This window comes from Girardinichthys multiradiatus, chromosome 17, assembly GCF_021462225.1.
Source record: "Girardinichthys multiradiatus isolate DD_20200921_A chromosome 17, DD_fGirMul_XY1, whole genome shotgun sequence".
Taxonomy (NCBI): domain Eukaryota; kingdom Metazoa; phylum Chordata; class Actinopteri; order Cyprinodontiformes; family Goodeidae; genus Girardinichthys; species Girardinichthys multiradiatus.
Genome location: NC_061809.1, coordinates 26064900 through 26186829, shown reverse-complemented (window position 1 = coordinate 26186829; position 121930 = coordinate 26064900). Strand labels below are relative to the sequence as shown.

The 121930-nt window shown below is 41.2% G+C and overlaps 9 protein-coding genes across 10 annotated transcripts; 5 read left to right on the top strand and 4 right to left on the bottom strand.

The window, feature by feature from the left end:
* Positions 1-10727: 10727 nt before the first annotated feature.
* Positions 10728-39776, bottom strand: LOC124882793 (calcium-activated potassium channel subunit beta-4-like). Its single transcript, XM_047389355.1, has 4 exons — positions 38696-39776; positions 30461-30631; positions 17855-17982; positions 10728-14067 (listed from the first exon to the last, which is right to left on the bottom strand). The coding sequence occupies exons 1-4, from the start codon at positions 38858-38860 to the stop codon at positions 13743-13745; spliced, it is 789 nt and encodes a 262-aa protein (XP_047245311.1). The 5' UTR covers positions 38861-39776; the 3' UTR covers positions 10728-13742.
* A 14106-nt stretch (positions 39777-53882) lies between these two features.
* On the bottom strand, positions 53883-86883 carry LOC124883116 (CCR4-NOT transcription complex subunit 2-like). 2 transcript variants are annotated; one of them, XM_047390026.1, is made up of 17 exons: positions 86779-86883; positions 79074-79420; positions 74939-75015; positions 71886-72020; positions 67039-67105; positions 63972-64119; positions 63110-63325; positions 61658-61713; positions 61423-61548; positions 60288-60415; positions 60017-60137; positions 59610-59766; positions 58608-58669; positions 58327-58376; positions 58081-58181; positions 57827-58003; positions 53883-54513 (listed from the first exon to the last, which is right to left on the bottom strand). In XM_047390026.1, the coding sequence occupies exons 2-17, from the start codon at positions 79300-79302 to the stop codon at positions 54486-54488; spliced, it is 1878 nt and encodes a 625-aa protein (XP_047245982.1). In that variant the 5' UTR covers positions 79303-79420; positions 86779-86883; the 3' UTR covers positions 53883-54485. The 2 variants fall into 2 exon arrangements, with proteins under 2 accessions (XP_047245982.1, XP_047245981.1); XM_047390025.1 differs by having other exon boundaries at positions 57859-58003; positions 86779-86880.
* LOC124883117 (histone H1-like) lies at positions 83814-84760 on the top strand. Its single transcript, XM_047390028.1, has one exon. It carries the CDS (start codon positions 84089-84091, stop codon positions 84743-84745), a length of 657 nt encoding a protein of 218 aa, XP_047245984.1. The 5' UTR covers positions 83814-84088; the 3' UTR covers positions 84746-84760.
* Positions 85767-89907, top strand: LOC124883119 (histone H3-like). The gene is made up of 2 exons (XM_047390030.1): positions 85767-86130; positions 89589-89907. The coding sequence occupies exons 1-2, from the start codon at positions 85789-85791 to the stop codon at positions 89904-89906; spliced, it is 660 nt and encodes a 219-aa protein (XP_047245986.1). The 5' UTR covers positions 85767-85788; the 3' UTR covers position 89907.
* On the top strand, positions 88145-88590 carry LOC124883118 (histone H2A-like). The gene has a single exon (XM_047390029.1). The coding sequence runs from the start codon at positions 88158-88160 to the stop codon at positions 88542-88544; it is 387 nt and encodes a 128-aa protein (XP_047245985.1). The 5' UTR covers positions 88145-88157; the 3' UTR covers positions 88545-88590.
* A 1731-nt stretch (positions 89908-91638) lies between the features above and the next one.
* On the top strand, positions 91639-92405 carry LOC124883178 (histone H2B 1/2). The gene has a single exon (XM_047390163.1). It carries the CDS (start codon positions 91752-91754, stop codon positions 92124-92126), a length of 375 nt encoding a protein of 124 aa, XP_047246119.1. The 5' UTR covers positions 91639-91751; the 3' UTR covers positions 92127-92405.
* Positions 92406-95916: 3511 nt separating this feature from the next.
* Positions 95917-97551, top strand: LOC124883205 (histone H1-like). The gene has a single exon (XM_047390198.1). The coding sequence runs from the start codon at positions 96157-96159 to the stop codon at positions 96811-96813; it is 657 nt and encodes a 218-aa protein (XP_047246154.1). The 5' UTR covers positions 95917-96156; the 3' UTR covers positions 96814-97551.
* A 4296-nt stretch (positions 97552-101847) lies between these two features.
* Positions 101848-103473, bottom strand: LOC124882643 (histone H2B 1/2). The gene has a single exon (XM_047389082.1). The coding sequence runs from the start codon at positions 103451-103453 to the stop codon at positions 103079-103081; it is 375 nt and encodes a 124-aa protein (XP_047245038.1). The 5' UTR covers positions 103454-103473; the 3' UTR covers positions 101848-103078.
* Positions 103474-106652: 3179 nt separating this feature from the next.
* On the bottom strand, positions 106653-107630 carry LOC124882639 (histone H2A-like). The gene has a single exon (XM_047389079.1). The coding sequence runs from the start codon at positions 107591-107593 to the stop codon at positions 107207-107209; it is 387 nt and encodes a 128-aa protein (XP_047245035.1). The 5' UTR covers positions 107594-107630; the 3' UTR covers positions 106653-107206.
* Between the last annotated feature and the right edge of the window lie 14300 nt (positions 107631-121930).

Below are 121930 nucleotides of genomic sequence, written 5' to 3'. Positions count from 1 at the left end.
TTTCTCGTTAGGAATTACAGCCATAGAAATGCAAGCAGATCTCATTAAGATGAAGAGAAAATCCTGTAAAAATGTTCCTGATCAGTTTGTTCTTCACATCTGGATTCTGCTGATGGGGGGATTTGTACTCATGAGACAGATGTGAGGCGGATCAGGAGGTGTCTGTAACTGCAGAGGTGTTTATCGGCCACAGAGGATCAGGAGTCAGCAGTTTTTTAATCAACCTCAACACCACATCAGCTGCACCACAACACTGATGGATCCATCTGTTCAAAGCTGCCACCAGGGGAAGCCAATAAGAGCAAATTATATCCTTGGTGTGAAAATCATGCAACTAACGGGCTGGGAACATTCTGTCTTTGTAATAAAGCTTTTTACTCATACAAGCTGTTGTTCACCATGACATTACTTTCTCCATCACAGTCTAAGATGTTCAGTACGGTTGTGTTTAAAACTGCAGCTGGTGTCCTCCTCACATTACAGCCACACAATTCAGCAAACCTTGAGATTTTATGTAGAGGAAAAAACAATTCATGACATTTTTTAATTAAACCAATGTAAAATGTCGCCACCACTTTGTTTTCAGCCCCATTTACCCCTAATACACCTAAATAAAATCCACAGAAGAAGTCACCTAATTGGTAAAACAGAGTCCACCTGCGTGAAATCTAATCTGAGTATAAATCCAGATCTTCTGTTTCTGGCCTCAGAGGTTTAATAGAAAACAAACAGCATCATAAGGACCAAGGAACACAGCAGAGATGTCAGGCAGGAAGTTCTGGAGAAGTTTAAAGCAGGGTTAGAACAATATCCTAAGATTTGAACATCTTCCAGAGTTCTGTTCAATTAATCATCTGAACATGGAGAGAGGATGGAGCAACTGCAGACCTGCCAAGACATGGAAGTCCACATAAACTGAAAGGCCGAGCAAGGAATCAATCAGAGAAGCAGCCAAGAGGTCCATAGTCACTTCGGAGGAGCTGCAGAGCCCCACAGTTCAGGTCGGAGAATCTCCTGACAGGAGAATTACATGCATAAGACTCCACTAATCTGAGCTTTGTGAAGAAGTGGTGGGAAGAAAGCTATAAACCATCTCCTTTGCAGGGTATCTAGAGCCATGTAGGGGGCAGTAAACAGATGAAAGAATGTACTCTGGCCAACTGAGACTAAATTTAAACTCTGTTTGTCCCTCTGTTAATGGAGAAAAACTAAGACTGAGCTAAATCTCACCATGCGTGCTGGCATTTTGAAAAAGACTAGTTAAATCTTACCGCAGGAAACGGCAGGAGGATTTAGTGGAACACAAAGTCCTGTCAAGTCTTTAAATAATGTGTGAACCTTTAGGCGTGCTCCTGTTGTGTTTGTCTATGCTGGACATCAGTGGGGTGGAATTCACAGTGTTCTGCTGCTTCATGACCGGCTACGTTACTTATCCAAGTCAATTTATTTTTTTTGGCATAATATGCATCAACAAATCATCTGGAAATTAAACTTCAGTGCTGTCTGAGTGCCCCTAAGTGGTTGGATAATCAACTCTCCAATTTAACCAGAGAGTTATTGATCGCCAAAAATTCAGTTTAATTATCTCATGTCAATAAAGTGTCTATATAGCGTAGTGTAAAATGAAGTGATGATGTTACTAGGTCATTGCTGAGACATTTTAAATGCAGTTGCATTAAGTGAACAGGCTGGATAATGTGGCAGCAAATTGGGTTGAATATGAAGGAATTCATTGTGGGCGCATTATTTTCCAATAGCATTAAAATAAAAGGCTGAAATCCACGAATATCTACTGATATCCAGGGGAATTGCACAGGGCCATGCCACCCTAAACACAACAATCCAACGCTGAAACGTGGTGGCAGCATCATGCGGTTGAGCTGCTTTTCAGTGACAGGGAAGCTGGTCAGAGTTGATGGGGAGACGGATGGAGCTAAATCCAGGATAATCTTGGAAGAAAACCTGTCAGAGGCTGCAAAAGACCTGAGACTGCGGTGGAGGTTCACCTTTCAGCAGGACGTCCACCCTAAACATCCAACTAGACCTACAATGGGATGGTTTAGATCAAAGCATATTCATGTGTTAAAATGACCGAGTCAAAGCTCAGTCCAGAATCCAAGTCAGAATCTGTAGCAACACATGGAAATTGATGTTCCCAGACACTCAGTCCAATCTGGCAGAAGAATCAATGAACAATTTAAGTCTGTAGATGTGCAAAGCTCCTCAAGACATTTCCTGAAAGACTCAAAGTAGTAACTGCAATACATTTTAAATTTATTTTTGCACAACAAAAGCTTCTTGTTTTGCCTCCACTCCATAGTTATACTCTACCTTCTGTTGCTCTGTCCCTTTAAATCCCAACGAAACACATTGAAGTTTGATGCGGTAAAGTGACAAAATGTGAAAACGTTCAAGGGATGTGAAAAATATTTATGAGGCAGCGTAGAGACGGAGGCTCAGGTTTTAGAGGTTAATTAAAACGGAGCCTTTAAATATTTTTTATGACTCGATGATGGCCTACATTACTGAAACTGCTAATTTCATTCTTTTCTCAAGGAAAGAGCAGCTTGAGCTACTTACTGCTGGCTGTTTTGATGAAAACTGTAGCAAATAATGACTCATGAATCCTTAATGCTGACTCAGACAGATTTTAACAAGAAGCAATTTAACTGCTGCAAAGTGAAAGTGTTTAAAGTGTTAAAACATAGACAACCATGAAGGTAATTACTAAGTGCGAACAGTCTGACAAATCATCAAATACTGGGAAGTGCGACTATTTTCCCCTTTATTAAATGCATCCAAACTACAACCTTCCACTTTTTTTTCTCAACAATTTTCCTGATGAACTTCGTTAAGGACGTCTACTTTCAGGTGAAAATGGGGATAATCTTGTTATTTCTCTATTTTCTGCTGGATTTTATACTCCCTCTGTAAAGGAACCTGCAGCAGTTTCTCCCCTCTTGGTCCACATTCATCACCTTTCACTGTGACAATTAAATCACAGTTTGCAGATATGAGTTTGGATGTTTTTAGTCAGATCTAAAAGAAAACCAGGAATCAGAACGGATCAGTAAAAACCTGATCTGTGCATCTGCAATTTAGATACATTTTGAGTAAGCTGGTGGTAGAAATCCTGTGGATGTTACTGGGACTTAGATCACACCCATAAAGAGCCCCTAGCAGCAGATATTAACCCTTCTGGACATTTCTTAATGTTTTTTAATCTTATTTCTGCATAACTTAGGCTCTATTGGTTCCTATGGCACACATTTCCCGTTCACAAAAGAAAAAACATAAAATTAATCTTAATGACTTAACTGTTCCCCAAAAATTAAGATAAATGAGAATCAATACTGCCAGAAAAAAAAAATTCAATGTCTAAAAAAGAAAATAGTGACATAAAAAAGGGAAATAATATATCGATACATATCTGAAGGCAACCTTTTTGAGTCCAACTTCAAACTTTCCATAAGAAATATGGAGGGGAAACAATAAAGAAAGGGAAAAAATGTTGCAAAAATTTAATGTATCAAGATTAATGTTGCTACCAATGTTTAATACTCCAGAAAATTGGGGATGGGGAAAAACGTTTTCGCTGCTTTGATCGCTAAAACTGGCATTTATGAAGTTAATATTTATAAAATTAGTTAATATTTGGGATGTATGGCGAGGCCTGAAGTTAATAACCACAACCAACCCGAGCAGGAGTTATAGACAGAAAACTGAAGTCACTTACCGGGTTTGATGAAGAGGAGGGCGCCGTGTCCTTCAGCCTCTCCGTATAACTTCCATTAACAGATTATTTCAAAACATTTCCCAATGAAAATGAGTGACTACCCCAGTGATTAGTTTTAAACAGCATTAAATTGATTTTTTCCCCCGTCTGTTAGAGATTCAGGTTCGGACAAACAACCAGAGGACTAATCAATGGACGCGTCCAACACCTGCTGCAGGTGACGGAACCTCCCGGGTTGCCAGGTTGGACTGAAAGATGCATTCTGACGAGTGGAAAAAAATCCCACATCATTATTCTGAATGAATCTTTTCCACCTAAATTCTTTGGAGTCCTGCTGCAAAATCTGTTTTAAAACAAGAAACCAACGTTACTCCCAACATTAAAATCACTGAAGGTTTTATTTGGTTTCCAAGGTGAACCTCGTTAGTAAAGTGGTTTAGAGAGGACATTCAATTCAATTCAATTCAATTTTATTTATATAGCGCCAATTCACAACACATGTTGTCTCAAGGTTCTTCACCACAGTCAGGTTCATACATTCTGATTAATCGTAACCATTGAACAGTTCAGTCAGATTCAGTTATTTATTCAAATTGGATAAAATGTTTTTCTATCTAAGGAAACCCAGCAGATTGCATCCAGTCAGTGACTTGCAGCATTCCCTCCTCCCGGATGAGCATGTAGAGACATGATTATTTAGATTCTAAATCCTGGCTCTAAAGAGTTTCTATCAGCCATCTGACTGGCAGTGTGCAGCAGCAGGTGGCTATGTCAACTTATGCTTCATACAGCTAGAGAAATCTCTGGGCCATCCTCTGGCATCTTGTTAAAAGGGTTACTGTGGAACCACCATAACAGGAACATCAGAATGTTCTGGTCTGGTTATGCTGGATCTGACGGCGGGTTTCGACCTTGTTAACCTTCACATGTTACTTGAAAGGCTGGGAGACTGGGTAGGCATGTCAGGATCTGGGCTGGAGCGGTTTTTCTCATATCTGCCTGAGCGTTCGTTTTCTGTGGCTGCTTCTGAGCTCACGTCTCCTTCCACTTCTCTCAGCTATGGTGTGCCACAAGGTTCTGTGTTGGGGCCTCTGCTGTTTATGCTTGTGTGCTCCATCTTCAGCACAATCTGAGCTTTTTAAAAGAAATTTCCTAAAACCTTTATGCAGATGACAGATTCAATGTTATATCTCTTTTAAGCTCGAAAAGATGTTTAAGCTGCAGTTTTTGCAAATGTGTTTAGACTTTATAACAAACTGGATGGCTGGGAACTTTTTTTTAACCCTAGAACCTTTTTTAAACTAAAAGAAAACTGAAATTGTCATCTGTGCTCTGGACAAGTATGTTCTTAAAGTCAGGGAGGATCTTGGACATCTTGCATCGTATACCAAATCTTCTTGTTATCCATGCATTAATTTCTTCACATTTTGACTACTGCAATTCGCTTTTTCAGCTGTCTCATCATAAACTTCTTTGGATCAGTCACAGATGGTTCAAAATGCTTGTGCTTGTCCTCCCACTTCTTTTCCCGGCTGCCCATTCATTCCAGAATTCATATTAAGCACCCAGTTCTGGTTTTCAGGGCTTTAATGGACAGGCACCAGCATACGTCGTTAATGTTTTGAGCCCTTATACCCCCAGCAGGTGCCTGAGGTCCTTGAGACTCCGGATCTTTGTTTTGTCTTGTCTCACTTGTTACATTGTAAAGTACCTTGTGATTTGTATCTTGAACAGTGCCACTTAAATTGATTTCTAAATTGATACGCTGACTAATTATGACTTAATTGCTCAAAAAAATCTCTTAGTAAACGTCTAACTTAGTATTTCTGAGAAGATGATTTAAAATAAAGTGTCTTTCTTGTAACGTTTGGACCGATTAACTTAAAATTGTTTGTATGTAAAAACATTTAACCAGCGTTGCAATATTATTTCAGAACTACATGTATTTGGTTTTTATTTATGTCACTGCAATATAAGAAAATCCAGCCATCACAGCATCAGCCAACAACAAAGTGATTAAAAAAATAGCTGAAAACATGAAACATTGGGCCTGTATGGTAATGTCTCAATTTGATTTTATTGGTTTTCATTCTACATGTAAAATCAGTTTAACAGAGACAGTTGAAAACTACTTCAAATTGAGTCAAAATCCAGGGATACAGAGTCCAAACTAATGATATACCAGTTGGATTTGGAGACTTTAAACTGTGTTTTGAGTCAGATGAGCTGCATTCAGCAGGAGGACTTACTCCGGTGAATAAATGTGCCACGTTTATGACAAACTGTGGCACAAATCAAAGCGAGTGAGTGTGTTTGACCCCAGTGGAACTCTAAGTAAGTGGTTTGGCATTAAGCAGTGCAGTCCAGGGCGAATGAGTGTCAATATGTGTCACTGAATATTCATTGAGAGTGAATGCAGTGACTCAGGCATCATGAGCAGCTGCTTCTGGGCCGTCCTCCTGTGCTGCTGAAGGCCATTCATCTCCTCCCATCTGATTTGCAAATGAAAGGATGGAGGTGAAGGCGGTGAGATAAAAGTTAGTACGCTGAGTGTCTCCGCGCGGCCCAGTCAACTACTCTCTGCTTCTGTTATCAAACTACAGGCAATTTAAGATCCAGGCAGGCTTTTGTGTGCCTTTTTTAATTTGTCGGGAGTAGTGCCACCTAGTGGTTAACCTGTCACCACTTCCTACAAAAATCCCTGAAAACGGCTTTGAAATGGATACTAAATTAAATTAGATCCTACTCTGTTTTAATCACAGAGTTATGGAACATGAACAACCTGGTTATGATCACACCACAGACTCAACTGGATTTAAGTCTGGACTTTGACAAGGCCACTTCAAAACCTGTGCATAACCCAGGTTCATTAGAGAACAAGGTCACAAATTAATGGACGTCCTCATTTAGGATCTTCCGCTACAGCAAATCATCCAGGTTCTGAAGCTGGAAAGCAGCCCCAGGCCATCATACAACCACCACTATGTTTGACTGTAGGAATGTTTTTCTGGAGTTTTACTCCAGAAGTTCCTAGAGATCCACCTTTGTCTCATCACTCCACAGAATATTTTCCAAAACAAGTCTGGAGGATCACCAGGATGTTTTTTGGTGAGACAGGGAAGGTTCTCCACTGTTCAATTTTTACTCTGTGTGGCGATAATGGGTCTCATTGTGGTTCTCTGGAATCCTAAAGCCTTAGAAATGGCATTTCCAGACTGACAAGATGTCAACTTTGCTTCTTGATTTCTTTAGATCTGGGGATGATGTGTTGCTTTTGAGTTACTTTAGCTTACTTCATGTTGTCAGGTTCTAAGTGTCCTGATTTGGCAGGCCTGGACGTGACTACAGAAAATAAATCCAGCTTTCCAAAAAATGTGTCCAAATAATACAGTTCATTCATGATTTAGCAAGAGAATTGTTACGTTTCCCCATAGAGCCAGCATGGTTTGGATAGTATTTCGTTTTGGAAGCCCAAACAACTAAATAAGACTTTCTTTTTCCTTGATGTCCTTAATTTAAATGACAAAGAAAATACCAGATCTACAGGAGAAAACAACAAATAGGACAATACACAATGATCTATTGGTCTTATTTCCATGCTTTGTTATTGTTAAGTTATCATCAGAAGTTATTTTCTAACAAATCTCTCAATTAATAAATCTAACAATGTAAACTGCAATTAGGTGTAAAAAAAAAAGACTTTGCTCTTTAATTTATTAAGTAAAACTATATTCATATAGCACTTCTCAAGATATACAACCACAAAGCCCTTCATAAGAGCCAACATTGCTTAAAAACAAGAGAAATTAATAAAAGTCAGATTTAAAAAATGTTTTTAGATGGTTTTTAAAAGATTCCAACATTCTCAGGTCCAAAGGAGGAGAGCTCCAGAGTCCAGGGCTGAACAGAAGGTTTTGTTTCCTTTTGTTTTCATTTTAATATGGGGCCCTATAAGCAGGTTCTGATCACAGGGCCCCAGAGTCCTGCCAGGGGTTATATGGCTGCAGGAGACCTCTGAGATAACCTGGTACCTGTCCGTAAAGAGTCATTAAAACAGTAAAAGCAGCATTTTGAACAACTTTGAACAACCGTTCTAGGGAGGTTCTGCTAAGACGTTTATTGTGCATCACTTGGAACAAGCAATTGAGAAGTTCAAAAAGGACAAAAAGAAACATGTAACCCCCTTTAGTTTAGTAAAGATGTTAGACAGTGAGATAGATGTTGTAATTTGTGGCATTAACAGTTTTTAGATTTTGTTCCATTTTTCCACGGTTTGTTTTGATTAATAGACTCATTGAATTTCTGAGATGGTCGGAGATTTTCTGGCAGGAAGCCCAGTCCCTTGGATGAGAAGTAACTCTCAAGGTAGATTGCATCAGGATGCATCTATGTTGGCACCACACAGGACTCACTGGCATCTTCTCTTCTCCAGATGTCCCAAACAATCTTGACTCACATCCACCTGCTGCCAAGCTCTGCACTGGTGGTAGCATGATTCTGTAGTGCCCACCTCAGGAGGACAGGGTCCTGGAGCATGCTGGATTTCAGCCTGTCATCAAGACTTTTCCCAGACAGACGAAGCACTCAGACCGCTATGATGTAATGTCCTGCTGTAATCTTAATAAAAAAGCTTTTTGAACTGAATTAATATGCATCAGATAACTCTGCACATCATTCTGAAAACAACGTAAATTGTCACGAGGAAAAACTGAAGTTGCAAACAAAACAGAACCTTTTACTCACTCCATACATTTTTGGTCATGGAGTAGATTTGGTTGGATGTAATTTGCAGGATATGCCACTAGATGGCCCTCTACCTGTCAATTTTTCAATTAAATTACTGAAGAAAAAGTGCAATAAGATATTCGTAGGCTGTTGGTCCAAAAAAGCAAACGAACCAACATTTTGGGAAAATTATATCAGTAATATATATTTTTTATGAATCTGGGTCCGGTGCACTTTCTCTGCAGCGAAACAAAATGAAACAGACTTGAAGAAGAATCTAGAATGAGACAACTTTTCAGATAAAGTGTGTTTTTATTTAAAGATCTCTTATCAGGCACAGCAGTCATGTTCATCATTGAAACACAAAGCGAAGCGACTACCTGGGTCACATGGTACAGTGCTGAGGTTCAGTAAGGATGACACGACAACGACGACACAGTACGATCCGATCGGAACAAGACGAAGCTGCTCAGTCATCAATAGTAAACACATACTTTATTTCAGTTCAACCATCAGCTACTGACTTTACAGGGAAATTAAAGTCAAATTTCAACAAAGAAACAGTTAAAATCTGAATAAATACAAAGATTTGTTGTTTTTGTTGCTACTGCAGTTTACAGCTCAGCATATGGCTTTAAATAGTAAATGTAACTTTATTAATCCAAGATAGAAACATGACAAAAGCTCGGTACGTTTAATGCTACAGTGAAGCTACATTTTCCTTAGAGAGGACTTATGAAAAAACAGAAACAATATGATGCTCACTGATTATAACTACTAAAAAATAGTGTTAGAAATACATTAGCAGTTTCAGTGTCATTTTTCTATTTTATAATGGTCAATATAATCATTTCTGAACAAATAACTGATTGATATACCATTTAAATGCTCAATTAAAACCACTGAAGTGTATTACTGCTGACATAATGAAGGAGAAAAAAATCCTATAACTGATAATTACAAAGAAACTTTATAAACTAATAAAATCACCGCTCCTAACAACTGTCTTCCAGACTTAAAGGAATGTAAATAATAGAGATGAAGAAAACATCAAACCCAGAATACCTCTCACACATATAGAAATATATCAGAAAACGTGAACTTTGAAAATAAAACTACAATTAGAAGAAAAAGGGAAGTAAAAGAGATAGGAAGACGGCATGGCGCCAGAGTTACTGAGGAAGAGGAGGCACTAACAGTGTTTTAATGAAGCTACATCAGTTCGTCTACATTCAGAAACGGTCCGTTTCCTTCATTCTGTTCAGCAATATTTGGAAACACCTGCAGGACTTCAGGATTTTATTAGAATTTGCTTCGGGACATAATCCTGGTGGGGTCTTAACATTTTAAAGATGTAGTCCCTTCGCTGATGCAGCCTCCTCTGAGTTACAGATTGATGAAATGAACAGGTGCTCATAAAATCTGATGTTAAAGGGATAGTTGGATTATTTGAAGGGGGTCTGTACTGACCAAGAAAAGAACCGGATCAGCTGACAGTTTTCCAGTAAGGAGGTTTCAGTTTTAAACTGCCGATTCTGTTTTCTGTTGGGTTTCCACAGCAAGAGACTAAAACTCTGTTGTCCAGTAAATGTTTGATCCTCCCTCAGTTTTATTATCGGTTTTTGTAGAAGACCACGGTGTACGGAGAGGGTTAATTCATACAGATGACCACATTCATTCAACTATCCCAACTCCAAACAGTACCTATAAAGAGTACTGCAAACTGATGTATGGTTTTAACAAATATTGGTAAATCAAAATCTGAAAAGTGTGGCCAAGATTCAAACTTTGTAGAACAACCATTGGCTGTTAATACAGCGGCAAGTCTTAATGAGTTTGTCCATCCATCCATTCATTTTCTATACCCGCCTCTTCCATACAGGGTGGCGGGGGAGCTGGTGCCTATCTCCAGCAGTCTACGGGCGAGAGGCAGGTACACCCTGGACAGGTCACCAGTCCATCGCAGGGCAACACAGAGACACACAGGACAAACAACCATGCACACACACACACACACACACACACACACACACACACACACACACATCCGTGTTTTACTATCTTTATGAGGACTTTTCGGTTACTTCCATTGACTTCCATTCATTTTCCTTGATTTTTAGTGCCTAACCCTGACACTCACCCTAACCCTAACCAGTTAATACCTAACCCTAACAATAACTCAATTCATACCCTAGTCCTAAACCTAACCCCTGTCCCAAGAACGGAATTTGAAAATGTGAGGACCAGAAAAATGTCGTCACTTTGTCAAAATGTCCTCACTTTGCGATAAAAATACGAAAAATGGTTCTCACTCAGCAACAAGTACAAGAACACACACACACACACACACACATACTCCTAGGGCAATTTAGAGAAACCAGTTAACCTAACAATTATGTGCTTGAGTTCATAAAAGAACAATCAGCTACGTTAAATAAATCAAAACCCCACTAATTACAAATTTAAACTAAACTTCCACTGGTTTGTCAGATCCTAACTTTTACAGTTAGGGCTTCAATTTATACTCGAGACGTTTTCCATCTTTATAAAAAAATCCTTCTGATGGAAGTCTTGGCCGAGCCGCGAGGTCAGTCATAAATTATAACTTTAATACCGACAAATGGACCATGATCATGAATCAAAGTGCTGCATCCAGTAATCCTCACATACACGATTTGTTTGAGAAAGGCCTGGAGGCGATCATGAAGCAGACAGAAGGACTCTGCATGTCGGTTTGGAAACATTTTGGCTGCTGGGGCACAGGGAAAATGCATTTTACAGTAGAGCTACAGTAAAAGGGTCAACACCTGCATGATCGCCCTTCTGTTTAAATTAGACCCCTGCTGATTTCTAATCGGTCACAACAGACACCCTCCGAGTGATGTTTGGTAGTTGCTGAATCTCTTATCAAACCTCATTATTGGTGAACTTGTGTAAATTCATAAGCAGTAGCATGTATTTGCTGTACAACATAAGCACATGAGTTGTGACACTCGTGCTGTTAAATATTCTGACATGTCAAAAACAAACTTCATGGCAGTCTGGCTCAGCTGGTGATTATATCGTGTATGCTACAGTATGAGACACATCAGAAGGTGAAATTGGAGCATCTATTCAAACTGCTATTCCTCCACATCTAAAATGCAAGACAGATATTAGGGTCATAATCTTAATCTAAAAGCTAAGTTCTGCCATTTTAAAAACTGAACAGTAAAAAAAAAAAAACCGCGCTTACGACATACAGGCTCCACCCCCTTTCTTTTCTTCTAAAAACAAAAGAAGAACTAGAACCCATAGAAACTGTAACTGGCACCACTCAGATTGGGTCCAGACTGAAGAGGTTATTAACAAGAAAATTCACACCAGATATTGGCAACAACCAAAAATCCTTCACACATACAAAGATATCCAAACAAATTAATCTATATAATAAGCTAAGTAATAAAATGAGTGAAACAGGGAATAGGTATAGAACACATGAAGAAGAGGAGGAGCAAAGGAACCTTCACTAACAAAGCACAATGATGGCATTGTCAACAGATGTATTTCTAAACTTCTGATTGTTCCGTTAGGCGCTGTTAGGGCGAAAGTCCAGAAGCGGAAATAAACGACTTCACCAACCATGACCAGGTGCCCCTCACGAGATTCCTGACAGTGGAGTTAAATGAACAATAAAAATAGGTTTCCAAGAACCATCGACCCTTAATGAAAAACCTCAGAAAGATCAGGACTAGCAAAAAGGTTAAATAATGCACTCAACCGCAATTGCTTCTATGCACTCTCACTGCACAAGACTCCACTGCTGAAGGAAAACCCCGTTAAAGCCAATTTAAAGTTTGCTGTGAAACATTTGGACAAACTGATGAAATACTAGGAGACTATAGTCTGGTCTTTAGAGACCAAAACTGAACTCCGAACCTCACCGTTGGTATGGTGATTTGGAGGGAATGTGCTGGCGTGTGCAATCACATCAAGGAGCATTATGGTGTGGGTTTTTCAGCATTTGTCACTTTAAGACTTGGATCATATAATTAAAGAAATGATAAATGGATAAATAAACTGGGACATTCTTGCTAAGAATCAGAAGATGAAATCAATGAGACAATCATCCGAATCACACAGACAAGGAAACTCAGTTGGTTTCAGAGAAAAGAAATGGCCCAGTCAATCACCAGACTGTAATCAATGGAAATAACTGAAGATCAGAGCTCACAGAAGAATTTTAAAGATTTAAAGACAGTCTATGTGGAAGAAATGTGCCAAAATCATACCTGAGGAATGCATGAGACTTTGTGGGGGTGGATTACTTGGCATCCGGTGTGAATTTCATATCAGTAGCTCCATTAGAAACCGATTTACTGAGAAAAACATTAACATGTTGAGTAATTTTCTTCCCAGCATTTGAGCTGTAATATCCCCAACTTTTATGACACCTGTGTCAGATGTAATGAAATTCTCCTGCTGAAACAAATCATCTAAGCATCTATTAAAATATGCATTACATATGAGTAGCATCCAGCTTGCACATTGTGTTATCTACAAGTCTTTGCTGACATTTGAGCAGGTACAATGTGTGTCAACTGTAAGAAAAGCCATTTCTCAGGTAAACTATGAAGCAAGACATCAATTTGTGGTTTCCCATGTAAGAACCGATGCTTTGCTGCTTTGGTTGCTTGTGTTTGGTGGTTTTAATATTTTTATTTTGCTTAATCTACTAGATCTACTGTAAGGCTAGAAGAAGCACTTTCTTTTTTATAATAAACTCTCCTGGGGATTGCTAAAAGTGCAAAGTAAATGCTCAGCAAATATGTAAAGGAGGGTTTATTTAAATGATCACAGATGCTTTAATGAACTCCCCCAAAAAAATAGATTTAATATAGAAACTCTTTACCTTTATCAAATAAAAATTAATGCTTTCTTAATAAAGTAAATTTCAGAAGTAAAAGTTTTGATAAGTGATTCTCGAGAGGTATAACTTTATAATTTTAGATGTAATCTGAACTCAAAGTGGATTCATCTACCAGAAAACGCATTAATCAGCCGACAGTTTCTACAAGCTCAGGATCCTGCTGATCAGGCTGAAGGCAAACGAGGAAAAACTGCTGAAGTTTCTCTACAGTGTTTCTGGTGAACTCTACAAGCATCAGAGTGGATTTACTCTCATCTTCATCCTGATGAAGATCAAATCAACCCTTCCTCGCGGTCGTTGCTTATCTGCAGCATCCAGTTGCCCATCAGCTTTTCATAACCTGCAGGTGAGAAACCAAATTTCCTCTCTGTCCTAATGTTCCCGATCCCGTCGCCTCACCGGCACCGCAAACAGAGGTAGGGTCCGCGAGGGCGACGACAGCTCTGGGTCAGAGTTCATTGCTAGGAAGTCCCCGGGCTTGTTGCTGCGGCAGTCTGAAGTTGTGATGGACAAGTCCTGGTACACCTCGTAGGAACATTTTCTCTTCTGGAGCGCCTCGGCTCGGACAGCCAGGGAACGGGCGCACACCGTCAGGAGCACAATGAGCGTGCCCAGAAGGAGAGACACCATTGGCCAGAGGACACAGTGCAGCAGGACGCTGGTGTCATGGGAACGTTGCCACAAGACGTCGTCGGGCCTTGAAAATCAGAAGAAAAACATGAGGACTAAACAATTTATGAAAAAAAATAATGCTAACAATGATTTTTGTTTTATAAAAACTCAATAACAGGTGTGTTTTGGTTTTTCCACCAATACAGTTCCAGTCCTAGAACCAGATCTTAAATCCCGCACAAAACCACCAGTTTAGTTTTTCATAAAAAGACCTCTGATCAGAATGCAGAAACAGGAGATAAACCAACTGTTTTGTCTTGTCCAGGGTACCTTCAGCCATTACCTGGGATTTTTAAAGCCTGCCGAACATTTCAACACAATTTTACCGGAGTCATTTAAATTTCCCGGCTCCACGTTTTCCCGCATAAAAGATCCTGGTCTGGGAGTAGGACTTTCAGATTAACCCGGGATTGTTGAGGGGCGGACTTGTGTGCTGAGCAACGATGATTGGTGGACCCTTTCTTGCAGTGTTCTGACTTCCGCTCACCCGCTATATTTAAGACCTTGTTGTTTTCTACTTAATATGAGATTCAAGCGTACTTTTTGTGATCGAGATTGGACCAAAGGAAGAAGAAATACAACAAGTGGCCGGACGATGAGGCCAGGCTCTTTCCAGGGTAAACAGAAAGCACATCAATTACCCAGGGTTCCTTTTACCCGGGTAAAACAAATCCCAGGTATTTAAGGCCCAGGACTTTTGGTGGAAAATGGCTCATGTTGTATTTTAGAACCAGGTAATTTCTAATATCAACACAGGTTTACTACTTTAACTTAAGTATCTTTCAGGTAATTTTCAGTATTTCGAGTTTCATTAAGCAGAAACAGTCCCTTCATTTCTCAGACATAAAGGGAACAGAGAACCTTTGGTTCTGTATCATTAAGCCCCAGAGGACAACTTTGACATATCTTAGTGAAACAATCTAATGAGCAGAGGTAAAGCTAATTAATATAATGGAAGCATGTAATGCAAGCAGCAGGCATCACCTCAACTGGCTACCAGGGTAATGATTCATGCCTCTTAGGTCAGAAATATTAATAATGTTCTCCTTTCACAGTAACTGCATTTAGCTATTGTTCAGAAATATTTCAGAGATTCTCACCCCTGCAAGAAACATGTTTTAACTCCTTCTTGCACAGAGAAAACTTTCCAGCTGCATGCATTTCTGTAACCAACATAGAAGCAGCTCCTCCAGGTTACTGTGCAGCAGCCGGTAGACACAAATCAGCTACAATAAGGATGGTTTTAGACTGAGATGGAACCTCTCTGTTGAGAGTAAAAACTAAAACAATCAATTCTTGATGCTCGTTTTAAATGTGAATTCAGACCGAAGCTCAGCACAGCTGCTGTGTTGGTACGGGGAAACTTTGTTGGCATTAATTTATACATTTAGCAGTTTAGAAGCAGTCACTAATGAACGACTTAGTTAGTCTAATGCAATCGATTCCTGAGATGTTAACAAGTCATTTTTTCCAAGCCCAAGTCTCAAGTCTCTAATGACTGAAATAAACATTTTCTCATCAAATCCCCAACATTTAGGTCACCTCGTAGATTAGCAATCCAAACCTGGACTGTTTGCCCTCAGGCCTAATATTTGATAATTATTTTAAATCTAATTCTATTTATTAATAGTTATCTTTTAATCTTTTAACATTTAATTTACCATACAAAAATCTGCTAAAGGCTGATTTATGTTATTTTAAAAATGGATCAAATATAATATTTACACCATGAGAAATATAAACAGGCCTTTATGCTGTAAGAAAAATAACAGAAAGAGATTAAAACCTTTATAAATGTCAAATTTCTGCTTTTCTGTCTTTGTAATGACTGAGTTAACAGCTGTTTCTCCCTGTCTTCATATTGTCCTCTCCTTCATTAGAAGTTCATCTAAATCTGGTTTGGATGGGTTTCTTCTCCTTCCTCTGAGCTGCAGAAGTTTTAATAATATTAGGAAATTATTTTCTAAATCTGCATTTAAACCTTTGCTCTCTCTTCTAAATAATAAAGATGTTCAAATTTAAGGTATAAATTACAACATAATGAACGAAACACACTGTCGGAAATAAATAAATGAGTAAAAGGAACAGGAAGTGCTTTCATTTAGTTATTTCCAGCCAGAGGTGTCCTTGTAATGTAGCAGCTAGCTTAGTAGCGAGAGCAGGTCGAAGGTCAGTTACGTTTATTTTGTTCCTAAATGATCTAATGTCATTTAATTCAGCGTTCAGTTGGAGAGACATTCATGTGGTCATTATTATGAAGCTACAGCTAACATGAACAGGTTGTTATGAGCCATTAACATCCCATAATAATCCACCAACATCACTGGATAATAATGAAGCTCATCCTTTCACAGTAAAACATGCAGCAGCTGCAGTCTGGAGCTCACAGACCGGCTTCCTTTCACTCTTCATTGCAGGACATAAAAACTGGTACCAAGACTCAAGACTTTTTTGCGACTTAGGTGTGACTTGAGTTGGACTCCCGAACACGGAGAACTGTCTGGGAACACTTTAAATTAAAACTCTTTAAAACAGCAAAGAAGTGGTTCAGAAAGATCAGCTGTAGTGAAGCTAAAGCTACAGCCTGTGCTATAATGTTATGAAGTCAGACTTTGTTGTCAGCCAAAAACTGTAAAATATTTCTGTCTCCCATCTCAGATTTAGTTGAGTTTCAAATGCAAAAATAGTTGCCTGCTTTTAAATCTTCTAAAAGTCTAAAAGAAGATTTAAAGAAAGTTTTCTTGTCATGTATTTTATGCGTTTCATTACGTTTCAACTCAGAATGAAGCCCACAACCAGTCAAAATGGTCTCTTGCATCTTAAATATTTGGAACATAACACTCACATCCCTTCTAGAAACACACAAACCCAGGTGTGATTTTTTTCAAATCTTTAAATAAAACGCTGTGGAGTGCTCTAGTTTTCCTTCTAAATGACCGAAGAGCTGATGTGCAGCATCAACAAGCTCCCGCTGGGCCCTCATTTACCAAGCAGAGTCCTCACCCTGCTGCAGAGATAAAAATAAAAGCAGCAGAGGTCACAGGTAAGCATTGGCTGAATAATAGCAGGATAAAGCTGACACACCAAAGCAGCTCTTCAGTTTTTCTTTGTCTCATCAGTTTGTGGTTGCAGGCTTAAAAAGGCTTTGTTAGAATAAAGCAGAGAAAACCCAGAAACCTGAGAAAAAATGTGAAACATGACATGTTCATGATCTCACCTATTTTTGTAACTATTTTCTGATATATAGAGAAGGTAAATTTTCAAATACATTTAATAAACGGGAACATGCACCAGCAGCACATTAATAAGCTTAATTTCTTCCAGTTTTTAGGCTCTAAAACAGGTTTACACTCTGGTCTTAAAGCAACACCACCTGACTGGAAACAGTCAGGTTGTTTTGGGTATGTCTATACCAGCTTTGTACATCTATAGAAAGAAGACTCGGGTCTCAGACCACAAGTCCAAGTCAAGTCTCAAGTTTAGGACACAAGTCTAAGTTGAGTCTGAATTCTTTTATTTTTGCGACCTAATTGCCGAGTCTCAAACCAAACTTGTCATCTCTATCTTGAGACAAAAGAAACATGAAATAACGATTAAAGTTTTTTCCGCAGGGTCACAATCCCAGCTAGTCATTTAGGAAGTGGATAAGCTTCAATCAGAAACAGTACCTCCCTTAAAGCCGGGCATCTGTACTCTCCAGTGGTAAGATCAATCTGTCAGTGAGGGACATTTCACACCCTCACACGTCCTCCTGCTTCCAATTTGTCCGTCTCGCACCTGGAAGTAGACACGTGTGTGTGTTTGTGTCTCACCTCCTCTGCTGGTTGAAGAAGCAGGTGAAAGACTGGCTGCTGACCTCTTTGGTGAAGTAATCCTCCCACAACAGAACATTGTCTCTGTTCTTCTGGTTGTCCCTCTCACATGGGGGGACGTAGGAGCACTGAGGGACACAGATTAAACTTTTCAATAATTATTATTTCTAAGCAAATAAACATATATGAATCTGTGATTTACTGTTCATCTGATCCAGACTGACACCTCTTCTAAGAAGTGTCACTGATTACCCAGCAGGAGGCGCAGTAATGAGGTCAAAAACAAGCTGAAAAGTTGAATACTGATTGGCTGAGAGAAATCTGTCGACGTCATCCTTCAACGTTTAACTTTCAGTCGCTGAACACAACTTTACTTTCCGCCCATTTCATAGCAGGAGGCTGATTGGTGCCTGGCTGGAGGAGCAAGACGTTGCTATGGCGATTGTGTGATTGGTGGAGAGAGGAAGAGGAGGGAAGTCAGTTAAGTCATTTAAAGCTCAGGTTTGTAGCTCAGTAAATGGTCTATGTATCTGCAGTTCATTTGGATTCTCTTCATCACAGCTAACAATGCAGCATTTCTGTTAAGTTGAGGTCCGGACTTTGACTAAGCCATTGCAACACTGTAAATCTTTTTCAGCCAATCTGCTGCAGATTTGCTGCTGTGTTTGAGATCATTGTTCTGTTGGTGACCCAGTTTGGGCCAGGCTTCAGCTGCTATCCAGATAGCCTCACATTTGGGTCTAGAATGCATTGGTCTACAGAGATCACCTTCAAGTCAAAGACTGTAAGGTACCCAGGTCCTGTAGCTCCAATCATCTCCCCTCCACCATCATGTTTGACAGTTGGCATGAGGTATTTATGCTGATATGATCTGTTTAGTTGTCTCCAATTGTCCTGTAAAGAACCTTAACATCTTACATGTTAACGGAGACTTTCAGGGTCTGGAATGGAGCTCCAGGGTTTGTTGTAATTTCTCTGAGCATTTGCTGCTCTGACCTTGAGGTGAATGTGCTTGGAGGACCTCTCCTAGGATGCTGATCTGCTGACTGAAATGTTTCTCACTTGTAAATAAGCTTCCTCTCAGTAGAAAGATGGACTTAAAACAGTTTGAAAATGACCCTATTAATCTTCTCAGATTAATGGGTAGTAATAGTTGCTTCTCTTAGGCCAGGGGTGTCCAAACTCGGTCCTTGACGGCTGGTGTTCTGCAAGTTTTAGATGTTTCCCTCCTTCAGCACAGCTGATTTCCATCAATGGCTGATTAACAGGCTTTTAGTTGAACTGCAATCATTTGAATCGGGTCTGTTAAAGCAGGAAAACATCTAAAACATGCAGGAAACCGGCCCTCAAGGACCGACCTTGGACACCCCTGTCTTAGGGGCTAAAATAAAACCAGGACAAAACCAAAAAAAAAAAAAAAAACCCAAAAGAAATAAGACCAAATTGTGAATAACCTTTCTAATCCTCTCAAAATAAAATTGCAGGACTTAACTTCCTTTATTTTACTTTTTCTGTTTTTTTAGACACTATGATTAAAAAAGGGACACTTGTTAATTTTAATAGATAAGGTGCTGCAGAAACTTGCATTTGTCCATAAAATATTGAACTATTCTTGCTAGAGGAGCATTTTAAGTGGAAACACTAATTTAACTTTAGATTTATTAAATCCCACATTGTCTCTAAATGCACGAGTTAGTCCCCACTTTGAATATGAAGATCCTGAAGTGACGGCAGCATGTGAGAGAGGAATTTAGGTGAGCTGCTGTTTTCATGCTGCCGCTACATTCTGATCGGGGTGTGAAGCTGCAGCCGCTCATTTCACAAAGCCCTCCTCGTGACGGCACACACACTCCACATCGATCTAATTTAGGCCGCTTATTACAGACAGGAATGCGCTCGTCTGCCATTGTAACCTCAGCGTGTTGGCATGGCAACCACAATCATATTGTTGTGTAGCCCAGCCGCTGATGTCACTGGGTGAGGTGCTTGTGATTGGCCTGCAGAGTTCGTAAGGCAACAATTACCTGAATCCGAGAGAAGCAGCGAGCAGTGAGACGGAAAAACAGAGCAGATCGGATCATCCAGACGAGCCGAGCGACACTCGGAGGGTCACATTTATAGCTCCGTCTCTCTGAAGTAGCAGCCATGTTCTCACTTTTAAAGATATGGCAGATTTTATTACCATAAATTTATTTGCAGATGTTCCCAGCTGGCAGAGCCTTGTCTTGTTTTAGTCACAGCAACAGGAGAGGCAAAGAAATTCCACCTTAAGAGAACTACTGTGTTCTGCCCCCTTTTAGCAGAGTGGAACAGCAGAACCAGAGAAGAAGAGTTAATACTGCATTTTGCTACTTCACAAAGCATCTGAATTGTGATTGTAAAACATGGAGGAACCTCAGATGCATCATTAAATCAGAGTTTTAATTTGATCATTGAAGTATTAAAACAGGGTTCAGTTTGACTTTGGAGAAAGATTCAACATAACTTTATTTTAGAATGAACAAAAGATCTAAATGGTAACATCCCTTCATCATCTTCTGCTAACAGGTCCAGAGGGAAACCCAGAAACATTGTCCAACTCATCCTGGAGCAATTCCACAACAACAATGGATGTTGAGTCCCTCCAGCATGTTCTGGTTCTGGCCTGGCCAGAGAACCTCTAACCTCAGCTACAACTTCTGATGTGGACATTCTCTTCTCCCCATCTCTCAAGCTCCTTCCACAGCATCCTAATGCCTCCCTAGGACAGAATAAGATAAATATTTTTATAGTTTATTCTGGGTTTGAAGCAGAGTCTCCATCTGGAGGAACAAGTCCAGAAAACCTCCAAGGAACACCTGAACAACATCAAATGATTCCTTTCAATGTGGAGGAGCAGCAGTTTCACACCAAGCTCCTCACAGATGTCCAGTCAGAAGTATGGGTACAGTAGGAGTACATTACAGTCCCTGAAGGTAAATATGTAGATTTGTACCTTCTAATGATGGCTATTTATACTATTTAGGACCAAAAGTTTTACTTTTACAGTATTTTTCAGAGTCCCCCACAAAGGAATCTAATTTGTTATACTGTGTGAAAAAACTCAACCAATCCAGAATAAGTTTGGCTATCCAAAGAAACTAAGAGCGATATTTTGGAACATTTTGGTCCTCTCATCATTTCAGTTCTAGTCCAAACTGTCCTACATTAAAAATGATGAGACATTAATATGACAACAGACACCGAAAACAATTAACTGGGAGCGCGACAGCATCCATCATGTCCCATCAGGCTGACGGCACAAAGTGATCACCCTGATCGGATCAGTCAAGGAGAGAAGCTTCGTGATTTTGCTGAAATTACAGACTTTGAGCAGCAGACATAGAAACCAGATATTAGGCCAAAGCACAAGTAGCTGAGGAGCAGCAGCTCTACTTCAAGCTTTTCACAGATAATGGACCTTCTCACCTTATCTGTAAGAATGAGTGGACGGGCTCTCGAAGTCATAATCCATGACTCATGACAATATAGGGCTGGAATGTGCACTGAATAGTAAATGCAGAAATTCACCCTGAGATGAAATGAAATTACCTGGCTGACTACAAAGAGACCTAAAAAAAACCACGATTTAAGGGAATAAAGCCTAAAAATGATCCTAAAGAGACACAAACCACCAAAGACAAAGAAATCCCAACAAAATGCAGACAAATATAAGTACATCACATAGGTCGTAAAACAGAAAATAACCACAAACATCCTAAAATGATAACAGAACAAAAATAAATGGGTTTAAAAGGTTTATGATTGTAAATGATTGATCAAGTGCCACAAATAATGAGAATTTTCCTATTTTCTGTAAGAGCAGAAAGTCTCCAGCAGGAAAAAGTGCTGACGTTATGGAACCACAGTGTTTGTTTCGTGCAGCTCTAATGATTTTAAACAGACAATCAGGATCTGTGAGAGGCTTTCTGTTGTCACTGAGCTGCTCGCTGCGTTCTGTCTGACTCGACTAAACAGATTAACAAGGAGCCAGTCTACCTGTCTAAATAAATAGGGCAATGATGACTCAGCAGAAAAGCTCTGAGCAGCTTTGCTGCATCATGATAACTTCTGCGTTCATTGTCGAGTGGTAAAATCCTTAATCTGACACAATTACTGGGATGCTTTAATGCTTCATGTTTTAGTTTCTTAGAGACAGCCAAATCAAACCTTTAACCAAGTCCCAATTCAAGGTATACAAGTCCCAAGTTAAGTTCTATGTCAACTCCCAAACTGAATGCAGATTTAAGATATTTCAAATTCTGAGTCAAGTCGAATCTTAAGACATGCAAAGACCAAAAAAAGTCCTAATTCGAGTCACCAAATAAAGATGTGGAAGTCCTGCATAAAGTCCCAAGTCAAGTCCTAAGTCAAGTCCCATGTCAAGACATGCAGGTCTCAACTCAAGTTGACAAATTCCAAGTAATGTCCCAAACAGTCCAATTTCAAGATATTCCAAGTGCCAAGTCAAGTTTAAAGTCAAGAACACGGAGTTCCGAGTCGATTCCAAAGTCAAGACATGCAAAACCCAAGACTAGACCCAAGTCAAGAGTCCCTGGTCAAGCCCTAATCAAGTGTAAAATCAAAATGAGTCCAAAGCAAAGATGTAAAGGTTCTGAGTAAGGTCCAATCCCAAACTTAAACTGACCAAATATGTAGTTTAACACATAACTCCTTAAATGATTAATGTGACTTAACAACAAAGCTGAAGAAACTGAATTTATTAAATGTACCCCCAAAGAACCCCCCCCATCCATCCCCTCTGGATTTAAGTACTTTTATTTTCTTCACTGCAGCTGAACCTCACCTTAAAGTTCTCGATTAACCAGAAAACTGCTTTTCGTGCTGCAGTTTTTTCATTGGATTTTTGCCAGAGCAAAAATAAAATAAAAACAGTTTTAGGTTATAAAATAAATGTTTGACCTTACTTTCTCCGCAACAAATTAATCTATACCTGCAAGATGAAACATTTTTGTGTCACCATCAAACTTCTGTCTATATTTCTTGCAGAAAAACTCTAATATAAAATAATCGAAAAATTTGTAACCAAAAGGGTTAAAAAATGCTGAAATATGAAGCTTTGAAATAAATCATAAAGTATCTTGACCAAAACAGAGCATAATTTTCTCATCTGCTCAATTGCTAGTTTTGTCTTACACTGTTATTATTATATATTTTACACAATGTACAATAGATTTTCTGATATATTGTCATTTTGTGATAGATTTGCAGCTAAATTATAATAATGGTGAAAACCTGAGACTCAGAAGATAAATGAATACAGTCTATGCTTGTGTGTGCGCAGCGTTGCCATCTAGTTACCCACAACTCTCATCATTTACATTTATAACTTAATTAAGTCATAAACAAGGAAATTACCGGACCAGTAATTGGCTGAATGAAGCACCCACCTGCCCCATCTCCTCTCCTGCTTCCTCCGTCTCTTTTCTGTCACATCATGTTCGTGGCGCCGTCTCATTATTGAGATGACACACGAGCGTTTTTAGGCCCAGAGCTGGAGATTTAGTGCTTATTCGCTCTTCAAATGACAGACACCGAAGGAGGCGAGTCTCTAGCCCTGAGATCTTACCCTAACCCTAAGAACTCAGGCTCTTCCCTAAAACCTAAATTCACTGGGTGTTTTAATGCCTACACTTAACAGTTAATCAATCCGATTCACAGGAAGGACAGACGTCTGCAGCTGCTTCAGTGTACAATCTCAATAAATCAACTGATTTGGTCACTGATCAACATCTCCTCATCCTCATTGATTCCTAATTATCACGCAAGGATTTTGGAAGTTAAAGTGTTGTCCTGAACCGGGTCATGAGTGCTACACGTTATAATCAGTTAAACTGAATAAGAGACACTCTGGTTTTTTTCTAAATAAAAAAGTAAAATCCAAATTGATTTAGTTACCGTTAAACAATAAAATCATACGTCATAACTGCCATATTGTTCTCTTTTGGTCCCTGTATACCCATAAAAATTTGACCCTGTCTGTTGGTACCCACTTGGTTTCAAATAAAAATCACATATTCGGTTAATGTTGCGACTTTTTATTGGTTCACCCAATGAAATCGGAACAGAGTCCCGTGACGGGCTCCTGGTAACAAAGAGCCTACATTTCCATCTCAAAGTTCTTCCTAATCACAGTTAGGCTGTTATTTTAACAATTATTTGTATAATTGTTATTTGGCTAACAATTATATGTTTCTAAATTTCACCACCACTTTGCATTGCTTGCGTAGTAACAAATACTCTAACTAGGTAACTCAAAGTTACACAAAAATAGATTCATTAAATATTTTTCTTCAACAAACAAAGTGTAAGATCCACCAAGAGATAAATTTAACACATTGCTTCAAAATTTAGGCAAGATGTCTTCATGTCTGGTATTAAAACCCGAACATTTGGAACAAACCAGTTTAATAAGAGATCACCACTAAGAAACGACAAAAAAATAAAGCCAAACCAATGCAAATAATATGGTTCTACTCACTGGATTATGTCATTTTCAAACAGAAAACCCATCCTTACATCTTCATAGGTTTTTAAATGGTGAATAATTTTTTTTAAACACTTCATGCTAACTGTCTTTTCAAGAAACTTTCTTGCCAGCTTAGACACTCTTCTCCAGTCTTGATTTAGTTTTTGTTTAGTCCAAGGTGGCATTGGTGGCGGGGTCACTCCACCTCTAGCCTCTTGAACAAACTGGTTCTGTCACATAGACACAAAGACGCACCGCCCTTCAAGCTGCTGTTCATAAGACACCAATCAATCCAGTCATGTCTCTGCAGGAATCACTAATCCCAAAGAAACTACCATTGGCTTAAATTCAGTGATCTGTTTTGTCTATGTGACAATCAGTACAATCCATCCAATGTGTTAATAATGAGAAATGATGTTCGCCAAACATGCCCCATGCTCAGGTGATCTCTGCTGTGTTTTCTCCTTAAATGTCATTGCTATATCGCACTTTTGGGCTGCAAAGCTAGCTAACCTATTCAGACGTTGACCATGACTGGCTAAGAAGCCTTTCAGAAGAAGATTGTCTCATACCTGAAGAGCAGCAGGGTAGAGCCTTGTTGTTTTTGCAAGCATATGCATGGTTGAATGTGAACACAGAGGTAATAATCATTGTGAAATGTAACATAGATTTCTACAAATGGCTAAGAAGCTTATAATGTCAAACTGTGTTGTTGTAGTTGTCTTTTAGGAATGCCCTTCCTCTGTAGACTTTGCTTCTTTAAAAATATAAATGCTGTGAATGCCGTATACCTCAACCGAAGTATAAAATTCAAAGGGGCGTTCTTCACATGAGATTTCTCTTGAGAGATAGGGAGCAAGAAGGAATACCTGAGGCTTCAGTCATGTCAGCAAACACTCGGCCAGAGGGCATTTAAGGACCAACTTGAATTGTTTGGAGAAAGAGGCTGTTGTTATCCCTCTGAGCTTTTGATGGTTCTGCAGATAGTTTCTGTCCTTACCTCTAAAACACATCTTGTGCTAGTATTGATCACCCTCATAATAATCAACCTCAGGAAAGAGTGCATGACATACCAGACCTGGATGACACTCCTCCAAGAGAAACTAAGCCTTTCCACTTGTATAAACCAGAAACATGCCCTAAATACAGAGTTGCTCTGAAGTGTAACTTAATGACACAATGTATGGACAAACTGAGTTCTAACAAGCTCCACATACACCTGCGTTGACCAGGTAGAGTCTCATTGAACTTAGTTTACAAAGACAATGATGGTTGAGCTCTGTTATGTACCGTTTCTACACTGAGAATGTTTCCATCAATTTAAAAAAAATGAAAACCCCAGTTATTTGGGTAATCTTAAAGCATGGTCAGTGATACAAAGGTTTTTCTTGGAGTATAAATAACCTTTATAGATACATCTTATAGTGAGTAGGTGTGAACTGGGGCTCCCAGTAACTGTACTGGCATCATATACTGGTTCTACAATGCCAATTTTATTTAGAGAATAGCAAATAGTAGCAGGGTATGACAGGTTAAAGAAGGGTTTCGTCTGATCAGCCATTTGTAACCAACTGAAGCTTGGTCTTCAGGTCTTTTTACAGGATGGTTCTGTAATATGGGTGTAAAACAGGATATCCAGGACAGTCTACATCTTTCAGCAGGGTTTATTTTTAAAAATAATGCTGGCTTCCAGAACCCAGTAAGAGACAACAGCACAGTTTCTTACAACGGAGCACAGCAGGCTCTGACTCCCACTTCACACTTACTCGCCAACTCGGCTCTTAGATGGTCCACTTTGAGTGGCTCAAAGGGGGGTAACAGTTGTGGCTGGTTGAAAGCAAAATCTACAAAAACAAAAAAAAAACTGTTCTTCAATTTATCATCATGACATCAGCTAAAAGCAGCAGGTTTCCAACCGTCGTCACCAAAGGCAACCAGGCTGACTGAAATTCTCCTGATGTCCATTCAGAAGAAAGAATATCAGATTTGAACCAATGCAGAGAGCAGCAGCAGTAGAAGCTATGTGCAACACATACAATCTCTCTGAGAAATGAGCTCTGAAATCATGTGAAGTAATCCTTGTTGCACAGCCAACATCTGCGTGTGTGGAGGTATTACAGATCACTGGTGAAGCCAAAGCAGCTTTAGTTGGATGAAAAGACATCAGGGGACAACAGAGTGGGACCTTTTGGAACATGTGAAGGCAGAAAAACACTCTGGGAAAACAATGCTGTCAGAGCAAACGTGCTGAACATAAACACTGTTAAATCGAGTTCAGGGTTAATGGAGTCTGCAGTGCAAAGCACCAGGATTTAGTGAAAACTGTGAGTTATTATGTTTTATGAGCAGCCAGAGGAACATTATGAACTCCAACCAGGGTTTACAGACTAATCAGTTAATGACTTCCCAACACCTGGAAGGTGATCTTCTTCCTTTATTCATCCGTTGTTGAACATTTTCTAGAAAATGGAAAGGAAACCTGGATTCATCTTGACTACTTTGAGAGCAGTAAATGGTCTGATCACACATACACACACACACACACACACACACACACACACACACACACACACACACACAATTTGAAAAAGTGAGGACCAGGAAAATGTCCTCACTTTGTCAAAATGTCCTCACTTTGCGATAAAAATACGAAAAATGGTTCACTCAGCAACAAGTACAAGAACACACACACACACACACAGAGCCATATTTCTTTTATTGAGGTCAGGAGTTCATTTCATTTTTGTTCCTACAGAAATTAACTGTGGAGAAAAAATCTAGAGGGGAAAGTAAAAATGATCTGAGTTCTTATGTCTGAGTCAGTGGGTTCATCAAGGTTTGGACCTCATGAGGAAATTATTATGGCTCGACTTTGGGACCGAATAGTTTTATTTTTAAGGTTCTGAGTCAGGTTAAAATGGCTGTTTAATGAAGCCTTTCTCAAAAAGGAAAGCACCCTGAGTTAGGCATATATCCAGCCCTTCTTAAATAGAAAATGATGAAGTGCCGTTTCTCATCAGATTACCACGCAGACCTGCAGCTCTAATTAAAATGTGACAAAACCATCAAACCTGAGTGTGTGTTGATGCATGATCATGCAAATTAGAGCACTCTGATCAGTGGATTCATAAAGTGGGAAGTCAGGTTTTACATCCTGAAATCCAAACAAAATGGCGTGATATGGGAATGAAAAAAACTAGCTGCAGGGCATTTAAACTTAAAGATTTATTGTTCTGTCAGACTAGCTATATTTCATTTAAAATCCCTCTAACATTCCAGAAAAGGTCCACTGAGGATACCAATGGGCCTTTCAGGTCTTATTTTATTCTTTTCTACATGCAAATGTGCCAACTCTTCAGAAAAAAAAGGAGCAAATGGCAAAATCCACCCATCAGTTTTCCATATGAGCTTATCCATGCAGGGTCTCCTGGTGCCTATCTCCAATTACCATTGGGTGGGACGGAGGGACACACCCTGGATAGGTCTCCAGTCCATCACAGAGCAAGAAAGAGACACACAGGACAAACAACCATGCACACACATACCCGGGGCAACTTACTAGAGATACTAGTCAACCTAACAGTCTGGAAGCTGGAGAACCCAGAGAGAACTCATGCAGTACATGCACGGAAAGAACAAGCAAACTCCATGTAGGAAACCAGAGCGGGGTTTGATCCCAGAACCTTCTTGCTGCAGGGCAATAGTGCTAAAAACTACACCACTGTGCAGCCCTGATGGCCAAACGATTAGCTAAATAATATCATCAACCATTTTTCTAGAAATACATTTGTGAGGTCAGACACTGATGTTGGACCAGATGGCCTGGCTCACAATCCCTCCTTTAAATGAACAGGTTTTCTATCAGGTTGAGGTCAGGACTGTGTGCATAGACCCATAGATCAAAATTGTCTCAACATGTTGAAATATTAACATATCCTCATGGATGAAATAGGGCCCCACACCATGATCTTCACTCCAACAAACTTCACACTTGTCACAGTCCTCATGGTAACTGCCAAACCCAGCCTTGTCTCTTGGATTATCAGACAGAAAGACATGATTATTCACTTCAGAGAACATTTCTGTACAGCTCTAGATTTCAGTCTCTTCATGCTTTTAGCCGTCATAAATCACCAAGTGCAGCTGATGTAAGGTTTGCTTGCAGCGGCTCAATTATGGAAAACCCATTCCATAAAGCTCTCTATAATTGTTCTAGAGCTCATCTGAAGATCACATCAAGTTTGGGGGTGTCTAGTTGCTGACTCTGCAGAAGGTTTGTGACCTCTTTGCATTCTGAATAATTAGTAGTGTTAAAGGAAATTTAACAACAGGAAATACTAGGCAACGACATAATGCATCTTTTAAAAACTTTAATTCAGACAAAACATGATAAAAGATCGAGAACTAGTTCTAAATATTTAGGTGGTGAACTGTGAACACGAATCAGTTCATCTTAACCTGGCTGAACTGACTGGTTCATTTTATGGATGTTTACTGATCCATCTCTTGGTCTCGTTTCTTCAACCATCTTTGCCTCAAATAAACAAAGACAGCTGATCTGTGAGAGCTCCATGCTGATGTAGATCTTAATGTCATGTCAGTCATCTAGTCTGCGGGTGGCTCCATTAACTAACCGCCCCCTATAGACACAACACCAATTAACTCAGAGAACGCCCCTCTTCATCTGGCTTCTCAGTCAGCTGTTTTACATCCACAAAGTCCACTTTAGACGAGTCTGCAATTAATGCTGCCTGTATGTCTGCTGGTGAAAGGTCACAGAGCTCAGGAGGGGTTAAAGGTACATTAAATGTTCTTTATTACCTGGGGTTCTATGCTGTCAGTCAGTTAGAGCAGCTAGGATTATGGTCCTCATCAGAACCTTTTTATGTAAAAGCAGCTGCTGGTTGTCTGCACAGATGGTCGCTCCAGCTAAAGGAGAACTGTTGGTGATGAACAGTAGTTCACTGAGTTTACAGTTACTTCTGATGTTAAAGGACTGGGAACTTCATGCTTTAATTAGTGGACAATTGTTATTTGAATGTCTAATTAGTGCTCTGCCTAATCACTCATTAGTTGTATTACTGGACTGAACACTGCAACTGGTTTATTGTTTCCAGATGAACACACTGAGTAGCAATCCATTTAAAGCAGATTCAAACATTATTATTAAGATATTATGTAATGTAATTTAATTTCACGGGTTTATTTCTGATGTGGGATCATAAGATATTTTAGAAATTGGGAAAAAATGACAATACATAGTTATGCAGCTTCAGTAGAGCCCTTCTATATGAACTTTATGCTCATTTGAACAGTTTTTCTGCTAATTATTGTTTCATACTGTTTTGTGTTAATGCAGCTGTTTGTGTTTCTGCTTACTATACTGTGTGACTGGTTGAGGATGAATAGAGCTTAGTCGCAGAGGGTAACCCAGTGGTTATGATGATGTTTCCTGTGTGATTCAGGCCTCCAGGTAGGTGGAGCAACGAAGGTTTCCTTTTTTAATGCAGCGTGGCATCCATCTTTTTCAGTTTCAAACCTCTCCCTCTGCGAGACATTAAAGTATTCCTGAATGAAGCGTGACTCCCCTCCCTCTCTCCCCGTCTCCACATTATCGGTCTCCATGGTGACTGAGCGCCACAGATGAAGCGCCATCTCCCCCCTCTATATTTACTCTGTTGCTGTAGTGACAGCCCAGCCGTGCACCGAGGTGGAAGAGGAGTTCTAGAGTTGATGTAGTGCCGTTTTATTGCATCGGCCTAAAACTCACCGATGGGCTGAGATGCTTGAACATCTCAGCTGTTTCTGATTCCTGGAGGTTTTAAAGGACTGGCCACACGGATCAGGGTCTTCCTGCTTCCCAAAGTGAATGCATCAAGTAAAGTAGAAGCCATGATTACCATGGGTTTGTTAAAGGATATGTGAACACCGGAGGCGAGTGGAAAAAACACAAAGGGTCTAAATTATTGGGTGGTCCTTCATTAGGAAAATTTACCTTTAAGAAACCGTCTCCCTGTTGCTGTAGTAACTACTGTCCAAAGGTGTTGGTATCCAACCCCACTCCGCTCACAGAGACACAGTACAATAGTCGTGTTTACCTTTGGATTGAGGACCAGCTGCTGTTCGTCGAAGTGGAGCAGCGCCACAGAGTTGGACTCGGAGTTGTTGACAAAGATCTGCAGGCAAGGATACAGCGACGTTCCCTTACAGTCTGCTCCGCACGTAAAAATGCATTCAAACATCTCCTCGGGACGCAACACAGACACCACCTGAAAAAGAAGATGGACGATCAGCAGAAGCACCCAAAATGTTCCTCCTATCTCCAAAAACAAAGAGTTAAGTATTTGGGTTTTTTTGTGTCTTTTTTTTGCAGCAAATCTCTCAAAAAAATAAAATAATGTAAAATAAAATTTTTAAAGGTTTTTTAATTTTGCTTACATCTAATTTTTCAAGTGGCAAGTCAAAAATGAGTCATAACCTTCTCCCTCATCAGTGGAAATATTTTGGTGTTACAGCACTCCCACCATATTTATAGCTACTGACCAACTTTTTCCTGGTATTTTGACAATTTATCTATTTAAGGAACAAACGTTGAATAATACATGACTCTGATTTAATTAAAGGGAAAAACATTTAGTTTCTGTTAAAGAATTATTATTTATGACCCTAAGATGGTGCCTGGCAATGAAACAATTAAAATAATTTATTGAGATATCAATATAAACACTAAAGATAAGCCATAAGCTCCAATGAGATAATGTTGTAGCCAAATGTACATTTAAACAGTTCTATTTATCACTGCTAGTTGAAAAGGTTGCTAGTTTAATCCATAAAGTCCTGCAATTTGTGAGGGAATTCAGGGTCTGGTTTGTGATAATTACTGAAAATAAATCAAATTAGCCAATATTAATGTTTTATAACTTATCTAAATTTGTTCTTTAAATTTGTACTGAAACAAGCAATTTTAAACTGTATCACGAGAATACTGAAAAAAATACTGTATACTTTCCCCAGAACCTACAAGTCACCTTCAGTCGGTTAGATGTTCCAAGTCACCTAATAATGCCACCCTCAGGCAGAAAGTAGTCTGTAAGTACTGGGAGTGTACCCTGTAACATCCAGAAAGCAACCTGGGTTTGGTAAAGAAACCTACAAATCCAGCTTGGTTGGGTTTGGGCATTTAGGCATTATTCCCATTTCTGCGACACAAACAAGCATCCTTTGTTACTGGTGACATTAACCACTGGACTTTGACGCAGCAATTGACCTTCTATAGTGTTCATCTAGGAATCAATACAGGGCAGACAATAAGTCCAACACCGAACTCAAGGACATCATTTTTCTCTCTAAAAAGAAGAATTACCTTTTGTCATGGTTGCATGAACAGGCAAGAGTGATGATCACTTATTAGCGGTCCACAGAAAAAGTTTGTCCAAATGTGTAAAAAAGTGTGTGGAGGGGACCCTGATCTTGTGGAGATCACTCCTGAATCATCTGCATGTCAGAAAAGGAGTGATAACCTCTCATTACCGGTCTGAAACAACACATGGAGACAGAACCATTAATCGAATCTGATTCAATAAAAGTCTGACATAATCACTCAAGAGGTCAAGGAACTTCAGTAAACCCAAGTATTCTGATTTATGCTTCATTAAGTCACAGATTTGTTAACGACACATTGAACGAGCTGTCTGTCCCACATCACCAGAGACTGCACAATTTAGAGAAAGAAAGTAAACCTCCAAATGACGCATGAACATCACTCTAAGATGATGCAATAAGCTAACAGCATAATAAATCACCTTGGTAGAAATTCATTATCCACACCACACAGCATAAAGTGCAGGCTGTGGAAGCCTGTAATTTATTTCATATATTCCCATAAGTCTTTGAAATGCCACAGTCTAAAGTCGATGTCTGAAGCTGGACAAATCCACTTTTTATCGATAACCAAAAAGATTAAAATAACAAAATCAGGAAAGAAAAATCTGTCTGAGGTCAATTGTTCTACTTTTAAAGGATATATTTATCTCTGTCAAAACTAAAGGTCACGTTAGCCTCCTGATACAGACCTGACCTCTTATAAATACAAGATTTTACATTTATTAACAGCCAGCGACAGAACATGGCTTAACCTGGTGGATTAGATTATTGGGGAGGCAGCAAATCCTTCAGAATTAAACTATCAGTGATATTGTGTTGTGAAGATGAAAAATGTGTTGGACTTTAGTGGTGCAGACAACAGAGTTTTGATTATGACTCAATGATATAAAGACTCAGTCTCTTCCTTACAGTCTCAGTCAAGTCTGGATTCTTTAAAAGCTTAGGTCTACAGACTCTTCAGTCTTTTAACCTTTACTCCAAGTCAGGCCTAGTCTTTAGACCTTTACTTCAAGTCAGGCCTAGTCTTTAGACCTTTATTCCAAGTCAAGCCTAGAGTATTTAGACCTTTATTCCAAGTCAAGCCTAGAATATTTAGGCCTTTATTCCAAGTCAAGCCTAGATTATTTAGATCTTTATTCCAAGTCAAGCATGGAGTCTTTAGACATTTACTTCAAGGCAAGCCTAGATTATTTAGACCTTTACTCCAAGTCAAGCATGGAGTCGTTAGACCTTTACTCCAAGTCAGGCCTAGAGTATTTAGACCTTTATTCCAAGTCAAGCCTAGAGTATTTAGGCCTTTATTCCAAGTCAAGCCTAGATTATTTAGATCTTTATTCCAAGTCAAGCATGGAGTCTTTAGACATTTACTCCAAGTCAAGCATGGAGTCGTTAGATCTTTACTCCAAGTCAAGCATGGAGTCGTTAGACCTTTACTCCAAGTCAGGCCTAGAGTATTTAGACCTTTACTCCAAGTCAAGCCTAGAGTATTTAGACCTTTATTCCAAATCAAGCCTAGAGTATTTAGACCTTTACTCCAAGTCAAGCCTCGATTATTTAGACCTTTACTCCAAGTCAAGCCTAGATTATTTAGACCTTTCCTCCAAGTCAAGCCTGGAGTATTTAGACCTTTATTCCAAGTAAAGTCTGGACTCTTTACAACACAAGTCTAAATCAAGCATTGAGCCTGTGAAGCTCAAGAATGAAAACATAGTTTGAGTAAAGTGCAACTCGAGTCCAAGACTGAAAATCAAGTCACCATCTCTGACCTAAAGTGCTCGTGAGAAAACACAGGTAAGTGTGTTCACAGTCATGTTTCAAAATCTTCCTTACAAGGAAAAAGAAACTGAAATGTTTTCCTCTAAAGAAATACTGATTCTGATGTGCAACATGGTCTGTTGTATTAAGATGTTTGTGCAATATTTCTCTGTCTTCAGTCAGATTTAAAAGCTCCAAAGCAGTTTACCAAAAATAATTAGTCTTACAATTTTCATGTTGACCTCTAAATGCCTCAGTGGCCTTGCACCCTTACATCTCTGATCTACTTCAACCTTACATTCCTTCTTGGGTACTGAGATCGTCTGATCAGCTGCTTTGGTTGTCCTGAAAACTAGGTTAAAGCTTAGTGGAGATTGAGTTTTTTCAGTCATGGCTCTGAAACTCTGGAACAATCTCCCCTCCAACATCAAACAGGCTTCCACAATTTGTTTTGAAATCTCTTTTAAAAACATGTTTTCCATGACCTTTGACCCAGTGTGAGTTCTTTTCAGCATTTTATTGCTTTGTGCTCTGTATTTATTTTTCTTCTGATGCTTTTAAATTAATTTGTTTTATTGTTTATTCTTTTAATCTCTGCTTTAGACTTTTTTTGTTCAATACTTTGGTAAAAACCTGTAGATTTAAATGTGATTTATAAAGAAATTTGACTTGACAGTCTCTGTAAATCCGTTTCCTCAGTTTGTCTGAGTTACTGCTACCAACTGGATGGTTGTGCTCTACCAACACAGCTTAATACAAAGATTAAAAGACCTGTAAACCATTGTATACACATACAGGTACTTCTCAAAATATTAGCATATTGTGATAAAGTTAATTATTTTCCATAATGTCATGATGAAAATTTAACATTCATATATTTTAGATTCATTGCACACTAACTGAAATATTTCAGGTCTTTTATTGTCTTAATACGGATGATTTTGGCATACAGCTCATGAAAACCCAAAATTCATATCTCACAAAATTAGCATATTTCATCCGACCAATAAAAGAAAAGTGTTTTTAATACAAAAAACGTCAACCTTCAAATAATCATGTACAGTTATGCACTCAATACTTGGTCGGGAATCCTTTTGCAGAAATTACTGCTTCAATGCGGCGTGGCATGGAGGCAATCAGCCTGTGGCACTGCTGAGGTCTTATGGAGGCCCAGGATGCTTCGATAGCAGCCTTTAGCTCATCCAGAGTGTTGGGTCTTGAGTCTCTCAACGTTCTCTTCACAATATCCCACAGATTCTCTATGGGGTTCAGGTCAGGAGAGTTGGCAGGCCAATTGAGCACAGTGATACCATGGTCAGTAAACCATTTACCAGTGGTTTTGGCACTGTGAGCAGGTGCCAGGTCGTGCTGAAAAATGAAATCTTCATCTCCATAAAGCTTTTCAGAAGATGGAAGCATGAAGTGCTCCAAAATCTCCTGATAGCTAGCTGCATTGACCCTGCCCTTGATAAAACACAGTGGACCAACACCAGCAGCTGACACGGCACCCCAGACCATCACTGACTGTGGGTACTTGACACTGGACTTCTGGCATTTTGGCATTTCCTTCTCCCCAGTCTTCCTCCAGACTCTGGCACCTTGATTTCCGAATGACATGCAGAATTTGCTTTCATCCGAAAAAAGTACTTTGGACCACTGAGCAACAGTCCAGTGCTGCTTCTCTGTAGCCCAGGTCAGGCGCTTCTGCTGCTGTTTCTGGTTCAAAAGTGGCTTGACCTGGGGAATGAGGCACCTGTAGCCCATTTCCTGCACACGCCTGTGCACGGTGGCTCTGGATGTTTCTACTCCAGACTCAGTCCACTGCTTCCGCAGGTCCCCCAAGGTCTGGAATCGGCCCTTCTCCACAATCTTCCTCAGGGTCCGGTCACCTCTTCTCGTTGTGCAGCGTTTTCTGCCACACTTTTTCCTTCCCACAGACTTCCCACTGAGGTGCCTTGATACAGCACTCTGGGAACAGCCTATTCGTTCTGAAATTTATTTCTGTGTCTTACCCTCTTGCTTGAGGGTGTCAATAGTGGCCTTCTGGACAGCAGTCAGGTCGGCAGTCTTACCCATGATTGGGGTTTTGAGTGATGAACCAGGCTGGGAGTTTTAAAGGCCTCAGGAATCTTTTGCAGGTGTTTAGAGTTAACTCGTTGATTCAGATGATTAGGTTCATAGCTCGTTTAGAGACCCTTTTAATGATATGCTAATTTTGTGAGATAGGAAGTTTGGGTTTTCATGAGCTGTATGCCAAAATCATCCGTATTAAGACAATAAAAGACCTGAAATATTTCAGTTAGTGTGCAATGAATCTAAAATATATGAATGTTAAATTTTCATCATGACATTATGGAAAATAATTAACTTTATCACAATATGCTAATATTTTGAGAAGGACCTGTACAAGTTTTTATGAAAACCAATACAGAAATAAATCAAGGTAAAGACATAGACATGGACCAGTATTAGATTCTGACAATGAAATTTTCATGGATTTAAAGCAAAACTGTAAAAACGTTAGTTTGATTCAATAAGACTGATCAAGGAGTATGACAGTACTATTGTCTAATAAAGCCATTATTATTATTTAAAGTACAAATCACAACAGTACTTAAAACAACACTTACTAAAGTCAGTAATTACAAAATTCATCATCCTGAAGGGTTTCGATATAGAGGAGCCGAAGTCTCTTGTCAAGGCTGACTCGGAGCTAAAGGTCATATTTGCTTAACGTCTCTTCCTTTCTGCCACTCCAAGATCAAGAGCTGTTTTCCTGTTTATAAATCCAACATGTGACACTGAAAACTCAGGAACTCTTGCTGGGCTCTTGACATTTCCAACAGTGTTGTCACTTTCCACTTTTCTGCTCACTTGCGAAACAATCTGAGCGCTCCAGGATTTTCTGGAGTGAGTGATACTTTCAGGAGCTCTAAAAAAAACTTGAGCTTCCAGCAATTCAGATGTAGACGGATAATGGTTTCTACAAAACCTTACACTTAAATAGTCACATTAGTGTGACCCGTGGAACAAAGCATGAAATATCAAATATATTCGATATATTACCCAGTCCTAGGAACTACAGCACTAACGTGTTGGGCATCATCTTTCTAGTGCTGTTGCCACAAAGTCATCACGGAAAGGTTCCTCCATCTTTCTTCTAGTTTGACTTGACTTTATCTACACCTTGAAATAGGAAACTGGTTCACAACTATGACTCAGTTTATTCAAAAAGTTTCCTAAAACAATCTTTAAAAATTAAAGTGTTAACTAGAAATTGCTTAAATCAAAACAGTTTATTTCAAAACAGTCATAATTGCAAGGAAAATTGCAAAAATTTGCAATTTGCAAAATAAATTTGCCAAAAAAAAGAGATATTTATTCCAATATTTTGTTGTTAAGAAACTACCCAGTAGTGTTTTTCTTTTTAAAGTTTCTAAAAAGCAAAATGCCAGGAAATTATAAGAGAGACTCTTTTAAATGGTAAATGGACTCAATTGATATAGCACTTCTCTAGACATGCACTGCCTTGCCCAGGGGCACATAGTCATGTGTCAGTAGACAACTGGAACCAAATCCCTGTTGGATTGCAAGAATTGCACAACAGATAATTAAAGCTTTAAAAGCATCATTTCAGGCTAAGAAGTTGCTGTGGAGCCAATGATTCAGTGCAATCAATCGGAGCTTTTTTTAGATGGATTCCTTTTTACAAATTGCAATTATATGATCAACAGACTTCGGTTGTACTGTAATATGTTTACAATTGAACTGAATCACATATAACTCGGTATGAAACTCTATATGTGATTAAATTAAATCGATTTGAGTTCAGTTTGGACTGAATTTGATACTTTAGTGTGAATCTGCGTAAATAACATTAACAGGAGCGAACCCTATTAATTTATCAGAAATAAATGAGTGGAAATGGTATTAATTAATCTAATTAAAGAACCCTAATCTAAGCAGCCAGCAGGACTTGGTTCCTCCCTGGATGATTTATGACAGCTCAGTGTTTTAGATCCTGTCAGATCAGATCAATCAGGTCACACTCATCATCTTCATTTTCCATCAACTTGATCAACACTCTACATCTGATCACTACAGCCTTCTTCATTGTTATAAACGATTAGTATTAATTTTACGGTAACGTATTGATTGTATGTAATGACTGATGACACTGTGTAGGCAAAATAAACACCCTAGAAAAATGCATCAACCTTTCCCATCTAATAGCAAGTCAGCCAGTCAGATGGCTGCGACTCAATGTAGAAGGGGTGAAGACGACTTCCTGAAGTTCAAAGCGAACATCAGGATGGAGAACAAATGGGATTTAAGTGACTTTAAACATGACATGGTTGTTGGTCCTAGATGGGTTCAGCAACGGTGGACAATATGAGGCTGGCGAAACATTGGCTGATTTGATGAGTCTCAAATTTACCTGGTAGGATCAGAATTTGGCATAAAACGTATGGGTCCACTCTGACTTGTTTGAATGGTTCTGGTGGTGGTGATATAATGGTGTGGGAGATGTTTTTTGGCACACTCTTAATACCACCTGAACATAGTTAGAACACAACAACCTGAGTATTGTTGCTGAGGTTTGGACCAGTGGTGCCCAGATCTAGTCCTGGAGAGCAACTAACCTGCAACTTGCATCTAAAAGCTGCATCTGCCATATCTGGTACATCCCTTTATGTCCACAGTGTACCCTGTGGGAAAATGCACCTTGTCACTAACGTAAAGTAATCTCAAACTGGTTTCTTGAACATGACTTTACTCCACTGAGCTCCAGTCACTGGATCTCCATGCAAATATTTCCCATTTGGGATGCGGTGCAATGAGAGATTCACATCGTGGATGCACAGCTGAGAAATCTGCAGCAACAGTGGGATGCTGTTGGGTCAATATGGACCAATTAGTAATAAGTACTTCTAAAGTGGTGAGTATAAATATAGCAGAAGAAATGGAAATGACTGCAAATGAAGACAACAGATTCCAACAAATCTTCTGATAAAGTTTATTTAAAGCCTAAATATCAGCACTAAAACTGATTAGGTCCACTTGTATTAGTAAAATAAATCAACTGCACCAGGATTATTCGCTTTAAACGGTATAATTTCTGCTACATGTGGCGTTTAGTCCGCAGTTCTGACCCCGCTGGAGCGCAGCGACTCGCAGCCCGCGGCCGGGCTTACCGTACAGTTGGCCGGCTTGCTCTGCAGGTTCTGCAGCGTCGGACTGAGCCAGCAGAAGCCCAGGATGAAGAGACTGAGGATCCCGCAGGCGATCAGGAACAAACCCAGCCGGATACTCTTGTCCTCAGCCTCGGAGTACTCGTACGACACACGGATCTTCGCCATGGCAGCCCAGGGGAGACCTCCGCCGGCATGGAGAGGAGGAAGGCGAGGATGGATGGTTAGAAGAGGAGGGTCGCAGGACGAGGCGGAGAAGCTTCTGCTCCTCAGACTGTTGAGTTTAATCAGCGGCTGCTTCAGACTCTGACTGTGTTTTATTTATCCTCCTTCAGCCCCTCACCATCTCTCCATTTTACTGTGATTTCCATAACTTGCCCTCCTCCCATCCCTGTCCTCTCTCTCCGGCTCAATTTCCCTCTGTTTGCTGTGAATATGATTCACTGAATCTTTCTTTAACGATTCAAAAACATCAAAAATCTCTGAAAACATGGATATTCAATTTATAAGAAAAAATGGATTATCATTCTCACTTAATGCCTCCTTATATCTGAAAGCCTCTTTGTTTGTAATAACTTACAAAGGTCTCTGACATCTGCCTAAAGTGCTACAACTTCGATGTTTTAAGAGGTAGAAAACAACTATGTTTGATGGAAGAGAGTAAAAATTATTTGTATTTAATCTGGATTTCACTCATCATGCATCAATGACAGAAAGAAAAATCAACCAATTGCTTTTAAGTTGAAAGAACTTCGTGGTTTCCTTAACTTCCTGTCGCCACGTTGGAGGAAACCCAATTGATTACCATTCTTCTGTCTTTTGACTGGAAGTATTATTAATGTTTTGGAGCGGCCGGCATGGAGTTGGTGGAACCAACTAAAGACTTATCTCTTCTTGGTTCCTACATCAGAATGTTGTCATCCTTTCTGTCAGATGCTCCAGTAACTGAATGCAACCCATGGCTCCTGTCCTGCAGCCACTACTTATACCCCTTGTGTCTGTTTTAGTCATTCAAGATCCTTGCAGATTAAATCATTTACAGAACCTTACAAAAAATAATACTCCTTGAACTTCTTTTGTCACATTACAACCACATTTATGGGATTTTATGTGACGGACCAACACAAATTAGTACATGTTTGTGAAGGACACATGGTTTTCAAATGTTTTACAAATAAAATTTGGGAAATTATAGCATGCATATGTATGCAGCCCCCCTTTACTCTGATACCCAAAAGTAAAGTCCAGTCCTACCAATTTCCTTTGATCACTGGCTACACAAACAGCAGACCGTACTTTACTTTAGATCCAAGATGCCGTGTTTTACTCAGCCAGTAAGGTCCAGACATTCAGGCGCATATCTCCCCAATAGAACTAGTGCAGGCTGCAGGTAAAAGAGGAAGAGCTCTGCTGCACCAGAGTTTTGTAGCACCATGAAATCAGAGATTTCAGCTGTCAAACTCCTCCTCCTGGGAGCTATGCATGAGAATGGCTTAAAACTGTGCATTATGGGATTCAGAGTTTTTACCGGCCTCCTTTTCTATGTGTACAGTTCAGTCCTTGTTCATCCCATGGCTGGGCCCCAAAAACAGAAAGAGGATGGACCAACTGCAGACCTGCCAATACATGGGTGTCCACCTAAACTCGACAAGGTCAATGGTGACTCTGGAGGAGCTGCAGAAATTCCCAGCTCATGTGCAAGAATCTACAGTTAACAGGACAGCTATTGGTCATGTGGTAAACAGAGAAAGCAATCATTCAAAGTATGGCTGGGGGATATGGTAAAAATAGACCCATTTTTCACAGTAAAATCACATTGTTAATTTTGTTATAATTTCTGCATGAAAAAACAGATTACGCAAATATGCTTTTATACATCTTTAAGCAAAATAATATATACCAGAACATATAGCCCCAGCACAGCAAGCATGAAGTATACCCATATGTCCCAAATATTTTTGCCCAACTCAGAAAATGTATCATAACTTCAAAAGTAAATGATAACATTCAGAATCTTAGTGTGCAAATTGAACAAGGTTATCAACATAGATGCTATTATTATTATTAGTAGTAGTAAAAGTATTGATTGCAGCACGAATACACAACGCAAACAACAATCAAACAAAATATTGTATTTAAAGTTTAACAATAATTAAATATGCTTGAAGCTCTTATTGTGAAGGTCTGGAGGAAGTTGTTTCCGACCATTTGCTAACTTCATGCTACAAAACAGACGCTAGTCAAACTGCGTCAGGCTTGTGATATTATTAGGTGTGTAATCAGACATTTAGTTATAATGTGGACAGTCAAAGCTATTAACAAGTTAAACAGAGAAACCCGAACATCCTGAACACAACAAACATCTTGCTAATAGCTAACTTACTTAGCATTAGCCGTTGGCGGCTGGAGGCTGAGGCGTAGCTCTCTCTGTGTGTAGTGAAGACAAAAACATATTTAACACGAATTTCTAGTGCTGGTATAAAGTCTATAAACGACTGTATTTAAGACTTTGTGCTCTTTTGTGGCTGAAATATGCCCGCTGAACCTTCTCTGCTGTTTGCTTGTATTACCTCAGACCGTGCGTTTGAGGGGACTTTTAAAAAACAGAATTTTTATTAGCGATTTAAGTTCGCAGGGTTTTAATTTTGATTTTATTCTAAAACTGTCACATTCACTGAATATTAATGTTTGCGTTTAGACCATGGTGACATTTAAAAACAGTAACTGCTAAAAAAAAAAAAAAAAAAGCTTATTTATGAATCTGCAGGTAAAGGAGAAAACTAATACACCTGAGCAAGAGCATAGAACTGCAATGCATAGAATGTGCCTAATAGACAATCCAACAAAATACAACTTTTCAGCCTGGGTGTGGAGGAAAACTAACACATCTCCTGTGTTATCAGCTGCAGAATACTTGAAACTGGGGCGGTGGTTCGCTTTCCAGCTGGACAACAATCCTAAACACAGCAAGAGCTACAGTGGACTGGCTCAGATCAAAGCATATAAATATTTTAGGATGGTCTAGTCAAATTCCAGACCTAATTCCATATGGGAATAAGTAGGGGGGGACCTAAAACCTGATGTTCATTCAGATCTGACTGAGCTATTTAAAGAATGGGGAAAAGTTTGAGTCTCTAGATTTACCTGAAAAGACCCGCAGCTGTAACTGAAACCAAAGGTGGTTCTTCACAATATTGACTCTGGGAGTTGGATAACAATGCATGCCACACTTTTAAGAGTTATTTTTGTAAAATAAAAAAGCAACAACTTTGTGTTGGTCTGTCACATAAAATCCCAATACATGGAAGTTTGTGGTTATGTGACAAAAGCGGGAATAAATTGTTTTTCAAAGCACTCATGCTCTTTATTAATCTGCATGTGGAGCACACTGCTGTGCCTTCTGGAAGCTTCACTGTGTCTGTCAGATGGTGCAGTTGACCGCCACTGATCATCATCTCTGCAGACCTGAACCAAGAGATTTCACTCCGAACCACAAGCTGCAATCTCATGGCGGCAATAATGAGCCTAAAGGAAAAAAGTCTTCACATGATGAAGAATCTGTTGTACAGCAGTCTGAGCTTGACCTTCCTACAGGTTCAGGTGTTGACACTTTTAGTCACATGGTGCAGCAGTGTGACAGTTTCTATGGTTTCACCTTTCTCTCTCTGCTGTTATAATGATGCTTGCTTGCTCCTGTGGCCTGATGTTTCAATCCAGATATGAGTTTTATTCTGCCTCTGGCTGCTTGTTGTTCTGTCACTATTACAAGCTGCATGAGATAAGCCTCTTAGTGGAGGAAGAGCACACCAGTCTCGCTCAGAGAAACCCTCGGCCCCTTTGGACATCGCTTCCCTTTCACACCTCGTTGAAAAGACTGTACGTATGTCCGTACAGTAGGACGTCGTCAGCCAAAACTAATCATACTGTTAATTAGATGATTGAAAATTAAAATAAATGTGAACTACCTCTAGGTGAAAAAATGATAAACAATATGGTAAAGTATCTTTGATAATATTAAGAAAATGCTTCTTGATAATCATCTTTAAGCTCATTGACATACACTGCTGTATTAGCAGGTGGCGCTATTAACCACATTATTGTAAGAAACATGAAAATAAGCTACATTTAATTTCCCTTTACAATTAATAAAGTAGTTTTGAACTGGAATTAATTGAGATTTTGATAATTTGAAATGGTTAAAATATATTAAACAGTTACATCTACTTCCAAAGGAGTAGGTTTGGGTTGTTTATTGTACCAACAGACATGATTGGTTGGTTTAAAAATGTGGCACTTTAACAGTGGTGTGAGATAACCCAACTCCTGACAATAACCTCTAACCTCCAATGACGCTTTGCTCATTTCAGCTTCACAGCACTGTAGTGTTGATTTTAAAATTAATAATCAAAGGCACAAAGTTAGGAAAAAAGCAAAGGGAATGTGCCATAATATTTAGCTTAATTACATTTTTTTAAATTACTGCCAGTTCTGTGTTGGGTAGCAACAGACTTAGTAACATTGTTTTTTTTAAATCGCTGTAAACAAAAAAGTCAATATTTTCCCCTGATATGAGCAGTTTGATGTTTATAAGATGTGCAAATGGAGAATTTGGAAGTTCAAAAAATATATTTAATAAAACCTCTGATAAAACATTTCTGATTGGTCCAAGGGTCAGACCGGGCTTTAATCAGTCAGGATCAGCTGAGTAAATTTCATCTGGTGTAGATAAAGGCCTCTGACTGCAAGTTGACTGAAGATCTTCTTATTTCTTGGCAAGCTGCTCAGTCTGATTAAAATTAAATATAAATTGTTACCAGCTAAATGTACCAGCAGGCAAATATAAACTTTAGGAGGTAATTTTATGGGAATTTCAATGTTCAACACTTTGTGGAGTACTTGTTTAAAGTGAGGATAAAATAAAGACCATATTATAAATCATAATGCATCACAAATCAAAATCTGAAGATATTTTCTTCAAGTCACAACCTGCAGTTTTTTGTTTAGATTTAATTTATTTCTGTGGTTTTAGTTTGTATCTAAAGTCTTGTGCTGCTAGCTCAAGATAGGATGATAAAAGTTTGTCTGCCTCAGTTTTATTTCCCGTGTGTGCAGTTTGATTGCTGCTTAGAGATGCGAACAGCCACCTAAAATGTTCTGCTCGCACCGGATGATCAATGAGCCGACTGAGATCCATCGATTTCTGGTCCTTTCAGCCGACTCTGAGGAGTGCTGAGAGTGTAAAGAAATAAAAAGATAGCTCTGGGCGAGGTTGTTGTTCTGCCTGAGTCACCTTCGCTTTGTAACAGCTCCTGGGTGAAATATGTCAGCCACTAATGTCCGTCTCCTCTAAAACAACCAGACAGACCAAACGAGCATCCTCCAATGAGAAATTAGATGATAGTAAAACATTTAGACCTGAGGGTGTATGAATAGCATCCTGCTGGTAAATGTTAGTTTTTATCCCAGAGAAGCATGCAAAATAGCTGTGAAATATAGCATATAATCAAACATAAACTACAACAGATTAAAGTGATAATTTAACTTGCAAAAAGGAGACAAAGTTTGAAAAATGCCTAATGAACCTGGGAGAAATTCAGGATAAAACCCTAGTTAGTTGATCCTAAATGAGTTAAACTGAGGTGAAGAAACACGGAAATCCCTCCTTCCAGCCTCTTCTGGGGTAATCCAAGGTGTTCCCAGAACAGAGGAGATATACAGATACACTTAAAAAAATTAGAACATTGTGGAAAAGTTCAATATTTATTGTCACTCATTTCAGAAAGTGAAACTCATATATATAAATTCATTGCAAATAGAGTGAAATATTTCAAGCCTTTATTTCTTGGAATTGTGATGATTATGGTTTACAGAGAATAAACAGAAAGCAACAGAAGCTCCATCTGCTCCTGAAAAAAAAACATCTGAATCACCTTAAAGCACTAACATCCGTCCACCTCAGCTGGGTGTGAGCTCTCTGCGTTTTCGGCCTGTTGCAAAAAACGCGAAGCTCTGAAAAGCTGCAGAGTGAAGCCTCAGCCGTGGTAATCAGGGAGGCATGTGGCGGGATTATCATCATTTCTGGAGATCAAAAGATTACAAATAATAACGGAAATCAGAGCAGGAGGACACAGGCCACATGTCTGCACAGCAAAGCAGACAAACAGTGGAATAAGGCTGAACCATCTTCTAGTTTAAACTTGGGACTTCAACTGAAAGTCTGGAATGTAAAGACTAATGAATCCGGGTGTGATCTGCACAATATTTGCTCCTTCTGCTCAGTAAAAACAGAGGCAACCGTGCAACACGGAGCTGCTGCAGAGAAAACATTTGGCTGAAATCCCTCCGATGACAGAGACTGACAGCCTGGAAAAATCCATCATCATGGAGGCGATGGCTGCATCCCTGAAAGCACTGTCAGAGTGATGCAGCAGTTTAATACAGTTTCAGTCTGCAGGCAACGTGTTGATTTTAACAGCAGATCGTTTAAGCTTCTTACACATAAATGGAGCATCCTTTGACTTCTGTCTTTTAATCAAATATAGGCAAGTTTCAGCAGTGTTTTCCAATGTTTTTAAAGATCACAGAAAATTAATAATTAAAAATATTTAAAGATTACATAAAAAATTCATCAGATTTCTGTGCTGAATCAAATATCTCTATCTTGTTCTTCATAGATTCTGTATTATTTGACATCCTGACTTATGGTGACCCATTAATGGTTTCTTTCCTAGCTTTGGTTTCTCCTCTTGATTTCAGAGAACTGACCACAGGTTCTTACTAGGAATGTGTGCTGACCACGAGAACGTTGTGATATTCCTCGTGGATAAAACAACATCCCACACTGCATCAGAATCTTCATTGTTGGCACTACACAGGACTCATGGTGGATCCAACCTTTTGTTCTTCAGATGTTCCACACAATCACAAGGATGATTCATCAGAGAAAGGAACTTTGCTCCAGTTTTCTGCGGTGCATCATTTGAATTTCCTTCAAAATCTGTTCCAGAGGTATTTCTTGAAGTGGCCATTTTGTCCAAAAGTCTTTATCACAAGGAAGACAGCTCCCACTTCCTGCTAATATAAAACAAGCTCTGCACTGGTGGCACTGTGATGCTGTAGTGTTTATACAGGAGCTGGAGCTTCCTGAAGCTTTTTTAACTCAACTTTGAAGTTCTTAATGGTCCAGAAAACCTGCAATGTTCTTGCCAGTTTCCTACATGTGAGGCTGTTTCGAAGCAAAATGTTGATGGCTGCTGATTTGACTGATCTAGAATGTAATTTTATATGATTAAAATTGATTATGATATTGATCCTTAGAGAGGAGGATCAAACCTTGGACTCAGAGGGAGTAGAGGGGCTTTCATCCAGGCTGAGGAGCAGCTGGCCAGATCTTTACCCTGCTGTGGTGATGTGGAAGCTAGTGGTATCTGTGTGGCATATTAGGATTTTCATGTCCTTGCATCATGTCCAAGCGCTATATACAGGGGTTGGACAATGAAACTGAAACACCTGGTTTTAGACCACAATAATTTATTAGTATGGTGTAGGGCCTCCTTTTGCGGCCAATACAGCGTCAAGTTGTCTTGGGAATTACATATACAAGTCCTGCACAGTGGTCAAAGTGGCTCAATAATATTTAGATCTGGTGACTGTGCAGGCCATGGGAGATGTTCAACTTCACTTTCATGTTCATCAAACCAATCTTTCACCAGTCTTGCTGTGTGTATTGGTGCATTGTCATCCTGATACACGGCACTGCCTTCAGGATACAATGTTTGAACCATTGGATGCACATGGTCCTCAGGAATGGTTCGGTAGTCCTTGGCAGTGACGCGCCCATCTAGCACAAGTATTGGGCCAAGGGAATGCCATGATATGGCAGCCCAAACCATCACTGATCCACCCCCATGCTTCACTCTGGGCATGAAACAGTCTGGGTGGTACACTTCTTTGGGGCTTCTCCACACCGTAACTCTCCTGGATGTGGGGAAAACAGTAAAGGTGGACTCATCAGAGAACAATACATGTTTCACATTGTCCACAGCCCAAGATTTGCACTCCTTGCATCATTGAAACCGACGTTTGGCATTGGCATGAGTGACCAAAGGTTTGGCGATAGCAGCCCGGCCGTGTATATTGACCCTGTGGAGCTCCTGACGGACAGTTCTGGTGGAAACAGGAGAGTTGAGGTGCACATTTAATTCTGCTGTGATTTGGGCAGCCGTGGTTTTATGTTTTTTGGATACAATCCGGGTTAGCACCCGAACATCCCTTTCAGACAGCTTCCTCTTGTGTCCACAGTTAATCCTGTTGGATGTGGTTCGTCCTTCTTGGTGGTATGCTGACATTACCCTGGATACCGTGGCTCTTGATACATCACAAAGACTTGCTGTCTTGGTCACAGATGCACCAACAATTTGTCCTCTTTTGAACTCTGGTATGTCACCCATAATGTTGTGTGCATTTCAATATTTTGAGCAAAACTGTGCTCTTACCCTGCTAATTGAACCTTCACACTCTGCTCTTACTGGTGCAATGTGCAATCAATGAAGACTGGCTACCAGGCTGGTCCAATTTAGCCATGAAACCTCCCACACTAAAATGACAGGTGTTTCAGTTTCATTGTCCAACCCCTGTACATCATTGTTGGTTTCCTGTGTGGGCTGCATGCCTCCAGCTCTGTTCCTCGTCTCTGTTCCTTTTTGTGGTATCCATGGACAGGATCTCAGGGTGTAGTTGTGAAGAGGAGGGCGTCTGCTTTGGGATCCTCATGGTCTCATCCTTGCTTTTTGCAATGCTGTTAGCATCCTCAAGCCTTGACCTCCAGCAGCCACTGCAGCTGTTTGCATGTTAGTGTGAAGCAACCAGGATGAGAGTCAGTTCCTCCAAGTCTGATCTGAGGTTCTTGCCCTAAAACAGGGTCAGGGATCCAGGGGTTAATGTATCTTGGGGTCGTGTTTATGAGCAATGATAGGATGAAGCAGGAGATGAATGGATGTATGAATTGGAGACATATTTGTGGAAATGTTGCTCTGGTCTGAGAAGGTGAGGAAAAATATGAGCAGGTACGTCTAACCCTCAGTTATGGTTATGCAAAATGGTCATGACCAAAAGAGTGAGATGTCTGATACAAACAGCTGAAATGAACTTCCTTAGCAGGAGACAAGATGATGGGAGTCAAAAACAAATGTTGGGAAATATGGACAGAACACGCTTCCCTCAGCATCCAAAGATTGAGTCACGCTGCATAAGTTAATGATGCCTGTTGTTGCATTCCTGCTTCAATAAAAAAAAGAAATTAGCTAATTAACCGAAGTGAAGTTTTAATTTGCCTAATTCGCCCACTCCCACTCTCACACTGCTACACTTTCTATTTTAGATCCAATTGTTTGTTATATAACTGCTGTACAGGCAAATTATTTTTACATTCTCACGTGTTGCAGGAACAGGACTAAAGAAACAAGCTTAATTTAAAATAAATTATCAAAACTCAACATCTCATTTTCACAGCCAATTAAATTTGATGCCATGTTCAATTGGTTGGTTTCAGATTCAATTTAACTGCCAGTTTTTAATCTTTGCCCTGTCCCTGCAGCTGCTGTAAAATTTGCTCCATTAAATATTTAATGGTCACACTCTGAGTCGTGTTTTTGTACCGTTCATTATTCTCTGTCAAGTTGTTTACATATGTCCTGACCCAGATGACAAAACTACAGAAGACAGAAAGCTGGACTAAAGAAGGGAGAACATGAACAGGGTCCAGCGGTAAAGATCCCTGGAGCGGTGATAAGGTATGAAGGGATATGAAAAACTCTGAAAGACTTCCAGCTCAGGTCCGTTTATGAAGATTCATGCAGCAAATTGAGTCAGACTAGGAGATACTGCTTGTCTTTGTCAAAACGATCCTGCTGAGGTGTTTCACACATTTCACTGAGACGACTCTGGCCTCCTCCCTTTAAAGGTTTTCCAGGCATATCCCAAAGAGAGGAGACTCCGAGACAAACCCAGAACTTCCTGGAAGAACTACAGATCCCTTTTGGTCATGGAAAACCTGGTGAATTTCCATGAACACCTGGAGAATCAGTAAGAGGGAAAAGTGTGGGTTTCCCTCCTGAAACTGATCTGACCTGGAAAAGCAATAGATGGATTATTGGATGGATGGTATTACAAACTTGAAGTTTTATAAGGTTTTTCTAATAAACTCAGTAATAATAAAGTGTGCCACACACTAAACAAATCTTTTATAGACCATCTGATCTGCTCATCTTCCTCTAGGTTTGTGCTGCCCTCTTATGGACAAACACTGCAATGCAAGTTCAGGAACTGTTATTTAAAAAAAAAAACGTCATATGGAGCTGATAGATGAGCTTTTCATATCCATTGTTCCTGATCCATTAAAACAGAACATTTCTGAATGTAGAGTTATGGTACCAGGACCTCGAAACTCTGGATCACCAGAAAACTCTGAAGAAACCAAACATAGAACATTTATCAGCCTGGGAAGTCCTCCATGAGGCTTTGAGGGTCAGGAAATTTTTAAAATAGGGTTTCTAAGGTTTCAGGTAAATTGAAAAGATGTCTTCAACAACAGTTCTCTAGGGTTTCTAAGAGGTCTCAGAATTTTAATTTGGATTTTGGCTGCTTTGGATCTGTGTTTCATTTACAGGATGATCAAATGTGATCTACAGGTACCTGTGAGTACTGAAACAATTAGAGGATACCTGTGTGAAGCCACGCTATTACAAAGTCCTATTGTTGAACAAATGAAATGTGCTGAAGACTAGAGAGAAATGGAGTAAAGCTTTATAGATGGATGAAAGCAAGATTGTTCTTTTGGGATCTAAGTGCTGCAGAACGTCCATTACATAACCCCAAAACACCAAATTCAAGCCACAATATATGGTTAAAAATGGTAACTCAGGCATCATGGTATGGGAATGTTTCTCATACTGTGGTTTCAGGACTGTTTATCACATAACAAGGATCATGGATCTGTTTAAATACATCTAAATACTTTAAGAGATCATGCTGCTTTATGCTGAAGAAGAAATTACCTTCACATGGGTGTTTTTACCCGACAAGCACAGCCATAAGTGGTTCCAGACCAACCTAGTCCCTTAATGTAACAAAAGCCATGGGACATCCAGCATGATGTCTTCTGAGGCAACACCTGCAGAGGAATGTACTCCTATGTTCCTGGACTGGAACACCTGCTATAGGTGATTCACCTCATGGAGCGCAGATGAGAAGCACCTCTCAGAAACAGCAGTTAGTTCAGTGATTCACAAGAAAGATTAACCTTCAAGCAGTTTTCAGTTAATTATTTTAACAGCTTATTTTTCTTCACCTTCTGTGAACTAATAAGTGTTTTCAGATTGATGTTTTTCTTTAGAATAAAACATGCAGCATGCAAGCTGTTGCCTGTTTTTAGAGCTTTACTCGCTTTTGTAAGCACACTGCTATTACTGAACCAGATCATGACACCATATTATGCAATATTTCTGAGCTGGAGGCTATAAGAAAATGCATCAGGCCTAAGGCAAAATAAAAAACCTTCTCCAGAACCCAGCAAAGATCCGTAGCTGTTTGGGAATTACCTTATTAGAGTTAAAATCCAATTTTCTGTCTGGTAAACTGTTATCTTCGGAATTTTTTAGGGATTCAACTAAAGAAATATTAACTGTCGTCACCACCTGTTGAAAATCTAATTCAGAAGTAATGTGTTGACACTGATTCATCTCTGAGGTCCAAGTAAAGTAGCCTAAAAAAATGATCTGGTCCTGGATTGAATCCAAATGAAAACAAACAGCAAAAGTCCAAAGAAAAACTCAAAGACAGCAAGAAACCCTGGAGGACTACTGATGGAGACCAGTTTAAAGTATCACAGGTGAGTCTGATGCATCAAAAAATCCACTAAATTTTAAAGAATTTAGATCGGCCTTGAACACTCAACGTTAGCACAGAAATGCCAAACGGTTATCTGGAAAAGCCGGATAAAGTGCAGGGTAGGATCAGCTGGATGAAAAACCACAATAAACCCAAAGTGATGATAGACAGCCAGAGGATGAAGATGGCGAACCGACAAAATGTCAGCAAACAAAAATAATAAACGTCATTTCCCTCATGCTCTACACAACACAGAATAAACAAATCATTTTCCACAGAAAGAAACACTCCAGACTCCTCATTCAGTTTCATTACCAGAATATTTATTTTATTCTTTTTTTCCTATTAAAACACTAGCTGCCATATTTGATAAAACAGCCAACGGCTAAGTCCTCCAATCAAATCTCCTCAGACAGGTCACATGGGTCTGTGGGCGTGCCCTTGGCTTGTTGCTTGTGGCATGACCAAGCGGTTGTCATGGCGACCGGCCTAACGGGAAGTCTCGTATTGCATCATTCAGAGGCTGGATCTCCTTGTTTGGGGGAAATTTCTTTTCTTCTGCTGTCTTGGTGTTATGTATATATATTCAGAATATATATACATAACACAGTGGCGCCTCCTGGAGGGAGTTCACAGGTAAATGAACGTGAAAGAAAATGAACGACATGCTTTGTGGAGAGAAAAGAAAATTAAAGAAAAGCTTTTCTTCAGGAGGGAAGCATGTTTGGTTTTCTTGCAGAGAGTCTGAGTTCAGTTTTATTTCCATCCACTAATTACAGCCAGCTGTAAATTAGCTGAGCAGGATGGCAGGAGGAAGCAGCTCTCTCCAAGAACAATACAGCACCTCTGACTTTTTAAAGCTGCTCTAAAAAGGCAAAAATCACAAAGTTCTTTCAGCTTAAATGGTCCAAAACCACGAAACCTGACATAATAGATGCCATCAGGCATCGATCTGCTAAACAACGAGAGCCGTTTCCTCCTGATTCATGTTAAACCCAACTAATGGCTTCAGCACATTTCAGCAAGAAAACCAAAAATGTCGAGTAGTTTCTGGTGAAAAGGTTAATGAGCAGGGGAATAAACATGAGGAGAAATGGAAAAAAACAGATCTGATGCTTGGATAAAAAAGGAAAAAATTAAAGAGCTGACAGTGACCTGAAGGTTGGCTGGTGTCTTTAATTTTAGTGCAGATTTATCCTGTACTAAGAGCTCCATTTAACTGTATTTAAATAAACAGGAGGAAGGTGTTTAACACCGTTTAACATAATGTTTGAGATCAGAAATCACACTGCAGTACAGTTCAGGGTTTTTAGCAGGTTTTATACTTTTCCTGACTCAGATTTCCAGATGTCTGTTGATTTTTGGCACATTTTAACATAAAAAACCTCAAAAGTATACTGTAGGATTCCAGCAGATATTCTGAAGTCAGGTGTTTTTAAACACTGTTAAACTCTAGAGGTGAATAAGAACACGTGTCCAAGGTTTTACTGTCAATTATGTAAAACAACGACAAGGGTTGAAGGGTCGATGAGGTTCTGTTAAGAGGGCATCAATCCATCCATCCATCCATCCATCCATCCATCCAATATTAACTTACACACCCTGAAGGGCCATTCAGAGCCTGCAAACAAGAACCTGAAGAAGGCATGCAGCGGTGGAACGTGTAAACTCCAGTTATGGGTTTTGAGAAGCTAATTTACTTCCTGCATCAAACAACTCAAATTTTTTGGAGATGTTCATTTGGAGATGAACATGCCATTCTATAAACATGAATTAGAAGTCTAAACTTATTCAAACTCAAAACCAGGCCAGTTGTTGGTCTGTCACAATAAGTCACAGATTCAAATACCTACTGCAAAATAGAACACTTCAAGAGTAGTAAAATTAATTATAGCTGTTCAACTGAGCACTTTATACAGATTTTTTTACATTGTCTCACTTTTTTTCCAAACTGTTTTTAAATCAGATCTATGTCTTCGTTTCAAAGAAGCAGGTAGTTAAAAAGTTAAAAATTTAAAACATTATTTCCACAAAAAACAACAGACCGTTTAGTAGTGGTAGGCACAGCTAGCCCAAAAGTTAGCTTCGCTAGTCCGTATTCCGCTAAATAAATTATTAGCTTTGATAATGCAAAACCGCTAAACAGGTTAAAAAAAATGATCAGAAGCTAACGCTAACTGCTAACCGCTAAGACGATGGTCACTCAGTCATCTTCCATAACTTGAATACCTGAACATTTTGTAACTGCAATTCAAAATTGCCTTCAGCTAGCTGCTGCTGCGTCGGACAATGGCGTCTTGTCATGTGTACATGTTGTAAGCCAATAGCGTGCCTAACGGACTTTTTGAAACATGTCCACAACAGAAAGGGACAAACTAATGAATTTTGGCAGCGTAATTAAAGTAGGGGAAACCTAACTTAGCTAAACCATCAGCTAACGGTTTCCAAAGTGACCAAAAACGCTAATTTGCTAGAGGAAAAATTTGTTCCGCTATTAGCTGTTAGTGGATTAGCAAAACCGTGCCCACCACTGCTGTTGACGCTACAATCTGGCTGATAGCTTCAACTTCAGGGAGTTATCCACTGTGGGTTAGATACTGAATGCTCATTACGTCTCAACAGAACCATCCCTTTGAAACCAGTATAAAACCTCCAGATGAGTTTTTTTCATCATGAAAGCACTGAGGTTGTTCCTGATAGGCAAATATTAAACCTTTTGAGAACAGGATAAAGGAGAAAGTCTGAAATTCAACATTAAATTCCACCATTTTCCAGCATTTTCAAGTCTATGTAGGAACCCTGAGTATTGTTTGTCAGTTCTATACCTTATATATATTTGTCTGATTGGATTTAGGCAGATTTAATTGCAAACTGACATGCCTCCAACGTAATTACTTTGTCCAAATGAGAATCTAAGACCTTCAAATCTTTACAAAACAGGCGGAAATGTGTTTAATTTTATTTAATTCTAAAATGTATTTAAAAGTGTTATTTCCTCCCCAAAATAGTAAAAATCAGAAACTACCTCATGATCAGCATTCTTAGTTTTATTTAACTGAACTTATGAGCTTTACTTAAATGCATATGCCTATTTTTGTTTGAAACCTGCTATAAAATAAAACTATTTTTTTCTCTGTTTAGTTGTCACTTGTGATTTGTTGAAAATAAATTCTCATTTTAATGTTAAAGCCAGTTTTACCCTACAGGATGCATATAACTTAGAACCTGCGTGAGGAAACCAACCGAACCCGATCCAGTTAAAGTGGTGTTCACTAAATAACATCAAGAAAACAGAAAAAATAAATATTTTTTCTCTTTTATTATGAAATAGTGCTACAATGTACATTGCATTTTGTCTCCTGATTGCCCACTGTGTGGTGATGTGTATCCTGATCTGTAACTCTGGTAAAAATGTAAAATATTTTCAGCTTCTCCTGCACCACAGAGTGAAATAATTATCCATCCTGATGGGTGATTAAACCCAGTTTCCTCTGTTAAAATCTGTTTCTTCATAAAAGGTTCTTTAGAAAACAACAGTCAGTGTTTGAGTGATAACAAGGAGGAATCAGTCGACCAGTTGGATAGTTATTAACAACTCTCTTGTCTGTCTGGGTTTCACTCATCAGACCAAAGCAACTCATGGAGAAGAAGAGGGAATAAAATAAAAACAAAAATGAGGTAAAGGACAAACATAAAAGAGAAAAAGTTAAAATGATAAAGTCTGTCAGAGACTTGGGCACCGTCCTGAGTCCTTACGGGCCAGATTCATTTGAGTGTGCAGAGTTGGGGATGGGGACTGATGGGCCAGGAGGGCCAATGGCAGGCAGTCAGGAAGAGGGGAGAGCCAATCAGAAGGCCTGCTGGGCAGGATTGTAGTTGAAATTGGAGGGAACATGGGGTCGCTCTTCTAGTTTGTCATATTCGAGATGAAACTCCTGAAAACAAGGAAGTAGATGTGGGAGTGAGAATTACTCCCTTTACAATGAGTCTGAGTTTCTGTTAATGAAGAGATAAAAACAACACTTTACGGTTCTAAAACATTAAACTGAAAGAAACAAGGAGAGGTCATGAAAGACAAACTCGGGTTCATCTAAACTGTAGAAGGATTAACCCTCCATTCTGTGAATATGTGAAGTTCTCCTGGTAATTTCCAAAGGAGTGGAAAGTAATTTTTAAACATGACAGAAATCTTTTGATGAATCAGCAGGACATCAAAATTTAGACCTTCAACATTTTCTGATTCAAATACAGGTCCTTCTCAAAATATTAGCATATTGTGATAAAGTTCATTATTTTCCTTAATATCATGATGAAAATTTAACATTCATATATTTTAGATTCATTGCACACTAACTGAAATATTTCAGGTCTTTTATTGTCTTAATACGGATGATTTTGGCATACAGCTCATGAAAACCCAAAATTCCTATCTCTCAAAATTAGCATATTTCATCCAACCAATAAAAGAAAAGTGTTTTTAATACAAAAAACGTCAACCTTCAAATAATCATGTACAGTTATGCACTCAATACTTGGTCGGGAATCCTTTTGCAGAAATGACTGCTTCAATGCGGCGTGGCATGGAGGCAATCAGCCTGTGGCACTGCTGAGGTCTTATGGAGGCCCAGGATGCTTCGATAGCGGCCTTTAGCTCATCCAGAGTGTTGGGTCTTGAGTCTCTCAACGTTCTCTTCACAATATCCCACAGATTCTCTATGGGGTTCAGGTCAGGAGAGTTGGCAGGCCAATTGAGCACAGTGATACCATGGTCAGTAAACCATTTACCAGTGGTTTTGGCACTGTGAGCAGGTGCCAGGTCGTGCTGAAAAATGAAATCTTCATCTCCATAAAGCTTTTCAGCAGATGGAAGCATGAAGTGCTCCAAAATCTCCTGATAGCTAGCTGCATTGACCCTGCCCTTGATAAAACACAGTGGACCAACACCAGCAGCTGACACGGCACCCCAGACCATCACTGACTGTGGGTACTTGACACTGGACTTCTGGCATTTTGGCATTTCCTTCTCCCCAGTCTTCCTCCAGACTCTGGCACCTTGATTTCTGAATGACATGCAGAATTTGCTTTCATCCGAAAAAAGTACTTTGGACCACTGAGCAACAGTCCAGTGCTGCTTCTCTGTAGCCCAGGTCTGGCACTTCTGCTGCTGTTTCTGGTTCAAAAGTGGCTTGACCTGGGGAATGCGGCACCTGTAGCCCATTTCCTGCACACGCCTGTGCACGGTGGTTCTGGATGTTTCTACTCCAGACTCAGTCCACTGCTTCCGCAGGTCCACCAAGGTCTGGAATTGGCCCTTCTCCACAATCTTCCTCAGGGTCCGGTCACCTCTTCTCGTTGTGCAGCGTTTTCTGCCACACTTTTTCCTTCCCACAGACTTCCCACTGAGGTGCCTTGATACAGCACTCTGGGAACAGCCTATTCGTTCAGAAATTTCTTTCTGTGTCTTACCCTCTTGCTTGAGGGTGTCAATAGTGGCCTTCTGGACAGCAGTCAGGTCGGCAGTCTTACCCATGATTGGGGTTTTGAGTGATGAACCAGGCTGGGAGTTTTAAAGGCCTCAGGAATCTTTTGCAGGTGTTTAGAGTTAACTCGTTGATTCAGATGATTAGGTTCATAGCTCGTTTAGAGACCCTTTTAATGATATGCTAATTTTGTGAGATAGGAATTTTGGGTTTTCATGAGCTGTTTGCCAAAATCATCCGTATTAAGACAATAAAAGACCTGAAATATTTCAGTTAGTGTGCAATGAATCTAAAATATATGAATGTTAAATTTTCATCATGACATTATGGAAAATAATGAACTTTATCACAATATGCAAATATTTTGAGAAGGACCTGTACATAATGTAGCCTAGTACTTACAGGGTACCTGCATAATAATTTAAAGGAACCTCTGAGGGAATTTAAAACATACCTACAGGGTACTTAAGAGGTACCTATGAGTTACCCACAAAGTACTTCCAGGTTATTTCGGAGGTACCCATGGGGTACGTACGATGCACTTACAGGGTACTCCCAGGGTGCTTGGAAGGTTTTTGACAAAGTACATAAAGGTTACTAATGAGGTAAATAAAAAGTACCTTACACAGTACCCAGATGTATGTACACAGTACGTATAGGGTATATACAGAGTACATACTAGGGAACTTACAAAGTATCTACAGGGTACATAATGAGGTCCCTACAAAGTAACTTATGGGATACCTGCAAGGAACTTAAAGGTTACTTAAGGTATATTAATAGGATACTTACAAGGTACCTAGAAGATAATTATGGGGTCTGTCAAAAGAACTTGCATGATATTCATTTGGACATTTCTGGGACACCAATGTCAGCATATACAAAGTAGCCTAAAAAGTACTGTCACGGTATGTGGTACCTACAGAGTACCTAAGGTGTGATTAAGAGGTACCTAGAGGGAACTTCAAAACATTCATGGGGCACCTACAGTGGTTCTACAGAGAATCCATGAGGTACCAAGAAGGAACATTTTGGTTCCTATGAGTTGCTTACAGGGTAGCTATGAGCTACACACAGGTTACTTAAGAAATACTTCTGGGATACTTATAAAGTAACTGAAGAGCACTCATGGGGCACCAGTGGTTATACCAACACAGTACTTAAGGAACACTTGACCAGGCCTGTACTGAAGCCTCCCGCAGACATTTTAATTCCTTATCGTGTTTGTTCGCAGCAGGGCAGGCTGCAGCGTGTCATTCGGTCTGCTGAGAAGGGGATTGGCTGCAGTCTACTGTCGCTCCAGGAACTGTACACCTCCAGGACCCTGAAGCAGGCTGGGAAGATTCTGGCTGATCCCTCCCACCCCGGTCACAGACTCTTTGAGACTCTCCCCTCTGGCCGGAGGCTGCGGTCCATCTGGACCAAAACCTCACGCCACAAGAACAGTTTTTTCCCATCTGCCACCAGCCTGGTTAACAAAGCCCAGAAACCACCCTGACACTCTCCCTTTCACCCACACCCCCCCTTTTTTTGCTGACAGGACACTTGTAACCTGCAACTCTATGCGTTACATTAACGCTCAGCTTGGACTCCTGCTTTACTTGCACAATGATCACCTGCACTGTTGTACCGCTCTTTATTTACTCTCACTCACTTAAAACTGTGCACATATATTGATATTATATTGTAGATATGTTTATACTGTTTAATTTGTATTGTATTGCACCGACTACGCCAAAACAAATTCCTTGTATGTCCAAAAACGTACTTGGCAATAAAGCTTTTCTGATTCTGATTCACCTTGGCCACCTTCCTCCAGTTGAGACAATCAAAGAAGTAGTAGGTCCCTCTTTCATAGGCGTTGGTCTTTAACGTAGGCTCCATTCCAGGGGCCCGCGTTATCCAAACTCGCTCCTCTTTATGGTACCTCCAGTCCCGGTTAAAACTGGACACAGAAACACAAACATATTGATCAGTTTACATTAAAAGGCTGTAGAATAAAGCATTGTGGGTCAGCCTTACAGTTCTACTGCAGCCAGAAGTTGTAGCAGGTCTCCTCCGTTCATGTAGTAGAGATAAAACAGCAGATCTTCACCGTACCGAGACAACTTGATGGCTGCTAACTGCAAAGAGGATAGTACAGAAAAGGAAAGTTATATCATCAAAGAAACCGATTATGATGCGTTTAAAAGGAAACATTTACAGCAGATGTCTATACGACACAAACTTCGTTTTAAATAATGAATAAGAGGCGTTCTTGATTTGTACCTTGTCCCTTATGTGGATGTTGGTTAGGTACTCTGAGGGGACGTGAAAGTCTGCAGAGACAAAGCACAGAAACCTGAGGAGGCTGCAGAACTTAACAGAGCTGGACCAGGTTATCTCAGCAAACACAGATCAGATCAGAACTCAACTCATTCATTTCATTAAGATGCTGTGTGGGGAGAAAAAGGGATAAACTTTGTCTCTATTCACACTGATACAGTGTTTAAATTCTTTAAGTCGAGCAGATTTTCAATGATCACAGGTTTGGTGTCGCAGAAACTCACCGATGTCCTGCGGCCGACAAGGCGCCGACGCCCACGGAGATGCGAACTTAGGATACAGATTCCTGACAGAAAAACACGTGTGGAAAGTAACACTTATTTTCAGACCCAACGTTTCAATCATAGCAAATATTTAGTTTCTGCATCTGTTAAATGTTGTTGTCAGCAGCGAGTTCTCCCTTCATCTCAGTTCAGCTGATGAAATAAAACCCATAACAGGAGGCAAAGCGTGTGTGGTTGTCTCCAGTGGATTACACTCTCAAATTAGAGATAAATCAACACTAAGTAGTGCTTATAAGTGAAAGGTGGTGAATTTGTTACAAATAAAAATCTGAAAAGTATGACAAGCCCAACTTCACAATCCAGTATGGCTGCCTTGCATCTAAAATCACAGATTCCATGTTGAGAAAACATGGTTGCTGTTTGGGAAGGTCTTAGTTTGTGTCTATACCATCTTTTCTTTTAAGGTAATGATAGAACAGTTATTTCTTTAAGATGCGATTTTGTCTTGCGGAAAGAAAAAGAATATCTAGAAAATGTTTTTTCTTCCCCTTTGCATGAATTTGGGTTGGTCTATAACAGAGACCTTCAGCAATATTTCATGATTTTTTGATTTGTCATGCTTGGCTCTTATTTGTTTTATTTTCTGTGTTTTCATTAGATTTAATTAAATGTCACTTTTACGAATTACCACATTCTCTGACTGAAGTCCCTGGAAGAATCTGTCCTTCCTGGATTAAAAGTCAGATTTTACATGTTAATATTTCTCATTTTAAAGCAAATCATGGTAGCTTTCAAGCCTGCAAAAGGAAAAACCTTGTTCAGCTGTCAGCTAGTGCGGTGCGCCCAGGAGTACAGTAAATATTTGAGCAAATTAAAACAGAAGCTTAACCTGTGTCAGTCTGTAACAAAGGCAGATCCATTTCCCAACAGAGAGAACCTCACAGATTTCCTTTAAAGATGATCGTGTGTGTGTGTGTGTGTGTGAGACAGAGCTTCTCTTACTCAGGTGAGTTGAGGTTCAGGCCAAGCGTGGTGAGGTCTGAGCCCAGTGCCAGATGAACCATGCCAGGATCCGTCTCTGCCGCCCGGATGAACGTCAACAAGCCGATCATTCCGAACTGGTCCGTTACCATGCCGATTGGAATATTGGTTACTCGGCCTAAGACAGTTAAGGGCGGTTTTAGGGTTTTCAGTGCTTTACACTGTGAGAGGTAACATCTCTGACCACAGAGGATGAGATCAAACCTGATGTGTGGCTCAGTAAGAGAGAAGTAAAAAAATAAATCCCTTCAATTATGATCACAAACATCTTCAGGTCTTTGAAGAGCAAACCAAAATCTCTTTAAATAACCTAATTCCTAAAAAATAAACCAGCCAGGAATTTCATTCAGGATGACAGAGTTTCTTACCATCGGGAAGCACCTGAATCCCTTTCTTCTGCTGGTTGTTGTTGCTCGGAGCAGAGCTCTTGTCGCCGGGAAACTTCGGACCGTCGGAACTCGAGGAGGTCTTTCCCGATGAGTTCAGGTTCTGCTGGGAACAAGCAGAGAGAAAAAAAACTCAGACACTCTCAGATGTTTTTTAAAGGATATGGATGAAAAATGAAGCCCAGGTGAAGCGTAATGAATTGATCTTTATTAAAAACAGCAAATAAAAAGTGATGAGAAACAGATTCCAGACCGTTTTGTCGTCGTTGTTGCTGCTGGGGTCTTTTGTTTGGTAATTTGGCCCAGGGAGCGCTGGGAAGTCTTCGTTATGGATCGAAAAGTCTTGCGTCTGTTCACTGGATGGCTTGGTTACCATGCCAACTGGGAATAAAAAGAAACTGATCCATGACTATATGTAAAAACAATGCATCAACAAGATTACAGCAGTAAGTATTAAATGCACAACAATTTTATCAGGAGAAATTCTTCAATTTATGTACAAATTGCTCTTTAGAACATCGATGAGCACCATGAGTCAAAGGGAGAAAAACGATGATCTGGGTTAATCCATCTAATACTTTTAGCAGATTCTTCCAGAAAATCTGCTCTGGAGCACTCTGAAACTAAGACTAAAGTGACAAATCATCTTTCAACATGAAGAACACATCCCAGAGAACGAAGGAGAGGCTTCAGAACCAGGATTTAGGGACAGCCATAATCTGTCCCTTAATCCAATTAAACATATCTGGAAAGACTTCAACTTACTGCAGATGCTGACTGAGCTTAAGAGGAAATACTCTACAACACATGTTCTGCAGCTATGCAGAGACGTACCCAAGAAGATCTGAGACTAACGGCTGCAAACTTTCAGACAGGCTTAGTTGATTTTGTCATTTTGGGCAACGGTATTTAGAATTTTAAGCAAACAAATGTAATGAAATACATTTTGGGTTAAGGCTGTATCATAAACTGTGGAAAACATTATGTGAATACTTTCCAGATGCTCTGAGTCCAGAGGTTTTACACTCATGGCACCAAATTTTAACAACTTTTTACAGGATAAACTAATCCGTTTTCAAGCCAAACCTTGTTGAATACTGACTTTCCTATGAGCTAGTAGTTGATAATATAACAACATCTTTGCATTGTAACAGTCTAACATTAAGTGGAAAGGGACTCATTATTAAAAATTGCTGAAAGATGAAGCAAAAACTAAACAAAGGGGCAAATTTAGGAGGTAACTTTGTGTAGCTTAAGACCTAGCAGGTAAAATCTGGACATATTTCAGAAAGTTTAGGGAAACACTAAAAATATCCGTTCTTTGTCTTCAGTAGTAAAACAGTAAAGCTGCATGCTTGTATGGGCGTTTTGTTTAGTCTGTGTGTTACCATAGGGCGCCCGACCGGCCAGCGGGTTGAGCTGTGGGGTGGGATTCGAACTTCCATCTCTCCGGCTCCGGTCAGCCAACGCCGGGAAGTCAGACAGATCCAACCCCGTCACATTCTCACTGCCGTCTGGAAGAAGCGTGACAAAGAAATGGACATCAAGATGGTTTCTGTTAAATTTTACATTTTGATTTTATTTCTAAAACTGAAATCTGTTCTGTCAGGATTTTTTTTCTACCTGTGCCGTTGAAGATGTTGCTGGTTAATGAGTTGCTCATGTTGAAGCCTGGATTCCTGTTCAGTGTTAAAGTCAATGTCAGTTTTATTTGTACAGCATTAAAAAAAGGAGGCGCGCATTTTAAAAATGTTTCAGTTTAACTAAAAATAGGAACCATGTTTTCAGCATCTTAGGTGTTAAACTGTTTAAAATTACATCAAGGAGACCAGTTAGATCAGTGGTCTCCAAACGTTTTGTCACGTGGGCCAAAAAATACAATTCTTGTAAAAACTAAAATCACAAAAATTATATTCAGGTTTTTTACCTGCTCAACAATAAACAAAGCATGTAATATAATAACGTGGTCAGAAAGGAGATGTAAATCATCAGAAAGGCGTCCGGTTTGCTAATTATTTTGGGCTTGATTGGAAAAAGCAAAAACAAACCGAGTCTATTCTCAGCAATAAGAACAGGATTTGGGCCTCTGTTCCTTTAAAATTGCTCGCTGTATTTAACCAGGTTTAATAAATGAATTACAAGGAGATTTGATTGCAAAAAGTCACTGATGTGCTCCTGTTTACCATCAAGGTAAACAGAAAGCAAAAGGCTTGATTAAACTTTGTTTTACCTAAGCTTTTTCATGGTGAGAAGATTTTAATCATTTTGTATTAAATGAAAACAAAAAGTCTCCATCTGCATCAACCACTTGTGTTGCCGGGCCACATTTGGGCCTTGTATTGCAGTTGGGGACCGCAAATGGCCCCTGGGCCGCACTTTGGATACCCTGAGTTAGACAGATTTTTAGGATCAACCACAAACTCTGAACAGCCAAATTTCATACATTCACTTATTTGTTAAAAGTTACTTGAATGGATCAATTAATGAATCCATTCATCATATTAAACCAGTGGGATCAGATGTTTCAGGTCCAGGAGGGAGGAGACATTCTTCATCACGTTGAAGGTCAGGAAGCTCATATATTTATTCCACTATTTCATGGTTAGTGATGAGTGTCAGTGGGCGGGGCTAAGACGGCCCCTAACCAATCAAATGTTGGTCACAGAGACAGTTTAAAATATGCTGGAAACAATTAAATTAATTTTCATTTGTGAATTTCACCTTTGAATATTCATTCCTGTATTTAATCACTGGAACATTTAAATATTTATTTATACATTCAGTTACTGATTTGAGTATTAAATGCATTGATTTCTACTTTTTTTATTATTATAGCATATATAAAAATAAGTTGTTACTCAGAGTCTCGATATTCAGCAGTTCAATAAATGCTGAATTTAATTATTAGTTTTAATTTATGAGTAGATGAATCTGAACAGCTGTTCTAAATTCTGCCTTTAGCTTAGCTTGTCTGTAACATCTTGTTTATGGAGCACAATAGAATCAGAACATTAACACGTGGAGAGTTTTAGAACAGCAGCCCTTAAATTGAAATGAATTCGATTTTCTAGTGACCTGTTAAAAGAGAACGGCTGCCGCGCCTGCTGCTGTTTGGGCATGCCGATGATGCTCGGAGACGACCGGCTGGGACTCCCCATGGTGCCGCTCCTCCCTCCGCCGCCTCCTCTCTCTCCTCCTCCCCCTCCTATCCCGCCCGTCTGCCCCGTCGGACCCCCGACCGGCTGGTTGTGGTTCAGCACGCTCCGGCTGCTTATGGGCATGATCGACCCCCTGCAGAGAGAAAACTTAAGAGTTAGGAATGAGGTTGTAAGGAGCGTTGGGATGCTGCATTAAATCATTTCCATGTAAACAAAACCAATAAAAATCTGTAAACTTTACATTAAAAGAAGGAGGAAATGATAATGCTTAGATTCGCATGCAGTGGGGAGAACAAGTATTTGATATACTGCTGATTTTGCAGGTTTTTCCACCTGCACAGCAAGTAGTCTTTAATTTTTATCATAGGTTCTCTTCAACTGTGAGTGACTGAATCTAAAACAAAAATCCAGAAAATCACATTGTGTGATTTAGAACTAATAATTTGCAAAAACCAAAAGTGTGCAGGTCTGTTTCTACTCAACCATAAAACTAAATTAAAATCATAAATATACTATAACAGTGAGATGTAGTTAAAGATTTTCCTGGAAAACTTTGTTTTCCCAGGAAATGCATCTAATGGACAGGCTTTTAAACGCACTACAACCAAACCAAAACATCTGAGCCCAGCTGATAATAAAGATTCATTTTCTTAAGCTACTAGTTTGTGTTCAGAATAACCGTAGGCAGACATGAACAAATGCAGGAGGAGAGAAAAAAGGACATGAGCTACAAACACATCAGGAAATGTCTGCAGCATTTGTGGTGAGAGGAGGCGAACCTGCTGGGTGATGGGGGCGTGTGCAGCGATCCGGAGTTGGGAGTACTGGTGTGACTAGAGAGCTGGCCGGCAGTCTGGTTCAGTGAGCTCCGACTTAGCTGAGGTGCTGCGCTGCTGTTGATCCCCCGTATGGGGAAGCCCAGAGCGCCTGCAGCCGAAGGAGAGAGGAAAACAGAGAAGCTGAAACTCAGGGAATAAAAGTCAGTTTAAAACAAAGACAATTTTCTCGGTTTATCTGAGCTGAGCTTCAGTTTGTCCACGAGCATGAGAACATAGAGGTTGGAAACTTTCATGAAGATCTGCTGCAGGTCAACAAGCTCAGAGGATCTTATGGCTGATTATTGATTATAAGTTAATTCTTGTCTGTTAATCTCAGACCAAACCAAGAACTGGATTTTATTAAGGCCACAAAGTTCTGACCTTCAGGTTCTCTATCAGGTTTTTACTGAATTATTTTCCTGTTTCCTAAACACATGACGGTTCACCTTCTTCTCCTCCTTTTGTACCAGGCTGAGATGTGCCGAGGAGCCTAAACATCCACTTTCAAGGCCAAATATAATTTTTTAGAGCCAGAAAACCTACAAATAATTATATACAGTGCTGTGACTCCTAACACATGTTTTCAGTTTTTGTCACATGTTTCAGTTCATTAAACTAGTTTAAATGTTGGATAAAGATAACCTGAGTAAATACAAAAAGCAGTTTTCAAATAATGATAAAGCTATCCAACCCACGTAAGCCTAATAACTAGCTGTGGCTCCATTAGAAGAAATTACTGACAATAAGTCCTTAAAATCACCACCAATGAATTTTTGCCCACTCTGCTTTGCAGAAATGTTTGAATTGAGCCACGTTGGAGGATTTTCCGCTATGAACGTCGCATTTGAGGTCATACTGTGGTTTTTGGATTGGATTCAAGTCCAGACTTTGGCTAGGCCAACCCAAAACAGTTTTTAATCATTCAGGGGTGACCTTGCTACCGTGCTTTGGATCATTGTCCTACTGCAGAACCAAAGTGTGATTGGGCTTACGGTTCTGTTCTGATGGCTGAACACTCGCCTGCAGGATGTTCTGGTAGAGAGCAAAACTCATGGTTGCATCAATTATGACAAGTAGTCGAAGCGTTGATGAAGCATGGATCAGATGTACCGGGACACACATTTTCCAGAAAGGTCCTCTTTTGTCTCGTCAGTCCACAGAATATTTTCCTAAACGTCTTGGGGACCACGAAGATGTTTTTTTGGCAAATGTGAGACGGGCTTTTGTGTTCTTTTGGGTCAAAAATGATTCTGGCCTTGGAACTCTGCCATGAAGGCCATTTTTGTCCAGTCTCTCTTTCCTACTGTTGAATCGTGACCTGTTTTTTTTTTTTTTTTTTTACTGTTTTTGAGATAGACGGATTGTTGCTGTGTCAGCAGTGATGCTGGCGCTGTACCGGTCTGCCGTGGTGAAGAGAGACCTGAGTCAAAAGCGAAGCTCTGGATTTACCGATCGATCTACGTTCCTACCCTGATCTATGGTCATGAGCTTTGAGTCGTGACCGAAAGAACAAGATCATGGATACAAGCGGCCAAAACGAGTTTCCTCCGCAGGGTGTCTGGAGTCTCCCTTAGCGATAGAGTGAGATGCTCGGTCATCCTGGAGGGACTCAGAGTAGAGCCGCTGCTTCTCCACGTCAATAGGAGCCAGTTGAGGTGGCTCGGGCATCTGGTTAGGATGCCTCCTGGACGCCTCCCTGGTGAGGTGTTCCGGGCACGTCCCACCGGAAGGACACCCAGAGGAAGACCCAGGACACGCTGGAGGGACTATGTTTTTCAGCTGGCTTGGGAACGCCTTGGGATTTCCCCAGACGAGCTGGCCCAAGTGGCTGGGGAGAGGGAAGTCCAGGTCTCTCTGCTTAGGCTGCTGCCCCTGCGACCTGACCCCAGATAAGCGGAAGACAATGGATGGATGGATGGATGCATGTTTTGGAATATTTTCAGATAATGTGTTACTTTTGGATATCTTTCAACCATCAAAAATATGCCATTTAAATGATTGATTATACCTGCAGGTCAGGTAATAAACAGGCCTGCTTGTGAAACTGAGCTCAGCTTTCCAAAAATGTAGTCTAATGACATTTAATTCAGGATTTAAGATGTGCAATTACTTTTTTACATAGTGTCATGGCAGTTTGGATCGCTTTATGTCCTTAATGAATGAAATAATCATTTAAGAACTGCTTCTTGTATTTACTCAGGTCATTTTTATCCAATATTAAAATGTGTTTGATGATCTAAAAAATGTAAATGGGACAAAAAAAACCAAACAGAAGAAACAGCCTCTGTTTTGCCCATAGGACTATTAAACATGTAGAACCATGTATTTAAGGAAAGAACCCCCCAAAAGCTAAGGGGCAATATCACAATACAGATCACCCCACAGCTACAACCCATCGCCCTAGCAGGGAGTCAGCAGCCAGACCATCATGGTACCACTAGCTTTTTGTGGACCTAAAGTTTCCAAGAGAAATAAACCCCTCTCTAGGGTGCTGGTCTGATAGGTCTCCAACCTATTGTTCTCAGACCTAATTTCTCCTGAGCTCCTCCTCCTCCTCACTGGATAAATGCCCATAGAAATGGTCACTTAATATGATAAGTGATATTTGAGCTGGAGACTTTGCAGTCGCTGTTTTTGTCTTAGGTGAACATTGTATTATAATCTGATGCTTGAGTTTTATGTTCCAAATGTAACAACTTTAAAAGACCTTCAAAAATACTGAAGAACTATTGTTAATGTTGAATATTGTTAATAATTACAGGAATATCTGAAAGAAACAACATATTATAGTGATGAATACGACCTAAAGAACCCCTAAAGCTCAAGCAAAGTGCAGCCGGAGGTAAGACAGAGACAGGATTACACCTGTAGTTCAGCTCACTGGTAGTACTCTGTACATACAGCAGGTTTGACTGGGGTCTGCAGCATTATTGGGTCACTTCAAATACCTTAAATGGATTTAATTAACCCATGGCTGGAACTGATGTTGAAACCTTTGAGCAGAAACATATGTGAGCGTTGGTCTTACTCTGTGGAGCGTATAAGCTGGCTCCCAGCTGTGACAGTTGACTCGTTGAGGAGGAAGACGACAGCATCTGAATAAACAGGGAGAACAAACAGCAGGTCATCATCTTCCTCTATTCAAAAAGCTTGACGAAAAACACTAAACTGACTATTGTTATAGTCAGTTTAGCGACTATTTTGTATTTATAGGGAAAAATGGATCCATCTTCTTCTTAACAAGGAATATTTATAGGTTTCAAACCAGATTTAGCAGAAATTGGAAACTTTTCTTCAGCTTTAAATGTGTTGACAGTTTGACTGAAGATGTTCATAATAAATACAATAAAGACTAATAACACCCCTCAGATATTTTCAGATTTCCCACAAACTTCATTGTACTTATCGCTCAGAATTGTTGTCTGAGTGCCAAGAAATTGCCCAACAGATTTACTTTCACAAGCAGAGCATCACAGCTAATGCTTTAAAGCTCTGCTTGATATTTATAAAATAAACTTTATTATAAACTTCTTTGGGAATATTTCAATTGTTATGGACACGGAGACTGAAATGAAAAGGAAAACAGAAGCTTGAAAAAGAGAGAGATGGGGGAAAAGGGAAAAAGGGGAGAAAAGGAGGAAAGAGTGGAGGAGAGAAAGAAGGATGAAGAGAATAAAAGATTACACCCTGCTTGCTTATACACCTGCAACTGTTTTTTTTTTTTTTAACAAAATAGTACACGGTATTTATGAATGTAAAATGTACTTAGTGAGAGGTGCAGCCCAATATAAAACATCTGTGTATCTGTCAACACCTGAAGCTTAACACCTGTGAGTATGAGTGTGGACGCGCTCCTGTATACAAGGTTTCTCCACAAAATTATGCAATAGTGAGTTTGAGGACCCACAGACATCCAAAGGCCCCCCAAAGCACAGGAGCCCCAAGAGAACCACCCCCGGGACTACCGCAACACCCCAAGAGAAGAGCAGTGGAGAGTCCCAGGGGAGCCACCCAGCAGCGACAATGCAGAAGCCCCAGGGAGCCGCAGCGACGAGCCCACAGGCCCCGCCGGCAGCCATCCACGCTCGAGCAGATCCAGCCATGGACCCGGAAACCCAAGACACACCACCCCCCAAGCAGAGGCCCGACAGAGCCCAGGGGGCCAGGCCCCGGCAAGCAGCCACCGGGAGTGAGCCAGCACACACCAAGCACCCAGCCCAGGACACCGAGAACCACAAGTACACCAGCGGGCAGAGACTCCAACCACTGGCAGGTAGTGTGGCGGGGAGGAAATAGGCCCCCCATAAGATGGGGGGGCCTAAGCTGATCCAGGAGAGGGAGCAGTCTAAGACCCAACCTGTCACAAAAAAAAAAAAAAAAGGCACTCACAGTCACAATCACCCACCCTCAGGCATATACATAAAATCACTCACACACAACGTAAAGACAAACAACAATGGACGTCATACACTCATTCACACTCCCCATGCATACTCTATACTCCCAGGTCCAGGCGCCGGTACCCCCTATGGGCAACCAGCCCTCGGACCCAGGAGGTAGTCCCCTTCCCTCCTGGGGCAGAGACAGGCAGACAGCGCCGGCACCGCCCAGACCCGGGCGGCCCTGGCCCGGCCCCCGCCCTGAACCCAGTCCCCAACAACCCCCATCCACCTCCGGAGAGGGGGCTATGTACAAAAGAGGGGTGCACATGGCCCAAACCAGCCCGCCAACCAGAACCGCCCCAGGACGGAGCAGTCCTAACCCCCCAATGAGCTCCGATCCCAACCCCATGAGCCTCCCACCCCCAGTGAACCCCAACATGAACCTCCCCACAGGGCCACCCCCAACAAGGACACTGATATCGAACACATGCCCCCGAACCCAAACGTCAAGAATCCCCTCCCCCACAGGGGAACACCCCCACAGGTGAACTCCATAGCCGAGAGGCCGATGAAGCCACACCCACCCACCGCAAGCTCCACACTCAGCCCCGCTCTAAGCACCCCTGCCGTACCCCGCTCCCCCACCACACAGCGCGCCGCAACGGCAAGGCAAGGGCCTTGCGCAACACCACCCCCGCCCACCGGCGCAACAGGGCAGACCCCACCAAGCACTGCACCCACAACAGGACTCCCGATCCCGCAGCATGACGGGTCAAGGTCACCCACCCGGTACCCGGGGCCAGTGTCCCCCACCATGCCCCCACAATGCCCCTGTCGGCCACAACAAAAAAAAAACACTACATCCCTGCCACTGCAACGACCGCCCAGGGAGAAACACTATCCAGCTCAGCTCCATCATCGCCGCCCAGCCGATCCAAACGCCGGCGAACCCACATCCCAGAAGTGGATACAACTCCCCTAAACCCTGGCGACATACCTGCCAGGACCCAAGACCCCCAAGGCCCAGGACCCCAGCCCGGGGGTCGATACGCCCCGGGAACCCCGAGCCACCAAGCCCACCCCAGACCCACCCAGCACGGCCACCAGGCCAGTGACCTATGTCCGTTGGCGCAGGCCCCCCGAGAGCATCGCATGCAGCCACCAGATGTCTCCCCCGAGAGCCACCAAAGCCCCACCCCGGCCGGGACCACAGCCCCCAGCGCCAGACCCCCCAGAGATCCCAACCCAGGGACACCCCAAACGCCCCAACCCAGACCCCCCCCGTCTCTTGAAGGGGAAGGTGAAATATTACATTTCAGACACTTTGATAAGTCTTCACATATCAGGCACCAGAACCTCTGAACGGGTGTACATAACCATAGTACATGGATGTAATTGTCTGGTATATTACTTGTACAGTGTAAGCAAGTATTAGAAGGTGCCAAGCCCATCCTGAACATCCGTTGACCTGTATAGTATACTCTATGAAGGATTTTATATTGTATTAATTGCAAACTGGGGTTACTTGTCAGTTTAAAAGTTCTGGAACATATCTGAGACCAGAATGTTTGGTCAAAGTTAACTGATAAGTCCACCTCCCATTTCAAAATAGGAAGGGAAATTGATTCATCTATATTAGACTGTCCTGTATATTTTTGACATTAATTTGGGGGGGGTTGAGTTTTAGGAACTTGATGGCATTTGTAACCCAACGTTATTAAGTCTAAATTTATTTTTTATTATAGATTTAATTTGTTGATATTCTAAAAATGTATTCTTGTCCATCCCGGATTGTATAATTAATCTGTTAAATGGGATGAACTGAATTCCTTCAAATATATGTTTCAGGTATTCAATTCCTTTACTCCTCCAATATGGAAAATGTATCATGTTATTTTTTTGTAGGATGTCAGGGTTGTTCCAGATGGGTGTACGTCTGCATGGGATTAGTGAAGACCCTGTCATTTTTAGATATTCCCACCATGCTGTCAGAGAGGTGCTGACGTTGAGGCTTTTGAAGCATTCATGTCGTTTTATATTTGAGCTAATAAATGGTAGATCGGAAATCTTTATATTATTGCATAATGTCTGTTCTACGTCTAGCCAGGGTTCATCTAGAGGACTGTGTTTAAACCATTTTGAGATGTAATGTAGCCTGTTAGCTAAGAAGTAAAGATGAAAGTTAGGCAGATCTAGTCCTCCTTTATCTTTGGTCTTTTGCAGTGTTTTTAGGCTAATACGTGGCGGCTTATCTTTCCAGAGAAATTTAGTGATGGAGGAGTCCAGAGATCTAAACCAGTCAGATGACGGTTTATTCGGAATCATTGAGAATAAGTAATTGATTTTTGGCAAGACCATCATTTTTACTGAAGCAACCCTGTCCATGAGTGATATGGGTAGAGATTTTCATCTAGCAAGATCATCTTCTACTTTTTTTAGGAGCGGGATGTGGTTTAGTTTTGTTAAATCTGCCAATCTAGGAGACACATTAATGCCCAAATATGTAATATTCCCTGACTGTAGTTGTATATTAGGAAAATTTTGGAAAGAACAATTAATTGGAAGAACTGTCGATTTTAACCAATTTATAGAATAGTCATAATTACATAATTGTTAAGTGAGCAGAAAAGTTTTCAAATATTTTTCCTGAATAAAAATCTGAAAAGTGTGGCATGCATTTATATTCGGTCCCTTTAGTTCATGCTTTGCAGAACCCCCTTTTAGCCATCACCTACAGTTCCAGTCGTCGTGGTAATTTCTCTACCAGCTTTGCACAAAAAACTGAATCTTCTTTGCAAAATAGCTTAGGTTCAACCCAACTGGATGGAGTATATCTGTAAACGGCAATTTTTTTTGCCAAAAACTGGACTGGATTTGGGTCCAGACTTTGACTAGGCCATTCTAACACATGGATCTGCTTTGAATTAAACCATCTGATTGTATCTCTGGCTGTATGTCCTGCTGGAAGGTGAACCTCCTCCCTAGTCTCAGGTATTCTGCAGACTATAACTGGTTTTCTTGAGGTGGACTCAATTTACTAATTAGGCGGAGTTTTGCGGAAATTAGCTGCATTGGATTTTATTTAGGGGTGTAAGAGTAAATTAAGTTGAATTCAAATGTATGCCATGCTTTTCAAAAAAAACGTTTCTCATTTCTTTTCCACTTCACATTTATAGACTATTTTGTGCTGCTCGATCACATAAAATCGCCTAAAAATATGCTGAAATTTGCTTTTGAACAAAATTAGTGGGTAGGAAATCTTTTGCATGTCTCAGCTAAAACTAGATAGAAATAAGTAATGTTTTTTTCTGAGGTTTAATCTCCCAACATGCAGGAAAGTGACACTAAAAAATAATCTTTATGACATGTTTGGCCCGTTTGGTGTTAAACTGCAGTAAAGGAGGTCTGAGCTTTTGTTCAAATAAACGTACAAAGAGATGGACTAAGACTAATTCGATGTTTTAGCTTTGAAGCTGTTGAGTTAGAGACTCACGTCTTTGTCAGCTCGATGAGGAGCGAACATCGATGTGTGGCTGTAATAGAGGCCGGAGTCGTCCGAAGCGTACTCGCTCTCAATCCCTCCCTCCATAAACTTCTTCCGGGTAGCACCAAACATTCCGCGTGTCACCTGAAAAATTATGAGAGAGGGTCAGGATCCAGGAAAATTGGATCAAAACATCCTGTCACACTAGCACAGTTATAGATCAGGTTGTTTTATTTGTAGCCCAACAGTTCATATGCCCAAAGTTGGAGGTTTTCCTTTTCACAGATGTCGGATCTACCCATCAACTTCCTGCTTATCTGAGATCAGTCCTGAAGGTAGCAGGTCCAGAATGGACTTGCCTCTAACAACACCCTCCAGCTCCTGTAGGAGAATAGCTGGGTAGGACAGAGGGTCCCTGTGAAGAGGATGTGCCTGGGGGTCACCTCAGATCCTAAGGAGGTGTTATGATCAGAAGAACCACCTCAGCTGACTCCTTTGGATGTGAGGGAGCAGCAACTCTACTTCGACCCGCCCAAAAGTCAGAGGTCAGGTGGGCTAACGTGCTACTGGGAATGAGAGCTGGTTGTTGGTTAGTTGCAGAAATCCATGAAGGTACCAGCAGAGATCAGTCAGTAAATGCGGGATTAGAAGATGTTAGTGATAGAAATCTAAAGCGTTTCACCTTGGAAATTCTTTCTAATGCAATAATGAATATTTGTTACTTAACATTGAAATAATAAAACATCATTACTACTAGTTTCCGAATGATTCTACGTTAAAATAGAATATAATTTCTCATTCATTTGGCAAATCGGAAGCAATTAAAGCTCCTGAAATCAGGCAGATTGGAATCTTATATGTCAGAGCCATTAAGCTGCTTCAACTTTTACAGGAGTGTAGCTTTACAACTGATTCTAGAAACTCTGGAGCAGCTTAGCTTTTCCAGACCAGAGATGGACGCATATAAAAACAGCAGCACCTCCTGATAGATCAGTTCTCCAAGAAAATGGTCAAGAAGACATCAGAACTGACCACGAAACCGTGGTTATGTGACTCCACACTAATATCTACCTGCAGGTGGTCACTCATAGGTAGGTTTCTTTAGTTAACTTTAGGTTCAGTTCAGCACCTTCAGTTTCATGAAGCTGGTTCACTGTTTACCTGATTCTGTCAACATGGTACCTTATGCTGGAAACTTAACCTGCTCTAGTGTAGCTAAGGTCTCCAGATCACGAGAGCACCACCTCTCCACCAAACAATGACCCAATTAAAAGTAAGCAAAAGACGGTGTTATGTAAAAGGCATCTCCTGTTGTGTTTTCTTCACCTAGTTACTTACTCTCACCAGAGATTTTTGTGAGAAGACAAGACAATTAGCTTCTAAGAAGGGCAAACTTTCAATTTCAGTTTTTTTAGTGACTTCCACTGAAAAGTTAGAAGCCATTTATTTAAAGTGCCTGAACACAGAGGACGTCATCCTCTCCAAACATACTGTGTTTATTCATTTGTGTTCATATTCAGTTCGCTCGGATAATTTTTTAAGAGACTGTTCACAAACCAACCAGGATCTGAGGAGCGGAAAATTAACTTAAACACTTCAGATCAATTAGTGCAAAGAGAAAGCTGCTAAACTGTTTCTTTGAGATTAAGATTCAAACCTTCTCTGATGTCCTAAAGGTCACAACTTTAGCGTTCAATACCAGAAAACCCGCACTGACAAAATGTTGGTAGAATTTCCTGCTCTAATACGTTTGTTGCAATAATATTTTTTCCTACTCTTTTGCTGGCTTTTTTTAAACATTTGAATGAAGATTTTTTTCAGCCTCTTCATTGTGGTTGATCCACTTATTCCAAATTCTGCTGTTTTAGATAAATGCGCACAAATCCAGAACCAGTAACCCTGGGTTGACACGAACTTTGTAGAAACACATAAGCATGACCTGCGCAGCTGAGACCTCTCAAACAAAACTCAAGATGTACCTACTTTGTAGTATAAGGCCCTGATCATTAGGGTTGTATTTTACTGGCATGTGGGAACAATCTCATTTTAAATTGCCAACATTTACCTAAATTAACCAAGACATGTTTTATTGACAGATGATTTGAACGAAACCAGACATTGATGTGTGTTCATCTAAATGAGATGATCGGTCTAATCTGCACAAACATTACACAAAGTCTCAAAACGCATCCTTAGTTAGATGTTTTAATACAAAAGGAAACATAACGCACATAAATACTAATCTTGTTTTTGTTGCAGTGTCTAGTTCCGCAATTTCCTTTTGTTTACCACAGCTGCTTAAACTTCGTGCATGTACAGAAATAAAAACTAAACGCAGACAGACTGAGAGTAAGATTTCATTACCCTTGGACGATTGTTTGCAGAGTAAAGTCATTATATTCCTTAAGTAGTAGTTGTGACCGCGAGTGAATAGGTTTACAAGCCTGGAAGTGTTTCAAGAAGCTAAAGGATAGCCATACAGGCTATTGCTAGCGCTAACATTAATCAGATAAATACATTTGCATGAATGAATAACCGGGTGTCTTGTCATATTAGTTTCTTTGTTAATTCAGTGTATATAACCCCTTCTTTGCCACATCAATTTATAAGCTTTATACGATACTCAAAACTACAGCTAACCACCATAAGCTAATACATAAATCCATAGAAAACGCTGGGTTGTTAGCATGGGAGCTAACAGCTAGCTAGTACGTCCAGCCGGAACAGAACCGTTAAAACAGTTTTTTAAGGATTTTATTCCAAGATGCACGGTCGGATACACTGCGTCCCAATAGGCATACACCAATAAAGACAAAAAAGCTGCATAAAATATCGTTTTTGTAAGTGTAGGGGGCCTGCATCGCCTCCATCGGCTAGTTCCTCCAAAACAACAACAAAAACCAACCGAGTGTTGGCTTTAAAGCTTCTTTTCACACCGTTTCTATTCACCACACAGTTCGTATAATCCCAGAGACAAACCCTGCGTTTGTTAAAACAGAGTTTATGCCACTAACCATTTCAAAATAAATAAAATCAGAAAAAAACACAAAAAAGGAGCTTACCGCATCAATCCGTCCTCCCACTACAAGATGGCCGACAGGATGCTGACCTACGAGGGCCTCCATTCTGCTGTAGTTCACTGATAATTTTCAAACAAATATCGCACTTCACTGTAGTTTACTGGAAGAAATGTCTACGTTATTAAAATGTACTTTATTTGTTGAAATCTGCAGTAAATTTACTTTGGTTTCCTGAACTTCACAGTAGTTAATTGGTCTTATCCACACTAACATTTACGGTAGTTTGTCGTTCTGTAGTTTACTCAAATATATGGTAGTTTAAAAGATGTCCATAGTCGCTTACTGAACTCTACTATAGGTTTTATAAAATCAATTGTGGATTATTAAAATTTATATTTACTAGACTGTACTGTAGTTTACTGACTGCTTTTGCAGTTTTCTGAATTTTACAGTAGTTTTTTAACACGGCAGTCTTTCTGAAAATCTGTTGTAGTTTAAACTCAACTATGGTTTACTACATTTTAAGTAACTAAACTACTCTGTAGTTTGCTAAAGTATGCTGTGATATACTAAAACCCGCTGTACTTTGCTGCATTCTGATTCACTAGAACACATGTATCAGTTGTATTGGATTCTACTTTTGATTTATTCAGTAGTTTACTACATCATATTACATCATTCCAACACAGCTCGTTCACATGGCTGAATCCCCTCCTCAGCATGTCATAAAGCTGAGTAAATCTTGTAATGAACCTTTCATTTGATTCAGAGGTGTTGAACCAGGAAAACATAGAAACCAGGCTGGACACTGGCCATTAAACACTGACTTTGGACATGGCTGAAGGGTCGATCATACCTGTGCAAGTCACTGTTGGGCCAAATGTTTGGATATTTTAGTTTAATTAAAAAGTGTGTCGGTGGTATAGTTTGCTCTGATCATGAAGAATAGAAACTATAACTGAACTAAAACATGTTTGTCTCCTACAAACAATTGAAAAGTAACAGGTGCACATAAATTTGGGAATATGACAAAGCAGTTTTGTATTATTAAAAATCAAAATGAAAAGCACTTTTGAGGTGACTATAAATATGACCATATTCACTGCTGCGTTAGAATGGCCTAGTTAGTGTTCTTTTTGTCTCTGAAGTTTATGGGAAATCCTGAAAAGAATTTAAGTTTTTAAGTGTTTCAGAAGGAAAACTCAACTCTAGATTTATTAATTTGCAACAAATGGTAGCGAACCATGTTTTCACTTTTATTTATATTTTTTGAATGTTCATTTTATTTTGAAAGCGTAACTTTGAAGTAAAAACGTAAAAATGTGAGCTGATTTATTTACTATGATTGGACGATATCTCTAATGATCATTCTGACCAATAAATGAGCAGAAGAGAGGTTGATATAATGCTGATATCACCCTGGTATAATTATCTTTAATTGTAGGTGAAGGTAAAGACATTCTTGAGGAAAATGTCAGTATGTGGAAAAACATTGGTTATGTACTGGAACCCCAGACTCTATGAGTATAGGCTTTGCCCTTTAAGCCTATTGCTAGTGGGTTAAAGGTGATGCAGGATGTGGTCAATGCAGCATACATGTAATCACGCTGAAAGCCAATTTTCTGTCCATCAGCAGCTGGAGAAAAGACAAAATAGCGGATGCCATGGTAGAGACTGATCTACGACATACCACATCCCGGGATATGGCTGTTCCAAGAGGCGTGGGATTAGTGGGACTGGAGGGAATACATAAATCTGTTTGTTTGGCCACAGCTGGTGCGAAAATGCATCAACCACCAATGGGGGTTTACCTGGCAGACTCAGAGAGAACCAGAGTTTGCACTGATCATTGTCTCATGTGGCGAGCAGGTCCACCCCTGCTCTGTCGAACCTGCTACAAATCTGAAGGATCAGATCTGAATAGAAGCTCAAGTCCATGTCTCCTTTTCCAGTGATTCAGATCTGCCCCCATCAAAGGAGGAATGGAGATCATCTGTTACTTGTGGTGCACGGGATCAATACACAGGCAGGGCAACCATCTCTGCAGACATTTAATGTGCATATACCTAGTGGGACTCCCACATGCGCCGCTGACATCATGCCCAGCACGTGCATGACTGGCACAGCTTTCACTGAGCTGTGAGGTTTGACACGTTGGAGCAACTCTCTTAGAGCTTCTCTCTTCAGCTGTGAGAGCCGTGTTCTCATTGTGACAAAGTTTAGCTCCATTCCCAAATAAACAATGAGGTGGGATGGGACAAGAGAGCGCTTCTCAAAGTTAATGGAAGACCCCAGGTCGGAAAGATGTGACGTTAACGTAATCGTTTGTGCTTCTGCCTAATCTGGACAGAACCACCAGGAGTAGGTCATCCATATAATCAGGATTCTCATCCCCGACATACATAAGTGCCGCAGGGTTGTCTCCAAGTATTGGGGAATTTGAGGGATAATAGAGAATACCTGAATGTCAAGCATTTGTGCTGGTACCAAGCTCCCTGAAAGGAAAATCGCAGAATCTTTCTGTTTTTGGGGATGATGGAGATTTGAAAATGTGTCCTTCAGGTCTTTGGAGGTGAACCAGTTATTCTGATGAGCCATGTCTCTCTACGATGGACCTTTTGAAAAGAGACAGATCCAGAATGGGTCTTTTTGGGTACCAGAAAGTACCAGGAGTAAAAGCCCTTATTGTCCTCTCTGTGAGCAACCCTGAAAATGACGTCTTTCTTCACGAGTTCCTGAAGCTTGGACTGGAGAGCTAGAGTTGGAAAGGAGGCCTGTGAAAAGAAGACGACCAGGATCATTCCATGTTATCTGCAGCTGGCTGTAAGCAACGCCTAAGAGCTAAACAAACTGCAGGGAGGAATCATTGTTCATCCAGACTCTTCTACTGCCCAAGAAGAAAGAGAAGAGCTAGGTAAAACCCAACTGTCTCTCAAACCCAATGACTCTTTTAAAAGGGTGTAATAATTTAAAGTAAAGATAATTCATTTATGGTTTATAAATAATGCAAAGGGTTAAAGGCAACATACTGTTTCGGTTACTAATGGCGTGTTCACATGCAAGGGTGTCCAATAAACCATCATTTCAACCATAAGCTACATTTTCATGTTTTATAATCATAAATGCTGATACGCAGCTATACATTACAATGTCACCAGGTGACTATGACTACGTTCAAGTGCTGGGTAAATGCTTAGAAGAAATCAATGGATGAATGGGCCAAACCTTTCTTCAACTGAATCAAAACCAAACTGAAGTAAAACATTGTTGGATCAAGGGAAAAGTGTTTAACAGTTAGCACACAGCTTCAGTTTATACAGCTGAGAAAAGACCAATCAGGCTCAAAACCTGGGTGTAGTGATGGACTCAGACCTGAACCTTCAGAGGCACATAAAGACAGTAACTAGGTCGGCCTTCTATTACCTAAAGAACATCTCCAGGATTAAAGGACTAATGTCTCAGCAGGACCTTGAAAAACTAATTCATGCGTTCATCTTTAGTAGAATTGATTACTGCAACCGTGTCTTCACAGGTCTGCCTAAAAAGTGGATCAGACAGCTGCAGTTGATCCAGAACGCTGCTGCCCGCGTCCTCACTAGAAATAAGAAAGTGGAGCACATCAGCCCAGTTCTAAAGTCCCTACACTGGCTCCCTGTAGCTAAGAGAATAGACTTTAAAATACTTCTGTTAGTCTATAAATCACTGAATGGCTTAGCACCAAAATACATTACAGACTTGTTGTCAGTGGATCAACCCACCAGACCTCTCAGGTCTTCTGGCTCAAATCTACTCTGCAGAAACAGAGCCAGAACCAAACATGGAGAAGCAGCTTTTAGTTCTTATGCTCCACTAATCTGGAATAAACTCCCAGAAAACTGTAAAAGCACCAAAGCCCCAAGTTACTTCCAATCAAGGTTAAAAACTTGTTTAGAGTGGCCTTTGACTGAACCATCTAAACATTAGTTTAATTTTCCGTCCAACTTTCCTTTTGTCATAGTTTTGACTGCCGACTTGATCCACATGCAGAGAACACTCAGAGACAAAGAACGTTGCAGTTATTTTATTCAAAGACAGGAACGAGGGTCCGGCAACCATGTAAGCCGGGCTGGGCTGTGATGAGGAGGAACAAGGGTAAATAATAGTAAATAGGGACAAATGCACTGCAGGTAATGCTTACTGATGGGGTGTCGGTATCCACCAGGGAGAGGGCACATCAGGATCGAGAGCTGATCTGCAGAATGGTGCCGGCAGGAGCCAGGGAAATAATCCTTTGAGGTGGGGTGGACAGGGTTCGCGGCTGAAGCAGTACAGTGCTCCGTTTGGGCTGCCACCCAGGTAAGATGTCCGGTGAAGTTCACGTTCCGTGGGAATTCCAAAGATTCTTCTAAACCCCGGTAGCGAGGCATAGAGCAATACCACTGGGACAAAACAGTCAGCTGGCAGTCTTCCCTTTTATTGCGCCGTAGCTAATGACCAGATAGGCTGCACCTGTCAGCCTCCAGATCTCCAGGATTCCTGCGGCACCTAGTGAGGAAACTGGTTACTGGCATGATCAGCAGTTCAGATCCTGACACCTTTCATTTTCTTATCAATCATTTTATCGTTAATTATTTATTTTATTTTATTTACTTTTTATTATCATCTTTTAAATTATTCATTTTTTATTCTCTTCAATTATTTATTTACCTTTATGCCACTGCAATGTACTTTTTCTATTATGTCTCTTTTTTTCATGAACAGCACTTTGAATTGTCTTGCTACTGAAATGTATTATAAATAAACTTGCCTTGCTTATATATATTTTTGATTTGTTTATTTTATGCAAATTAGGATAATACACATTAATTAACATATTAGCTTTAAGCATCAATGTCAATATGCCAGAATTGGCACAAGAGCTAGTTTTTATCTGCTGTCCTAAGGCAGCTAAGGGCATTAAATAAAACATCATACAGAGAACACAGATGAGGTGACACATACAGACAAGGTACTAATAACATGAATTTACAATAAACTCATTAACTATGGAGGACCGATCCTGAAAAAATTAAAAATAAAAGCAGAAATATATATATTTTCCTTTTCCTTACACATGCCTTTATTCTTTTTACATTTCCTCGTCTCTTTTTTTCCTTTGCCGTATGCATTTCTGCTTCATTATGCAAATGAGGAGGGCTGCCTTCCTCTCTCCAGCTCCTCTCCTATTGGTCAATAAATAGGAAGAAGGAGGATCCATGTGCAGGCCGAGGGTGTGTCCCAATTCAGGGGCTGGATCCTTCCAAGTCCGTACTTGTGGACTTGCCCCACGCCGGTCCGTATAAATTACGGTGAGACCGGACAAACGGCTCTCATTATTTTCTTCAGCGACTGCTTAGCAGCACTGATACTACAAGAACGATGGCTAGCGCCGGGACTATCCGGCTTCTCATACTGGCTACATTATGAGCTATGACCTGCATGTCAACTGCGACCTCGGTACCGATCACGCTAACCTGGCCCTGACCCGCAGTCCTCCTGGCCCTTTCTGCAGGTGTCTTCCTCTGGAGGAGAAGCAACGGCGGCTAGCCATTTTCTCCCCGCTAGAAAGCGAGTTCCCCGTAGCCGACCAACGCTCCCTCGAGGAGGCATTGGACAACTTTGATGCTGGTTGGGAATCGGACGAGTCCGACCCCGAGACAGCGACTGATGTCCAATGTCTCCCAATGTCGGTGACCACCAAACTTCCGGCGAAAGGTGTCTCTATTCCTTTAGTCCAGCATCCTACTGATGACCTGGCGGGAAGATTCGCCCCAGCTCATCCAACCCGCCGAGATCCAGTTTGGCCCAGTTTGCCTGCGGTAACCGCTTACCTGTCAGGAGCGGCGGCCGAGCCGCTTCAGCTGAGGGCTCCGGTTTCCACCTTCACACCCATCAGGAGGGTGGAGTCCCTGACGGATCAGGGGTTTCCCCAGTTCCTGCGTTAGAGCCCAGTCTGTCAGCAGTTTTTTATATTGGGTCGGCCCGGCGCGTCGGACGACGGCTCCTGTTCGTTTCGTCTATTCATTTTCGAGCATTTATAGACTAGACTTCTACAGATGATCCACATGGCCCTGTCTTTTAGTGTTTAACCCTTTCTCTCTTCTAGACATGGCTACTGACTGAGCTTCTACTGTAACTAACTCTATGTGCTCTCTTTCAGACTCTAACCTTGAAAACTGGCTCAGAGTTTATCTGTTCTTTCTTTCTAGGTGAAACGACTAAAGGAGCTACATCCATTAACATTTACTTTTCCTTCCCATAGAAAGTACTCCTGGATCAGTGCTTCTTTGTTCTCTTTGTGTCTCTGCTCTGTTCTCTCAAACCCCCAGTCGGTCGTGGCAGATGGCCGCTCACACTGAGCCTGGTTCTGGTTCAGCTGGAGGTTTCTTCCTGTTAAAAGGGAGTTTTTTCCTCTCCACTGTTGCTGCATGCATGCTCAGTATGAGGGATTGCTGCAAAGTCAACGCCAGTGACTGTCCACTGTCTCTACATGCTCATCCAGGAGGAGTGAATGCTGCAAGTCACTGACTGGATGCAATCTGCTGGGTTTCCTTAGATAGAAAAACTTTTTATCCAATTTGAATAAATAACTGAATCTGACTGCACTGTTCAATGGTTAGGATTAATTGGAATGTATGAACCTGACTTTGTGAAGAGCCCTGAGGCAACATGTGTTGTGAATTGGCGCTATATAAATAAAACTGAATTGAATTGATCTTGACAAATTTGCACAGCATTTTTAGTCCGCATTGGACATTTCCACTGCTCCCAAAGTAAAGCGGAAGATCCCCCAGACTACAGCAGCGGCAGCCAGTGGGAGTGGGACAGTATGGCCTCCTCCTCGTCTGCGGGTGCCAATGATCAGGTAATAATCTAAAGGCCTGGTTGTTCTATCAGTATGTTTCCGTAGGATATGACATACACTCACTGGCCACTTTATTAGGTACACCTGTCCAACTGCTCGTTAATGCAGATTTCTAACCACCCAATTACATGGCAGCAAATCAATGCATTTAGGCATGTAGACATGGTAAAGAGGATCTGCTGCACTTCAAACCAAGCATCAGAATGGGGAAGAAAGGTGATTTAAATTACTTTGAATGTAGCATGGTTATTGGTGGCATACAGGCTGGTCTGAGTATTTCAGAAACTGCTGATCTACTGGGATTTTCACGCACTACCATCTCTAGGGTTTACAGAAAATGGTCCGTAAAAGAGAAAATATACAGTGAGTGGCAGTTCTGTGATGCAAATGCCTTGTTGATGCCAGAGGTCAGATGAGAATGGACAGATCGGTTCCAGCTGATAGAAAGGCAACAGTAACTCAAATAACCACTCGTTACAACCAAGAGCATCTCTGAACGCACAACACGTCAAACCTTGAGGTGGATGGGCTACAGCAGCAGAAGACCACACCGGGTTGACACTACTATCAGCTAAAAACAGGAAACTGAGGCTACAATTAGCACAGGCTCATAAAAATTGGACAATAGAAGATTGGAAAAACGTTGCCTGGTCTGATGAGTCTCGATTTCTGCTGCAACATTCGGATGGTAGGGTCAGAATTTGGCATAAACTACATGAAAGCATGGATCCATCCTGCCTTGTATCAACAGTTCAGACTGGTGGTGGTGGTGTAATGGTGTGGGGGATATTTTCTTGGCACACTTTGGGCCCCTTAGTACCAATTGAGCATCGTGTCAACGCCACATCCTACCTGAGTATTGTTGCTGACCATGTCCATCCCTTTATGACCATAGTGTACCTATCTTCTGATGGTTACTTCCAGCAGGATAACGCGCCATGTCATAAAGCATGAATAATCTCAGACTGGTTTCTTGAACATGACAATGAGTTCACTGGACTCAAATGGCCTCCACAGTCACCAGATCTCAATCCAATAGAGCACCTTTGGGATGTGGTGGAACGGGAGATTCGCATCATGGATGTGCAGCCGACAAATCTGCAGCATCTGTGTTATGCTATCATGTCAATATGGACCAAACTCTGGAATGTTTCCAGTACTTTGTTGAATCTATGCCATGAAGGATTAAGGCAGTTCTGAAGGCAAAAGGGGGTCCAACCCGGTACTAGCAAGGTGTACCTAATAAAGTGGCTGGTGAGTGTATTTACTACTTAAAGCAGTTGAGAGAAACTAGACTCTCTCCCAGACTTGATGCTTCCAGTATCACAAACTACCTGAAGTATTGCAGCAATGGACCAGCGCATAATTCATGTCAGGCGGTTAGAATATTGACGTTTTAAAGACATTTCTAGGTCCCACGGTTCCTGAATGCAACACCTGGGAATATTTCCTTTAGGCGATTAAAGCCACATTGCTCCCATATTCCTTTTAATCTCAGTATTGATGTATATGTAAGGACTCAATTCATAATAGTTATGATCATGTTAAGCTTAGCAGGAATCAGCCCTTCATGTGCTGTCTAACTCTTAATAGATGCAACACAATTTACCTGAAAAGTGAAATGGATACTTTTACTGGATATAAGCAACAATCTGAATTTATTATCTGGTCCACTACTACTCAGAAGTTATAGTCAAACTGATGCATTAAATATTTCTTTTCTGAGCAAAACAAACTCTTACGTGAATTTCTGAATCAGATTAATACAAATGTAATAAAAAATGTAATAAAAATTAATTTGCAGTATTTGAAGAACAAAGAAGTCTTTTCCATCTGATTTTATCCGAGAGAGGAATCCTGACCGGTTTATTCATCCACGGTTTCCGTGTGTTTACTGCCGGGAAAACTCCCCCCTTTATAACTCAAATAATCCAACTATCACAACCATTTTATTTTTGTTCTGTCTGCAACCTTCTCTTTCAACGGGAGGACCGCTGATTTATTTTATACAAACTGGTTTTAGATGTTTTAGGAGACAAAATGTGGGAAAAACTCGCCTCTCAACGCACAAAATCACGGAGTTTCTGACACATTTGAGCGCTCCTAGAACAAAAAGAGAAAGTCCGAGAAACCAAATGTGACCTCAGTGTGGAGTGGAAACATTTTCCTTTATGTTACAGCAACAAATACGGTACAAAACATTGACTTTACAAAGATTAAAGTCTTAAACGTGGCGGAGAAAACACAACTGCAGCCATGTTTGAGGCAGCAGCAGAGCGGCGGGGTTGGGTTGTCTCTTCACGGTTCTCATGGATGTTATAAGTCCCGCCTCCTGCTCTGAACTGCAGAAGTTCACAGGAACATTAACTGGAAACATGGCAGAAGAAGCTCCAGCAGCAGCACCGGCTAAAGCCCCGGCAAAAGCCCCGAAGAAGAAGTCCGCTCCCCGGGCCAAGAAAGATGGACCTAGTCTCTCTAAAGTCATCGCGGCCTCCGTGGCCGATTCCAAGGAGCGCAAGGGGATGTCTCTGTCCGCGCTCAAGAAGGTCCTGGCTGGGAAAGGAGTAGATGTGGCCAAGGCTAACAAGCGCATCAACACCGCTGTCACCAAGCTGGTCACCGAAGGAACCCTGAGCCAGACTAAAGGGACCGGGGCATCCGGCTCCTTCAAGCTGGCAAAGAAGGAGCCCAAAGCCGCCAAGCCGGCCAAGAAGGTGGTGAAGAAGGCTCCCATCAAGGCAAAGAAGCCCGCCGCCAAGAAGGCCACCACTCCCAAGAAAGCCGCTGCTAAGAAACCGGCAGCGGCCAAGAAGTCCCCGAAGAAGGTTCCGGCTAAGAAAGCGGTGAAGAAGGTGGTGAAGAAGAGCCCCAAAAAGCCCGCCGCTAAGAAGCCAAAGGCTGCCAAGAAGCCTGCAGCCAAGAAACCTGCAGCAAAAAAGCCCGCAGCTAAGAAGACCCGGAAGTAAACAGCTGCTTCAACTCAGCACTCAGTGCACCAAAGGCTCTTTTCAGAGCCACCACACCTTCACCTAGAGATGATTCCTAAAATGCATCCCTGTTTCTAACGTGAAGTTGGTTAGAAATGATTAAACACAATTTTAGTAAATGCGTTTTTCAACATATTCAGCTGCCTTCAATAAGCTGACATAGTATCAATACTACATGGTAACATGTAGGTTAAAACTATTAATGATTGATCCTACATATCAAAGGTGCAGGAAGGGAAGTCTTTAGGTCACAATTTATTATATTTGTTCCAACTTAGCTTTTTATTAACGGTAACATAAAATTGATGCAAATCACCAAATGAATCAATTCAATGAACACATCTTAATTTGTTTCTTTAAACTAACCATCTCTGCCAGAACACTTGGCAGTCCAGAACAACACCATGCATACTTGGACTGATCTCACAGCATACTCTTTTATAAAGTCAGTTGTGTATATATGTACCTTTTAAAAATATGTTCTTTATTTCAGCTATTATATATATATATATATATACCAGCTCTCGCTGAGAGCAAAGTGTACTGGAGCCAAATTCTTCGTTTGTCTGTTCATACTTGGTAGTAAAGCTGGTTCTGAACCGTTCTGACGATGAAACAGGAGAAAAGAGGTGATTTAACTTCTGCAGAGATGTTTCCTGATACATATAATTAATGTGATGATCAATAGCATAAACTATTAGTATTTTTACCAATGAAATAGCATTTCATAAACGTTTTATTTTGTGGATATTTTCAGAATACATTAAAATAAATTCACACTTGATTTTTTCATAAAAGCCGTTAAAATAATCCCTCCCTTTTTCAACGTTAGTTAAAAGTCTATCGCGCTTTATTTTGAAAATTTTAAATCTAACCAATAGCTGAGTTAGAATGGTTTCACTACGTCTGCAATCTGAGCCAATCAGGAGTGACCTCGCGCCGCCACTCTCTTTATAAGACCGCTGTTCGCCTTCAGAACTCATCTGTTCAGTTTTGAACGCAGAGGGAAGTGTTGCGTCACTATGGCCCGAACCAAGCAGACCGCTCGTAAATCCACCGGAGGAAAAGCTCCCAGGAAGCAGCTGGCGACCAAAGCCGCTCGCAAGAGCGCCCCAGCTACCGGCGGAGTGAAGAAGCCTCACCGTTACAGGCCCGGTACCGTGGCTTTGAGGGAGATTCGTCGCTACCAGAAGTCCACCGAGCTGCTGATCCGCAAGCTGCCCTTCCAGCGGCTGGTTAGAGAGATCGCTCAAGACTTCAAGACCGATCTGCGGTTCCAGAGCTCTGCAGTGATGGCTCTGCAGGAGGCCAGCGAGGCCTACCTGGTCGGCCTGTTCGAGGACACCAACCTGTGCGCCATCCACGCCAAGAGGGTCACCATCATGCCCAAAGACATCCAGCTGGCCCGTCGCATCCGCGGAGAACGTGCTTAAATTGTACAAAAGTACAAACAACCCAACGGCTCTTTTAAGAGCCACATACTTTATCTTGAGCAGATTACTCATTTTTACTTTTAAGATTTGTTAACTACGTTTTGTAGCCGTCTAGAAGCTTGGCTGCCTGCATGTTGTAACATAAAATAAGCTTATTTAATTACTATTAAAATTAAGTGACTTTATTTAGTGAAGAGCAACTTAACTCAAAGCTTCTGATGTTTACTTGTTCTCCAGGTTAAGATATGGGTTATCTGGTTCATTACAGCTGGATATGGAAACATGATTGGCTTCTAATGTTGAGTTTATTTCTAAAAATTAATATGATCAGAATAACAGCTGATGTAAAGTGATCAAAATACTACAATGAAACATCAACTATTTGCTGGACAGACAAGTGCCTTCAAGATGAATTCTGAGCCATATATAGCCTGGATATAAATGCTGACTGTAGCTGTATGTGGTTGAGCTTCTAAACTAAATCTGTTAAGGCTTGTGAGATATAGGACCCCAGAATGCAGATGAGCAGGCAGCATGATGGTAAGTGCAAAAATTATTTAATAAAAAACAAAAACTCACTCAGAAGAAGCAGGAACCAAACAATAAATGGACGGGCAGCACAGGCTTGGCATGAACCACAAAGCAAGACAAGAGCATAATTTGAGAACAAGAGATATGAGAAATGTTCCCGCAATGACTAACTGAACAGGTGTGTATATATATATGGAGTGAAAACCAGGTGGAGCAAGGAGACAGATTAACTTGGAGCAGGTGAACCGCATAAACTTAATTGACAGACAGAACAAAACGTGGCTGCGGCAAAAACAGAGACTCTAATATACAAACAAAACCAAACTTGACAAAACATGAACAAGACGACAAAACTAAAGCATGACCAGGAAAATAACAGAAGCATGATTCAAAATCTAAGAAGAATAATAAATAATAATAATAAACAAAAGAACAAGTCAAAACCTTAACTGTGAAAAACATAAGAAAAAAACCTGATACCAAAAACCAAACAGTTTTCCTGTTCCCCCTCCATGCTGCAGGCATCCCCAGTCTGCCTTCCACAACCCTTCTCTGATGACTGCAATAGTTGGCTTCATCACAGGCGAGCACAACTAAGAGTTAAGACAACAGACACAGAATTTTATGGACTGGTACCAGCAGAACCACCTAAGCAGCGGGTGATGGATGCAGGCCAGACCCACTACATTGACACAATTAATATCAGAGGAGGTGGTACTGAGATAGCGGACTCTCTTACAAGGCCTTTCAAAAGGATTTTGTTGCCTCACAACGTGGCATTAAAATGGATCTTTTGAGAGTTTGCACCATTTCATACACATTCCTACAACTTTGAAGGTGTATAATTTTCTTTCATTGTGAAGCAAACAACAAATAGGATAAAGAACAGAGTGTGCATAACTGTTCACCCCCACTAAGATCAGTACTTGCAGCAACTCCAGCTGCAGTCTCTGCAGTCTCTTTGGATAAGTGTCTATGAGCTCTCTCCACAATAGTTACCTTTTAAATTTAACAATGCTTTACACAATCTGTTTTATCTTTATCATTATGGTGTCTGTTTATGTGTATCAGGGTGAATGTCGCAGTAATTTGCCAGAAATTATTTTATTACTATTTAGGTATGAAGCTTTATTATGAGTTTACATTTTATCTAGTGGTATTAACCCAGAAATATGTCAGAGGGAGGTAAACAATACCATCTTTACAGTATTATTACAACAATCGTAAGCTTTGGTATTTTATTTTGTAGGTCCCAGGCACTGCAGAGCGGAAGTGCTCTACCTAGTGCGACAGCTTGACGTGGAGTTTTTTGATTGGAGGATTAGCTTTCTGTTCGGGTCTGACCAATCAGTGAACAGATGATGCTTATAAATACTTGGCTCTCTCCCCGAAGCTTTACTTTTGTTTTGAAAAACGAAATTATAAAAATGTCTGGACGCGGAAAGACCGGAGGCAAAGCCAGAGCCAAGGCCAAGACTCGCTCATCCCGTGCTGGTCTTCAGTTCCCAGTTGGCCGTGTTCACAGGCTGCTGAGGAAAGGAAACTACGCGGAGCGCGTCGGTGCCGGAGCTCCAGTGTACCTGGCCGCGGTGCTGGAATACCTGACTGCTGAGATCCTGGAGCTGGCCGGAAACGCGGCCCGCGACAACAAGAAGACCAGGATCATCCCCCGCCACCTGCAGCTGGCCGTCCGCAACGACGAGGAGCTGAACAAGCTGCTGGGCGGAGTCACCATCGCTCAGGGTGGCGTCCTCCCCAACATCCAGGCTGTGCTGCTGCCCAAGAAGACCGAGAAGCCCGCCAAGGCCAAGTAGATGTTCTCGGCTACAACAACCCAACGGTTCTTTTAAGAGCCACCCACATCTGTCCAAAGAGTCAAGTTTCACCTCATATTTGCATAAATATGACTCAGATTATTCATCTGACTGCTGCAAACATGAATAATATGGATACAAACAACTCACTGTGTTTATATTTATATTTAGAGTATTGAAGATAATTATAATTGTGAGTAAAAGGTCATTGGTGGAAGTCCAGGAGTAAAGCTGAGCTGAAGATCTTGCTTTGGGTAATGAGGCAGCAGCAAACTGCCCATGTGACAAATAACCAGGTAAACAAGCCTTCTGATTGCATTCAGTAATCTACAATTAAACTAATATCACTTTACTTTAGAAAGTCTCTTGTTTTTATATATATTAAGTGAAAAGGAAGTTAGTTTCCTGGAGTTATGTCCCAACCAAACAATGTTCAGTGATGGAGGATGAAACCTCTTTGGCTGTTAGTCTCAAAAATACATTTCATTTCAACTAGAACTGTTATTCACTGCCTGAATGAAGAGGATATGTCAATAAAAAAACTTTTAACCTGCCTCACTTTCATGCTACCAATGATGGAAAATTACTCGTTTTCTATCCATCAGACTATTGTCATAAAGAGCATCTTCTCAGATGTCAGAGGAGAAAAGCAATACACCACAAACAAAGAGCACTTTGTCATAATGTCTGGTTTGCATTTTTGATTCTATGTATGATTCATTTCTCTCTTTATAACAGCTGGTAAGAATTTCAAGCGTTTTTCTGTCTGCAATTTTTATTTTTTAATAAAGCAAATAAAAGGTGTTGTTAATAAACTCCCATCTTTGGAAAACGAAGGAAAATAAAAAGTTTATCGCTTTGAGAGATGCACGAAATGTATTATGAAATAAACGGAAATGGTTCCTATCCTGGTTGCGAACTTAAAGGCGGAAGTAGAGAGATTGGCAACTGTCTGTCTTCACGTACGTCCTCAATATGTAGTTAAATCCAGACGCTCCCAGTCGTCTCTCACCAGTTTGTAGTCAACAGACAACCTACAACCAGATCACAATGAGTGGACGAGGTAAAGGAGGTAAAGGACTCGGGAAAGGAGGCGCCAAGCGGCACCGTAAGGTCCTCCGTGACAACATCCAGGGCATCACTAAGCCCGCTATCCGCCGTCTGGCTCGCCGCGGAGGAGTCAAGCGTATCTCCGGTCTGATCTACGAGGAGACCCGCGGTGTGCTCAAGGTGTTCCTGGAGAACGTCATCCGGGATGCCGTCACCTACACCGAGCACGCTAAGAGGAAGACTGTGACCGCCATGGATGTGGTGTACGCCCTGAAGAGGCAGGGCCGCACTCTGTACGGCTTCGGAGGTTAAATCTACCCTTTAACGCAACTACAAACAACGGCTCTTTTAAGAGCCACCCACACTTCTGAAGACATAGTTCCTGCATGTGTGACGACATGCATGTTTTTACTACTCTAAAACAAACACAGATCCACTTGCTTTGACAACTCTTATTCAATGCATTTACTCTAAAACACTTTTTTATATTCCCAACATTTTGCACAAAATTAATCAAGTAATGCAACCATTTATGATGAGTGATGTGCAATGGCTACCTTTCCATCATTATTTGCACATCTAACAAAGTCATACTTGCATTTTGATGACCTATCAGGTTCTTCTGACAAAGCTATTGCTCCTTGACTCTCCTCAAATATTCACACTGCAATGTACTTGTTGTCTCGGTCTGTTCAGTTCAACACCTGCACAAGATACAAACCAGAAAATGTCCTAAATAGATAACAAGTGCGCACATACACACGCACCTATATACACATTTACACAGCAAATAGTCATATTAAACGACATCATTGCCGGTAAAATGCTACAATCCGTCTCCTTACACAAGAAATCATACCTGATCTCATGTCGCTGCTGTCAATCCTTCTAAGGATCCGGCGTCTCTTCTCCGGTGGTCTGTCGTAGCCCAGCCACAAACTAGGATGCGGGTTTTCCTCCGTTGGCTTTTTGTCCACAAAATGAAACGGGCATACATACAGCGTTTTGGGAGGTCTCTTCAAATTCAGATTTTTCAGCCACATTCTTTTTTTCCATATCGGTGGGCAGACGATGAAAACTGTACCGCTTTTCACAAGAACACTGACTTTTAGTATTAGGCGCATGTTCAACGCACTGTTGTTGAAGCCACAAATTAAGCTTGGTGTGGTTATTAGTACAGCCACGAACAGCGCAACACGTACCAGAGCTCCGCAAAGACATTTTAGAAAACAAAACTTTTGCTTGATATCCTCTAGAAAACGCAACTGTAACCTTTAAACTATAAGCAGATTAGCAACGAACCACAAGCAAGAGCAGTAAGACTAGCTTAAAACTACTTCCGGTGTTCCGCCGGAAGTTCTACCCATAATCGTAACTACATAGGCCGTCCCAGGAATAAGGTGGATAATGTTGCTGCCATGGGCTTGTTCTGCTTCGCCTGGAGCTGGAGCTACTTGTTTCTTTTGGTACCGAGGAGCATTGTAAGAGTTTCTTTACAACCCAGCTGAGGTCAGGTCTTGTGTCATAATGACATCAAGCCTCCCACAAGCTCACAGAAACATCTTGGGTTTACAAGTTCACACTCAGGTGTCTCCACATCCTTCCTCTTAAACTTTGTTCTCAGCATGTCTTTGAAACTGTCTATTAGCTTCTGCTGACATCTTCATCATCAAACACTTCTGGATCAGTCTGAGTTTGCCACTCATTCACTCACAGTTTTGGTTATGAATCTAACCAACCTGCGTTGGTTAACAAACCCTTCCTGTGTCTGGGTAATGGACCAAATATGATGGGCTGTTCTTATCGTAACCCGCAAAGATTCCCTCATCACATCCTTGGCTCTGGCTTTTTCTTCTCTTGTTTGTACGAGTAGCGCACTGATCCAAACTCCTTCATTTTGGAAAGATCAGCTTTCTTTCCAGTCAGCAGATAGAATGGAGTTTGCCTCAAACAATTGTTAAAACATTTCACACACACACACACAGAGAGAGAGAGAGAGAGAGAGAGGGCATTCTTGCAGCCTTTCCAACCTTCCGATCAGCTGAGCCAATCAGAGGTTGGGGACAGCGGAGTCCTATTTACATGCAGCTTGTATAAGGAGACTCCCTCTCTGCTCATCATTATTCAGTCGCTGCTGTTTCCTAGAAAATCATCAGGATGCCTGAACCCGCCAAGTCTGCGCCCAAGAAGGGCTCCAAGAAAGCCGTGACCAAGACGGCCGGCAAAGGAGGCAAGAAGAAGAGAAAGACCAGGAAGGAGAGCTACGCCATCTACGTGTACAAGGTGCTGAAGCAGGTCCACCCCGACACCGGCATCTCGTCCAAGGCCATGAGCATCATGAACTCGTTTGTCAACGACATCTTTGAGCGCATCGCCTCCGAGGCTTCTCGTCTGGCTCACTACAACAAACGCTCCACCATCACCTCCAGGGAGATCCAGACCGCTGTGCGGCTCCTGCTGCCCGGTGAGCTGGCCAAGCACGCCGTGTCTGAGGGCACCAAGGCTGTCACCAAGTACACCAGCTCCAAGTAAACAGTGCTGCTGTTTACCACCAACTCAACAAAGGCCCTTTTAAGGGCCACACAAACACAACTAAGAGGGAGAAACCTGTTTTATTTACGATGTTTTTTCTCTTTTTAAATCTGTTTTAAGCCTTAAAGACTGTTTCAAACCCAGAGGCTCTGTGCCACTTTGGATCTACCCAGAAACTTAAATCTCCTGTGATGGGCCACACAAATGCTTTAAGCAAAGGAATCCTGATTGAAATACGGTGAAAAATTGCCAAGTTCGTACATAAAAACAAGGAATTTGCCTCTGGTACACTTTGCTCTTTTGTTCTGTTTTTGCATTACAGAATATACAAATTTACAATTTACAATTTACAATATACACATCTAATAAAAAAGGTGCATTTGTAACATCTGTATGCTGTTTTTTGTACTCTATTAAATGTTCATCAGAGAAACAGCCTGGGGGAAGAAACTGTCTCTGTGGCGGCTGGTTTTAGTGAACAGAGCTCTGTAGCGCCACCTGAAGGTAAAACTCTGAACAGTTTATGTGCAGGGTGTGTGGGGTCTGCTGGGATTTTGGCAGCTCTTTTCTTGACCCTAGACCTGTATAAGTCCTGGATGGAGGAAAGGTCAGCTCTGATTATTCTCTCTGCATTCCTGATTATTCGTTGCAGTCTGGACCTGTCCTGTTTTTTGGATAAGCCAAACCACACTGAGATGGATGAAGACAGGACAGACTGAATGATGGCAGTGTAGAAGATGACCAGCAGCTCCTGTGGAAGGTTGAACTTCTTGAGTTGCCTCAGGAAGTACCGTCTCTGCTGGGCCTTCTTTCGAACAGTGTCTATGTGAGAAGACCATCTCAGGTCCTCAGAGATGGTGGTTCCTAAGAACCTGAAGTGGTCCACGGCCGATACAGTGTTGTTGAGGATGGTGAGGGGGATGTATGGGGGTGGTGTTCTCCACCTCCATTTCCACAGTCTTGAGTGGGTTCAGTTCAAGGTAGTTCTGACTGCACCAGTGTATCAGCCGATCCACCTCCTGTCTGTATGCAGACTCATCACCGTCCTGGATCAGTCCAATGACAGTGGTGTCGTCTGCAAACTTAAGGAGTTTCACGGACGAGTCCGATGAGGTGCAGTCATTTGTGTACAGAGAGAAGAGGAGTGGGGATAGAACACACCCTTGGGGGGCACCAGTACTTATTGATCTGGATCGGGAGAAGATGCTCCCCAGTCTCACCTGCTGCTGTCGGTCCGTCAGGAAGCTGTTGATCCACTGACAGGTGGAGGCTGGGACGTTGAGCTGTTTGCTCGGTAAGCAAACTGCAGGGGGTCCAGCAGGAGGCCTGTGATGTCTTTCAGGTGCTTCAACACCAGCCGCTCAAAGGATTTCATGACCACAGACGTCAGGGCTACAGGCCTGTAGTCATTTAATCCTACGATGGTGGGTTTCTTGGGAACCGGGATGATGGTGGATCGTTTGAGGCAGGAGGTGACCTCACATTTCTCCAGTGATTTGTTGAAGATCCTTGTGAAGATCGGAGCAAGTTGATTTGCACAGGCTTTCAGACATGATGGGGAGACATTATCAGGTCCTCCAGCATTTTTTGTTTTCATGCGCTGAAAGAGCCTGTTTACCTCTTCCTCGGAGATCTTTAGTGCAGGCAGAGGATCCGATGATGGGGGGTTGGTTACTTTATGGGAGGAATTTGTTCGTGGAGGGGATGGTTTGAGGTGTGAACGGCTTCTTGTCATGTCTGCAGTAGAAGCCATTCAGACGGTTGGCCAGGAGACGACTCTGTTCAGTATGGGTGGGGGGGCTCCTATAGGCAGTCAGGTTTCTCAGACCAGTCCATACAGCCGAAGTATCACCAGTAGAAAGGTTGTTCTTAAGCTTCTCACTGTAGCTTTTCTTGGCTGCTTTGATCTCTTTTGTTAGTTTGTTCCTGGCCTGCCTGTACCGCGCCCAATCTCCACTGCTGTGAGCTTCTTCCTTTTCCCTGCGCAGATTCCTGAGGTGTGGAGTAAACCATGGTTTGTTATTCCCAAAGGTGCAGAAGGTCTTGGTCTGCACACACATGTCCTCACAGAAACTGATGTATGATGTCACCACATCAGTTAGTTGGTTTAGGTCAGTGGCTGAGGTTTCAAAAACAGTCCAGTCTGTGCATTCAAAGCAGGCCTGTAGCATCTGCTTTGATTCCTCAGTCCACTTCTTAACAGTGTGAACCTTGGGTTTGGAAGCTCTTAGTCTCTGTCTGTAGGTTGAGATGAGGTGGATTAGATAATGATCGTGCACCGCTCTTGGCTTCATTCGGCTCATCCTAGATATGCTAAGTGGAGCCCGGTACTAAAGGTGAATGTCATTCTATCTATTCGTTGGCATATTTTATACACTGATTAATTTCATATTACATTTTTATTTTATACTTGACTAATTCTCATTATTTCACAAGATGAATATTTTGCTGGTTTTACTGGTTGGGTCTCAAACTGGAGAGAATGGACCTGGTGGTGCACGGAGGAAAAAAGAGTACACACCCTTGTGTGCAACAATTGTAATTTTGTTTGCATTTTATTCATGGTTATTGTTACTATACTATTCTAAACTTATTTTACTAAAATTCACTGCTGGATCAGATCATGCTAATATTATTTACCTGAGCTTACCACAGGATTTACTGAGTAACATTAAAACTTCCCATTATCATGTATAGTTCAAGGAAAAATCTTTCAAAAATAAGATTGTATTTTACTTTTATATTCTCATGTTTTTTTTCATGTTTGTAAATAAATAAATAAATGTTTCTTGATTAAAAAAAATAGTTTAAATGTGTATGAACTGCTTTGTTGACAGGTAAAACCAATAGCTCATGAATTGGAAAAGCAGGAAATGGACAATTGGCCATGTGGTATGATTTCAATTATGGTCATTTTAAATCAGTTACTCAAATACAACATAATTCAATTCAAGATGTACCTAATAAAGTGGCTGGTGAGTGTATTTACTACTTAAAGCAGTTGAGAGAAACCAGACTCTCTCCCAGACTTGATGCTTCCAGTATCACAAACTACCTGAAGTATTGCAGCAATGGACCAGCGCATAATTCATGTCAGGCGGTTAGAATATTTACGTTTTAAAGACATTTCTAGGTCCCACGGTTCCTGAATGCAACACCTGGGAATATTTCCTTTAGGCGATTAAAGCCACATTGCTCCCATATTCCTTTTAATCTCAGTATTGATGTATATGTAAGGACTCAATTCATAATAGTTATGATCATGTTAAGCTTAGCAGGAATCAGCCCTTCATGTGCTGTCTAACTCTTAATAGATGCAACACAATTTACCTGAAAAGTGAAATGGATACTTTTACTGGATATAAGCAACAATCTGAATTTATTATCTGGTCCACTACTACTCAGAAGTTATAGTCAAACTGATGCATTAAATATTTCTTTTCTGAGCAAAACAAACTCTTACGTGAATTTCTGAATCAGATTAATAAAAATGTAATAAAAAATGTAATAAAAATTAATTTGCAGTATTTGAAGAACAAAGAAGTCTTTTCCATCTGATTTTATCCGAGAGAGGAATCCTGACCGGTTTATTCATCCACGGTTTCCGTGTGTTTACTGCCGGGAAAACTCCCCCCTTTATAACTCAAATAATCCAACTATCACAACCATTTTATTTTTGTTCTGTCTGCAACCTTCTCTTTCAACGGGAGGACCGCTGATTTATTTTATACAAACTGGTTTTAGATGTTTTAGGAGACAAAATGTGGGAAAAACTCGCCTCTCAACGCACAAAATCACGGAGTTTCTGACACATTTGAGCGCTCCTAGAACAAAAAGAGAAAGTCCGAGAAACCAAATGTGACCTCAGTGTGGAGTGGAAACATTTTCCTTTATGTTACAGCAACAAATACGGTACAAAACATTGACTTTACAAAGATTAAAGTCTTAAACGTGGCGGAGAAAACACAACTGCAGCCATGTTTGAGGCAGCAGCAGAGCGGCGGGGTTGGGTTGTCTCTTCACGGTTCTCATGGATGTTATAAGTCCCGCCTCCTGCTCTGAACTGCAGAAGTTCACAGGAACATTAACTGGAAACATGGCAGAAGAAGCTCCAGCAGCAGCACCGGCTAAAGCCCCGGCAAAAGCCCCGAAGAAGAAGTCCGCTCCCCGGGCCAAGAAAGATGGACCTAGTCTCTCTAAAGTCATCGCGGCCGCCGTGGCCGATTCCAAGGAGCGCAAGGGGATGTCTCTGTCGGCGCTCAAGAAGGTCCTGGCTGGGAAAGGAGTAGATGTGGCCAAGGCTAACAAGCGCATCAACACCGCTGTCACCAAGCTGGTCACCGAAGGAACCCTGAGCCAGACTAAAGGGACCGGGGCATCCGGCTCCTTCAAGCTGGCAAAGAAGGAGCCCAAAGCCGCCAAGCCGGCCAAGAAGGTGGTGAAGAAGGCTCCCGTCAAGGCAAAGAAGCCCGCCGCCAAGAAGGCCACCACTCCCAAGAAAGCCGCTGCTAAGAAACCGGCAGCGGCCAAGAAGTCCCCGAAGAAGGTTCCGGCTAAGAAAGCGGTGAAGAAGGTGGTGAAGAAGAGCCCCAAAAAGCCCGCCGCTAAGAAGCCAAAGGCTGCCAAGAAGCCTGCAGCCAAGAAACCTGCAGCAAAAAAGCCCGCAGCTAAGAAGACCCGGAAGTAAACAGCTGCTTCAACTCAGCACTCAGTGCACCAAAGGCTCTTTTCAGAGCCACCACACCTTCACCCAAAGACATGATTCCTCATAAGTTTCCAGTCTGGTTACTTTAGTAGACATGATACATTTAAGCAATTTGTAAAATACAAAGGGTTTAATATTCTGGTTAAATGACTAGACAGATGAGATTTTACATTTAGTTTTGTAGATTACCTCTAATCATTGTTTTTACTTATCAATGTTTCTAAAACATTTAAGTAGAAGTTATCTACAGAGATGGATTCTTATGAACTTTATATTAAACCATCTCTTATCTGATCCCCACTTGGGCCAGATAATTCAACACACTAGAACCCCTCATCAGACCAGACTGAGTAAATGATATGAATTAGTCATGAAGATATTATGTCTATACCTGCATGTCCATGCATGATCGCAGGGCGGCCAATCACCAGCAAGAGGCGGGATGCACCCTGGACAGGTGAACCAGAAGGAAAATGGTCAGGAATTCAAATTTAAAACATCAGTCGTCTAGAAATATGACTGAAGATGTAGTTCAACCATTAACATGAATACATAACCCATCCTTTCTGACATATTTTAATGTAAAATGAACAGGTGGCATGCACCCATTGACTAACTCCAGGATAATTTATCTGCTTTTTCTTTTCTCCAAAGTTGTAAAAACTGGATAGCAGAACTGTGGCTTAATAGTTACTATTAAATCATTTGTATTGTGCATTACTGACGTCTGTAAATGGTTGAAGCTGTTTTATTTTGTTTTATTTTCAGATAAAACTAATGTTTAATGCTCTTGAAAATGCAGTAAAGGGAAATTAATATACAAGAACTTAATAAATCTTTAATAAGATTTTAATAAGTTATAACTCCATTTAAGTAAACCAGGTTTTTAAAATTTAGAAACCTTCAAATCGTTACCAAATAAAAATATTGATAAATGATGTTGAATAGGAATTGGGCTTGTTAAGAATGACCTTTATTAATATGACTCATAGCTGTTTTTCCCTTTTATACCATAATGATATAAAGTATAAGTTCTAATGTTTCCTTTTTGTTAGAATAGGACAAGAATGCTCATCGACACACATTACAAGGATAAATGGCACAAGGTTTGTCATAAATGACCTGAAGCTGGGGCACTGGGTTTGATAGTGGAGCAGCCGGTATAACTGGGTTGATTAGAAAGCTACAGCACACTTAGATTAAGGATGGACACCAGCTACTACACAACCTACCAGATAGATACTACAATGGTGACACATAGTCTACTGATAATCACTGAGGGAGGGAACATCCATTACATTGGAGTCCCAGATATAAAACTACATGTGACCTTCTATCGAGGCTCTTCGTCATCCTCTAACAGACGGCGACGCTCCGAGACGGGAGCCTCAGCGCTGATCTCTGTAATCATTCCTCTGCCTTAATTTAGATTAAAGGAGCTGAAAGTTAGAAACTGGTTGAGAGTCGTTCCTTTAAGAGTCAGAGTTAGATAGAGTCTGATCGCTTCTGGGGTTCAAGGACTGGAGGAGCTCCGAGGCGTCTGACTGCCAACAGGGTGCGGCAGCTCGGACAGGCTGCAGTTGGCAACACTGTTGCCTTGCAGCAAGAAGGTCCTTGGTTCGACTCCCGGCCGGTGGTCTTTCTGTATGGAGTTTGCACGTTCTCCCTGTGCATGCGTGGGTTCTCTCTGGTTACTCCGGCTTTCTCCCACAGTCCAAAGACATGCCTGTTAGGTTGATTGGTCTCTAAATTGCCCATAGGTGTGTGAATGAGTGTGTGCATGGTTGTTTGCCCTGTGTGTCGCTGTGTTGCCCTGCGATGGACTGGCGACCTGTCCAAGGTGGACCCCGCCTCCCACCCATAGACTACTGGAGATAGGCACCAGCTCCCCTGTGACCCACTATGGAAGAAGCAGTATAGAATATGACTGACTGAATAATAATTGACTTAAATATTAAGTTAGAAATCACATAAAAACATATTACAGAAAAAAAACATTTAAAAAAGTTGGAAAACTAAAGAAAGGCATGAGATGACAAAACATCTTGAAGAAAGAATGCCGATGCTCGAGTATGCAGTGTACAAGGACATCAAAATACAAGTGAAATATTGAAAGTACTACCACTACTTAGAACTCGTTTAAAACAACAATATTATGATCAAGGGGGAAAAGTCTTGATAGCATGGCATATAAAACAACAGGAATCTGAAAGGTCTATCACAAAATTAGAGACGTCAAATGGGAATACTACAGTAGGCCCAATAGAGATACACAAATGAATACTATGGAAATCTTGGAAGCTATAAACTCCTTAAAAGCAGGTAAATCGGCAGGACTGTGTGGTCTCCCTATTGACATATATAAATATTTTAAAAATAAATTGATGAGGCCTATGTACGATGTGTATATTCAAATGTTCAATGATGGTAATCTTTCTAGCTCAATGAGAGAGTCTTTGATTATTCTATTACCTAAACCCGGCAAAACAAATACAAAATGTGAAAATATGTGACCGATAAGCTTAATGAATACAGACACTAACATTTTGAGTAAAATTTTGTCAAAACATTTGAAAAGGCACTACCAGATATTATAGAGGATGATCAGAATGGATTTATAAAAGGCAGACAGGGATTTCACAATGTAAGAAGAGTTCTCAATATCCTAAATAATCAAAAAGATGAGGAAGATGTGGGCATTCTTGCTCATGATGCGGAAAAGGCATTTGATCGACTAGAATGGCCGCATCTTTTTGAAGTATGTAGTAGATTTGGTGAGACCTTCTTACATTGGATTAAACTATTACATTCTAATCCTGTTGCAGAGGTTATGACTAATGAAACCATTTCTGAACCCTTCAAAATTAGGAGAGGATGTCCTCAAGGCTCACCTCTGTCACCAATTTTATTCATTTTAGCAATTGAACCACTGGCAATTGTAATAAGTGGTTCCTATCTGGCTCTTCGGTGTCCAAACTTGAGTTATGGAAAGTAGAGCTCAATATAAATATTTCAGAAGAGTGGGAAATGGTATAGTGCCTTGCGAAAGTATTTGGCCCCCTTGAACCTTTCAACCTCTTGCCACATTTCAGGCTTCAAACATAAAGATATAAATTTCAAATTTTTTGTGAAGAATCAACAACAAGTGGGACACAATCATGAAGTGGAATGAAATCTATTGGCTGTGTCAAACCTTTTTAACAGATAAAAAACTGAAAAGTGGGGCGTGCAATATTATTTGGCCCCCTTGCGTTAATACTTTGTAGCGCCACCCTTTGCTGCAATTACAGCTGCAAGTCGCTTGGGGTTTGTTTCTATCAGCTTTGCACATCGAGAGACTGAAATTCTTGCCCATTCTTCCTTGCAAAACAGCTGGAGCTCAGTGAGGTTGGATGGAGAGCGTTCGTGAACAGCAGTCTTCAGCTCTTTCCACAGATTCTCGATTGGATTCAGGTCTGGACTTTGACTAGGCCATTCCAACACCTGGATAAGTTTATTTGTGAACCATTCCATTGTAGATTTGGCTTTATGTTTTGGATCATTGTCTTGTTGGAAGATAAATCTCCGTCCCAGTCTCAGGTCTCTTGCAGACTCCAACAGGTTTTCTTCCAGAATGGTCCTGTATTTGGCCCCATCCATCTTCCCATCAATTTTGACCATCTTCCCTGTCCCTGCTGACTAAAAGCAGGCCCAAACCATGATGCTGCCACCACCATGTTTGACAGTGGGGATGGTGTGTTCAGGGTGATGAACTGTGTTGCTTTTACGCCAAACATCGTTTTGCATTGTGGTCAAACAGTTGGATTTTGGTTTCATCTGACCAGAGCACCTTCTTCCACATGTTTGGTGTGTCTCCCAGGTGGCTTGTGGCAAACTTTAAACGAGACTTTTTATGGACATCTTTGAGAAATGGCTTTCTTCTTGCCACTCTTCCATAAAGGCCAGATTTGTACAGTGTACAACTGATTGTTGTCCTATGGACAGACTCTCCTACCTCAGCTGTAGATCTCTGCAGTTCATCCAGAGTGATCATGGGCCTCTTGGCTGCATCTCTGATCAGTCTTCTCCTTGTTCCAGATGAAAGTTTAGAGGGACGGCCGGGTCTTGATAGATTTGCAGTGGTCTGATACTCCTTCCATTTCAATATGATTGCTGGCACAGTGCTCCTTGGGATGTTTAAAGCTTGGGAAATCTTTTTGTATCCAAATCCGGCTTTAAACTTCTCCACAACAGTATCTTGGACCTGCCTGGTGTGTTCCTTGGTCTTCATGATGCTCTCTGTGCTTTGAACAGAACCCTGAGACTATCACAGAACAGGTGCATTTATACGGAGACTTGATTACACACAGGTGGATTCTATTTATCATCATCAGTCATTTGGGACAACATTGGATCATTCAGAGATCCTCACTGAACTTCTGGAGTGAGTTTGCTGCACTGAAAGTAACGGTGCTGAATAATATTGCACGCCCCACTTTTCAGTTTTTTATTTGTTAAAAAAGTTTGACTCATCCAATAAATTTCATTCCACTTCACGATTGTGTCCCACTTGTTGTTGATTCTCCACAAAAAATTAGAATTTTATATCTTTATGTTTGAAGCCTGAAATGTGGCAGGAGGTTGAAAAGTTCAAGGGGGCCGAGTACTTTCACAAGTCACTGTATGTCTTAAAGCGCAAAAACAATCAAATACTAGCATAAAACTACTTCAATACAACTTGTTAATGCAAACATATGTAATTCCGGTGAGGCTGAATAAATATAATAAAATACCTGATACTTGCTTCAAATGTAGTTGCTAGAGAAACATTTTTCCACTGTGTTTGGGAATGTGACATAATTAAGGATTTCTGGAAAAAAAGTGATGAATAAAATCAAAATAATTCTGTCTATAAACGTGCCCTTTGATGCAATGATGATATTATTACAAGTGTACCCTAAACATTTTCAGGTGAGATCTCATCAAATTAAGTTTATAGATGATGCTGTGTTGTTAGCTGGAAAAGAGGATTACTGTAATGAAACAATGTATGGTGATGGAGAGAATAACATATTTTAAAAATGAAATGGATGTCTATGAAGGAATATGGAAAGCTTTTGTGGTTTTTATGAAATACTTTAATATTGGGTAATAATAATGCAGTAGAGACACTATAAAAAAATGGGTTCAAATAAAATATCTGTATATATGTATGTAATACAAGGCACCTTCTTGTTAAGCAATTTAAAAAATTTTGTTTCGTTTTTAATTTATTTTACGTGTTTACTTTTTTGCCGAAAAAGATGTTATGTTGTGCAGATGGGAGGGAAAGATGAAAATCCAAACCATTATTAATTGTAAATCTTTGTCTTTTTCTTTTTTGTGTAATAAAATAAAGATATTGCTAAAAAAAATGTTTATTTACATTTAAAATTGGAAGTCTTATTGTTTTATACTCATCCCTCATACATCAAATTCTGTCTGGAAATATGGGGAAAAACATAAAACTAATATAGATCTACAAGAAACACAAACCAGTCAAATTATAAACTAAGCGCTGGTAGATTTATCTATCTCATATGAATGTATGAATCCACTATTAATGCAGATATTTATGATGTGGTTGATTAAGACTTTTTAAACTTGGCTTATAGTTTTGAGATGTTTGACCGATACAAGAGAGTGAAGTTCCGGTCCAATGTGCTGACCCTAAGTGAGAAGATAAATGTTTAACCTTTAAGTAAATAAGTTTTAGTTTCCTAACAGCAGTGAATCCATTAAAGGACAACCTGAATATTTGTTTTTTGCTCCAGATCAGAACCCATAATTATCAGCTTGTTGTGGTCCATAGTTGCCAGAACAATTAAAACCTGAAATGTTTTAAAACCAATAACTATTGAGAGCTTAAGTGTGAAGAACTGGAGTCTCGATGTGAATCAAATTATTGGCTTATTATCAGACCTCTGCAGAGCTGAACTCAGGGATGCATCCAAAAGTTGCAGGATGGCGGCTCTTAAGGACTGGGTTTCAGCAGTCTGGTATACATTGATCCTCAAAATCTGTTGGGAGGATTTTCAGAACTAAACAATTTTTTGTGTTATAGATCCAAAGTGGCACAGAGCCTCTGGGTTTGAAACAGTCTTTAAGGCTTAAAACAGATTTAAAAAGAGAAAAAACATCGTAAATAAAACAGGTTTCTCCCTCTTAGTTGTGTTTGTGTGGCCCTTAAAAGGGCCTTTGTTGAGTTGGTGGTAAACAGCAGCACTGTTTACTTGGAGCTGGTGTACTTGGTGACAGCCTTGGTGCCCTCAGACACGGCGTGCTTGGCCAGCTCACCGGGCAGCAGGAGCCGCACGGCGGTCTGGATCTCCCTGGAGGTGATGGTGGAGCGTTTGTTGTAGTGAGCCAGACGAGAAGCCTCGGAGGCGATGCGCTCAAAGATGTCGTTGACAAACGAGTTCATGATGCTCATGGCCTTGGACGAGATGCCGGTGTCGGGGTGGACCTGCTTCAGCACCTTGTACACGTAGATGGCGTAGCTCTCCTTCCTGGTCTTTCTCTTCTTCTTGCCTCCTTTGCCGGCCGTCTTGGTCACGGCTTTCTTGGAGCCCTTCTTGGGCGCAGACTTGGCGGGTTCAGGCATCCTGATGATTTTCTAGGAAACAGCAGTGACTGAATAATGATGAGCAGAGAGGGAGTCTCCTTATACAAGCTGCATGTAAATAGGACTCCGCTGTCCCCAACCTCTGATTGGCTCAGCTGATCGGAAGGTTGGAAAGGCTGCAAGAATGGTGTGTGTGTGTGTGTTATGTGCAGTTTTACAGACGTGTACTTGTCCGTTTACTCCTTCATATTTCTATATTAAACTTCCTATTTACCACAGGCCAAGAAAAAGGTGCTAAAATGACATCTCTAGATTTACACACAGAATAAAATGGTGACTGTGGCTCTTCTTCATGGCGACTTAATCTGCTTTATTCTGCAGACGTGATGTTAGCAGCACTGCAGGGTAAAAGCTAAAACTGATCTCACAGCAAGCCATCATCGTCACGATAAAAGTCATGATTTGGAGCTCAGAGCCTGTAACACTGGATGCCTGCCAAGACCTATAAACCATTTTATGTATGCAGATGAGCTGGTGGTCTTAGTCCAAGTAGTGCTGGTTAACAGAACTAACATCCCTCCAGAAAGCTGCCATTTGGGCTCAAACTGCCATTACAGCGCTTAGAAATGCTGAAGAGGCACTTAGCGATGGACGATTAATTGCAATGATTTTGAAAGGTCTGCCTGAACCATTTAAACCATTTGTGGTCCACACAACGCAGGGCTGCATGGTGGTGCAGTTGGTAGCACTGTTGCCTTGCAGCAAGAAGGTCCTGGGTTCCTTTCTGCATGGACTGGCCACCTGTCCAGGGTGTACCCCGCCCATAGACTGCTGGAGATAGGCACCAGCTTCCCCGCGACCCACTATAGAAGAAGAAGGGGTGACTGATAACGCAAAGCGGTGATGACAAGTTAACCTTTGGTGTGTTCAAAGTGAAGCTGACAAGTTATGAAAGCACAAAGAAGTTTAATGCTAATGTGGATGAAGATAATGTGATGAAAGCAAGTGGCTTCATGGACAAAGCAATGCAAAGACAAAAAGAAACTCCGGAGTTTACGTGCTACAATTGAGGCCAGAAAGGACAGTGCGGCAATGTCTTAGGGATTATAAATGACAATGGTGCAGTTTTTGTAAAGGTTCCAGTCACAAGGACAGTAACTGTCGGCAAAAGAAGAAAGAACGTTTAAAACAGCCAAATGATGGGGATGATCACTCGTTGGTTTCCAAGGTGAGCGACGGACAGATTAGCGGATTAAGAATGAAGAGGGCTAATGGTGGACACCGGTGCAACTTCTCACATAATTAATGACCTGAATAGGTTCAAACACTTCGACGATGCTTTCGACCACAGGAACGCTTCGTGGAGCTTGCTGCCAGGATGAGGACGAGCGGTGTGGCACGAAACGTGAAGGTGGTGATAACAAGGGCGCTGTACATCCCCACGTATCCACGGAGCATCTTCTCTGTTAAAGCTGCGACGTCCAAGGAGCCTCGGTCAACTTTAAAGAAGGACACGGTCAACTCATCTGTAGATGGCTCCAGATTTGACATCAGAGTGTTCGATAAACTTTATTTCCTTGACAAATGATGCTGATGCAGCTTTAGGTTGTTATGACATTCACCTGTGGCATAAGATGAGGTCACTGTCATTTTCAAGAGGTGTTAAACTAGAAACTATTGTGACAGCTATGAAAATGAAAGAGAAGGTTCATAAAACTAACCGACACTACAGGGAAAATGTATCCAGAGCAGAAGCTAAAACAGCTCTTGAACTAGACCAGTGCACACAGACTTAGCTGACCCTATTGAGCCTGCTGCAAAAGAAGGGTTTAAATCTACGCTGGCATTTACTGATGACTTTTCAAGAGCGATATTTGTCTACTTCCTGAAAACTAAAGGCGATACAGTCAAAGCTACCGAAAGGTTTATTGCAGCGGGAGCCTGCTAAGGAAAAGTGAAATGCAATAGATCAGATGACGGCACGGAGTTCATGTCAAAGGACTTTTAGTCTTTATTACTATTTGACATGAGACATCTGCAGCTGAACGAAGCTGGAGAACAAGGTTTGATGTGACCAGCTGCTTAATGATACAGATCCATCAACCCAAGATCTATGGACTTATGTGGTGATTATGTTTGTCATATTATATAAAGTGTCACTTTATTAGATCTGCATCTAATGACAGGAAGGTAACCATCACTCATCATAAATGGTTGTATTACTTGATTAATTTTGTGCAAAATGTTGGGAATATAAAACAAAGTGTTTTAGAGTAAATGCATTGAATAAGAGTTGTAAAAGCAAGTGGATCTGTGTTTGTTTTAGAGTAGTAAAAACATGCATGTCGTCACACATGCAGGAACTATGTCTTCAGAAGTGTGGGTGGCTCTTAAAAGAGCCGTTGTTTGTAGTTGCGTTAAGCGGTAGATTTAACCTCCGAAGCCGTACAGAGTGCGGCCCTGCCTCTTCAGGGCGTACACCACATCCATGGCGGTCACAGTCTTCCTCTTAGCGTGCTCGGTGTAGGTGACGGCATCCCGGATGACGTTCTCCAGGAACACCTTGAGCACACCGCGGGTCTCCTCGTAGATCAGACCGGAGATACGCTTGACTCCTCCGCGGCGAGCCAGACGGCGGATAGCGGGCTTAGTGATGCCCTGGATGTTGTCACGGAGGACCTTACGGTGCCGCTTGGCGCCTCCTTTCCCGAGTCCTTTACCTCCTTTACCTCGTCCACTCATTGTGATCTGGTTGTAGGTTGTCTGTTGACTACAAACTGGTGAGAGACGACTGGGAGCGTCTGGATTTAACTACATATTGAGGACGTACGTGAAGACAGACAGTTGCCAATCTCTCTACTTCCGCCTTTAAGTTCGCAACCAGGATAGGAACCATTTCCGTTTATTTCATAATACATTTCGTGCATCTCTCAAAGCGATAAACTTTTTATTTTCCTTCGTTTTCCAAAGATGGGAGTTTATTAACAACACCTTTTATTTGCTTTATTAAAAAATAAAAATTGCAGACAGAAAAACGCTTGAAATTCTTACCAGCTGTTATAAAGAGAGAAATGAATCATACATAGAATCAAAAATGCAAACCAGACATTATGACAAAGTGCTCTTTGTTTGTGGTGTATTGCTTTTCTCCTCTGACATCTGAGAAGATGCTCTTTATGACAATAGTCTGATGGATAGAAAACGAGTAATTTTCCATCATTGGTAGCATGAAAGTGAGGCAGGTTAAAAGTTTTTTTATTGACATATCCTCTTCATTCAGGCAGTGAATAACAGTTCTAGTTGAAATGAAATGTATTTTTGAGACTAACAGCCAAAGAGGTTTCATCCTCCATCACTGAACATTGTTTGGTTGGGACATAACTCCAGGAAACTAACTTCCTTTTCACTTAATATATATAAAAACAAGAGACTTTCTAAAGTAAAGTGATATTAGTTTAATTGTAGATTACTGAATGCAATCAGAAGGCTTGTTTACCTGGTTATTTGTCACATGGGCAGTTTGCTGCTGCCTCATTACCCAAAGCAAGATCTTCAGCTCAGCTTTACTCCTGGACTTCCACCAATGACCTTTTACTCACAATTATAATTATCTTCAATACTCTAAATATAAATATAAACACAGTAAGTTGTTTGTATCCATATTATTCATGTTTGCAGCAGTCAGATGAATAATCTGAGTCATATTTAAGCAAATATGAGGTGAAACTTGACTCTTTGGACAGATGTGGGTGGCTCTTAAAAGAACCGTTGGGTTGTTGTAGCCGAGAACATCTACTTGGCCTTGGCGGGCTTCTCGGTCTTCTTGGGCAGCAGCACAGCCTGGATGTTGGGGAGGACGCCACCCTGAGCGATGGTGACTCCGCCCAGCAGCTTGTTTAGCTCCTCGTCGTTGCGGACGGCCAGCTGCAGGTGGCGGGGGATGATCCTGGTCTTCTTGTTGTCGCGGGCCGCGTTTCCGGCCAGCTCCAGGATCTCAGCAGTCAGGTACTCCAGCACCGCGGCCAGGTACACTGGAGCTCCGGCACCGACGCGCTCCGCGTAGTTTCCTTTCCTCAGCAGCCTGTGAACACGGCCCACTGGGAACTGGAGACCAGCACGGGATGAGCGAGTCTTGGCCTTGGCTCTGGCTTTGCCTCCGGTCTTTCCGCGTCCAGACATTTTTATAATTTCGTTTTTCAAAACAAAAGTAAAGCTTCGGGGGGAGAGAGCCAAGTATTTGTAAGCATCATCTGTTCACTGATTGGTCAGACCCGAACAGAAAGCCAATCCTCCAATCAAAAAACTCCACGTCAAGCTGTCGCACTAGGTAGAGCACTTCCGCTCTGCAGTGCCTGGGACCTACAAAATAAAATGCCAAAGCACAAATATGTGAATGACAATATTGTTTTTATAGTAGGTCCTTGGGACATATTTTTGGGGTATAATAAATTCATATATAACTAAGTGCATCACAAATATGTCTTAATAACAACAAACACTTTAAACAAATAATTAAACTTCATACTTCAATAATAATAAAACGTTGGTTACGTACTGTAACCCCAGATTCTATGAGTATAGCGTCGAGACAGTTCCCGACGAAGCAGTCGGATCCATTCTTGGTGCTTTACAAGCTCTAGGAAAACGGGTTGATAACCGATTGGATGATATTAGCAGCCAGGTACAGCAGCACAGCACCATGCTAGCTACAACTGCTAAAACAGTACAGATCAACTCAGAAGATATTGAAGAGTGCAAGAACAAAGTTAAAAACTTAGAAGTACGAGTAGAACTTCTTCAAAAGGAAAAGGAGGAAATGAAGGAGCATTTGAGGAGCCAAGAAAGATACAAACGAAGATGGTGTTTACGCATAAAAGGTAAAAAAACGAAAAAGTCAAACAAGACCTCAAAATGAAAGTTGTGGAGCTGCTATGCAGAATTTTACCTGATCAGGTTGATAAGATGCAGGATGCCATTGATGTAGTTCATAGAGTGGGGAGACCAGCAGACAACCGTCACAGACAAATATTAATCCTCTTTGCCAAAAGAAGTGTAAGAGATGAGGTGTGGAAGCAAACTAAATCATCAAGGATCTGTAAAGAAGAAGGAAATCAGTTTGCGGAGGATCTAACCCAGGAGGACTGGAAATCCAGGCAGGCGCTATGGCCAAGAATTGAGAAGGCAAGGAAGGAGGGTAAGGCTGCTGAATTCAGAGGTCCCATCGCCTACATCGAAGGAAAGTGTATTTCAGGCTGAAGTGTTAGCAGTATAATGGGGTTGTTTGAATATTATTAGTGGAGAAATTTGATTCATGGGACTGTTCAGGGGACTCTTCTCAAGTGTTTCTACTCTACCTCCTAGGAGTTACGGTTTATTCTATGGTTTTTTTTTTGTTCTTCTATTAAGGTGTTCTTCTGTTATTGTTCACAATTCAGTCAGGATTTGATTTAAAGACTGATATTCTCTTTTCTTCTTTCAGTGTGAGAGGGCTCAAAGACTCTGTTAAGCGTAAAGCAGTGTTTTTATTTTGCAAAGGTCAAAAGGCCAACTGTACTTTTCTTCAAGAGACACACTCGGAATCAACAGATGTGAAATTTTGGACTCAACAATGGGGTGATAAGATTATTTTTAGTCATGGAACAAATTGCTGAATGAATGGATGGACAGATATCCATCAAAATATTTTCAGGTGACTTTGAATCCAATAATGGATGAATTTTTCAATACAAATAAACTAATTGATGTCTGGAGAAACCTTAATTATAATGTCAGACAATACACTTGGCTTAAACCAAATGGAATGTCAAGATCAAGAATCGATTACTGGTTGGTTACAGACTAGTTATTTCTAGACCGTTGCAGCGAACTCTTCAAGGCAGGAAACATCAGACCACCGTTTCCTGCTGACGTCACGGATTTATAAACCCTTTCGTTTACCTGGAGAGAAACAAACCCAACGGACAGAACCATGAGGGTCCACAATCACACCTGAAGTTTAGAACCGGATGAATCTCTCAGAGGTTCTGGGGTCGCAGAAAACAAGCTTCACCTGGAAAATCCTGATCCGGGTCTGGAACCAAACTGCCTGAATCAAATTAGAGACTCTGATGCTGCTGGAGCTGTTTGGTCTTCTGGACCCCTGTGTTTATCATCGCCTGGTACCGCCAGGAACATACGAGTGTCGGGTCGTTCAGAGAGGAACTAAACGCAGGAAGAGAGCTGCTTTAAAGACCCGACCCATCAGCAGCATTGTTCTGAATGTGGTTCCATCAGGTGAGTTCGTACGGCCCAAATGAAAAATGTTTTAAAAGTTAAAAACTTTTAATCAGGTTCAATTTTTCCCTCCGTGGATTCATGTTAGTCTGTGTTTCATCTGACCTTCTGTGCTGTTCTTCAGTCATCTTCTACCTGATACTCCTGGTTCTGTTCTGCAGGACATAAGGATGGAAGCAGCGAGGATGGAGGGAACAAGGTCGGACCTGTTGGACCTGCAGTCGGTCTCTCAGTTGGCATCATTGTTGCTTCTGCTGTTGGTTTTGTGATTTATAAGAAACAAAGATGTTTGAGGGAGAACGTATTCTGAGACATGAAGGAGCGACAGAGAGAGCAGATAAATCGTTCACTCTCTTCGCAGATGTCAGAGCTAACAGCCGGGCTGTTTTAAAAGACAGAAATTTAAGTGGAGCCTGATCTAAGGGCTCAAATGGGGCTTTAACCAGTGCGCGCAGGACCAGCGCTAAATCCCACTGAGGGACTAGAGGGCGTGACACGGGTCTGTGTCTACGTACACCCCGCAGAAAACGCTTCATCAGTGGGTGGTTAAAAGCCGCTCTGTCACCAAAACCCTCATGACAGGAAGAGATAGCTTTCAGCACCATTAAAACTTATGCTGCAGCTAACTTCCTGTTCATCAGCTGCTGGAGGAATGACAGCACGCAGCCTAATGGACATGAAAAAGACTCCACGCCTTTCTCTGCACACAAGCGCTGAAAAGCTGACCACTTTGATGCGTATGACGCATTCTCTTTATTTATTATTCATTTAGGCCTTTAGGGTATTTGGTGCCCAATCTGCCCTTCCATATTTTGGCTGCTTTTGTTCTCTGACCCCTGGTCCAAGTAGGATCGTGTTCCAGCACCATGAATTGTGCTGCCTCCCAATTATGCTGAATAAAGTGAGTTTGAAAAAGTAAATATGGTTTTCTGGGTGTTTTTTTACTTATATTTTTCCTGAAAAGTAAGAGTCTGGAACATACATTGTTTGCTGTTTCTCCTACAAATCTGAGGAAACAAACAATGCATGTTGCCAGAAAGACACAGTTATTTGTCCATAAATTACCACACTTTGGTATATAATATACTGTTTTTGTCATAGGATTCTGTAGCCATTTACTATGTTTAAAGTAAAGTCCACGATTCACTGAGGTAGGCTCTGTTGGACCTTTAATCTTAGCATGGATCAATAGATCTTGCAGGTTCTTATTCCTCCGGAAAGCAGATATGACCTTCAATGACGTCAACCTTCCACTGTCAGACTGGAACTCAGAAAAACTGTTTTTCAAGGTACGAGCCAACTGTATATTGCAGGGAGAAAAGGTAGTAATGAAGGGGAGGATTCTCCCTTCTAATTTAGGCTGGGATTCAGGGAGGCTCTTCAAACATCTCCTAAGAAAAGACCTCTGGTAATCTCTAGTGGTCAAAGATGAGCACAGCACCCTGACTGCCTCATAAAAGTCAGTTTTTTGGGTGCAAATTCTTCTGAATCTTAAAAATTGGGACTTAACTAACCCTGCCAAAGTGCGTTTTGGGTAAAAACTAGATTTAAATAGAAGGGCATGTGTGTCCGTGGGTTTAAAGAACACGTTGATATCTAATTTGCCCGTGTTATTAAAGTCAGGACCTTTAAAGGTGGTTGTATCCAGAAAATCCACTGTCTGAAAGCTAGTGGAAGATTTTAATTTTATTGAGGCATTAAAGTTTTTCAAGGTGTGAAGGAAGTGGTGGAAGTCCTCCGAATAAGTCCAAATTCCCCATATGTCATCCAGATAACGGTAGTAATACAAAGGTTTTTTATCACAAGAATTTAGAGCTGCTGTTTCCCAAGCAGCCATACAAATATTATTGAATGAGAAGTCATTTCTCTGAAGATTGATCTCCAAAAGTTGGAGTATCTCAGCATCTGGTCTCCCCTTATCAGGATATTTTAAAAAGACATTCCGGACTGCGTTTATACCCTCTTCAGTCACAATATTTGTGTATAGGCTATCAATATCCAATGTGAACAGCATGGAATGTACAGGAATTTGGATGTTTGTAATGATTCCAATGAAATGGTAAGTATCTTTCACATAACTTTGATGTTTGATGACCAAAAGCCAGGGTAACATTGGAGTCGCCTAGGATGACCCATTTCTTAGTGATGTGAAGGTTCCAATTCTGGAGTTTGTTAGGGGCGGAGCAGTGCCTAGTAGGCTTGTTGGTGATGGGGGTCGATGCTGAAGGCCAAATAGAAGAACTGATTGGCCCCAACCGGTATTTCTTGGTTGGAGTCGGGGTGTGGCGAGGATTAACCAGGGGAGCTAGTCTCACATTCAGGACTTGTTTCAACGTGGGCCTTCTAGTAGAAGAGCCTCCTGAGGATGAGTTGGCTGAGGGAGGTTTCAGATCCCTGCCATCAAAAATCTCCTGCAGCTCTTCCAATGTTAGATCCAGAATGGGGGAAGCTACAGTCTTCTTCTGCGGGGAGCCTGAAGAAGTTGGCCCCGGCTTGAGGATGCTTTGCAGTGGAGATGACACCTCGGGCGAGAAGAACCGCTGCATTCTGCACACGTAAAGGGTAAAGGGCTTTTCGAATGGAACGTGATGCCTTTTGGACTGTGTAATGCTCCAGCCACTTTCCAAAGGCTCATGGACCGTGTCCTGGCAGGGCTGCAATGGGAGACCTGTTTGGTTTATCTCGATGACATTATAGTTATAGGACGAGACACTGGTCAGATGTTGGAGCGACTGGATCATGTGTTCGCCAGGCTGCTTGCACCAATTTTGAATGTGCTGTTTTCCAGAGCACGTGTGAGCTGCTGGGCATCGAAAAAACATGAACTACCCCATGTCGCCCCCAATCCGACGGCCAAGTGGAACAGTAAATGCCACCTTGCAGAAAATTCTGGCCACCACTGCAGAGTGATGCCACTGGGAGTGGGATCTGATGCTTCCATATGCACTTATGGCTTACCGGGCCACCAAGCACAGCTCTACGGGATTCACGCCTAACATGATGCTCTTTGGTCGAGAGATAACCGAGCCTATCGATCTTGTTGCTGTTCCGCTCCCTGACAATGGCTGTTCCAACATTCCACAGTGTGTCATGCAACAGAAAGAGAGGTTACAACTCTCCCATCAAATGGTCAGGGAGTGGCTGGGTAGGTCTTCTGAGCGAGCAAAGAAGCAGTATGATAAGAACATGCACAAGTGGTTCATCATGATAAGCTCAAGCCTTATTACAACAGAACCCCGTTGGACAGTAGCTGGGTTTTCCGAGACACTCGTAGCCCAGCATCAGTTGAGGTGCCTCCACCAGTGGTCGACGCTTCTTTGGATGTGGATCACGATGGGCCTTTAAATCCCTGGGATGGCTTCTTAGAGATAGAGGAGTCAACTATGGATCATCCATCTCAGTGTTTGCCGGCCCATGCAGTTTCATTTGGAGACAGTCAAATTCAGAACAAGGCTTGCCAGCTACTACCAGAAGGAGTTGTCACCGAGGATTCTGTGGAGGAGGAGCAGCGGCCGCTGGTGCTTCAAAGAGCAGGACCTCAGCAAAGACCACAAAGGAGACGCAGACCTCCTGACCGATTTGGTCAGTGGGTCAGCGGTTAGATGTCTACGTACATGAATGAACTCTTGTTTTCTTTTCTTTATTGGGCTGAATCTGGTTGTAGGCAGCTGCAACTTTCAATTGCTGCAACGCCAGTTCCTAATGTAATGCACTAAATGCAGTGGATTATTATTAGTCTTATTTTGTTTAGTTGACTTTGGCTTATTATTCTACAGTTGTGTTTTCTTGGAGCACTGTAGTCTCTGTCCATATTAGATCATTGACGAATTGTTCTAGTTTGCATTTTGGGGATTTGTTCTAACCTGTTATGTTTGCTGGAATAATGTTAAATATGTTTAAACATCATCCAGAGTGGGGGTAGTGTTACAGGCCCAGCCTTTCCCTAAAAGGGGGGCGGTAGAGAGCGACAGGTAGGGGCAGGGAAGTAGAAGAAGAGCGTGTGTTACTTTGAGAGACTCAAGCTGTAGAGTTGTGGTAGTTCACCTTGCCAAGAAGAGGAATAAAGTTCTATAAGCTTTCATCTGCCTCCTCCTTGTTCAGCTGCTAGCAGAGCAGAACCTATGAGCTTGTTACCAGCAAACGAGCAGAAATAGACACCAGCCTGTTCTGGACTTACGAAAGGTAGCAGTGTGTTCGACTGTTAAAGGCGTGAGCTCCAGCCTACAAACACCAGCTCATTTGATCAAAATAAACCCGGCCAAACTGGACCTCATCTCATCTGTGTTTGTATCTTTATAGTATATTTACATTTTAGAATTCATAAGGTGCTTCATAAATTATTTCCCAGGATGAGTTTCCATTATCTCTTAAACAGGCCTTAAGATTCCTTTGTTGCTTTTTTAGACTGAGTGTTCACATTTTAAAAATTAAAAGAGGATTTTCTTCAACTTTGGGTATAGATTAAAGCATAATTAAAAGCTACTATTGATGCTGTTTTATATTTTAAATCATTGTGGAGCTTTTGATGTATTTTAACCCTTGGTTACCATTACAATAACATTGCATTTTTTAAACTGTAAATTTGTGATTCATAAAAAGACAAGTGAGCAGGCCGTCATGTGTCTACGTTTATTTCCTGGTCTGGTCTCTGTTTTCCCTCCGTTTATCACACCTGTTCCTAGTCTTCCCTGATTGTCGGGTCTAGTCTCTCATTGGTTCCCCTGCTCTTCTGTTTTGTTTATATGCCTTTTTGTTTTGAATGTTCCCCGCTGGATCATCATCATAGATGTCCTCGTCTAATCCCTCGTAATTGTCCTTGTTCCTGTTAAAGTCTGGTGGATCTCTGTTCTGGTCTGGTTTGGTCTTGTATGTTCCGGGTTTCCCTGCTTGGCTCAGAGAGTAAGGAAATATTAAAATCTGCACTTACCTTCATTCGTCATCTCCTGGCATCCTTCACTGCACATTCTTCCTACCTCCAAAACCCACTTCATGACAGATTTATTATATACATTTACCATGAATAACTTTAAAGGTGAAATAAAAAAAAATTTAGAAAATAAGTTGAAGTCTGTCTAAATATATCTGTTTGCTTTATTATGTAACTCCTTTGTCTTTCTGTGTAATTTGTGATAAATATGCTTTGTTTGTTGGTATTCTTTTTTAAGACTTAATGTGTTAATTTGATCATGTCTAAGGTGATTAATAAATAAATGTTGCTTCTCCAAGCAGCACAATCCAAACAATCTGATGTCTGAGGCAGACAGCAAAATGACAACTCAGGCACAAGTAAATCATTTTGAGTTTTAGCGTTTTTATAGAGAATCAAAATTGGTCAATTTGAGACATCTGAAGGAGTTTACTCTATATTCAGTGATGCCATGTAATTAATAGATTTTCCTATCAATTCTGTGTCCCTTACAGATGGATACCTGCAAAACTGTGGATCAACCGTTTGGTGAAGATGATCAGCAAGTGATCCGGAAGTCAGAGTTGCAACAGTGAGGTTTCACTGGAAGCTCTGCACATACAGCAGAGGAGGACTGTAGATGCCGGTTCTTGAAGAGCTTGGAGATGAGGGTAGGGTTCACATAACTTGAGGACGATGAGCTAGTAACTGCCAGCTGGAACTTGATTCTGACGGTTTTCTTGAAATATGAGTTGGATAGGAAACCAACTGGAACTCGCACTGGACTTGAGACAGCACCTAGAAAGGAGCAAAGACACAAAGGTAAGTAACTATAGTTTTCAGGAAGGAGAAAACCTATAGCTCTGGCCAGTTAACGTTACGACAATTGGCAAACACTCAGGCGTAGAAGTGCTGGCAGACTGCTCTCCTATACTCCTCCAGGCGATAATTATTTGCTCCTGTAACCCTCTCACCTCTGGAGCTCAAGCGGCATCTAGTGGTGAAACAATGAAAAAAGCAGGCAAAAACAAAACCAGAATATCCCAGACCCCGACAAAAGGATGTTAAGCGACAGTTTAGTCAATATATGTTTAAAATGTTTTTAGTCCACTAAGATATGTGGTTGAACAATTTGCAATACATACATAAAAAAGGCTCCGTGTCTTTTGTTGAAAACATATATATTAAAACTTCTTTAATGACAGAACTTCTGAATAACCAAATTCATTCTGGAAGGCCTTTATTTTTTTTACTTATTCTTATTTTAGAAATAATGATTCATTAATTCACTCTTTCATAAATGGAAACTGAATTATGCAAAAAGAAAGATATTTTCACTTGATATAAAAACAGAAAAGGAAAACAATGAGTGTGCTCCGTCTTTACAATCAATGTTTTCATCTTTGTGGATAAAGCCCATGCAAAAGAGGTGAAGCAGAGATCTGGCTGACAGCTGAACCTTGGATTTAGTGGGACCTCCATCCTTGCTGTAGAAGACTGGATCAGTGAGGAAACTTTGGGATGAATGTGAGCTCACCCAAAAGGTTTGTGTGTGCTTTTGTGACTTGAAGATTCATGAGCTAATCTATGTGTCCTTTGGGGAATGTTAAAGTCTGACTATGACCGTAACAAAGAAGGGGAGGCAACAGAAAGTGGTGACCTTTATACAAAAAAAACAAAAAAAAAAACACTAAAGAAATCTATACTGACATGTTTTATCAATTATCATCTAGCTCTAATATATGAAACCCTTCCAGACAGATGCTTTTCACCTCATTATTTACCTATTTTAGGTAACATATTTTTAGGAATTTGCTTCATCCACACACAGGTAAAAACTCAGGAGATAATCACAAAGGTTTTAAGATGTTTGTTGCACAATGAAGTTAAACTCAGATCTGGAACCAGGAACCGCCAACTGCACAAAGAAGGGAAACGGGTGAGTAGGTATTGGGAGGAGGGAAATTTAAAGCAATTGTTAAGTTTAATTCTTTCTTACTATAAGAAGGAAGACAAACCGCCAGGGGAATAGAGCTATGGAGTCTGGGAGCTTAGTACCTGAAGGTCCTCTTGACTTCTGCTGGAGGTAGGAGAGGCTTGGTCTTCTCACCATAAAGATTGGGCAGGTAATTTGAGAGGAGCACAGGCAAAGGAGGTTTGCTGGAGGGCACGTGGAGAGTGAGGCAAGGTTTGCTGATGACTTGGGCCAGTTAGTCATCAAGCCAGAAAGCTGCCAGCCAGGATGAATCCAGGAAGATAACTAGATGCTTGAATCTTGAATTCCAGGAAGACAACCAGGTCGCTAAGAGCCCACTTGATCAAAGCATAGGTCAGTGCAGGACTGTGCAGTCTGAGCCACTGAAGGCTACTACTCAGGCACTAAAGTGTTGGCAGCCTCCAGCTTAAATACACCCAAGAGCAATCAGGGAATGACGAACATCTGTTCCTTCACCACCTGGTGCTCCATTGCCCTCTAGTGACCAAGCAAAGCTAGTAGCAGGCAAAAACACAAACAGAAAATTCCCAGACCCAGACTCCGACAGTGACAGACTGATTAAATAAGCATCAATACTAAGAGGTGTTTCTGACATAAACAACCATTTTGAGCCTCTATGTTCAACACTGGATGAATAGTTTCAGTTATCATAAGGTGGGATGCATTATCTTTCCAGATTTCTAGATCTAAATATCCAACGCCACCCTGGATGGAGCCATGCCTCCAACTCACTATCGACGCTCAGCGGTGGATTCAGAATTTTTTTCACAGTAAACTGTGTTTGTGTGTAACGAAGGATACCACTAACTACGATTCTATGAATCCCAGATGACCGCCAGAGGCAGTGCTTAAAGCACTGATCACCTGTGCGCATGCGCAGGTCAGAAATTAATAACAACAAAGTCACCTGTGACCTACTGGTGACTCATGTAAGTCTATAAAGTCAGCTCTGGCGGTCATCCTGGATTCATAGCTACAGCCTTAACTTTCGTTCTATTTCACACCTACCGACCCCCGGATGCGGTGCTTCAAGCACTGGATGACGAATTCCAACAAGGTACCTTGGGATCCAGAAAAACCTACAGGAACACAGCAACAACAGCGACAGCACCTACCCCAGCGGGACGCAGAAGGTAGTTGCTCCAGCACCACCTGCAGGGGATGGGATGTGGTCACGTTTACCCTGTAGTACCTGGCAAAGATTCTCAACGCTGTCCAGGAAGCCGCTTCACAAATGGCTTTCAGCGGCAAGCAGTCATGGCAGCCCACGAGATGGACAGGCTCCTGGTGGAGTGGCACCGCACACCCCCTGGTAGGGGCTGATTCTGTGAAGAGTAAGCCACAGAGATCACCCCTGCAATCCAATGTGCCAACCATTGCTTGGAAAGGTCCCGACGTTTCCGAAAGCCAGCATAACAGACAAAGAGGCTGTCTGTCTCCCGAAAGGTTGTGGTGGAGCAGACATACATCTCAAGCCCCTGGACTGGGCAGTTAGGCTCAGAGGGAGTCCCGGGATTGACACAAAGTAATCTCCCCAGATCCAGCAACCCCTGAAGGAAGGCTAATGGGAGACAGGACAATGTACAGGGTCCAGTCCCCTACCACGTCACCAGTCAGCAAAGACTTCCCACTTGGCATCATAGACAGCGCGCGTGGACTGCGCCCATGCGCCAGTCATGGTGTGGCCCACTCTGCCCACATAGTGGGAGAAGGCAAAGCCTGCCCCTGTAGAGCCCAAAGCCAGAGCTGCAGGCAGTTTAGATCAGGGTGGAGAATCCGCCCCCCCCCCCAGCTGGGAGAGAAGATCCCTCCTGGAGGGGAGGCACATCGGCAAGCCAGAGCAGAGCCTGTGCAGCAGAGGAAACCAGGTCCAGCCAAAACAGGCCCACCAACGGATTCCTGTGCCCGTCCTGGAGAACCCTCAGAAGCACTTGGAAGATCAGGACAAACAGGGGAAAGGCATAAAGAAAGATCCAGGGCTACTTGTGAGCCAATGCGTCACAGCCCAGAGGACTGGGACTGTTCGTCAGGAAGAACCAGAGGGGACAGTGAACTGTATCCCTAAAGGCAAACAGTTCCACCTTCACCCTGCCAAAGGTTGCCCAATTGCGATTCACCATGTCTGGATGAAGCTGGCATTCCCCTGGAAGCGGCCCAGCACAGCAGCCGCCTGGTAATGTTTAGCAGCTGGGCTGAGCGCACACCTCACTGGCGATTTATGTAGGTTGCTGCCACTCTGTTGTCTGTGTGGATCAGAACATGCTGATCCCGCAGCAAGAGGAGCAAAATGCTGTGTCACCTTCCACACTGTGAGAAGCTCCAGCACGTTTATGTGGAGAGACTATGATTCTATGACTATTGATTCTACCAGAGAAGCTACATCACCCACCCCTGAATCCCCTACTTACCGGGCACCTTCCAGAACCGTAGCCACGATGACATACCCCCCACAGCTGGATTGGTCTCCGATACCTAAATCACCAGGTGAGGGACTGGATGTGGAAACAGCAGGTGCTCCTCTCCTCCTCCTAGACACACCTGCCATACCTCCACCTAAAAAACAAAGGGCTAAAAGAAATCATCTGCAGACAGCAACATGTACCCTGATTCTCAGTCCAGAGCCGGCCCAAGCAACCTAGAGCCAGTTCTGGAACCGGATGGTGAGAACGCAGAACAAGAAGAGGATCTTCCTGTCACTCCTCCTCCTGCACATTCCCAGGAATTGAAATCCCCTGTCTCCAAAACATCAAAGTTATGTGAAAGATACTTACCATTTCATTGGAATCATTACAAACATCCAAATTCCTGTACATTCCATGCTGTTCACATTGGATATTGATAGCCTATACACAAATATTGTGACTGAAGAGGGTATAAACGCAGTCCGGAATGTCTTTTTAAAATATCCTGATAAGGGGAGACCAGATGCTGAGATACTCCAACTTTTGGAGATCAATCTTCAGAGAAATGACTTCTCATTCAATAATATTTGTATGGCTGCTTGGGAAACAGCAGCTCTAAATTCTTGTGATAAAAAACCTTTGTATTACTACCGTTATCTGGATGACATATGGGGAATTTGGACTTATTCGAAGGACTTCCACCACTTCCTTCACACCTTGAAAAACTTTAATGCCTCAATAAAATTAAAATCTTCCACTAGCTTTCAGACAGTGGATTTTCTGGATACAACCACCTTTAAAGGTCCTGACTTTAATAACACGGGCAAATTAGATATCAACGTGTTCTTTAAACCCACGGACACACATGCCCTTCTATTTAAATCTAGTTTTTACCCAAAACACACTTTGGCAGGGTTAGTTAAGTCCCAATTTTTAAGATTCAGAAGAATTTGCACCCAAAAAACTGACTTTTATGAGGCAGTCAGGGTGCTGTGCTCATCTTTGACCACTAGAGATTACCAGAGGTCTTTTCTTAGGAGATGTTTGAAGAGCCTCCCTGAATCCCAGCCTAAATTAGAAGGGAGAATCCTCCCCTTCATTACTACCTTTTCTCCCTGCAATATACAGTTGGCTCGTACCTTGAAAAACAGTTTTTCTGAGTTCCAGTCTGACAGTGGAAGGTTGACGTCATTGAAGGTCATATCTGCTTTCCGGAGGAATAAGAACCTGCAAGATCTATTGATCCATGCTAAGATTAAAGGTCCAACAGAGCCTACCTCAGTGAATCGTGGACTTTACTTTAAACATAGTAAATGGCTACAGAATCCTATGACAAAAACAGTATATTATATACCAAAGTGTGGTAATTTATGGACAAATAACTGTGTCTTTCTGGCAACATGCATTGTTTGTTTCCTCAGATTTGTAGGAGAAACAGCAAACAATGTATGTTCCAGACTCTTACTTTTCAGGAAAAATATAAGTAAAAAAACACCCAGAAAACCATATTTACTTTTTCAAACTCACTTTATTCAGCATAATTGGGAGGCAGCACAATTCATGGTGCTGGAACACGATCCTACTTGGACCAGGGGTCAGAGAACAAAAGCAGCCAAAATATGGAAGGGCAGATTGGGCACCAAATACCCTAAAGGCCTAAATGAATAATAAATAAAGAGAATGCATCATACGCATCAAAGTGGTCAGCTTTTCAGCGCTTGTGTGCAGAGAAAGGCGTGGAGTCTTTTTCATGTCCATTAGGCTGCGTGCTGTCATTCCTCCAGCAGCTGATGAACAGGAAGTTAGCTGCAGCATAAGTTTTAATGGTGCTGAAAGCTATCTCTTCCTGTCATGAGGGTTTTGGTGACAGAGCGGCTTTTAACCACCCACTGATGAAGCGTTTTCTGCGGGGTGTACGTAGACACAGACCCGTGTCACGCCCTCTAGTCCCTCAGTGGGATTTAGCGCTGGTCCTGCGCGCACTGGTTAAAGCCCCATTTGAGCCCTTAGATCAGGCTCCACTTAAATTTCTGTCTTTTAAAACAGCCCGGCTGTTAGCTCTGACATCTGCGAAGAGAGTGAACGATTTATCTGCTCTCTCTGTCGCTCCTTCATGTCTCAGAATACGTTCTCCCTCAAACATCTTTGTTTCTTATAAATCACAAAACCAACAGCAGAAGCAACAATGATGCCAACTGAGAGACCGACTGCAGGTCCAACAGGTCCGACCTTGTTCCCTCCATCCTCGCTGCTTCCATCCTTATGTCCTGCAGAACAGAACCAGGAGTATCAGGTAGAAGATGACTGAAGAACAGCACAGAAGGTCAGATGAAACACAGACTAACATGAATCCACGGAGGGAAAAATTGAACCTGATTAAAAGTTTTTAACTTTTAAAACATTTTTCATTTGGGCCGTACGAACTCACCTGATGGAACCACATTCAGAACAATGCTGCTGATGGGTCGGGTCTTTAAAGCAGCTCTCTTCCTGCGTTTAGTTCCTCTCTGAACGACCCGACACTCGTATGTTCCTGGCGGTACCAGGCGATGATAAACACAGGGTCCAGAAGACCAAACAGCTCCAGCAGCATCAGAGTCTCTAATTTGATTCAGGCAGTTTGGTTCCAGACCCGGATCAGAATTTTCCAGGTGAAGCTTGTTTTCTGCAACCCCAGAACCTCTGAGAGATTAATCCGGTTCTAAAATAACTTCAGGTGTGATTGTGGACCCTCATGGTTCTGTCCGTTGGGTTTGTTTCTCTCCAGGTAAATGAAAGGGTTTATAAATCCGTGACGTCAGCAGGAAACGGTGGTCTGATGTTTCCTGCCTTGAAGAGTTCGCTGCAACGGTCTAGAAATAACTAAAATCACTGATGTTCATTTTACCTCCTGCTGAACACAAAAGTTTAAATAATCAATGACCTGAAACAGGCTGGGC

Coding starts and splice junctions, on each gene's coding strand:
- LOC124883178 (XM_047390163.1), top strand. CDS start 91,752: ATGCCTGAACCCGCCAAGTCTGCGCCCAAGAAGGGCTCCAAGAAAGCC.
- LOC124883205 (XM_047390198.1), top strand. CDS start 96,157: ATGGATGTTATAAGTCCCGCCTCCTGCTCTGAACTGCAGAAGTTCACA.
- LOC124883116 (XM_047390025.1), bottom strand. CDS start 79,302: ATGCCTCGCTACCGGGGTTTAGAAGAATCTTTGGAATTCCCACGGAAC. Junction 60,416..61,422: donor GGCCGGTCGGGCGCCCTATG/GTAACACACAGA, acceptor TTTTATTCCCAG/TTGGCATGGTAACCAAGCCA. Junction 54,514..57,858: donor ACTGGAGGAAGGTGGCCAAG/GTGAATCAGAAT, acceptor CCTTGTTTTCAG/GAGTTTCATCTCGAATATGA.
- LOC124883117 (XM_047390028.1), top strand. CDS start 84,089: ATGGATGTTATAAGTCCCGCCTCCTGCTCTGAACTGCAGAAGTTCACA.
- LOC124883118 (XM_047390029.1), top strand. CDS start 88,158: ATGTCTGGACGCGGAAAGACCGGAGGCAAAGCCAGAGCCAAGGCCAAG.
- LOC124883119 (XM_047390030.1), top strand. CDS start 85,789: ATGGCCCGAACCAAGCAGACCGCTCGTAAATCCACCGGAGGAAAAGCT. Junction 86,131..89,588: donor CCAACCTGTGCGCCATCCAC/GCCAAGAGGGTC, acceptor ACCTACAACCAG/ATCACAATGAGTGGACGAGG.
- LOC124882639 (XM_047389079.1), bottom strand. CDS start 107,593: ATGTCTGGACGCGGAAAGACCGGAGGCAAAGCCAGAGCCAAGGCCAAG.
- LOC124882643 (XM_047389082.1), bottom strand. CDS start 103,453: ATGCCTGAACCCGCCAAGTCTGCGCCCAAGAAGGGCTCCAAGAAAGCC.
- LOC124882793 (XM_047389355.1), bottom strand. CDS start 38,860: ATGGCGAAGATCCGTGTGTCGTACGAGTACTCCGAGGCTGAGGACAAG. Junction 17,983..30,460: donor AGCTGGTCCTCAATCCAAAG/GTAAACACGACT, acceptor TGTGTCCCTCAG/TGCTCCTACGTCCCCCCATG. Junction 14,068..17,854: donor TTCTTCAACCAGCAGAGGAG/GTGAGACACAAA, acceptor CTGATTTTCAAG/GCCCGACGACGTCTTGTGGC.